Source organism: Pristiophorus japonicus, chromosome 9 (assembly GCF_044704955.1).
Source record: "Pristiophorus japonicus isolate sPriJap1 chromosome 9, sPriJap1.hap1, whole genome shotgun sequence".
NCBI lineage: Eukaryota > Metazoa > Chordata > Chondrichthyes > Pristiophoridae > Pristiophorus > Pristiophorus japonicus.
Window position 1 is genome coordinate 180,708,229 of NC_091985.1, and position 144,179 is coordinate 180,852,407.

The 144,179-nt window shown below is 47.5% G+C and overlaps 1 protein-coding gene and 3 long non-coding RNA genes across 5 annotated transcripts; 2 read left to right on the plus strand and 2 right to left on the minus strand.

Annotated features, from left to right (window-relative positions):
• Positions 1-4,482: 4,482 nt before the first annotated feature.
• On the plus strand, positions 4,483-36,746 carry LOC139273361 (zinc finger protein 214-like). The gene is made up of 3 exons (XM_070890191.1): positions 4,483-4,894; positions 19,873-20,038; positions 35,764-36,746. The coding sequence occupies exon 3, from the start codon at positions 35,871-35,873 to the stop codon at positions 36,570-36,572; it is 702 nt and encodes a 233-aa protein (XP_070746292.1). The 5' UTR covers positions 4,483-4,894; positions 19,873-20,038; positions 35,764-35,870; the 3' UTR covers positions 36,573-36,746.
• On the minus strand, positions 26,149-44,705 carry LOC139273362 (uncharacterized). Of its 2 annotated transcripts, none has more exons than XR_011595083.1 (2): positions 44,261-44,705; positions 26,149-29,155 (listed from the first exon to the last, which is right to left on the minus strand). It is a non-coding gene; the product is annotated as an uncharacterized lncRNA (long non-coding RNA). The 2 variants fall into 2 exon arrangements; XR_011595082.1 differs by having other exon boundaries at positions 26,149-29,177.
• Positions 44,706-45,720: 1,015 nt separating this feature from the next.
• On the plus strand, positions 45,721-73,705 carry LOC139273363 (uncharacterized). The gene is made up of 5 exons (XR_011595084.1): positions 45,721-46,184; positions 46,855-46,978; positions 60,453-60,548; positions 69,351-69,444; positions 73,045-73,705. It is a non-coding gene; the product is annotated as an uncharacterized lncRNA (long non-coding RNA).
• A 4,804-nt stretch (positions 73,706-78,509) lies between these two features.
• LOC139273354 (uncharacterized) lies at positions 78,510-85,371 on the minus strand. The gene is made up of 3 exons (XR_011595079.1): positions 84,659-85,371; positions 82,188-82,352; positions 78,510-79,946 (listed from the first exon to the last, which is right to left on the minus strand). It is a non-coding gene; the product is annotated as an uncharacterized lncRNA (long non-coding RNA).
• Positions 85,372-144,179: the final 58,808 nt, after the last annotated feature.

Genomic DNA, 144,179 nt, shown 5'->3' on the forward strand with positions numbered 1-144,179 from the left:
CGACTCTCTGCTTCCTGTTTGCCAATCAGTTCTCTATCCACGTCAGTACATTACCCCCAATACTATGTGCTTTGATTTCGTACACCAATCTCTTGTGTGGGACCTTGTCAAAAGCCTTTTGAAAGTCCAAATACACCACATCCACTGGTTCTCCCTTGTCCACTCTGCTAGTTACATCCTCAAAAAAAATTCCAGAAGATTGATTTCCCTTTCATAAATCCATGCTGACTTGGACCGATCCTGTCACTGCTTTCCAAATGCTATTTCATCCTTAATGATTGATTCCAACATTTTCCCCACTACTGATGTGAGGCTAACCGGTCTATAATTACCTGTTTTCTCTCTCCCTCCTTTTTAAAAAAAAAAGTGGTGTTACATTAGCTACCCTCTAGTCCATGGGAACTGATCCAGAGTCGATAGACTGCTGGAAAATGATCACCAATGCATCCACTATTTCTAGGGCCAATTCTTTAAATACTCTGGGATGCAGACTATCAGGCCCCAGGGATTTATCGGCCTTTAATCCCATCAATTTCCCTAACTCAATTTCCTGTCTAATAAGGATATCCTTCAGTTCCTCCTTCTCACTAGACCCACTGTCAGGTCCTTTTCAGAATGTTTTAGCTTCCCCTGTTAATGGAAATAACCTCTCTGCATCCATCGTGTCGAGCCCCCTCATTATCTTATAAGTTTCAATAAGATTACCTCTCATTCTTCTGAACTCCAATGTGTATAGGCCCAACCTACTCAACCTATCCTCATAAGTCAACCCACTCATCTCCGGAATCAACCTAGTGAACCTTCTCTGAACAGCCTCAAATGCAAGTATTTCCTTCCTTAAATACGGAGACCAAAACATATGGAGGTTAAAATCAGCCATGATTATTACCGTTCTTTTTTTTACAAGTCTCCATTATTTCTTGGTTTATACTCCGTCCAATCGTGTAGCTACTGTTAGGGGGCCTTCAGACTACGCCCACCAGCGACTTTTTCCCTTTTATTATTCCTTATCACCACCCAAACTGATTCAACCTCTTGATCCTCTGAGCCAATATCGTTTCTCACTGACGCACTGATCCCATCCTTTATTAACAGTGTTACCCCACCTCCTTTTCCTTTCTGTCTGTCCTTCCGAATTGTCAAATACCCTTGAATATTGTGTTCCCAGTCCTGGTCACCTTGCAACCATGTCTCTGTAATGGCTATCAGATCATACCCATTTGTATCTATATGTGTCATCATCTCATCTATTTTGTTACGAATGCTAGGTGCATTTAGACAAAGAGCTTTTAAAATTTGTTTTTTTACCCTATTTTTCTGCTTGTTTCCTCTGTCCTTCAAATTCACTTTCTGCATGTTGGATGGGCCAGTGTAGAGGTGAGCGTTACTCTGCATCTAACCTGCTGTACCTGCCCTGGGAGTGTTTGATGGGACAGTGTAGAGGAAGCTTTACTCTGTATCTAACCCCGTGCTATACCTGCCCTGGGAGTGTTTGATGGGGGCAGTGTAGAGGGAGCTTTACTCTGTACCTGACGAGAGCCTGTTTAGCGCACACACTCAGTGCTCAGAATATCCGGAGATTACAGTGTAGACGTGAAACCAGCCAGAGTCAGCACCTTCTGCGGAGGGGAACCAGTGAGTGTCGAACTGAACCCAGCCAGAGTCAGCACCTTCAGTGGAGGGGAACCAGTGAGTGTAGAACTGAACCCAGCTAGAATCAGCACCTTCAGGGGAGGGGAACCAGTGAGTGTAGAACTGAACCCAGCTAGAATCAGCACCTTCAGGGGAGGGGAACCAGTGAGTGTAGAACTGAACCCAGCCTGAGTCAGTACCTTTGGGGAGGAAGAAAACAGCGAGGAGGACGAAATGTTGGAGATGGTGCGATGGTTTTGGGTTTCAGCACAGGAAGGAGGGAGAATGTGTGGGATGGAGATTTACAGCATTGTGGGAACAAGTCAGGAAAGAATGTTCCATAGAAAGTAGAATTGTCTGTTCTGAATTTCTATCCTGTACTTACAGTGATGAGTTTTGTAAACTCCTTTTACAGGGTATTAGAAGGGGAGGATTTGCATACGGGAAACTCGAACCAAACATCGTGTCAAGATCTGACAGTCACTCGATGCATCAGGACTTGAATATCATCGGCCTTTGAGTGTGGAAGGAGAAATGTTTGTCTGTTCTGTCTGTGGGAATAGATTTCAAACATCAGTGTGACTGGAAAAGCACCGAGCCACACACCCAACTGAGAGGGTTCTCGTGCACTGCCTGTGGAAAGAGCTTTAACCAGTTACACAGCCTGAAAAAACCGCACCATTCACAGTGCAGAGAAACCATAAACGTGTTGTGTGTGTGACCAAGCGTCAACTGATCGTCCAACCTGGAGAGACATAAGGATACCCGCACCATGGAGAAACCGTGGGAATGTGGGGACTGTGGGAAGGGATTCAGTTACTCGTCTGAGCTGGAAATTCATCGACGCAGTCACACAGGGGAGAGACTGTTCACCTGCCCCGTGTGTGGGAAGGGATTCACTCAGTCATCCTACCTGAAGACACAGCAGCGAGTTCACACTGGGGAGGGACCTTTTAAATGTTCGGACTGCGGGAAGTGCTTTAAAAGTTCCAGGCACCTGAGGTGCCATAAACTTGTTCACTCTGATGATAGAGCTTTTAAATGTTCTGACTGAGAAAAGTTTTAAAACCAAAATGGATCTGCTGAGACACCAGCGAGTTCACACTGGGGAGAGGCTGTTCACCTGCTCAGTGTGTGGGAAGGGATTCACTTGTTCATCCCACCTGCTGACACACCAGCGAGTTCACAAGCGACTGCAGGGTTGGATTCCGCAGTGTATCACATCAGGATTGAACCGTGTTCATTCTGACAGTTGAGCTGTGTTTCCCCTGTAACTGGACTGGAGTTTAATTTTCTGGATATCTGACAAATAAATCAGCTTTGGTTCCAACACACAGTGTGTCGATTCCTTGATTTCTCCAATACAAGTGGAGAATAATTGTTGTCCTGTTACCAACTGTTCCTTTCTTGGAACTTTTCTCCTCCATTTAAGAAAGACTTGTCCGTATGTAGCACCTCACATGACCTCAGGATGTCCCAAACTGCTTTACAGCCAATGAAGTACAACAACACCAAAGTACATTTGAAGTGCATTCACTGTTGTAGTATCAGAAATGCAGCAGATGATTTTCACACAGCAAGCTGCCATGAACAGCAATAGCCAGATAATCTGTTTGAGTGATATTGGTTGAGGGCTGATGGGGCCTCGGTTGAACGACTCATCTGAAGGATGGCAACACTGACAGTGCAGCAATCCTGTGCTCTACCTGCCCTGGGAGTGTTTGATGGGACAATGAAGAGGGAGATTTATTCTGTATCTAACCCCCTGTACCTGCCCTGGGAGTGTTTGATGGGACAGTGTACAGGGAGCTTTACTCTGTATCTAACCCCATGCTGTACCTGCCCTGGGAGTGTGCGATGGGACAGTGTAGAGGGAGCTTTACTCTGTATCTAACCCCGCGCTGTACCTGCCCTGGGAGTGGTTGATGGGACAGTGTAGAGGGAGCTTTACTCTGTATCTAACCCGTGCTGAACCTGACTGGAGAGTGCTTTCGGCAGACACTAGTTGCTCAGATGACCCATTCCCCAGCACTGACATCCATAACCTCGATGAGAACATCATTTAACCCAAAGATAAGAGAAACCCATCAGTTCTTCCCCTGGACAAGGATGTGGAGGGACAGTGAGTGTCCCGAACATTGTTGTACAGTGTGCTCGATAGTTCCTCCCTGGGTCTGAGCCTTTGGGTGATGATTTGAATTTGATGCCCTCGAGTTACTGACTCACCAACTGGTGGAAATAGTTTTTCCTCATTTACCAGATCAAACTTTGAACACCTCCCTCAGATCTCCAATTCCCCTTTGTTCTAATGAAAAGAGCCCCAGTTTCTCCAATCTCCCCTGATAACTAAAGCCTCTCTTCCCTAGTACCATCTCAGTGAATCTCTCTGCACCCTCTCCATGGCCTCCACATCCTTCCTGGTGTAAGATCCCCAAAACCTGACAATATTTGAACTGCAGCCTAACCAATGATTTGTGCAGCTTTACATGACCTCTGCCCTTTTGTACTCTACACCCCTATTTATAAATCCTAGGATCCCATGTGCTTTTTAACCACTTTTTCAACGTAAAGATTTGTTTATCTGAGCTCCTTGTAGGTTTTAGACTTATTAACATATGGCTAAAATACATTGACATCAAATAGCTGATTAATGTGTATTGTGAGAAATCAAGGTTTAGTCTGAGTTAGAAACTCAAACAGGCGCTTCACTGCAGACAGGTCGCCATGACAACACTGATAAGACATTCCATTCACTGAACCCACTGTTGGAATCTGCAATTAGATCGGGGAAAGAACAGGGTTTGTCTGTTATTAACCGCAATATAAACTTAAACCAGAGTGAGTAATAGAATAGGTTAGATTATAATGTGTGATGTTTATAGCTATAACTGAAACAATCCGAAGTAACGTAATGAACAGCAGGCAGGGGAGTTTAGGGATATTGAGCAAATTACTGAGAAAAGTAACTGCTGGGAACCAGGGAAAGTGTCCTTGTAAATCACAGATTAGAGAAATTCCAGCTGTCTTTTCCTCATTTCCTGCCAAAACCCAGCAGAGAAGACAAAGAAGAGTCCGTTGCCAGAGGTGGATCAGTGCAGGGTATAAAAGTGAGGGGAGACTGATGTAAGGGGGCAGTCGGGACTGGAGACACCGGAGATCAAGCTCGGGGCGCCCGAGGTTCCATCCAGCGGGCTGACCTGGTGTCAGTTACTGTGGACACGCGGGACTTGCATCTTTACTCTGATTGATGGATCAATATAAGGTACGGTAGAGGACGGAGAATCTGCTCATCTTGTATTTCTTAGTAAGATAGTAACGTTGCTGACACTGGACTCTTGAACCTGCTAATAAGACAAGCCCTTAGCCAGAATCTTATAACCCTAAATCTCTCTACTCCTCTACTCTTTTTAAAGTTTTACCATTTAATGTACATTTCCTCCCAAAATCTCATCATATTTCTCTGCATTAAATTTAATTTGCCATTACCTGTCCCATTTACTAACCTGTGTGTTCACACTGAAGTCACTTGCAGTCCTCTTCACAGTTGGTCATGATCCCCCTTTCGGCGTCATCTGGAGATTTTGATCTTGACCCGATGGCCTACATCCCAGGGTTTTGAAAGCAGTGGCCATTGAGATAATGGATGCATTGGCTGTCATCTTCCAAAATTCCATAGATTCCAGAAAAGTTCCGCATGTTGGAAGGTAGCTAATGTAACTCCGCTATTTAAGAAAGGAGGGAGAGAGAAAAGGGGAACTTCAGACCAGTTAGCCTGACATCAGTCGGCGGGAAAATGCTAGAATCGAATATTAAGGATGTGGTAACAGGGCAAATTAGAAAATAATTAAGATTGGGCAGAGTCAACATGGATTTATGAAAGGGAAATCATGTTTGACAAATCTGTTAGAGGTTTTAGAGATTGTAACTAATAGAATAGATAAGGGGGAACCAGTGGATGTGGTGTATTTGGATTTTCAGAAAGCATCCGATAAGGTGCTACACGCGGTTATTAAACACAATTAGGGCTCATGTGATTGGGGGTAATATACTAGCATGGATTTAGGATTGATTAACGGGCAGAAAACAAATAAAGGGTAATTTTCAGGTTGGCAGGCTATTACTAGTGGGGTGCTGCAGGGATTGGTGCTGGGGCCCCAGCTATTCAGAATCCAATCAATGATTTGGATGAGGGGAGCAAATATATTATATCTAAGTTTGCTGATGATACAAAGCTAGGTGGGAATGTAAGTTGTGAGGAGGATGCAAAGAGACTTCACGGGGATATCAACAGGCTAAGTGAGTGGGTAAGAACATGGCAAATATAATATAATGTGGAGGAATGTGAAGTTATCCACTTTGGTAGGAAAATTGGAAAAACAGAGTATTTTTTTAAATGGAGAGAGATTGGGAAATGTTGTGTTCAGAGGGACCTGGGTGTCCTTGTACACGAATCACTGAAAGTTAACATACAGGTACAGCAAGCTATTAAGAAAGCAAATGGTATATTGGCCTTTATTACAGGAGGATTTGAGTACGAGTAACGACATCTGACTGCAATTATATAAGGCCCTGGTGAGACCACATCTGGAGTATTGTGTACAGTTTTGGTCTCCTTACCTAAGGAAGGATATACATGCCATAGAGGGAGTGCAACAAAGGTTAACCAGACTGATTCCTGGGATGGGGGGATTGTCCAATAAGGAGATATTGAGTACACTAGGCCTATATGCTCTCGAGTTTAGAAGAATGAGAGGTGATATCATTGAAACATATAAAATTCTTACAGGGCTTGACAGGGTAGATGCAGGCAGGATGTTTCACCGGGGCTGGAGAGTCTAGAACCAGGGGTCACAGACTCCGAATAAGGGGTCGGCCATTTAGGACTGAATTGAGGGGAAACTTCTTCACTCAGAGGGTGGTGAATCTTTGGAATTCTTTACCCTAGAAGGCTGCAGAGGCTCAGTCTTTGAGTAGATTCAAGACAGAGATCAATAGATTTTTGGATATTAAGGGAATCAAGGGATATGGGTACAGTGCAGGAAAATGAAGTTGAGGTAGAAGATCAGCCATTATCTTATTGAATGGCGGAGCAGTCTCGAGGGGCTGAATCACGTACACTAATTCTTATATCCTTCTCTTAGACGTAAGCCCAGATCATTTCTCTATGTTGAGAATGGTCCCAACAGTGACCCCGGGAGATACCACTGTTTACATCCCTCCAATCTGAAGAACATCCATTAACCACTACTCTCTGTTTTATGCCCTTTACCCAATTTCCTCTCCACACTGCCCCACTTCCTTTAATACCTTGAGCCTTAATTTGATCAATAAGCCTCCTGTCTGGCACCTTATCAAACACCTTTTGACAATCTATCTACACAACATCCACTGTATGTCCTGTCTCACTACACTGTTATTTCCTGAAATAATCCCTGCTGTCTGTTCTGAATCAGTCCATTTCACTACCAAATGTTGCAGTGTTTGCTCCACCCCACAAGGTTTCATCTGTTGAAAGCCACAACAGATAGGTCCACAAAGCGGCCCCACGGCAAACTCCAGGGACAGGGCGGAAGTGAGTCAGGGAGCGTCTGTAAATGAAGGAGAAATGGTGACTGGTCAGGCAGCATGTGAAAATGAATGCAAAACGCTGATTGGTCAGGGAGTGTCTTTAAATGAAGGAATAATGGTGACTGGTCAGGATGAGGGCTTCAGCAGCGAATGAGCTGAGGCAAGGGCTGAGGCAGGCAATGTTACGGAGGTGGATATAGGCGGCCTTGGTTATGCTGTGGATTTGAGGTCGAAAGCTCATTTCAGGGTCAAATATGACACCAAGGTTGTGAACAATGTGGTTCAGCCATAGACAGAAGTTGGGGAGAGGGATGGAGTCAGTGGCTAGGGAATGGATTTTGTGGCAGGGACTGAAAACAATGGCTTCGATCTTCCCAATATTCAATTGGAGAAAATTTCTGCTCATCCAGAACTGGATGTCGGACAAGCAGTGTGACAATTTAGAGACCGAGGAGGGGTCGAGAGAAGTGGTAGTGAGGTAGAGCTGGGTGCCGTCAGCGCACATGTGGAAACTGACACTGTGTTTTCAGATGATGTCGCCAAGGGGCAACATGTAGATGAGAAATAGGAGGGGGCCAAGGACAGATACTTGGGGGACACCAGAAATAACAATGGGGATAACAACAGTGGGAAGAGAAGCCATTGCACGTGATTCTCTAGCTACGATTAGATAGATAAGAATGGAACCAGGCAAGTGCAGTCCCACCCAGCTGGACGATGGTGGAGAGGTGTTGGAGAAGGATAGAGTGGTCAATTGTGTCAAAGGCTGCAGACAAGTCAAGAAGGGCAAGGAGGGATAGTTTACCTTTGTCACAGTCACAAAGGATGTCATTTGTGACTTTGATGAGAGCCGCCTCGGTACAGTGGCAGGGGCAGAAACCGGATTGGAGGGATTCAAACATGGAATTGCGGGAAGGATGGGCACGGATCTGGGAGGCGACAACATGTTCAAGGACTTTGGAGAGGAAAGGGAGGTTGGAGATGGGGCGATAGTTTGCAAGGATGGGGGCGAATTGAGGGTTAGTTTTTGAGAAGAGCAGCGATGGCAGCAGATTTGAGGGAGACAGTACCTGAGGAGAGAGAACAATGTCAGATAAATGGTGACCGGTCAGGGAGCGTCTGTAAATGAAGGAGAAATGGAGATTGGTCAGGGAGCGTCAGTAAATCAAGAAAGAAGAAAGACAGACTTGCATTTATATAGCGCTTTTCATGACCACCAGACGTCTCAAAGCGCTTTACAGCCAATGAAGTACTTTTGGAGTGCAGTCACTGTTGTAATCTGGGAAACGCGGCAGCCAACTTGAGTACAGCAAGCTCCCACAAACAGCAATGTGATAATGATCAGATAATCTGTTTTTGTCAAGTTGATTGAGGGATAAATATTGGCCAGGACACCAGGGAGAACTCCCTGCTCTTCAAAATAGTGCCATGGAATCTTTTACAACCACCTGAGAGAGCAGATGGGGGCCTCAGTTTAACGTCCCATCCGAAATACAGCACCTCCAACAGAGCAGCACTCCCTCAGCACTGCACAGGAGTGTCAGCTTAGATTGATGTGCTCAAGGGAATTGGTGACAAGTCAGGGAGTGTCTGTAAATTAAGGTGACATGGTGACTTTCAGGGAGCATGTGGAAATGAGGGAGAAATGGTGACTAGTCAGGGTGTATGTGGAAATGAGGGATTGGTCAGGGAGCATGTGGAAATGGTGACTGGTCAGGGAGCGTGTGGAAATGGTGACTGGTCAGGGAGCGTGTGGAAATGGTGACTGGTCAGGGAGCGTGTGGAAATGGTGACTGGTCAGGGAGCGTGTGGAAATGGTGACTGGTCAGGGAGCGTGTGGAAATGGTGACTGGTCAGGGAGCGTGTGGAAATGGTGACTGGTCAGGGAGCGTGTGGAAATGGTGACTGGTCAGGGAGCGTGTGGAAATGAGGGAGAAATGGTGACTGGTCAGGGAGCGTGTGGAAATGGTGACTGGTCAGGGAGCGTGTGGAAATGGTGACTGGTCAGGGAGCATGTGGAAATGGTGACTGGTCAGGGAGCGTGTGGAAATGAGGGAGAAATGGTGACTGGTCAGGGAGCGTGTGGAAATGGTGACTGGTCAGGGAGCGTGTGGAAATGGTGACTGGTCAGGGAGCGTGTGGAAATGGTGACTGGCCAGGGAGCGTGTGGAAATGGTGACTGGTCAGGGAGCGTGTGGAAATGGTGACTGGTCAGGGAGCGTGTGGAAATGAGGGAGAAATGGTGACTGGTCAGGGAGCGTGTGGAAATGAGGGATTGGTCAGGGAGCGTGTGGAAATGGTGACTGGTCAGGGAGCGTGTGGAAATGAGGGACTGGTTAGGAAGCGTGTGGAAATGGTGACTGGTCAGGGAGCATGTGGAAATGGTGACTGGTCAGGGAGCGTGTGGAAATGGTGACTGGTCAGGGAGCGTGTGGAAATGAGGGACTGGTTAGGAAACGTGTGGAAATGGTGACTGGTCAGGGAGCGTGTGGAAATGAGGGACTGGTCAGGGAGCGTGTGGAAATGGTGACTGGTCAGGGAGCGTGTGGAAATGAGGGAGAAATGGTGACTGGTCACTGAGCGTGTGGAAATGGTGACTGGCCAGGGAGCGTGTGGAAATGGTGACTGGTCAGGGAGCGTGTGGAAATGGTGACTGGTCAGGGAGCGTGTGGAAATGAGGGAGAAATAGTGACTGGTCAGGGAGCGTGTGGAAATGAGGGACTGGTCAGGGAGCATGTGGAAATGGTGACTGGTCAGGGAGCGTGTGGAAATGGTGACTGGTCAGGGAGCGTGTGGAAATGAGGGACTGGTCAGGGAGCGTGTGGAAATGAGGGAGAAATGGGGATTGGTCAGGGAGCGTGTGGAAATGGTGACTGGTCAGGGAGCGTGTGGAAATGGTGACTGGTCAGGGAGCGTGTGGAAATGAGGGAGAAATTGGGACTGGTCAAGGAGCGTGTGGAAATGAGGGACTGGTCAGCGAGCCTGTGGAAATGATGACTGGTCAGGGAGCGTGTGGAAATGATGACTGGTCAGGGAGCATGTGGAAATGATGACTGGTCAGGGAGCGTGTGGAAATGAGGGAAAAATGGGGACTGGTCAGAGAGAGTCCACATGAAGGGAATTGGTGACTGGTGGAATGTGGAAAGTTGAACTCGCTGCCACAAGGAATGGTTGAAGCAGATAGCATTAAAGGGGAGGCTTGATGCATCCATGAGGGAGAAGGGAATAAAGGGATATGGGGGCAGGGTGGGATGATATCTGTTGCTCGAACGGCAATTTCGCTCGTCGTGTGACTAGTAATTGCCTGCAACAGTTCTGGAGTTAAATACCAAATGACACACTAGACAATGGCAGTACCGTTAATGTTTGTTTAATACAGAAGAAGTACAAGACTCTCACTACTTATACTTTATAGTTACCCAATAGGTCCCCGGATGATCAGTCCGTACTAAAACTGTTCCGTTAAGGGTCTCTTCTGTGGCACCTACTTCTGTTGAGTGTTGCTCCTAGGTTCTCACTATGGACGGCACTGGAGGTGCGGGTGGATTCACTCTGGAGCATCCACGATGCTGAGAAAGACGTGAATAGCACGTTTACTGAGTTGGTCTTACCGCAGGTAAAGGTTACACAGCCAGATAGGGGATGGGTGACCAACAGGAAGAGCAGTGGAAGGAAGGTAGTGCAGGGGTCCCCTGCAGTCATCCCCCTGCAGAACAGATGCACCGCTTTGAGTACTGTTGAGGGGGATGACTCCTCAGAGGAGGGCAGCAGCAGCCAAGTCCATGGCACCATGGGTGGCTCTGCTGCACAGGAGGGCAGGAAAAAGAGTGGGAGAGCTATAGTGATAGAGGATTCTATTGTAAGGGGAATAGATAGACGTTTCTGCGGCCACAACCGAGACTCCAGGATGGTATGTTGCCTCCCTGGTGCAAGGGTCAAGGATGTCTCGGAGCCGGTGCAGGACATTTTGAAGAGGGAGGGTAAACAGCCAGTTGTCGTGGTGCATATAGGTACTAAGGATATAGGTAAAAAACGGGATGAGGTCCGACAAGACGAATTTAGGGAGCTAGGAGCTAAATTAAAAAGTAGGACCTCAAAAGTAATAATCTCAGGATTGCTACCAGTGCCACATGCTTGTCAGAGTAAGAATCGCAGGATAGCTCAGATGAATACATGGCTTGAGGAGTGGTGCAGAAGGGAGGGATTCAAATTCCTGGGACATTGGAACTGGTTCTGGGGAAGGTAGTACCAGTACAAACCGGACGGTCTGCACCTGGGCAGGACCGGAATCAATGTCCTCGGAGGAGTGTTTACTAGTGCTGTTGGGGAGGAGTTAAACAAATATGGCAGGGGGATGGGAACCTATGCAGGGAGACAGAGGGAAGTAGAATGGGGGCAGAAGCAAAAGATAGAAAAAAGAAAAGTAAAAGTGGAGGTCAGAGAAACCCAAGGCAAAAAGCAAAAAGGGCCACATTACAACAAAATCCAAAAGGGGCAAAAGATGTTTAAAAAGACAAGCCTGAAGGCTTTGTGACTCAATGCGAGGAGTATTCGGAATAAGATGGACGAATTAACTGCGCAGATAGCAGTTAATGGATATGATGTAATTGACATCACGGAGATATGGCTCCAGGGTGACCAAGGCTGGGAACTCAACATCCAGGGGTATTCAACATTTAGGAATGATAGACAGAAAGGAAAAGGAGGTGTGGTGGCGATGCTGGTTAAAGAAGAAATTAATGCAATAGTAAGGAAGGACATTAGCTTGGATGATGTGGAATCTGTCTTTTTAACACCCTTTGCCCCTTTAGGATTTTGCTGTAATGTGGTCCTTTTTGCATTTTGCTTTGGGTTTCTCTGCCCTCCACTTTTACTTTTCTTCTTTCTATCTTTTGCTTCTGCCCCCATTCTACTTCCCTCTGTCTCCCTGCATAGGTTCCCATCCCTCTGCCATATTGGTTTAACCCCTCCCCAACAGCACTAGCAAACATTCCATCTTGGATATTGGTTCTGGTCCTGCCCAGATGCAGACCGTCCAGTTTGTACTGGTCCCACTTCCTCCAGAACCTCCAATGTCCCAGTAATTTGAATCCCTCCCTTTTGCACCATGGAGCTACGGAATACCAAAGGACAGAAAACACTAGTGGGAGTTGTGTACAGACCACCAAACAGTAGTAATGAGGATGGGGACAGCATCAAACAAGAAATTAGGGATGCGTGCAATAAAGGTACAGCAGTTATCATGGGCGAGTTTAATCTACATATTGACTGGGCTAACCAAACTGGTAGCATTGTGGTGGAGGAGGATTTCCTGGAATATATTAGGGATGGTTTTCTAGACCAATATGTCGAGGAACCAACTAGAGGGCTGGTCATCCTAGACTGGGTGATGTGTAATGAGAAAGGACTAATCAACAATCTTGTTGTGTGAGGCCCCTTGGGGAAGAGTGACCATAATATGGTCGAATTCTTTATTAAGATTGAGAGTGACACAGTACATTCAGAGACTAGGGTCCTGAACTTGGGGAAAGGTAACTTCGATGGTATGATTCGTGACTTGGTTAGAATAGACTGGCGAGTGATACTTAAAGGGTTGACGGTGGATAGGCAATGGCAAACATTTAAAGATCACGTGAACTTCAGCAATTGTACATCCCTGTCTAGAGTAAAAATAAAACAGGGAAGGTGGCTCAACCATGGCTAACAAGGGAAATTAATGATAGTGTTAAATCCAAGGAAGAGGCATATAAATTGGCCATAAAAAGCAGCAAACCTCAGGACTGGGAGAATTTTGTAATACAGCAGAGGAGGACAAATGGTTTAATTAGGAGGGGGAAAATAGAATGAGAGGAAACTTGACTAGGGGACCGAGGGTCTAGTGAGAAGGAGGAACTGAAGGATATCCTTACAAAGCGGGAACCTATTTTAGGGAAATTGATCGGATTGAAGGCTGATAATTCCCTGGGGCCTGATAGTCTGCATCCCAGAGTACTTAAGGAAGTGGCCCTAGAAATAGTGGATGCATTGGTGACAATTTTCCAACAGTCTATCAATTCTGGATCAGTTCCTATGGACTGGAGGGTAGCGAATGTAAGACCAGTTTTTAGAAAAGGAGGGAGGGAGAAAACAAGCAATTATAGACCGGTTAGCCTGGCATCAGTAGTGGGAAAATGTTGGAATCAATCATTAAGGATGAAATAGCAGCGCATTTGGAAAGCAGTGACAGGATCGGTCCAAGTCAGCATGGATTTATGAAAGGGAAATCATGCCTGATGAATCTTCTGGAATTTTTTGAGGATGTAACTAGCAGAGTGGACAAGGGAGAACCAGTGGATGTGGTGTATTTGGACTTTCAAAAGGCTTTTGACAAGATCCCGCACAAGAGATTGGTGTGCAAAATCAAAGCGCATGGTATTGGGGGTAATGTACTGACGTGGATCGAGAACTGGTTGGCAGACAGGAAGCAGAGAGTCGGGATAAACGGGTCCTTTTCAGAATGGCAGGCAGTGACTAGTGGAGCGCCGCAGGGCTCAGTGCTGGGACCCCAGCTCTTTACAATATACATTAACGATTTAGATGAAGGAATTGAGTGTAATATCTCCAAGTTTGCAGATGACACTAAACTGGGTGGTGGTGTGAGCTATGAGGAGGACGCTAAGAGGCTGCAGGGTGACTTGGACAGGTTAGGTGAGTGGGCAAATGCATGGCAGATGCACTATAATGTGGATAAATGTGAGGTTATCCATTTTGGGGGCAAAAACATGAAGGCAGAATATTATCTGAATGGCGGCAGATTTGGAAAAGGGGAGGTGCAATGAGACCTGGGTGTCATGGTTCATAAGTGATTGAAAGTTGGTGAGCAGGTACAGCAGGTGGTGAAGATGGCAAATGGTATGTTGGCCTTCATAGCTAGGGGATTTGAGTATAGGAGCAGGGAGGTCTTACTGCAGTTGTACAGGGCCTTAGTGAGGCCTCACCCGGAATAGTGTTCAGTTTTAGTCTCCTAATCTGAGGAAAGACGTTAAAAGTGCAGTGAAGGTTCACCAGACTGATTCCCAGGATGGCTGGACTGTCATATGAGGAGAGACTGGATTAATTGGGCCTTTATTCACTGGAGTTTAGAAGGACGAGAGTGGATCTCATAGAAATGTATAAGGTTCTGACGGGACTGGACAGGTTAGATGCGGAAGAATGTTCCTGATGTTGGGGAAGTCCAGAACCAGGGAACATGGTCTTCGGATAAGGGGTAGGCCATTTAGGACTGAGATGAGGAGAAACTTCTTCACTCAGAGAGTGGTTAACCTGTGGAATTCCCTGCCACAGAGAGTTGTTGATGCCAGTTCATTGGATATATTCAAGAGGGAGTTAGATATGGCCCTTACGGCTAAAGGGATCAAGGGGTATGGAGAGGAAGCAGGAAAGGGGTACTGAGGGAATGATCAGCCATGATCTTATTGAATGGTGGTGCAGGCTCGAAGGGCCGAATGGCCTACTCCTGCACCTATTTTCTCTGTTTCTTCTTTCGATATTAACAATTTCTTAGTTTCCAAGTCTCAGATATCAACAGGTGAGTGCAGGAGCTTGGTTTTGGTGTCGGGCAAATTTGTGTTCCGTAGACCCATTTCCCAAAGAGGCACTCCTGATGAATGTTTGGGCCTTCACATTCAGCATGGTCAGAGTACAGTTCTTGGCGGTGCTGCTCTTGAAACCACGCTGTGCCTCGTTGGTAGGATAGATCTTGTATGGGCACAGCACAGTCCGGGTAGTTCGGCTGCATTGATGCAGGCTGGTCCCAGTCATTCCGGTAGGTAGATTTACCACCTATGGTTTCAGATTGCTCCAGCCTATCCATACTCCACCTTGTATGGTTCCGACATTCCTTACGTTAAACAGAGTCATACTGGTCTGGTTATTGAATACTGCTATCCCCAATATTATTCTGATCTCTGGCATTCCTCTTGGTCCAGTGCATTCCTTGTTGAACCACACCTTGCAGTGTTGTCGCAGCTGGCATCCATCTAGAGGATGGTGTTCCTTGTTCGAGGTCAGATATTACACAAAACTTGCGCCTGAGTTTGGTTCTCTGCTTTCTTGGCAGTATTGATTCATTGGTTGATAATCTGAGCGTGACTTTCCAATATGGTGACCATTCTTCTCTCCAGCTTACCGTCATCTTTTCCTGCCTCCACTAACGTCTCTGATTATTATTTAAACTATTTAAAACCTGCTTTATTTGTCCGGTCAATCCCTTTATCTTAGCGTTCAGATTAGTAATATCTAAGGTATTGACTGGCCATTCCTGCCCCGTACGGTGTACGTATGTCATTTGCAATGCTTCTTTTCTGCCTATTCTTACTTTCCATCTTATTTAGTCCTATTTCTTGTCTCAATAGTAGTGAAGTCAGGTCCTGATACAATTTCTTTAAATTATCCGGGCACCAGTTGGGTAACTGAATATTACTTATGTTAACAGGTATCAACTCATACTGTACATTGTCATACACAACCTTTCTTGCCGTTCTTATAACAACGCCTCCCCTTGGGCCTGGCTTGTGTTTGGGGCAGTCCCAAACCGGAAGCAGGGTCGTAGTGATTGGGGTAATGGTCTGAACAATGAGTGGGGTAGTCGGCTCGTGGGTAGTCGGTGTCTGTAATACCTGAACCACTATCTTCCCTTGGTGTTTACACGATCACGTTGGGTTCAAGCTCTTCCGTGAGTTACTGATTATGTTTCTTACAGTTGGACTGCTGATATGCTCTCAATGAACCTTCTTAAAATATTGTCATTCCAGAGAGCAGTCCAGTCTGCAAGAATACAACAGACACCCCACAAAAACATCCTTTTAAACACAGTTTAAATGGAACCACATAGACTGGAACTTTTAAAAAAAGATTGAATTATCCCCTTAAATGTCTGATAAATTTCCCTTCCCGAGTGCTTCAGCAGCAACTCCTAGCAATTTGCCGAGTCAATTTTAATTTCACAATAAGCTATGTCCAGCCTTTGTGATTTAACAAAACAAAAGGTATCTGCACTGCATTTGGATGGAAGTTCTTTATCCTTCCTGTCGAGTATCGTGGAAGGTAACACATGATTCCAAATCATTAATTCCAAGCATTTTTTTAAAGCAAAGTCTGGAGTTCAATTTTGTCATCATGCTGCGACATTTGAGATCCATCATTGCAGATAAAAAGTTCAAACTCTTGAACATTACTGGAGCTTTTCTCCTTTGTTCCAGCAAAAGTTAAAATTCGGTGACACCTTGAAGTCACTTCCATGTTAAACAACCCCTCTTGGTAATCTTGCACCATCAGCAGTCCTGCTTAGAAGAAAAAACAGAAACTCCATTGTGGCTTTCGTGCCAGCCCAATGGATTAATTCATCAATCCTGATCCCCTTTCTGTTCCTGAGGGAAACATCCACTCTAATTCCAAACTTAAAATGTTCTTAACATTTTAAAATGCTCAAAATATTTACATTCAACTCTGCAAAAAGGTGTTGCTTTCAGAAGTCTGGTGCAGAGTGTTACCTTCCTTTTTCACATTTTAAAAAGTTTGACAAACACGCATACTAATGCCTGGTACCACGCATACCAATAGCTTACACATTACAATGGTTCTCTCATTCACACATAATAGCAGCATACATCCTTTTCTCCCCTGGTCCACAGTCTTGAATTGGTCAGAAAATGTCTTTATTTTAAAATACCAAATATATGTAATTGGCTCATGTCCGGAACAAGAGGTTTGTCACACAATTTAAACCAACCAAAATTCCACCATGGCCATAGTAAAAATGTGGTTTTCATAGGTTAATTAACCTCAATAACTCCAAATTAATTCAAACCAATTTCAAACTAACCAGTGCCAGTTGAAAAAAAAAACCTATCCAGACACACACGTTTAAAGACAAGTTAAAACCATCCACATGCTTTTAACTTTACCATTCACAGTGAAACATCACACACAATACATTTCATAACTTTTCAAACATCCATAATAGCAAATTCTATGTTTTATTTTACACATTTAGACTCCCTCCGTTTCTTTTCTTTTTTAGATTTGTCGAAGAATGAGTCTCCTCCGGGAAATCCGATAAACTGAAGCCCTCCCCTGAATTGGTTAAGCTACACTTCCCCCGACTGGGAGATCCCACATTTTACTGCCATTTCTCCTGCGTCTTTTCTATAGTTTTAACTCAGAATCATCCCATCTGGGTCGTTAATGTTGCTCGAAAGGCAATTTCGCTAGTCGTGTGATGAGTAGTTATCTGCGACGGTACTCGAGTTAAATACCAAATGACACACTAGTCAGTGGCGGTACCGTTAATGTTCGTTTAATACAGAAGAAGTACAAAACTCACAACTTATACTTTATAGTTACCCAATAGGTCTGCAGCTAATCAGTCCATACTAACACTGCTCCGTCAAGGGTCTCTTCCCTGGCACCTACTTCTGTCAAGTGTTGCCCTTAGGTTCTCACTATGGACGGTCCGAACCTATCTATCGTTATACCTTTTTTTTCTGCCTGTTCTAACGCAAACTGTTGAGTTAGCTCCGGCAAGTCTGAGGTGATCATGTCAGTCAGTCTAATGTAATCAGCTAAATTCGATGACCATTGTTTTGCTAATGTCTGGCCGATTCACTAGTAGCCTGCACCTGGCCTATTGTAACACAATTGGGGTAACTAGCTTATTTCCTGCAGAAAAGTGACAGTGCAGAATGGCCTATACTTCCCCAGTGTGTAACCGGGGGAGGGGCCCAGTGAGATCAGACAGTGTAACCCGGGGGCCTAGTGAGATCAGACAGTGTGTAACCCGGGGGCCCAGTGAGATCAGACAGTGTGGAACCCGGGGGCCCAGTGAGATAGACAGTGTGTAACCCTGGGGCCCAGTGAGATCAGACATTGTGTAACCCGGGGGCCCAGTGAGATCAGACAGTGTGTAACCCGCGGGCCCAGTGAGATCAGACAACGTGTAACCCAGGGGCCCAGTGAGATCAGACAGTGTGTAACCGGGGACCCAGTGAGATCAGACAGTGTGTAATCCGGGGGCCCAGTGAGATCAGACAGTGTGTAACCGAAGGATGGGCCCAGTGAGATCAGACAGTGTGTAACTTGGGGGCCCAGTGAGATCAGACAGTGTGTAACCCGGGGTTGGGCCCAGTGAGATCAAACAGTGTGTAACTCGGGGAGGATGGGCCCAGTGAGATCAGACAGTGTGTATCCTGGGGAGGATGGGCCCAGTGAGATCAGACAGTGTGTATCCCGGGGAGGATGGGCCCAGTGAGATCAGACAGTGTGTAACCCGGGGAGGATGGGCCTAGTGAGATCAGACAGTGTGTAACCCGGGGAGGATGGGCCGAGTGAGATCAGACAGTGTGTAACCCGGGGAGGATGGGCCCAGTGAGATTAGACAGTGTGTAACCCGGGGAGGATGGGCCTAGTGAGATCAGACAGTGTGTAACCCGGGGAGGATGGGCCCAGTGAGATCAGACAGTGTGTAACCCGGGGAGGATGGGCCCAGTGAGATCAGACAGTGTGTAACCCGGGGAGGATGGGCCTAGTGAGATCAGACAGTGTGTAACCCGGGGAGGATGGGCCCAGTGAGATCAGACAGTGTGTAACCCGGGGAGGATGGGCCTAGTGAGATCAGACAGTGTGTAACCCGGGGAGGATGGGCCCAGTGAGATCAGACAGTGTGTAACCCGGGGAGGATGGGCCTAGTGAGATCAGACAGTGTGTAACCCGGGGAGGATGGGCCCAGTGAGATCAGACAGTGTGTAACCCGGGGAGGATGGGCCTAGTGAGATCAGACAGTGTGTAACCCGGGGAGGATGGGCCCAGTGAGATCAGACAGTGTGTATCCCGGGGAGGATGGGCCCAGTGAGATCAGACAGTGTGTAACCCAGGGAGGATGGGCCTAGTGAGATCAGACAGTGTGGAACCCGGGGAGGATGGGCCCAGTGAGATCAGACAGTGTGTATCCCGGGGAGGATGGGCCCAGTGAGATCAGACAGTGTGGAACCCGGGGAGGATGGGCCTAGTGTGATCAGACAGTGTGTAACCCGGGGAGGATGGGCCCAGTGAGATCAGACTGTGTGTAACCCGGGGGCCCAGTGAGATCAGACAGTGTGTAACCCGGGGAGGATGGGCCCAGTGAGATCAGACAGTGTGTAACCCGGGGAGGATGGGCCCAGTGAGATCAGACAGTGTGTATCCCGGGGAGGATGGGCCCAGTGAGATCAGACAGTGTGTAACCCGGGGAGGATGGGCCCAGTGAGATCAGACAGTGTGGAACCCGGGGAGGATGGGCCCAGTGAGATCAGACAGTGTGTAACCCGGGGAGGATGGGCCTAGTGAGATCAGACAGTGTGTAACCCGGGGAGGATGGGCCTAGTGAGATCAGACAGTGTGTAACCCGGGGAGGATGGGCCCAGTGAGATCAGACAGTGTGTAACCCGGGGAGGATGGGCCCAGTGAGATCAGACAGTGTGTAACCCGGGGAGGATGGGCCCAGTGAGATCAGACGTGCGGGACAGAGGTTGACGAAAAGGATCAAATCAAACAGAAACACTGGACATATATTTTTCTGAAACATTGGAAAAACACTTTACACTACATTCCACTTCACAACATGAATATTCTTCTCATTTTCTGCCCTGTCATAATTAGATGTCCTGGTGAATGGTGGAGTGACTGAGAAAGTTCCACAGCTGGAAGGAAACAGGGATTGTGGACTGAGGAAGAACAGCAGGTGAACCAGCTCAGGATTGTGAGAGCACCAACCAGTGAGCCCCTTCCGATTGAAAGTGCTTCAATAGATCGACTGGGGAGGAAGGTAAGAGAAAGTGCCATTTACTCAGATACACACCGGTCCTGTAGACAGTACACACAGGTTACACAGTAAGACAGGAAATGAGACTGGGAGAGTCTGACCACCGAGCACAATTATCCAGCATGAGGCCGTGTAATGGGATGTGAAGTGAGATCAGTTTCTGTCTCTAAACACAGTCACAGTGAATCTTGTGTGTGTTTTAGAGTAAAGGGCTTTGATCGAAGAGGTGATTCCAGTTTGAGGCAGAGCCCAGCAGATGGACCGGTCTCTGTACATTAGGTGCGGCTGCACTCACACCGACACCATCAGATCTCAATGTTCAAATATTTCCCATCTGGTGAGAAAGCCAATGGAAAGATTGAAGCAGAAGCACAGAGACAATTCACTGATCACGATGCACAGACCCATCTGAAAGACCAGCACGGCCTATCACCCATAGAATCAATTATTCATTCATCAACATTTAGAATTATAAGAAAATATATTGATAACTACTAATATTGAAGCATTTTCGATTAATTGATCACTAGAGATATGTAGTATTCTAATATACTGAAACACAGATATGGAGAGTTGCAGTTTATTGATTGGCGTCGTACTTGACCCCGAGATGAGCTTCTGAACCCATATTCCCTCAATCACTGAGTATGCTTACTTCCACCTCCATAATATCGCTGGTCTCTACCCCTTCCTCAGCTCATCTGCTCAAACCCTCATTCATGCCTCTGTTACCACTACATTGGACTATTCCAATGCTCTTCTGATCGGCCTCACAATCTCCGCAAACTTAAGCTGATCAAAAACATTCCTGCCCATAATCCTTACTCAAGAACACAAGAAATAGCAGCAGTCGTAGGCCATACGACCCCTCCCGTCTACTCCACAATTCAGTAAGATCTCTATTCGATAGATAATTTCAAACATTCACAACTCTAGTGAAGAAATATCTCCTCATCTCAGTCGTAAATGGGCGATCTTTAATCCTAATACTAGGATCCCTACTTCGAGACTATCTAGCCCTTGTCAATTCTACTAAGAATTTTATGTTTCAATGATATCACCTTCCATTCTTCTAAACTCCAGAGAATATAGGCCTATTCTAATCAATCTGTCCTCAGCCCTCTCATCCCAAACTTGTACCAATTTCCGTTCACCCATCACCCCTGAGCTCGCTGAACTACATTGGCTCCTGCTCCATCAATGCCTCAATTTCAAAATTCTTATCCTTGTTTTGAAATCAGTATAGGATCTTGCCCCTCCCTATTGCTGTAATCTCCTCCAGCCCTACAACCCTCAGAGATCTTTGCATTCCTTCAATTCTGGCCTCTTGAGCAGCCCCAATTTTCATCCCTCCAATATTGGTGGCCGTACCTTCAGCTGCCGAGGCCATAAGCTCCGGAATTCTCTCCCTGAACCTTTCCACCTTTAAAATGCTCCTTAATACCTACCCTTTTAAACAAGCTTTTAGTCACCTGTGCTAATATTTCCTTACGTGACTGGGTGTCAAATTTAGTTTGATAACGGTCCTGTGAAGTGCCTTGGAACATTTTACTACATTTAAGGCGCAATATAAATGCAATTTGTTGCTGATAACTGAAGATATTTCGAATTGTAATGACTCTCACTGGGGTACAGTTTCCTCTGGCACCCACATCTAAGTCATCAATATATATCAAGAAAAGCAGTGGTTCTAGTGCTATATGAACAGAGCCAGCATCTCGTGCAGTAATAAGTGAAACAGAGTCCAGTGTAATATAAACAGAGACAGGGTCTAGAGTAATATAAACAGAGACAGGGTCTAGTTTAATACAAGCAGTGACAGGGTCTCGTGCAATATAAATTGAGACAGGGTCTAGTGTAATACAAACAGAGACAGGGTCTCGTGTAATATAAACAGTGACAGGGTCTGGTGTAATATAAACAGAGACAGGGTCTGGTGTAATATAAACAGAGACAGGGTCTGGTGTAATATAAACAGAGACAGGGTCTGGTGTAATATAAACAGGGACAGGGTCTGGTGTAATATAAACTGAGACAGGATCTAGTATAATATAAACAGGGACAGGGTCGAGTGTAATATAAACTGAGACAGGGTCTTGTAATATAAACAGTGACAGGGTCTAGTGTAATACAAACAGTGACAGGGCCTAATGTAACACAAAGAGAGGACCCAAGAATGTTTGTTACCGCAGTGTTAGGGGGCCGGCAGTGCAAGATGCTGATAGACACGGAAGCATCAATATCCATAACTAATCTAGACTTACCCCTTACCAAGGAAATGATCAGCATACAGGGAGTAGGAGGAGGTAACAGAAAGACAACTTTAAGTGAAATTGTACTACTACCCGACACCCCAGCTGTCCCAGCTGTACCGGCTGCCGGAGACAACCTGGGCACGCCCGCATTACCTGCTGTGGCGCCTCAGATAAAAACCACCTCTGTGTCACTGACACCCGAGGACACATTAAAGTTATTACAACTGTTACCCAAGTTAGAGAGGAGACGAAGTACTGAAAAGTTTTGGCAGAAAATACGGGAAATAAGAATATACCACAGCCTTCACAACCGAGATGTGGAATCAGTAGTAAGAGCAAAAATGACTTAACAATTGTGGCAACAGATGGGGCAACGATACCGGGACGGCACTTGGTGTGCGATGATAGCCCCCACCGTTGCGCAATCGGAGGCAGAATATCAGGCGCTTAAAGCAACATAACTGGGGTAGCAGGAGCAATACCCATAAACTGGGGAATAATCATGGGGGTGACTCAAAACAAGGGGGAATCCACACATGACTATGCAGAGAGGAAATGGCTGAGCTTCTAAGCGTAATTGTGAATACTGAACCCCACCAGGGATAATCAAGCATTCCTAACAATATACAAAAACTGGTTGAGTACTGCACACCAAGACATATTAAAAACAGGGCTAGTCACAATGCAAAACTATGACGAATTGTCCAGATGGGTATCTGAGCTGGATGCTACTCAGAAAAGGAAAGTAGCCGCGGTAGACGTGACTGCAGTGGCAGCAGCTGCGGAAGGAATGAGTGAGGAAAGAAAACTACGCATCGCCCCCTTGACTTGTTTAATTGTGGAAAAGGCGGCCACTTTAGTAGAGAGTGCCAGCAGAAAAAAGGGGCTCAAGGAGGGGTGGACAATCAAGGCCGAAATGCCAGAACTGTGACAAACTAGGCCACACAGCGAGAAAATGCTGGGCTAAGGGGGAGGTGTGGAAGGACAGGGATCCGGACAGATTAGAGAAGTCCCAGGAGGAGAACCATCCCTGACCAGGGGAGAAGTGGTAGTGCTCCTTAGAGAAGCTCAGCGGACTCCGCGACCATTCTCTCCCCCGGCAAGAGACGCTTTCTACCAAAGACATCATAAGTATGCTACGGTTGGCAGCCACTCGAGGGATTACCGACCCCCGGGGAAGATGTGGGACCACAAAGAGAGGACCCAAAAATGTTTGTTAGCACAGTGTTAGGGGGCCGGCAGTGTGAGATGCTGATAGACACGGGAGCGTCAATATCCATAACTAATCTAGACTTACCCCTTACCAAAGAAACGATCAGCGTACAGGGAGTGGGAGGAGCTAACAGAAAGACAACTTTAAATGAAATTGTACTATTGGAAGTACAGGGGATAATACTACCCACCCAGTTTTGGTGCTGCCCCAATCCCGAAGGCACCATATTAGGAATAGAAACATTAAGGGAAATAGGGGTACTAATAAACCCCCAGCGTAACCCAGTAGTCTGGGGAGACAAGCACCAAACTCAGTGTACATTTATCCACCCGGGCCATCAGCAGCAGCGGGTGGCTGGGATCCGTCCAATAGATCCCAAGTGGCAAACAAAGGGCGCCTGGGGAAGTATATGTCAGTTATACCCTGCCCTATGGGCCCAACACAAACAGGATTGTGAGTTGGTAGGGCACGAGCCAGTCAAGATCCCAGGCCCAGATCATTAAGCCCACCGGCAATACCCGCTGAAGCCCAACGCTGAAGCAGCTGTCCTTCAGATAGTGAAAGAATTGGAAAGGCAAGGGTTGGTGAGACAAACAATAGCTACGACCAACTCACCAATATGGCCAGTAAAGAAACCAGATGCCTCATATAGGCTGACTATAGACTATACTGCCTTAAATAAAGTTACTCCCCGGGAGTACCCGATAGTGGCCAGCCTGACAATGCTTTTCAATGGCCTGGACCCGGAACATAAAATATTCACCGTATTGGATATAGAAAATGGATTTTGGGCCATACCCTTAGACGAGGAGTCAGAAGGGAAGTTCGCCTTCACTGTAAGAGGAAAACAGTATACATGGACTAGAGTGCCCCAAGGATTCCATAACAGCCCGAGTATATTCCACCGGACGCTGGCTGGGGTCCTGGAGCCAATAGATGTAAGTGAAGGAAGTACCCTCTTGCAATATATGGACGATATTCTTATAGCAGAGAAACAGCATGTGCTGGCATTGACCACGGTGCTTGGGGTCCAACAACAGGCAGGGCTGAAAGCTAACCCAAAAAAGGCCCAGATAGGGAAGTCACGGACCTAGGGTATGTAGTAACACAAGGGAAATGGCAGATGCCAGAGGATAGGAAGGAGGCCATTCGGACGATGCCAAAGCCAGGGAGCGTAAAGGGAGTCAGACAGGTATTAGGACTGGTTAATTACTGTCGGAACTTTATCCTGGAATATGCAGAAATAGCTCAGCCCATACAAGATTTGGTAAAAGGGGGAAAACCCCCCCAAGAGCTGGTAGACTGGGGCTTCGAACAAGAAGCACTGTTTCAACAGCTGAAACAGGCCCCGCCCTGGGACTACCGAACCGGAATAAGCCCTTCCACATTTATAATCACCACAGCAAAAACCACTATAATGTGGTGGTGACCGAGCAACATAGGGACAGGCAATGACCAGTGACCTAGTACTCCACTAAACAACAACCTGTAGCTGCAGGATTATCTAGATGTGTATCTGCTCTCGACTGCGCAGTCAGAATTAGTGAACTCGTCGTAATGTCAGGACAAATTATCCTACATACGCAACATACCCTGGTAGAGCTACTAAACACGGGAGACAGTAGAGTTACTAAACACAGGACAGTGTCAGACACAAGAGGGGCGACGTGGGAGGCGGTACTAATACCCCCGAGCGGCACAGTAATGATAGTAAAAGATAGCAGTAACAACCCCAAAGGATGGATCATGATGGAAGGCCAGGATCATGAATGTAACCCGATAGAGGGGGTAGAGCAAAATAGCTCAATAAAGGAAGAGCCACTCGAGGGAGTGGACAAGGACCTTTAAGTAGATGGGTCCCGTCGGCACATCGACGAAATGGCCTGAATGGGGTGGGCGGTAGTAGATGGTGAAGGGCAAACACGGGGAGTAGGGCAGTTGGAGGGGGGCCTCTTGGCTCAAGTGGCCGAATTAGTCGCTCTAACGGAAGACCTCAAACAGGCAAAAGGTAAAAAAAGAGTAAATATATATACAGACAGCCGATACATGTTTGGGATGGTCCACGATTATATGGTATCCTGGAGTCGGCGAGGTTAAATGACATCGGGGGGAGGACCAATTCGACAGGAGGACATAGTTAAGGAACTGGTAAAGGCTTCCCTCCAGCCCCAGGAATGTGCAATATTAAAGATCAAAGACCATAAGAAAATCACCGACAGACATCAGCAGGGAATGCATGGGCGGATGAGGCAGCTAAACGAGCAGCAGAATCAGGGGGCCTACGGGTGAAAATAACCATCTGTGTGCTTGGGCCGGAAGAAGTAAATGTGTTTAAAATACAGGAGGCAACCCTACAGCAGGAAAATGAATGGAAAAGACAGGGAGCTAAACAAGGCGTGGACGGAATCTGGGGGAAAGATTGTAATGTGGTAGCCCCAGCGTGTATACGACAAAACCTATTGAGTAAATACCATGGGTATGCACATACAGGTAAGACCAACGTGATTAGTTCAATGTCCCGATGCTGGTTGTAAGGGGAAAGTGGGAAGGCTTCTCCTCCCACGAGCGGGCCCCCTGATATAGAGGGTCGACGCTCGCCCCAACCCGCGTAACAGCCCCCGGAGTTAGCAGACAGAGACAGATGGCAAAGTATAACGATCTTTATTACGAACGTCCGGGAACACTTCTTATCACAGCCGCCTGTGAGTGGAGATGCTCCCCGAACAGCACAATCATTTCAAAAACCCCTCTGTTCCCGGACAAGACTTTCTTAGATTTCTAATTGGACTACCTTATCAGTGCTACTCCGGATTGACAGGTCATGAGCTCGGACTGACAGGCCATGATCTCGTGACCATCTTAGACCGTTCCCAAACGGTATCATTCGTTGGAATTTGTTATACATTTCCTTTGGTGCCATGAAGTCTATCTCGGGTCTCTTCTCACAGCCTTATCAGTGTCTGTTTAGGTTCTCACATCGTATCCTGTTGGAATATTATTGAATTGATAACTCCTGAAGCCTTGGTACAAGGCCGAAGAGAGGCCTTTTATCTCCTTATGGGTCGGTGCAGGAACCAGCACTTTAACCCTTGTCCCGTTGGTACCCCTAATGCCAAATTTCTCTTACAATTCCACCCTTTTTGCCCTTGGCTATACGCCAAGCTTGTCATATTTCCCAATAACTATCTCCCTGTAGGCAAGTTCCAGATAGGTCCGTTCACCTGGGTGGCCATCTCCCAAGCTTCGGGACCTCCTGAGACCTTTTCCGCAGAGTTATATAAGGTAAGTCCTTCCTGTAGGACTGCTTAAATTTTCATCCCTTATGGCCTTAATCATAGTGCGTGTCCTGACGTATCGTTTGACCTGTTTAATTCGTGCACATGTTAATCCCATCATGACCATCAGAACCAGGCCCTGTATTACTACAAGTACATGTGATATTATTCTTATCCATGGGTGAATTTGAATATCAAGTCCAATGTCCCACAGCTTTGAGTACCAGAGCTGATCAGCCAGCATCACGTTAGTGTCTCTCTGTAGGTTGTCTACTTCTTCCATCAGCTGGATATACTGTCGTCTTTGATTCTGGATTCCTTGCACCAAACGTAATTGTGCCTCATTTAATTCCGGTGCCTTGCGGTACCCATACCGCCTCCTTGTACCCCTCTCGGAGGGTATCCGTGACCGTTCCCTGGATGATTTCCGTTGTCTTGGGATGTATGTGGTATCCATTTATGTCTATTTTTCCCATGGGCCTGAAACAGAAGTTAGGGTTGGTGATGACACAGTGGGTGACTCCTCCCCTGGTCTTAATCATCGGGTTGGCTGCTCCTGTGCTCACGCACCAAATCTCCATTCCCTTGTGGAGCAGCGATTGTTCGGAATCGTGTCGAGAGGAGTGATACTCAGCATGCATCCGTTTGTTTGGTGGAATCTGCAATCATCATTCGTCATTCGTGGCGACCTCGACATAAAACCACTTGGTTAATTTTATAGCAGTCAGTTATGTCGATGCCTTTGGTACTATTGTTAATTTTAATCACCCGTCTGGCAGGCTGATGGTAACGCAACCGAGTTTGGTTTCTTACTTCACTGATATTATTGATCTGATATAAGGGGTCTCCCTTTGTTACATCATACTGTGATATGGACAACACAAATCCGATCATATTCACCCGCCCAGTAATACATCTGAAATTTGGCACCCATGCATGACTATTCCTTCATACCTCGCATGTGTCATTCATTTTTTTATCTAGAATCCAATTGTTAAGTATGCTGTTCGGGATCCAATCTGGTATGTCCCCATTCTGGAGTTGCTCCAAATTATGTTGTACTTAACTTAATCCAGGCCCCATACCCGGAGCAAACTATCTCAGCTTGTAATCATTTACTTATGTCATTCCCCATTGCGTGGATCAAATTTATTGTCTTGGCATGCTTCTGTAATGTATGGGCCACCTGTAACAGTTCCCCTTCCGCGCCATCTCCCAACCGCGCTTGTCGGGCTTGGTTATCCAAGTCCCTCCCCAGTAAACCCCTCAAGATTTACGTTAAGTTGTTAACCCGGTCGTATATTGCATACAGGTCTATGGAATTCATCGTCGTAACCCCTGCTGCATAACCCGTGCCTAGTGTTTCCAGTATTCCCCTTTTTGTTCGACCTTGCCCTGTTCCCTTTCTGACATTAAATCTCAGGGTAGTGGATTCTGGGCCTTCGAGGATCCGTTGTGCCAGGTTCTGGTATAGACTTATAGTTTCATTCCCACAGAAGCTAGGAAGAATGATATCCATTAGATTTAGGTTAAGTAGTCGCTGACGCACCCCAATTATATCCTTTCTTTAGATTCTTTTATTACTAGCCCCCCTTTGGCTCCAGTCTTTAAGGACGGGCTTATGGGAGGACTTGCGTGGTTGTGCTGGGAAGAGTTGTTGTCCCCAGGGTGGTTGTTGGGGCAGTGGTAGGGCTTCCCAGGGTCCCTTTGGGCATGTTTGGTGTCCCAGCTGGACCTTTATTGTCATCTTTCCTCCACACTCCATCCGCCCCCCTTTTTTGCTTCTTGTTTGCGCTACGCATTATCAATACTGGCTTCTCCGTGTTGTTACCGTGTCACGCTTCGGGACATACACCTTATCATTTTATCCCATTGGCCAGTTTTCCTAAACATCCTGGGGTCCCACCCTGCTTTTTGCTCCGTTCTGTTCCCACCCCTCTGTTTCTTGCGGTGGATTTGGCTGCTTGTTTGCAGCTTCGTCCGCCCAGGCATCAGCTTCTAGAACTGAAATTCCATCCAGTTGGATTTCTGCGCCCTTCCCCTTTCGGTCCTATGAACTTGCTCCTGTCCTCGGAATCTACTGCTGCGCATGGCATCGGCAGCCTGCTGCATTACAACCTTACTTAATACACTATATATAGCCATGCGTTAAAATAAGTTCTGTCCTTGCTCCAGTCCTTGGCTGCTGGGATGCATATTTCGGCAATTAAATTAAACAAAGCCCCACAGTTCATGTTGTTGTGTCTTTGCTGCGTGTTCTATATCTCTCGTAGTCCATCTGTATTATCCAGTGCTTGCGTGGGCCTTAAGGTTCCCAGTATCCCGAGTCTCCAGAGTCGAAGTAGCCGCTGCAGTCCCATCTCGGTGAGTATTTTATCTGCAAATTTTAAACAGATAGCCTGGTTGTCACCAGGTGTTAGGTTCTGGTCTACTCATCTTTTATCCAAGCATGTCGAGGTCGGAGGTAAGGGTTAGGTTGGGTTTGTGGACTACACTTACCCACCGTGGGGTACATTGGCTCTATTGCCATAGGTGATGGTGTTATGGCTGCGCACTGCACTATCCGTCTGGTCCCATTTAAAAAAAAATCTCTTCCAGCTTATTTATCTTAGCTTTTAACTCTTGAATTTGTTTTGTTTGAGTATCTTTCTTTTATTTGTATCAGGCGAGTATTATTACATAGGCTAGTTCTGTTTTATTTTTATTCTGACTATCCCACCATTTCCTCTATCTGTCAGGTGAGTCTTTTTTATTCTATTAAGAAATCCAAATTAATAATGTCCAGTATAAAACAGCTGTCAATGGAAAGGGTTAACTCCTTTACAGGTTTGTAAGAAAGCCTGATGTCATTACGTGACTTTGCGTAATCATCCGAAATTTTTTTTTTAAGTCTTTGTGCCTTCAAAACTTGCTTAGAAATTAGAAATCCATTAAAACAGCAGAAATCATTAGTAAAGCCGTCATAATAAAAGTATTCTCTTCAGGAAAGACGGCATTTTAGATTAAACTCAAATGTTTTCTTAACTTCTAATTCAAGTACTTACCAAAGATTTTTTTTATTGATTTAAAACGAAACCACACATTTTTAATAGCTATTTTGTTTATTGAAATCCAATTTTCACACACGCTGTATACATTCCAACATTTCGTTTTATTTTACGGTCCCGTTCACTGGGCAAACCTTGTGTTTTATTTCTCTCTCAGCACAAAATCTAAACATCCGTGCCAGTTCCATTTTCTATAAGAATTTAAAAATTCAGTAAGATTCTCTAATTCCCAGTTTTTTCTTTCCTCGTTATTTTCAAAACCCTCCTGCTTGTTTAGACTGTTCGGGACTTTTCTTGATAAACAACGTCCATTTTGGACATCTTTCAAACTACAGTGAAACTTTCTCGTAATTTAAAATCATTATCAATGGAGAGTGTCTTTTACCTCTTCAAATTCTTTTTTTTCCAATTCAACCAATATCTTTTTCACAGCCGATATCAACTAGTATTTAGTAAGTTATGTCTTTTTCCATCGCAAATACCCCTTTTTTTTCCAGCACCTAATTAGTGCATTACGTCTTTTTTTTTTCAGATCACCTGTCTTCAAATTAGGTTTTGTATTTTACACGGAGGGCTCGTGACTCCGTAAATTTGTTCATTTAAAATCATTAGACAATCGAAGACACTTTTTATTTCAAATTCATTCAATTTGTTTACTTTCAAAGTGGCGTCTTTATCTTTTTCTTTTCTCCATAACTAGAACGGAGTCTAGCACGTAGGCTTTGAGGGCTGCTTTTCGTTATCTCAAAATGTTCCTGTTTCAAGGTCGTTACAATGTCTTTTTCTAAACTGCTAAAGCTTGCTGTTTTAACATTTTTTCAAAGTCCCTATTACACCTTCACAGATAGCTCGCCACTCGCCCAGGAGTTTGACCTGATCCCTGAAGGTATTTCTAGATTGTTTCCAAACCTTTTAGTTTTATTTCCTCCTTTTTTCTTTAAGAGATCAGATTTAATTTAGTAACTTTTTTTTTTAGTTTGAATCCATCTCAGTATTTTGCTGTGCCTTCTCTTAATATCTCCGAATCCCACTTCAAATTTTGTAATGCCAATCTTTATTTAAAACTCTTTTTACTGAGCTAGAAGCTTTCATGTCAAGGTTTTACACAAAGGAAAATGGGAGCGTACTTCCCCAGCCTGCAGCCTCAAGAGACCCTCACAGGCCTTTTTTAAAAGGCATTCTTTATCTCATTCCTAGACTAAATTTATGTCTTTCAACCTAATGTAATCAATGATTGTGTGTTTTCTTTCGACAAATAAGTGATAGTGTTGCAAATAATTTTTTTTTTAAACCACCGGGACCATGTATTTTCTATCTTTTGCTCAACAAACCTATCCTTTGTGCATCGGATTCGGCCAGGGTGATCTCCTGGACTTGTTTCAATTACCTGGATGGGTCGGAGAGGAATTTTCCGAGATTTTTTTCTCCCTAAATTGGCCTGTGTTTTAATCTGGTTTTTGCCTCTCCCAGGAGATCACACGGCTTCGCTTGGTGTGGAGTGTAAAATGTTTCAGTATAAGGGGTGTTGCAGTTGTGTAAGGCGGACTGGTTCGGCTGGGTGCTCTTTGCCTTTCTGTCATTGTTCATAGGTTTATATGTAACCTTTTGGGCTGCTGACTAAGGGCTGTGCGTCCCTTTATCGGCCGGTGTGGACATGATGGGCCGAAATGGCCTCCTTCTGCGCTGTAAATTTCAATGTTTCTATACTGGAGAATGACGGGTATGGAGTAGAGCTCACATTCACATAAGAAATGGACAGATACAGCACAAGACACACACCAGGAATGGAAAGAGACAGAATGAAACCCACAGGCAATTACCAGAAATTGACAGGTACAGGATAAAACCCACACTCTCGTATCAGAAACTGACATAGTGTAAAACCCTCATTCACATAAAAGAGATGGACAGATACAGAGTCAAATCCACACTCCCATACCAGACACCCACAATATAAGAACATAAGAAATAGGAGCAGGAGTAGGCCATACGGCCCCTCGAGCCTGCTTCACCATTTCATCATACGCAGTCCCTCGGAATTGAGGAAGACTTGCTTCCAATCCTGAAGTGAGTTCTTTGGTTGCTGAACAGTCCAATGCGAGAGCCACAGCCTCTGTCACAGGTGGGACAGACATTCGCCGAGGGAAGAGGTGGGTGGGACTGGTTTGCTGCACGTTCTCTCACCATTGAGATTCAAAGAGCTCAACGCCCTTCCGGATGCATTTTCTCCACCAAGGGCGGTCTTTGGCCAGACACTCCCAGGTGTCAGTGGTGATGTCGCACTATACCAGGGAGGCTTTGAGGGTGTCCTTGTAATGTTTCCGCTGCCAACCTTTGGCTCATTTGCCGTGAAGGGGCTCCACATAGAGCATTTGCTTGGGGAGTCTCGTGTCTGGCATGCGAACTATGTGGCCTGCCCAGCAAAGCTGATCGAGTGTGGTCAGTGCTTCAATGCTCGAGATGTTAGCCTGGACGAGGACACTGATGTTGGTACACCTGTCCTCCCAGGGGATTTGCAGGATCTTGCGGAGCCATCTTCACCATTTAGTACGATCATGGTGGATCCGATCATGGACTCTGGTCCACTTCCCTGCAGGCTCCCCATAGCCCCTTATTCCCTTATCAGTTAAGAAACTGTCTATCTGTGTCTTAAATTTATTCAATGTCCCAGCTTCCACAGCTCTCTGACGAAGCGAATTCCAGATTTACAAACCCTGTTAGAGAAGAAATTCCTCCTCATCTCAGTTTTAAATGGGCGGCCCCTTATTTAAAGATTATTCCCCCTAGTTCTAGTCTCCCCCATCATTGGAAACATCCTCTTTGCATCCACCTTGTCAAGCCCCCTTATAATAATATACGTTTTGATAAATCACCTCTCATTCTTCTGAATTCCACTGAGTAGAGGCCCAACCTGCTCAACCTTTTCTCATAAGTCAAATATAGAAACCTAGAATATAGGTGCAGGAGTAGGCCATTCGGTCCTTCAAGCCTGCACCAACATTCAATAAGATCATGGTTGATCATTCCCTCAGTACTCCTTTCCTGCTTTCTCTCAAAACCCTTTGATCCCTTTAGCCATAAGGGCCATATCTAACTCCCTCTTGAATATATCCGATGAACTGACATCAACAACTCTCTGCGGCAGGGAATTCCTCAGGTTAACAACGCTCTGAGTGAAGAAGTTTCTCCTCATTTCAGTCCTAAATGGCCTACCCCTTATCCTAAAACTGTGTCCCCTGGTTCTGGACTTCCCCAACATCGGGAACACTCTTCCCGCTTCTAACCTGTCCAGTCCCGTCAGAATCTTATATATTTCTATGAGATCCCCTCTCATCCTTCTAAACTCCAGTGTATAAAGGCCCAGTTGATCCAGTCTCTCCTCATATGTCAGTCCAGCCATCCCAGGAATCAGTCTGGTGAACCTTCGCTGCACTCCCTCAATAGCAAGAACGTCCTTCCTCAGATTAGGAGACTGAAACTGAACACAATATTCCAGGTGAGACCTCATCAAGGCCCTGTACAACTGCAGTAAGACCTCCCTGCTCCTGTATTCAAATCCCCTAGCTATAAAGACCAACATACCATTTGCCTTCTTCACTGCCTGTTGTACCTGCATGCCAACTTTCAATGACTGATTAACCATGACACCCAGGTCTCGTTGCACCTCCCCTTTTCCTAATCTGCCGCCATTCAGATAATATTCTGCCTTTGTGTTTTTGCCCCCAAAGTGGATAACCTCACAGTTATCCACATTATAGTGCATCTGCCATGCATTTGTCCACTCACCTAACCTGCCCAAGTTACCCTGCAGCCTCTTAGCATCCTCCTCACGGCTCACACCGCCACCCAGTTTAGTGTCATCTGCAAACTTGGAGATATTACACTCAATTCCTTCATCTAAATCATTAATGTATATTGTAAAGAGCTGGGGTCCCAGCACTGAGCCCTGCGGGGCTCCACTAGTCACTGCCTGTCATTCTGAAAAGGACGCATTTATCCCGATTCTCTGCTTCCTGTCTGCTAACCAGTTCTCTATCCACGTCAGGACATTACCCCCAATACCATGTGCTTTAATTTTGCACACCAATCTCTTGTGTGGGACCTTGTCAAAAGCCTTTTGAAAGTCCAAATACACCACATCCTCTGGTTCTCCCTTGTCCACTCTACTTGTTACATCCTCAAAAAATTCCAGAAGATTTGTCGAGCATGATTTCCCTTTCATAAATCTATGCCGACTTGGACCGATCCTGTCACTGCTTTCCAAATGCACTGCTATTTCATCCTTAATAATTGATTCCAAAATTTTCCCCACTACTGATGTCAGGCTAACCAGTCTATAATTACCTGTTTTTTCTCTCCCACCCTTTTTAAAAAGTGGTGTTACACTAGCTACCCTCCAGTCCATAGGAACTGATCCAAGGTCGATGGACTGTTGGAAAATGATCACCAATGCATCCACTATTTCTAGGGCCACTTCTTTAAGTACTCTGGGATGCAGACTATCAGGCCCCAGGGATTGATCGGCCTTCAATCCCAATCAATTTCCCTAACATAATTTCCTGACGAATAAGGATTTCCTTCAGTTCCTCCTTCTCGCTGGACCCTCGGTCCCCTAGTATTTCCAGAAGGTTATTTGTGTCTTCCTTAGTGAAGGCAGAACCAAAGTATTTTTCAATTGGTCTACCATTTCGTTGTTCCCCATTATAAATTCACCTGATTCTGACTGCAAGGGACCTACATTTGTTTCCGCTAATCTTTTTCTCTTCACATATCTATAGAAGCTTTTGCAGTCAGTTTTTATGTTCCCTGTAAGCTTACTTTCATACTCTAATTTCCCCCTCCTAATTAAACCCTTTGTCCTCCTCTGCTGAATTCTAAATCTCTACCAGTCTTCAGATTTGCTGCTTTTTCTGGCCAATTTATATGCCTCTTCCTTGGATTTAACACTATTCCTAATTTCCCTTGTTAGCCACGGTTGAGCCACTTTCCCCATTTTATTTTTACCCCAGACAGGGATGTACAATTGTTGAAGTTCATCCATGTGATCTTTAAATATCTGCCATTGCCTATCCACCGTCAGCCCTTTAAGTATAATTCACCAGTTTGTACTAGCCAATTCAAATCTAATACCATCGAAGTTACCTTTCTTTAAGTTCAGGACCCTAGTCTCTGAATTAACTGTCACTCTCCACCTTAATGAAGAATTCTACCATATTACGGTCACTATTCCCCATGGGGCCTCGCACAACAAGATTGCTAATTAATCCTCTCTCAACACAACACCCAGTCTAGAATGGCTAGCTCTGTAGTTGGTTCCTCGACATATTGGTCGAGAAAACCATCCCTTATACACGCCAGGAAATCCTCCTCCGTCATATTGCTACCAGTTAGGTTAGCCCAATCTATATGTAGATTAAAGTCACCCATGATAACTGCTGTATCTTTATTGCACGCATCCCTAATTTGCTGTTTGATGCCATCCCCAACCTCACTACTACTATTTGGTGGTCTGTACACAACTCCCACTTGCGTTTTCTGCCCTTTGGTGTTCCGAAGCTCTACCCATGCAGATTCCACAACATCCAAGCTAATGTCCTTCCTTACTATTGCGTTAATCTCCTCTTTAACCAGCAACCCTACCCCACCTCCTTTTCCTTTCTGTCTATCCTTCCTGAATATTGAATACCCCTGGATGTTGAGTTCCCAGCCTTGGTCACCCTGGAGCCATGTCTCTCTAATCCCAATTACCATTAACATATATCTATCTGCGCAGTTAATTCATCCACCTTATTACGAATGCTCCTCGCATTGAGACACAGAGCCTTCAGGCTTGTTTTTTTTAACATTTTAGAATTTTGTGGTAATGTAATGCTTTTTGATTTTTGCCTTTGATTTCTCTCTCACACTCACTTTTTCCTGTTTGAAATTCACTTTACAGGGTGTTAAAAGGGGAGGATTTGTAGACTGGAAGCTCAAACCAAACATCACCAAGATCTGACAGAGTCACTCGATACATTCGGACTGGAATATCATCAGTTTTTGACCATGGAAGCAGAAGGTACCGTTCACAGCAAGGAGAAATGGTACATGTGCTCAGAGTGTGGACAAGGCTTCAACCAATCATCCAACCTGGAGAGACACAAGCGCAGTCACACTGGGGAGAAACCATTTAAATGTGGGGACTGTGGGAAACGATTCAACTACTTGTCCCAGCTGGAAACACATCAACAAATTCACACTGGGGAGAGGCCGTTCATCTGCTCCAACTGTGGGAAGGGATTCATTTGGTTATCCCACCTGCTGATACACCAGCGAGTTCACACTGGGGAGAGGCCTTTCACCTGCTCCGACTGTGGGAAGGAATTCACTACATCATCCGACCTGCTGAGACACCAGCGAGTTCACACTGGGGAGAGGCCATTCACCTGCTCAGAGTGCGGGAAGGGATTCACTCGGTCATCCAACCTGCTGAGACACCAGCGAGTTCACACTGGGGAGAGGCCATTTACCTGCTCTGACTGTGGGAAGGGATTCACTCAGTCATCCCACCTGCGGACGCACCAGCGAGTTCACACTGGGGAGAGACCGTTCACCTGCTCTGAGTGTGGGAAGGGATTTACTCAGTCATCCGACCTGCTGACACACCAGCGAGTTCACACTGCGGAGAGGTCGTTCACCTGCTCTGAATGTGGGAAGGGATTCACTCGGTCATCCCACCTGCGGAGACACCAGCGAGTTCACAAGTGACTGCAGGGGTTGGATTCTGCTGTTATTGCTGCTGTTAATCACATCCCGGATCGAATCGTGTTCATTCTGACAGTTGGGGTTTATAACTCTTGTAATGCTGATGTTAATAACTCCTGTAACGGAACTGGAGTTTAATATTTGGGATACAGACACATAAATTAGTGTTGCTTTTAACATATTGCTGTGGATTTTTGTCTTTGCCACCTGGGTGTTTAGCATCACCTGGCTGGAGCTGAGAAAGGACAATCTGGGGGGAGAATCGTATGGGGGAAACAGAACTTCAGCCTGGACACAGTCCTTCAGGGCCACACTGAGAGGGGCAAACAGCACTTTGGTCTTTCTCGTCTCTCTTCACCAACAGCAAAGTCACTGTGCGGGTTAATCTTTTTTGTTTTTTTAATCAATAAAAACATGGAACACAGACTCTTCCAGACCGCAGAAATTGCAGGCAGCCTGGGAGCCCGTGAACCGGCTTAAAAATTTATTGCACGGCACTGCTCCATGCACCACCCTCCAGGCCAAGTCCCCGATAAACAGTGGGAGGACCCCCGCATAGAGTGCCCTTCATCGGGGACCCCCGCCTCCTCTGGACGGCAAGATGGTACGCCATGGTGTGTCCGGACGGCAGGCGAGGATGGCAAAGTTGAGAGTGTGCAGGAGCAGCCCGTACAGGAAACCCCTCCGCACGGAACTGAAGGTCACGGAGGGGTCCTTGTGCATGAAACTCTTTTTGGGAGTAAACAAAAAACATTAAACCGTGCCCCCCCGATCTGGGGGAAAAACCAACCATTTACAAGGCTTTTTTTTTCCTCCAAGTGCCCCCTATAAAAGGGGAGGATAAAGTTAATTTTGACTAGGTTCTGATACGTGAAGGTCCAGATGATACCCACCCAAGGGTGGTTAACGAGATGGGACGGGTGCTCTGTCAGCCCCTTGTCCATATCTCCAACTGCTCAATAGTCATGGATTGTTCCCCGAGATTGGAAGTCAGCACACGTAGTTTCCATTTTCCAAATTGGGGACAAATCTGAGGCAGGGAACTAAAGACCCATTAATGTGACCTCGATCACTGGAAAGATGCTGTTTTCGATCATGGGGAAAGGGAAGGGCCATTACAGGTACTGAACAAGGCTTCCGCAAAACAAGGTCACATCTTACAAACTAGCTTGAGTTAGTGAAGAAGTTGTTAGGTTGGTGGATGGGGAGAATCTAGTTGACATTGTCTACCTCCAGAGTGTGAACCTAATTTTCTATGGTGGGCCTGATTCAATATCCTGGCACTTGGCATGGGCCACATTCAGCAAAAACTATTAAAATAGGAATAAATGAAGATAAACTATATTGGAATTTACATTTAGATTTTATTTACTGCCGCTGCTCCCGATCCTGCTACCTCTTAGCTTGAGCATTGGTGAACTGACCCTGCTCAAACCATAACCACAAGGATATCGGCGTATTGTTCTGACTGTGACCACAAGGCTGTGTCACTGTCACACACAGATAGTGTTTCCTTGTTTCACATCTCCATACAAAGACCATCTCTTTACACATACCCTTTCTATACAATTGCAGCAGACATGAGCAAGGACCTGAGGCTTATTAAAAGACACATATTTCAATACAGCAAAGGTTACACTGGGAGAAATGTTCAGTTGGAATATAAGAAATAGAAGCAGGAATAGAACATTTGGACCCTTGATCCTGCTCCGCCATTTAATAAGATCATCGCTGATCTGATCATGGACTCAGTTCCACTTCCCTGCCCGTTCCCCATGACCCTTTACTCCCTTATCACTCAAAAATCTGTCTATCTCCGCCTTAATTATATTCAAAGACCTAGCCTCCACAGCTCTCTGGGACAGAGGATTCCATAGATTTACAACCCTCTGAGAGAAGAAATTCCTCATCTCAGTTTCACATGGGCGACCCCTTATTCTAAGACTATGTCCCCTAGTTTTAGTTTCCCCTGAGTTGAAATGTCCTTTCTGCATCCACCTTGTCGAGCCCCCTCATTATATATGTTTCGATAAGATCACCTCTCATTCTTCTGAGCTCCAATGTGTATAAGCCCAACCTACTCAACTTATCTTCATAAGTCAACCCCCTCATCTCCGGAATCAACGTAGTGAACCTTCTCTGAACAGCCTCCAATGCAAGTATATCCTTCCTTAAATACGGAGACCAAAATACAGTGTCCATTACAGGCAAAATGCCGAGCAAACCAGCAGCACACTGGCACCTTAACAGTGTCTCATCGGCCTACAAGCTTTTCTTAAAATCGATTTGCTGAGTGGATATAAACTTAAACCAGGTTTGCAGGCGTGATGCTCTATTCACATATTGAAGGTAGAAGAGATGCTGTGGGGTACATGCTAAGTCCGGTAACTGAAAGTGATTAACAGATTGGGTTTAGTGTTTAGTCATCCCGGGCGTGTTACCAATACCAGCAAAATCGAAGTCCACAGAATAACGGGGACAGTGGCAGCATGGATATGAAAGTGGCTAAGTGACACAGAGTAGTGGTGAACGGTTGTTTTTCAGACTGGAGGAAGTGGTGTTCCCCAGGGGTCGGTACTGGGGCCACTGCTTTTCTTGACCTATATTAATGACTTAGACTTGGGTGTACAGGGCACAATTTCCAAATTTGCAGACGACACAAAACTTGGAAGTATAGTGAACAGTGAAGAGGATAATGATAGACTTCAGAAAGACATAGACAGGCTGGTGGAATGGATGGACATGTGGCAGATGAAATTTAACGTGGGAAAGTTCAAAGGTGATACATTTTGGTAGGAAGAAAGAGGCGAGGCAATATAAACTAAAGGGTACAATTTTAAAGGGATGAGTGAACAGAGAGATCCAGGAGAATATGTGCACCAATCGCTGATAGTGGCAGCGCAGGTTGAGAAAGTGGTTACAAAGGCTTACGGGATCCTCGGCTTCATGATTAGAGGTATAGAGTTCAGAAGTGTGGATATTATGATGAACCCGCGTAAAATATTAGTTCGGCCTCAACTGGAGTATTGTGGAGTATTGAAGGCTTTCGAGAGGGAGCAGAAAAGATTGACGAGAATGATTCCAGGGATGAGGGACTTCAGTTACGTGGATAGTCTGGAAAAGCTGGGGTTGTTCTCCTCAGAACAGAGAAGATTGAGAGGAAATTTGACAGAGGTGTTCAAAGTCATGAGGGGCCCGGTCAGAGCAGATAGAGTGGGATTAACAGAAGCTCTTGCAGATAGCCGGCACGGGCTCGACGGGCCAAATGGCCTCCTTCCGTGCTGTAACCACTCTCTGATTCTAAGATGATGATAAACCCATTGCCCAAGATGCTCCATCTCCCGGGCACTGTGACCCAGTTGGGAACAGCGATTCTGAAGCTCCGCCCACTCTCTGTATCTGAACCAAGATGGCCGCACATGTGCCCTGATCCCACCCTGTGCAAGATGGTGGCCAGTGACCCAGCTCACCCGGGACTGTCACCACGGGGCATGTGGGCTCTAATTCAGGGCCTGAGATTTATTCTGTATCTTCGCCGTGCTGTAGCTGCCGTGGGATTGTTTTATGAGATCGTGTAGAGGGAGCTTTACTTTGAATCTAATCAGTGCTGTACCTGCCCTGGTAGTGTTCGATAGGACAATGTAGAGGAAACGTTTTACTACATATGAAAAATGATGGACAGGTAAAGACCATCTGGTCCATCAAGCCTGTCCCACACAATTGCGATATATCACAGCATATACACTCCACTCCACCCGAATCCATGTGATCTCCTGGGAGAGGCAAAAAAGCAGATTTTTTTTTAAACTGACGCCAATTTGGGTAAATAAAATCTGGGAAATTCCTCTCCGCGTCATCTAAGCAATCGAAACTCGTCCAGAAGATCACCCTGGCCATTAAATTCTCTGCAGTACCTACCTTCTGTAAGTGTTAATCTCCACCGCAGCCAGAAACAAATCCAGCTTTTGCTTGAAGGAATTCAGTGAGTCTGCATCCACCACATGAGAGGGCAGCTTGTTCCAGAGGTTTACTGTTCTCTGGGAAAAGAACCACGCCTGCCATCGCAGCCAGAAACAAATCCAGCTCCTGACATCTAATCTAGATCTAGCCTTGTACAACTTAATTTTGTGCCCCTTGCTCCTGCCTAACCTATTTAATTGAAATAAACGGTCAGCTGGAACACTGTCTATTCCCTTCATTATCTTATAAACATCAATCATATCCCCCTAAGTCTACGCTGCTCTAAGGTAAAGAGTCACAACTCTTTTAGCCTATCTTGATAACTAAGATGCTTTAGACTTGGAATTTGTCTAGTGGCCCTCTTCTGCACCCTTGCCAGAGCCTCAATATCACCCACCATGTGAGGAGACCAAAACTGGACACAGTATTCCAAGTGCGGCCTGACTAAGGTCTTGTACTCGAACAAAACAGTACGCCTCGTCCTGTACTCAATCGTCCTATGGATACACTTCAACACCCTATTTGCTCTAGCTATCATTGCATGGCATTGCTCGAGTACCTTTAAAGGTGTATACACTATGAAGCCTAAATCTCTTTTTATCTCTACCATCTTTAATGCCTTTCCCTGGAGGGTATACGAATGTTGAGCATTTGCCCTGCCCACATGCATAACACTGAACTTATCTAAGTTATACGTAATTTTACAGTCATGAGGCCAGTCTTCCAACACTTTAAGATCTGCCTGAATCAGACGAGCCTCATCTACAGTTCTAGCACTTGCACAGATCTTGCTATAATTTCCAAATTGTGCCCCCAACCTCAAAATCCAGATCATTAATAAAAATAGTGAAAAGCAACGATCCCAACACTGATCCCTGCGGGACACCACTGGTGACCAGAAACCAAACAGATCCAAATCCATCCATAACTGCTCTACCTGCATCCTGCCAGCCAGTTCTGTATCCAGCTCAATATATTTCCATTAATACCATAGGCTCCGATCTTATAGATAAGTCTCTTGTGCAGTAACTCGTCAAAAGGTTTTTGGGAATCTAAGTAGATAATGTCTGCTGGGTTTCCCTCATCAACTAACTTTATAACTTCTTCAAAAAATACAATTAGAGCTGTGAGACATGAACTTTTTTTTAATGAAGACATGTTGGGTGTCCCTAATATGTCCCTCCCAATCCAAGTATTCATACATTGCATCCCTTATGATTCTTTCAAGCATCTTACCTATTACTGATATTAAACTGACGGGCCTCTCGTTACCTGGGTCTGCCTTGTCACCGTTTTTAACTTTAGCCTCCTTCCTATCTCTAGGAACCATTCCAGATTGCAATGAGCTGTTAAACATACAGGCCAGGGGCTCGCACAGCACATGTCCCATCTGCCGGAGGGGCTTGCACAGCACATGTCCCATCTGCCGGAGGGGCTTGCACAGCACATGTCCCATCTGCCGGAGGGGCTTGCACAGCACATGTCCCATCTCCTGGAGGGGCTCGCACAGCACATGTCCCATCTCCCATCCCCCGGAGCGGCTTGCACAGCACATGTCCCATCTCCCGGAGGGGCTCGCACAGCACATGTCCCATCTCCCGGAGGGGCTTGCACAGCACATGTCCCATCTCCCAGAGGGGCTTGCACAGCACATGTCCCATCTCCCAGAGGGGCTCGCACAGCACATGTCCCATCTCCCGGAGGACCCTCACACAGCACATGTCCCATCTCCCTGAGGGGCTCGCACAGCACATGTCCCATCTCCCGGAGGACCCTCACACAGCACATGTCCCATCTCCCGGAGGACCCTCACACAGCACATGTCCCATCTCCCGGAGGACCCTCACACAGCACATGTCCCATCTCCCTGAGGGGCTCGCACAGCATATGTCCCATCTCAGGGAGGGGCTCGCACAGCATATGTCCCATTTCCCGGTGGGCTCACACAGCATGTGTCCCATCTCCCGGAGGGGCTCATACAGCACATGTCCCATCTCACGGAGGGGCTCGCACAGCACATGTCCCATTTCCCGGTGGGCTCACACAGCATGTGTCCCATCTCCCGGAGGACCCTCACACAGCACATGTCCCATCTCCCGGAGGGGCTCACACAGCACATGTCCCATCTCCCGTAGGGGCTCACACAGCACATGTCCCATCTCCCGGAGGGGCTCACACAGCACATGTCCCATCTCCCGGAGGGGCTCATACAGCACATGTCCCATCTCCCGGAGGGGATCGCACAGCACATGTCCCATCTCCCAGAGGACCCTCACACAGCACATGTCCCATCTCCCGGAGAACCCTCACACAGCACGTGTCCCATCTACCGGAGGGGCTCGCACAGCACATGTCCCATCTCCCGGAGGTGCTCGCACAGCACATGTTCCATCTCCCGGAGGGGCTCGCACAGCACATGTCCCATCTCCCGGAGTGGCTCGCACAGCACATGTCCCATCTCCCGGAACGGCTCGCACAGCACATGTCCCATCTCCCGGAGGACCCTCACACAGCATGTGTCCCATCTCTCGGAGGACTCTCACACAGCACATGTCCCATCTCCCGGAGGGGCTCGCACAGCACATGTTCCATCTCCCGGAACGGCTCGCACAGCACATGTCCCATCTCTCGGAGGACTCTCACACAGCATGTGTCCCATCTCCCGGAGGACTCTCACACAGCACATGTCCCATCTCCCGGAGGGGCTCGCACAGCACATGTTCCATCTCCCGGAGGACCCTCGCACAGCACATGTCCCATCTCCCGCAGGGGCTCACACAGCATGTGTCCCATCTCCCGGAGGGGCTCGCACAGCACATGTCCCATCTCCCGCAGGGGCTCGCACAGCACATGTCCCATCTCCCGCAGGGGCTCACACAGCACATGTCCCATTTCCCGGAGGACCCTCACACAGCACGTGTCCCATCTCCCGGAGGAGCTCACACAGCATATGTCCCATCTCCCGGAGGGGATCGCACAGCACATGTCCCATCTCCCGGAGCGGCTCACACAGCACATGTCCCATTTCCTGGAGGACCCTCACACAGCACATGTCCCATTTCCTGGAGGACCCTCACACAGCACATGTCCCTTTTCCCAGAGGACCCTCACACAGCACATGTCCCTTTTCCCGGAGGACCCTCACACAGCACGTGTCCCATCCCCTGGAGGACACCCGGGTGGATATCATTCGGCTCGGCTGCTCTATCTATTTATAAGTTCTTAATTTTTTCTAAAACAATATGCTTATCTATGTTAATGTTACTGATAAAACTAGTGTTATTAACTTCTAATATGTTAGCGTTAATATTTCCGCCATACTCAGTGAGTCCTTTGTAACCTGTCTTTGAACACTCTTCAGTGGCCCAATACAGTCTTTGGTAGTTCTCTGACTCTACATTTAGCTGAAAATGCTCTTCTCATGACTGCTAGTCATCTACAATCCTTTTTTTCCGAGATCCTTTTTGCTGATCGGCTATTAGCCTTCGTTTTCTTTAGTTGTTCTTTGTATTCAACCTATTTATTTGAGTGTTAAATTATGTAAGTTATGGAAACATTTCTGTTTAAATCTTTGTACAGAGCCAGTCGGCCATCTTGGCTTTTTCTTACCACATTTCTTTCTTTTGATTTTGGCTATGTTTGTTTACCACATTTTTAATCGTATACTTAAAAACTTTCCATTTATATTCAACGTCAGTTGCATAATCACCAAGCAGTGTTGGCCAATTTACCTGTTGCAAGTCCTCTGCCAGTTTGGAGAAGTTTGCCCTGAAATGCGGTCCGAGTGGCAGGTTCTCAGTCCCTTTGGTCCTCCCGGCCAATTGGCACGGTATAATGTGTTCAGTGTTGCCCAGATGTTCCCCACACGGAGGCCTGATTCCAGGTCAGGCTCACTACTAAACACCAGATCCAATCTCTGGTTTTCCCCAGTTACTGCATTAACATGTTGTGTCAGGAAACAGTGCTGTATATTGTCAGTCAATCTTTCAGCTGCACTGCCTGAATTTCAGGCCAATGACAATGATCTTCCCTGAAGTCCATTCTCTCTCACTCTCTCCCCCCACACACACTGTCCCCAGCACCTTCTCTCTTTATTCTCTCACATTGCAGCATTCCCGCTGCTGGGCTCAGGGCAGCGTGGACAGGACCCTCACCTCACACACGGTGGGCGGGGTCATGTCCCGCGCGCTGTGTGGGCGGGGCCATGTCTCGCGCGCTGTGTGGGCGGGGCCCAGACCTCACACATGGTGGACGGAGCTCGAGCGGAACTGGGATTGGTGCAAGGGGCTGTCCCTCCCCTGTGTGCAGCCAATAGGACGAGAGGACTCAGCCAGGGTCACTAATTTATGTAGCGATCACGCTGTGTGGCCGCAGTGCGCATGCTCGGTGCAGCCCCGCTCACCCGAGACCCCGGATGCAGCGCGGTTTGCTGCAAACAGCGGTTGGGCAATGTGGGTAAACCGGGCGGGGCGGGGGGAACCGGGGCAGAGCGCTCGGCGGGCTCAGTGTCCGGCTTAATGGCCGATCGCTTCTCCTGCCTCTGGGGGTTTCTAGCTCACCAACACGGTGGCACTTCCCAGTGTGAAAAACATAGAAACATAGAAAATAGGTGCAGGAGCAGGCCATTCAGCCCTTCTAGCCTGCACCGCCATTCAATGAGTTCATGGCTGAACATGAAACTTCAGTACCCCCTTCCTGCTTTCTCGCCATAACCCTTGATCCCCCGAGTAGTAAGGACTTCATCTAACTCCCTTTTGAATATATTTAGTGAATTGACCTCAGCTACTTTCTGTGGTAGAGAATTCCACAGGTTCACCACTCTCGGGGTGAAGAAGTTTCTCCTCATCTCGGTCCTAAATGGCTTACCCCTTATCCTCAGACTGTGACCCCTGGTTCTGGACTTCCCCAACATTGGGAACATTCTTCCTGCATCTAACCTGTCTAAACCCATCAGAATTTTAAACGTTTCTATAAGGTCCCCTCTCATTCTTCTGAACTCCAGTGAATACAAGCCCAGTTGAACCAGTCTTTCTTGATAGGTCAGTCCCACCATCCCGGGAATCAGTCTGGTGAACCTTCGCTGCACTCCCTCAATAGCAAGAATGTCCTTCCTCAGGTTAGGAGACCAAAACTGTACACAATACTCCAGGTGTGGCCTCACCAAGGCCCTGTACAACTGTAGCAACACCTCCCTGCCCCTGTACTCAAATCCCCTCGCTATGAAGGCCAACATGCCATTTGCTTTCTTAACCGCCTGCTGCACCTGCATGCCAACCTTCAGTGACTGATGTACCATGACACCCAGGTCTCGTTGCACCTCCCCTTTTCCTAATCTGTCACCATTCAGATAATAGTCTGTCTCTCTGTTTTTACCACCAAAGTGGATAACCTCACATTTATCCACATTATACTTCATCTGCCACACATTTGCCCACTCATTTAACCTATCCAAGTCACTCTGCAACCTCATAGCATCCTCCTCGCAGCTCACACTGCCACCCAACTTAGTGTCATCCGCAAATTTGGAGATACTACATTTAATCCCCTCGTCTAAATCATTAATATACAATGTAAACAGCTGGGGCCCCAGCACAGAACCCTGAGTCCCAGGCAGTGCCCGGGGGGGATTGTTGTCCTCCCATCGCTGGTATCCAGGTGGGCGGGCTCTGCGTGTTGTGTCCCGCGGGCGGTGTGTGAGTGACGGGTAGACACAGGATGGTTGCCTGGGTTACGGGGGCGGGGCCGGTGTGTGAGTGACGGGCAGGTACAGGATGGTTGCCCGGGTTACAGGGGCGGGGCTCTGAGCTCACAGAAGGCGGGCGGTCACTGGAATATTTTCCGGTCCCTCTCCAGATGTGGCGGATACTCAGACAGGAATTGAGAGCGAGTTGGATCTTCATTGTTGTCTCTCCGGACACAGAGAGAGCCCCAGATAGTGGGAGGTAGAAACCCGCTGTTAATCAGTGTCATTAAAGCTGGCCAACGCTCCAGGGAAGTTGCTGAGTTGTCTGAGCTGAATATATTGTCTGTCAGCTCTCTCTCTGCCTGAGGTGTCACTGAGAGAAAGTAAAACCCGAGGGAAAGAAAGGCAGGTGGAGACTTGGCGGGTGTGTCCTGGATGGGCTTCAGCCAAGAATATAAAGGAATGGGCAGATAGCGGAGAAAGTCCCCAATATGTGAGCTGCTCCTGGAGTCTCCAACTGCGGACTATGGAATTATTTTTATTTCAATGTTTTGTTTCTACCAATAACTACAGGGTAAGTTAAAGTCACATTCTACTTCACACCGTCAATGTTGTTCTCATTTTCTGCCCTGTCATAATTAGATATCCTGGTGAATGAAGTAAACAGGGATTGTAGACTGAGGGGACCAGTCCATGATTGTGAGAGCACCAAATAGAGAGAACGCTTCCGATTCACAGAGCTTCCATAGATCGACAGGGTCGAAAGGTAAGAGATATTTCCATTGACTCAGATATACACTGGTCCTGGGGATGGATTGGGGAGAAAGGTCAGAGAGAGTCCCATTGACTCAGATGCACATTGGTCTGGGGAGAAAGATCAGAGAGAGAGAGACCCTTTGACAGAAACACACTGGTCCTGGTGGACTGAAGAGACATTTCAGAGAGGGTCCGAGTCTACATCACTTCATAAATATTTATCTCATTTTCTGTCTCACATAATTAGATAAATTATGGAGTGACAGAGAAAGGTCTATGTTAAGTCCTGACTCGAATGTACTGATTTACACGAGACACATGCTGAAGTCAAGGTCACTCAGGACCTGCACCTTTAATTCCAGCTCTCCAGTGCTGCACTTGCCTGAGACCTCCCTTTATATACCACAGTCGGACAGGTATGGAGTGTCTCCTGCAAGTACACCCCTGGTGGTAAGGTATGCTTATTGTTACAGGTCATATCCAGTTACATTCATGTATAGTATTGTTAGCATGAATGTTTTCTCACAAGAATCACTCAACACTCAAGATCGGTTCCAACGCCAAAACGGCCTTTATTACGCCGGTGGGGAGGAAGCCTCTGGTCTAAGTCCAGGCACCTCTCTCCGCTGAACAAAGAAAACCATCAATATTTATATGTTTTACAGCAGTTAATTCCAGTTACTCAGCCCACAGCGGCTGGACACAATCCAATCATAACGATTATAGATTACATATCGGTTTCTTTAACCCAATAGAATTCCCCTGGTACATCGGGGGGCTGTATGTTCGGTTCCTGTCAGCTCGGGCTGATTCATGACCCTGTGATGTGATGCAGGCCCCCTTATCTCTGTTACTCGGGGGCTCTGCTGTGACCTTGCTGAGCTATCTCAACATGGTTGCTAAGCACTCCATCTGGAGTCATCGATTAAGGACATTCCGTTCCAGGCACTATAATGGTTTGTTATGGTTATCTTGTCTCAAGCTGTTGATCCAAGACATTCCTGGTACCAGGCCTCACAGGGTCATTGCTCAGTCAGCCTCAGTCAGCATTGCTTGACGAACTGAGTTCCCATCATGCTTGGAGGAGCCCCCTGACAGCCATTTTATATTTGGCTACCATTTTAAACACATACATGTTTATATATATATATATCAGAGGTGCCTAATGCCCTACAACAGTATGGTAAGATAAGTTATATACAGTAATGTGAGATACATGACATCACCCTCCCCCAAGGTCTTATTGCCTTTATAGATTCAGTCTCTCAGGTGGTCTGCACTCTTGCGTGGAGCGTCTTAGTTGTGGTTCAGTTGTTTGCCTTGGTGCTTGTTTTTCATTTGGTGTGATTGCTGGTATCTCGTCTGGGCTGTCTGTTGAGACTGCCCTTTCCTCAGGTTGTTCCACCTGTCTGTCCATCAGGTGTGGTGTGAGTTCCACATTGTAGTCTGCCTCTGGTTCTTCAGTGTTTTCAGTGCATCTACTTTTTACTTGGTCTACATGCCTCCGGCAGGTTTGGCCATTGTCCATTTGTACAACCAGTAGCCTGTTTCCCTCTTTGTCTGTTACTGTCCCTGCAAGCCATTTGGGACCCCGGCCATAGTGTAGCACAAACACTTTGTCCTCTATCTCATTCCACCTCCCCCTCGAATTTCGGTCATGGTACTCAGTTAGCTTTTGACGCTTAGCCTCAACAATTTCATGCATGTCTGGGAGGATTAACGAGAGCCTGGTCTTTAAGGTTCGTTTCATCAATAGTTGCGCGGGGGGAACCCCAGTCAACGAATGCTGACGAGATCTGTATGCCAGCAGCAGTCGCGACAGGTGGCTCTGCAGCATGGAACCTTGGATTCTGATAATGCCTTGTTTAATGATCTGCATGCTCGCTCCGCCTGGCCATTGGAGGCTGGCTTGAAACGTGCCATCTTAACATGATTTATACCGTGGTCAACAATAAAATCGCGAAATTCTGCGCTGGTGAAACATAGAAACATAGAAACATAGAAAATAGGTGCAGGAGCAGGCCATTCAGCCCTTCTAGCCTGCACCGCCATTCAATGAATTCATGGCTGTACATGAAACTTCAGTACCCCTTCCTGCTTTCTTGCCATACCCCTTGATCCCCCTAGTAGTAAGGAATTCATCTAACTCCCTTTTGAATATATTTAGTGAATTGGCCTCAACTACTTTCTGTGGTAGAGAATTCCACAGGTTCACCACTCTCTGGGTGAAGAAGTTTCTCCTCATCTCGGTCCTAAATGGCTTACCCCTTATCCTTAGACTGTGACCCCTGGTTCTGGACTTCCCCAACATTGGGAAGATTCTTCCTGCATCCAACCTGTCCAAACCCGTCAGAATTTTAAACATTTCTATGAGGTCCCCTCTCACTCTTCTGAACTCCAGTGAATACAAGCCCAGTTGATCCAGTCTTTCTTGATAGGTCAGTCCCACCATCCCGGGAATCAGTCTGGTAAATCTTTGCTGCACTCCCTCAATAGCAAAAATGTCCTTCCTCAAGTTAGGAGACCAAAACTGTACACAATACTCCAGGTGTGGCCTCACCAAGGCCCTGTACAACTGTAGCAACACCTCCCTGCCCCTGTACTCAAATCCCCTCGCTATGAAGGCCAACATGCCATTTGCTTTCTTAACCGCCTGCTGTACCTGCATGCCAACCTTCAGTGACTGATGTACCATGACACCCAGGTCTCGTTGCACCTCCCCTTTTCCTAATCTGTCACCATTCAGATAATAGTCTGTCTCTCTGTTTTTACCACCAAAGTGGATAACCTCACATTTATCCAATTATACTTCATCTGCCACGCATTTGCCCACTCACCTAACCTATCCAAGTCACTCTGCAGCCTCATAGCATCCTCCTCGCAGCTCACACTGCCACCCAACTTAGTGCCATCCGCAAATTTGGAGATACTACATTTAATCCCCTCGTCTAAATCATTAATGTACAATGTAAACAGCTGGGGCCCCAGCACAGAACCTTGCGGTACCCCACTAGTCACTGCCTGCCATTCTGAAAAGTCCCCATTTACTCCTACTCTTTGCTTCCTGTCTGACAACCAGTTCTCAATCCATGTCAGCACACTACCCCCCAATCCCATGTGCTTTAATTTTGCACATTAATCTCCTGTGTGGGACCTTGTCGAAAGCCTTCTGAAAGTCCAAATATACCACATCAACTGGTTCTCCTTTGTCCACTTTACTGGAAACATCCTCAAAAAATTCCAGAAGATTTGTCAAGCATGATTTCCCTTTCACAAATCCATGCTGACTTGGACCTATCATGTCACCATTTTCCAAATGCGCTGCTATGACATCCTTAATAATTGATTCCATCATTTTACCCACTACTGAGGTCAGGCTGACCGGTCTATAATTCCCTGCTTTCTCTCTCCCTCCTTTTTTAAAAAGTGGGGTTACATTGGCTACCCTCCACTCGATAGGAACTGATCCAGAGTCAATGGAATGTTGGAAAATGACTGTCAATGCATCCGCTATTTCCAAGGCCACCTCCTAAAGTACTCTGGGATGCAGTCCATCAGGTCCTGGGGATTTATCGGCCTTCAATCCCATCAATTTCCCCAACACAATTTCCCGACTAATAAAGATTTCCCTCAGTTCCTCCTCCTTACTAGACACTCTGACCCCTTTTATATCCGGAAGGTTGATTGTGCCCTCCTTAGTGAATACTGAACCAAAGTACTTGTTCAATTGGTCTGCCATTTCTTTGTTCCCCGTTATGACTTCCCCTGATTCTGACTGCAGGGGACCTACGTTTGTCTTTACTAACCTTTTTCTCTTTACATACCTATAGAAACTTTTGCAATCCGCCTTAATGTTCCCTGCAAGCTTCTTCTCGTACTCCATTTTCCCTGCCCTAATCAAACCCTTTGTCCTCCTCTGCTGAGTTCTAAATTTCTCCCAGTCCCCGGGTTCGCCGCTATTTCTGGCCAATTTGTATGCCACTTCCTTGGCTTTAATACTATTCCTGATTTCCCTAGATAACCACGGTTGAGCCACCTTCCTTTTTTAATTTTTGCGCCAGACAGGAATGTACAATTGTTGTAATTCATCCATGCGGTCTCTAAATGTCTGCCATTGCCCATCCACAGTCAACCCCTTAAGTATCATTCGCTAATCTATCTTAGCCAATTCACGCCTCATACCTTCAAAGTTACCCTTCTTTCAGTTCTGAATTAACTGTTTCATTCTCCATCCTAATGTAGAATTCCACCATATTATGGTCACTCTTTCCCAAGGGGCCTCGCAAAATGAGATTGCTAATTAATCCTCTCTCATTACACAACACCCAGTCTAAGATGGCCTCCCCCCCAGTTGGTTCCTCGACATATTGGTCTAGAAAACCATCCCTTATGCACTCCAGGAAATCCTCCTCCACTGTATTGCTTCCAGTTTGGCTAGCCCAATCTATGTGCATATTAAAGTCACCCATTATAACTGCTGCACCTTTATTGCATGCACTCCTAATTTCCTGTTTGATGCCCTCCCCAACATCACTACTACTGTTTGGAGGTCTGTACACAACTTCCACTAATGTTTTTTGCCCTTTAGTGTTCTGCAGCTCTACCCATATAGATTCCACATCATCCAAGCTAATGTCTTTCCTAACTATTGCATTAATCTCCTCTTAACCAGCAATGCTACCCCACCTCCTTTTCCTTTTATTCTATCCTTCCTGAATGTTGAATAGAAACATAGAAACATAGAAAATAGGTGCAGGAGTAGGCCATTCGGCCCTTCTAGCCTGCACCGCCATTCAATGAGTTCATGGCTGAACATTCAACTTCAGTACCCCATTCCTGCTTTCTCGCCATACCCTTTGATCCCCCTAGTAGTAAGGACCTCATCTAACTCCTTTTTGAATATATTTAGTGAATTGGCCTCAACAACTTTCTGTGGTAGAGAATTCCACAGGTTCACCACTCTCTGGGTGAAGAAGTTCCTCCGCATCTCAGTCCTAAATGGCTTACCCCTTATCCTTAGACTGTGACCTCTGGTTCTGGACTTCCCCAACATTGGGAACATTCTTCCTGCATCTAACCTGTCTAACCCCGTCAGAATTTTAAATGTTTCTATGAGGTCCCCTCTCATTCTTCTGAACTCCAGTGAATACAAGCCCAGTTGATCCAGTCTTTCTTGATAGCTCAGTCCCGCCATCCCGGGAATCAGTCTGGTGAACCTTCGCTGCGCTCCCTCAATAGCAAGAATGTCCTTCCTCAGGTTAGGAGACCAAAACTGTACACAATACTCCAGGTGTGGCCTCACCAATGCCCTGTACAACTGTAGCAACACCTCCCTGCCCCTGTACTCAAATCCCCTTGCTATGAAGGCCAACATGCCATTTGCTTTCTTAACCGCCTGCTGCATCTGCATGCCAACCTTCAATGACTGATGTACCATGACACCCAGGTCTCTTTGCACCTCCCCTTTTCCTAATCTGTCATCATTCAGATAATAGTCTGTCTCTCTGTTTTTACCACCAAAGTGGATAACCTCACATTTATCCACATTATACTTCATCTGCCATGCATTTGCCCACTCACCTAACCTATCCAAGTCGCTCTGCAGCCTCACAGCATCCTCCTCGCAGCTCACACTGCCACCCAACTTAGTGTCATCCGCAAATTTGGAGATACTACATTTAATCCCCTCATCTAAATCATTAATGTACAGTGTAAACAGCTGGGGCCCCAGCACAGAACCTTGCGGTACCCCACTAGTCACTGCCTGCCATTCTGAAAAGTACCCATTTACTCCTACTCTTTGCTTCCTGACTGACAACCAGTTCTCAATCCATGTCAGTACACTACCCCCAATCCCATGTGCTCTAACTTTGCACATCAATCTCTTGAGTGGGACCTTGTCGGAAGCCTTCTGAAAGTCCAAATATACCACATCAACTGGTTCTCCCTTGTCCTCTCTACTGGAAACATCCTCAAAAAATTCCAGAAGATTTGTCAAGCATGATTTCCCTTTCACAAATCCATGCTGACTTGGACCTATCATGTCACCATTTTCCAAATGCGCTGCTATGACATCCTTAATAATTGATTCCATCATTTTACCCATTACCGATGTCAGGCTGACCGGTCTATAATTCCCTGTTTTCTCTCTCCCTCCTTTTTTAAAAAGTGGGGTTACATTGGCTACCCTCCACTCCATAGGAACTGATTCAGAGTCAATGGAATGTTGGAAAATGACTGTCAACGCATCCACTATTTCCAAGGCCACCTCCTTAAGTACTCTGGGATGCAGTCCATCAGGCCCTGGGAATTTATCGGCCTTCAATCCCATCAATTTCCCCAATACCCCTGGATGTTGAGTTCCCAGCCCTGATCATCCTGGAGCCACGTCTCCGTAATCCCAATCACATCATATTTGTTAACATCTATTTGCACAGTTAATTCATCCACCTTATTGCGGATACTCCTTGCATTAAGACACAAAGCCTTCAGGCTTGTTTTTTTAATACCCTTTGTCCTTTTTAGAATTTTGCTGTACAGTGGCCCTTTTTGTTCTTTGCCTTGGGTTTCTCTCCCCTCCACTTTTCCTCATCTCCTTTCTGTATTTTGCTTTTGCCTCCTTTTTGTCTCCCTCTGTCTCCCTGCATAGGTTCCCATCCCCCTACAATATTAGTTTAACTCCTCCCCAACAGCACTAGCAAACACTCCCCCTAGGACATTGGTTCCGATCCTGCCCAGGTGCAGACCGTCCGGTTTGTACTGGTCCCACCTCCCCCAGAACCGGTTCCAATGCCCCAGGAATTTGAATCCCTCCCTGCTGCACCACTGCTCAAGCCACGTATTCATCTGTGCTATCCTGCGATTCCTACTCTGACTAGCACGTGGCACTGGTAGCAATCCCGAGATTACTACTTTTGAGGTCCTACTTTTTAATTTAGCTCCTAGCTCCTTAAATTATTTTCGTAGCACCTCATCCCTTTTTTTACCTATGTCGTTGGTACCAATGTGCACCACGACAACTGGCTGTTCTCCCTCCCATTTCAGAATGTCCTGCATCCGCTCCGAGACATCCTTGACCCTTGCACCAGGGAGGCAACATACCATCCTGGAGTCTCGGTTGCGGCCGCAGAAACGCCTATCTATTCCCCTCGCCATCGAATCCCCTATCACTATCGCACTCCCAATCTTTTTCCTGCCCTCCTGTGCAGCAGAGCCAGCCATGGTGCCATGAACTTGGCTGCTGCTGCCCTCCCCTGATGAGTCATCCCCCCCAACAGTACTCAAAACGGTGTATCTGTTTTGCAGGGGGATGACCACAGGGACCCCTGCACTATCTTTCTTGCACTGCTCTTCCTGCTGGTCTTCCATTCCCTATCTGTCTGTGGACCCTTCTCCTGCGGTAGGACCAACTCACTACACGTGATACTCACGTCATTCTCAGCATCGTGAATGCTCCAGAGTGAATCCACCCTCAGCTCCAATTCCGCAACGCGGACCGTCAGGAGCTCGAGGCGGATACACTTCCCACACACGTAGCCCCCAGGGACACCGGAAGGGTCCCCGAGTTCCCACATGGTACAGGAGGAGCATATCACGTGACCGAGCTCTCCTGCCATGCCTTAACCTTAGATACCCTTAAATTGGTAATACAATGCTAAAGTTCACTTACTGATATAAAAAATAAAAGAAAAGCTACTCACCAATCACCAGCCAATCACTTACCCCATTGGCTGTGACGTCACTTTTTGATTCCTTTCTACTTCTATTTTGCTTTCTCTCCCGCTGTAGCTGCACCGGTACGCCTTTTATAGGCCGCTCCGACACTGCTCCCGCCTCTCCCCAACTGCCGCTGGTACTCGAGATCCCGCTGGGCCTTTTATCGGCCGCTCCCCTCTCACCAACTGCCGCTGGTACTCGAGATCCCGCTGGGCCTTTTATCGGCCGCTCCCCTCTCACCAACTGCCGCTGGCTCTCGATCTCCCGCTGGGCTTTTGATAGGTCGCTCCCCTCGCACGGACCATTATCACTGACCAATATGTCAGCAATGCCATGCATTGCAAACATGGTTCTAAGGCTCTCCACAGTGGTGGAGGTGGTGCTCGAGTTTAAAATATTGCACTCGATCCATTTTGAAAATGCATCAACGACTACGAGGAACATTTTGCCCATGAATGGGCCCGCATAGTCTACATGCACCCGCGACCACGGTTTGGTGGGCCAGGGCCAGAGGCTTTGGGGGGCCTCCTTGGGGGCATTACTGAGTTGGGCACAAATGGTGCACCGATGGACACAGAGCTCCAAGTCCACATCAGTGCCAGGCCACCAGACATAAGATCTGGCTATGGCCTTCATAAGGATGATCCCCAGGTGCTCGCGATGGAGCTCGCGGACAAACGCCTTCCTGCCTCGTAAGGGCATAACTACTCGGCTGCCCCACATCAGGCAGTCTGCCTGTAGTGAGAGTTCATGCATGCGCCTATGGAAGGGTTTGACCTCCTCTGGGCAGGCATCGCGAGCCTCTGCCCAGTCACCGGTTAAAACGCATCTTTTAACTAGAGATAACGTGGGGTCGCTGGTTGTCCAGGCTCTGATTTGACGAGCCGTCATGGGCGAACCTGTGGATTCAAAGGCATTGATTGCCATGACCATCTCTCAGTCCTGTTCGTCAGACCCTTCTGTGGTCGCCAGGGGTAGCCTGCTAAGCGCGTCGGTACAGTTGTCCGTACCTGGTCTGTGCCTTATCGTGTAGTCGTAAGCCGGCAGCATGAGTGCCCACTGCTGAATGCGCGCCGAGGCGTTGGCGTTGATTGCCTTGCACTCGGATAGTAGGGATGTGAGGGGTTTATGGTCGGTTTCTAACGCAAACTTGGCCCTGAAAAGGTATTGGTGCATCTTTTTGACACCATACACGCACGCGAGCGCCTCCTTCTCAACCATACCGTACCCGCGCTCCGCCCGCGAAAGTGACCTGGAGGCATAAGCAACGGGCTGCAATTTACCTGCATCATTGACGTGCTGTAAAACGCACCCGACGCCATACGCTGACGCATCACACGTAAGGACTAACTTTTTACCTTGGTCAAAAAAGTCTAAAACACTCTTGGAACATAGAAGGTTGCGTGCCTTATTGAAGGCACGTTCTTGGGCGTCCCCCCAAAACCAATCGCATCCCTTTCTGAGTAGCACGTGGAGAGGCTCCAGCAGCGTGCTCAAGTTCTGCATAAAGTTCCCAAAGTAATTGAGTAGCCCGAGAAAGGAGTGCAGTTCCGAGACATTCCGGGGCCTGGGTGCCAGGCGAATCGCTTCGGTTTTGGTTTTGGTTGGGCGGATTCCATCAGCAGTAATCCTTCTGCCCAAAAATTCAACCTCAGGCGCGAGAAACAGACACTTGGATTTCTTAACTCTTAGGCCTACCCGATCCAATTGACTTAGTACTTCCTCAAGATTGCGGAGATGAGAGTTGGTGTCCCTGCCCGTGATGAGTATGTCATCTTGAAACACAACCGTCCCCGGGATGGACTTGAGCAGACTTTCCATGTTGCGCTGGAATATAGCAGTTGCTGACTTGATGCCGAATGGGCATCGATTGTACACAAAAAGGCCTCGATGTGTGTTGATGGGGGTGAGTAGCTTAGACTCTTCGGTCAGTTCTTGCATCATATACGCAGATGTGAGGTCAAGTTTCGATAAAAGTTTTCCGCCAGCCAACGTGGCAAATAGGTTCTCCGCTCTGGGCAGTGGGTATTGGTCCTGTAGGGAGATTCTGTTTATGGTAGAGTTGTAATCCCCACAGATTCGCACGGATCCATCAGGCTTCATGACTGGGATGATGGGGCTTGCCCAGTCGCTGAATTCCACGGGAGAAATTATGCCTTCCCGCAGAAGCCGGTCCAGTTCGTTTTCAATCTTTTCCCTCATCACATAAGGCACAGCTCTAGCCTTGTGATGGACCGGTCTGGCATTCTGTGTGATGTAGATTCTAACTTTATCCTCTTTGAAGGTGCCCACACCTGGCTGAAAGAGATGTTCAAAACGGCTTAGAACTGTTGAGCAGGAGATCCGTTCCTCTGACGAAATGGCGTGAACATCATCCCATTTCCAATTAAGTTCTGCTAGCCAGTTACTCCCCAACAGGGCTGGGAGATCCCAGGGGACAATCCACAGGGAAAGTCGGTGCACCATCCCTTTGTGTGTGACTGAGAGCATGGCGCTGCCAAGGACTGGGATGATTTCTTTAGTATATGTCCTTAGTTTGGTGTCGTTCTTTGTGAGTTTTGGTCTGTTGCTTTTGTGCGGCCACAGCTGTTCAAATTGTTGAACACTCATGAGGGATTGACTGGCCCCCGTGTCCTGTTCCATGTTGACGGGTATCCTGTTGAGTAGAACCCTCATCATAATTGGAGGCGTCTTGGTGTAAGAACAGTGGACATTGATCGTGTTAACCCGCTGTACCTCGGCACCCCGTGCACTGTTTCAACCGTCTTCTGGTCTGCTTTCTGACCCTTCCGATTCGTATACCAGCCGAGCTGCTGTTTTTCTGCACATGCGAGCCAGATACCCTATGTAGTTGCAGTTTCTGCAAACGGCATGTTGAAATCGACACACCCTGGTTGAGTGCCTTCCCCCACATCTCCAACACAGACCGTTTCCATTGTTTCCGAAGGATGAGCTGCGTGTGGCTGATCTCTCTTGAGCTTCTCTCAATCTGTTGTTGATTGCTCGCATTGTGGGTTGATAAGGTGTGATCGGCCGTTCATGTGGCCCTTGATTTTGATGGATTCTGGCGCCACTGTCTGCTGTTGAAGGCCTGCTTTCCTGCCTTTGTGTGAGGGTAGTGTTTGTTTCACAATGTGAACCCCTTGTTCTGATGCCTCGTTGGTTGTCATACCCGAAGTATAGATCAGCCTCATTTCTTCTTCGCCTGCCAAGAACGTCTGTGCGACCAGTGCTGCTGCCTCTAGGGTCAAGTTCTTAGTCTCTATAAGCTTTTGGAATATGCCTGCGTGGCCTATTCCTTCAATAAAAAAGTCTCTCAGTACTTCTTTCCTTAGTTCATCGGGGAACTCATGAACTAGCCAGCCTCCGAAGTTCCGCCACGAAGTTGGGTATGCTTTGGCCCACATAGCATCTGTATTTGTAGAACCTATGCCTGGCCATATGTAGGCTGTTCGCTGGATTCAGGTGGTCTCTCACCAGTGTGCTCAACTCCTCAAACGACTTGCTTGCTGGTTTCTCGGGTGCCAGCAGGTCTTTCATTAAAGCGTATGTTTTCGAGCCACAACTGGTCAAGACATAGGCTCTTCTCTTGTCTGCCTTATCGTCGCCCAGACAGTCTTTGGTCACAAAGCTTTGTTGGAGCCTTTCTATAAAGTCATCCCAATTGTCTCCAGCATTGTATTTCTCATCTGAGCTGTTGGTAGCCATTCTGTGGATTCTGTGATCCCGTAACTCGTCGCCACTGTAAGTCCTGACTCTAATGTACTGACTTACACGAGACACATGCTAAAGTCAAAGTCACTCAGGACCTGCACCTTTAATTCCAGCTCTCCAGTGCTGCACTTGCCTGAGACCTCCCTTTATATACCACAGTCGGACAGGTATGGAGTGTCTCCTGCAAGTGCACTCCTGGTGGTAAGGTATGCTTATTGTTACACGTCATATCCAGTTACATTCATGTATAGCATGGTAAGATACAGTTATATACAGTAATGTGAGATACATGACAGTCTACAGTTGGAAGTGAACAGGGGTTGCAGACTGAGGAACAACAACAGGTGAACCATCTGTTGCTGAAACCCTTATCTCTGCCTTTGTTATCTCTAGACTTGACTATTCCAACATTCTCCTGGCCGGTTTCCCTTCTTACACCCTCTGTAAACTTGCACACATCCAAAACCCTGCTGCTGTTTCCTAACTCCTTACAAATTAATGCCGAAGAATAACTTCAACTACTGTTTGGAGAAAGTACTGATCCAAGATTGAATCACTTGCATTTCCACAGTGGAGAAAGGAATTGACTGACAGTTAACGTAGGTGAAAGTGTGTCTGCACACGCACAAGTGGAAAATTGTGATTGTAAAACAGCAGCTCAATCTACCAATTATTTATGGTATTTCGAGATTGTAAGACATCTAATGTTAATGAAACAAATCAATGTTATGTACCCCTTGATTGAAGGTACACAATTCATTCTGCTGTTAATATCAGTGGAACAGTGGGAAATGTCCTCACCTCCTACATGCTCATTAGTCAGGTGCTGACACCATGAGAGATATGGTCAATATATTCAAATAGAAGCAGCAAACGGGTCACATCTCCATGAACACACGGACAATGTCTCGGCCCATAGAGACCAGAGGAATTACTTCCAGCTATATCATCATGATCATGATGATGATCATCATCATCATCATAGGCAGTCCCTCGGAATCGAGGAAGACTTGCTTCCACTCCTAAAGTGAGTCCTTTGATGGCTGAACAGTCCAATGCGAGAGCCACAGACCCAGTCACAGGTGGGACAGACAGTCCCTGGGGAAGGGGGGCTGGGACTGATTTGCTGCACGCTCCTTCCGTTGTCAGCGCCTGACCTCTTCACGCTCGCGGCATTGAGATTTGAAGAGCTCAACACCCTCCCGGATGCATTTTCTCCACCTTGAGAGGTCTTCGGCCAGGGACTCCCAGGTGTCAGTGGTGATGTCGCAATTTACCAGGGAGGCTTTGAGTTTGTCCTTGTAACGTTTCCGCTGCCCACCTTTGGCTCATTTGCGATGAAGGAGCTCCGCATAGAGCAATTACTTAGGGGTCCTTGTGGTCTGGCATGCAAACTGTGTGACCTGCCCAGCGAAGCAGATCAAGTGTGGTCAGCGCTTCAATGCTGGGGATGTTAGCCTGGGTGAGGACACTGATGTTGGTGCACCTGTCCTCCCAGGGGATTTGCCCGCTATATTGCCTGCCAAATGCAGCTATATATTGTGTATGTGGATAGATATAATATTCATAAAATGCCATAATTTAATATCACAACTCAACAAATCAAAAATATTAAACAAAATCTGCGAATAAAAATAATACAATATCATCAGACTGTGTAAAACCGAGAGAAGGATCATTTAATTCATCAATAATTACCTACTCCACATTTCCCTGCTGAATATTCTCTACCTCAGGAATAAGGCTAGTTTGAGCCTGCACTGTGATTAAATCTCGCCAAAGGGTGCTCCCAGCGCACAGTCTCGGCCGACGGGCGCCTGTCTGGAACTGGGTTGTGGAGATCAGTGGGACTTACTGGATTTCACTGGGCAGCTGTCTGTGTCACATCTAATGTGGAGAGTTGATTGTAACACTTGGGAAATGACTCGATCCCAGAGCTAACCGCTGTTGTACTGATGGGGGAGGAGGGACTTGATATCATGTTCAGCAAGGCAACGTCCTCCTTCCCATTTTAATATTTCCATCTAACCCTCCTATTAATATATTTATTACAGAGCATCAGAATCTGGGAACGCCTGTCAACACCATGGCTGAAGGTCTAAACAGGGGAGAAGATCCAACATCTTCAACAAGAATGAGAATGGACACTGGTAGGTTCCCATCAATGACTCCCAGCGCAGGTACAGAGTAAAACTCCCCCTACACTGTCCCCATCAAACACTCCCAGGGCAGGTACAGCACGGGTTAGATGCAGAGTAAAGTTCCCTCTGCACTGCCCCATGAAAAACTCTCCAGTATGGTTGAGCATGTGTTCGATACAGAGTTAAGCTTCTCTACACTGTCCTATCAAACATTCCCACGGCAGATACAGCATGCGTTAGATAGAGAGTCAAGTTCCCTCTACACTGTCCCATGAAACATTCCAAGGGCAGTTACAGCACGGGTTAGATACAGAGTAAAGCTCCCTCTGCACTGTCCCATCAAACACTCCCAGGGCAGGTACAGCACGGATTAGATACTGAGTCAAGTTCCCTCTAAGGAGCTATTTCACAAATCTTAAGACAAATACATTCCAATGAGGAGGAAAGGGTGTCAGAGAAAAGATAGTCATCCGTGGCTTAACTAAGGAAATAAAGGATGGTATCCAATTAAAAACAAGGGCTTACAAAGTGGCCAAAACTACTGGGAGGACAGAAGACTGGGAAGCTTTTAAAAGCCAGCAAAGAACGACTAAAAATAATGATTAAGAAAGGGAAGATAGACTATGAAAGTAAACTAGCACAAAATATATAAACATATAACAAGAATTTCTGTAGGTATATAAAAAGGAAAAGAATGGCTAAAGTAAATGTTGGTCCCTCAGAGGACGAGACCGGGGAATTAGTAATGGGGAACATGGAGATGGCAGAAACTCTGAACAAATATTTTGTATCAGTCTTTACGGTAGAGGACGCTAACAATATTCCAACAGTGGGTAGTCAAGGGACTATGGGGGTGGGGGAGGAACTTAACACAATCACAATCACTAAGGAGGTGGTACTCACTAAGATAATGGGACTAAAGGCAGATAAATCCTCTGGACCTGATGGCTTGCATCCTAGGGTCTTAAGAGAAGTAGCGACAGGGATAGTGGATGCATTGGTTGTAATTTACGAAAATTCCCTGGATTCTAGGGAAGTCCCAGCAGATTGGAAAACTGCAAATGTAACGCCCCTATTTAAAAAAAGGAGGCAGACAAAAAGCAAGAAATTATAGACCAACTGTTTACAATCGATATTAGTGGCTTGGAAGAAGGAACTGAGTGTAACGTAGCCAAGTTTACTGATGATACAAGGATGGGAGGAAAAGCAATGTGTGAGAACACAAAAAATCTGCAAAAGGACATCGACAGGCTAAGTGAGTGGGCAAAAATTTGGCAGATGGAGTATAATGTTGGAAAGTGTGAGGTCATCCACTTTGGCAGAAAAAAAATCAAAGAGCAAGTTTTTATTTAAATGGAAAAAGATTGCAAAGTGCCTCGGTATAGCAGGACCTGAGGGTACTTGTGCATGAAACACAAAAGTTACAGCAAGTGATCAGGAAGGCCAATGGTATCTTGGCCTTTATTGCAAAGGGGATGGAGTACAATAGCAGGGAAGTCTTGCTACAGCTATATAAGGTATTGGTGAGGCCACACCTGGAATACTGCGTGCAGTTTTGGATTCCATATTTACAAAAGGATATACTTGCTTTGGAGGCAGTTCAGAAAAGGTTCACTAGGTTGATTCCGGGGATGAGAGGATTGACTTATGAGGAAAGGTTGTGTAGGTTGAGCGTCTACTCATTGGAGTTCAGAAGAATGAGAGGTGATCTTCTCGAAACATATAAGATTATGAGGGGGCTTGACAAAGTGGATGGAGAGAGGATGTTTCCACTAATGGGGGAGACTAGAACTAGAGGGCATAATCTTAGAATAAGGGGCCGCCCATTTAAAACTGAGATGAGGAGGAATTTTTTCTCTCAGATCATAGTAAATCTGTGGAATTTGCTGCTGTGGAAATTGTGAAATTGAATAAATTTAAGACAGAAATAGACAGTTTCTTGAACGATAAGGGGATAAGGGTAGTGGACCTGAGTCCATGATCAGATCAGCCATGATCTTGTTGAATGACGGAGCAGGCTCGAGGGGATGTATGGCCTACTCCTGTTCCTATTTCTTATGTTCTTATGTATACTGTCCCGTCAAACATTCCCAGGCAGGTACGGCACTGGTTAGATTCAGAGTAAAGCTCCCTTGACACTGTCCCATCAATCTCTCCCACGGCCGGTTCACCTCGGGTTAGATACAGAGTAAAGATCCTCTACACTATCCCATCAAACACACCCAGGAAAGCTACAGCATGTATTAGATACAGAGTAAAGCTCCCTCGACACTTTCCCATCAATCACTCCCAGGGCAGGTAGAGCACAGATTAGATACAGAGTAAAGATCCCTCTACGCTGGCCCATCAAACATTCTCAGGACAGGAACAGCTCGGGTTAGACACAGAGCAAAGCTCCCTCTACACTGTCCAATCAAACACTCCCAGGACAGGTACAGCATGAGTTAGTCACAGAGTAAAGCTCCCCCTACACTGTCCCATCAAACAGTCTCCAGTCGGGTACAGCACGAGTTAGATACAGAGTTAAGCTCCCTCTACACGGTCCCCTCTACCGCTCCCAGGGCAGGTACAGCAGTTTAGATACAGAATAAAGCTCCCGCTACACTGTTCCATCAAAACCCCCCAGGGCAGGTAAAGCACGGGTTAGTTACAAAGTAATGCTTCCTCTACACTGTCCCATCAAACACACCCAAGGGCAGCTACAGCATGGGTTAGGTGAGATACAGATTAAAGCTCCTTTACACTGTATCATCAAATACTCACAGAACAGGTACAGTACTGGTTAGATACAGGGTAAAGCTCCCGCTACATTGTCCCTTCAAACACTTCCAGGGCAGGTACAGCACGGGGTTAGATACAGAGTAAAGCTCCCTTTACACTGTCCCATCAAACATTCCCAGGGCAGATACAGCACGGGGTTAGATACAGAGTAAAGCTCCCTCTACACTGTCCCATCAAACACTCCCAGGGCAGGTACACAGGTGTGTTACCAATACCTTCCCTAGGCTAGGAGAGGAGCTCTGGAAGGTACGGGGAGCTCGGACTTGTCCATGAGAATAACCGATGGTAAGAGAACTGAAATAATCTGGAGTAATGAGGCATTAGTTGTGGCACAGTAGTAGCAATCTGGTCTTTGAGTCAGTCGGTTATGGGTTCAAGTCCACGTCCCTTGAGCATAAAATCTAGGCTGACATTCCAATGCAGTACAGAGGGAGCGCTGCACTGTCAGGTGCCGTCTTTCACGTGAAACGTTGAACCAAGGCCCCAGCTGACCTCCAAAGTGGGAGTAAAAGATCCCCTGACGCTATTCGAAGAAGGAGGGAGTTCTCCCCGGTGCCCTAGCGAACATTTACCCCTTAACCAACATCACTCGAACAGATTATCTGGTCATCATCACATGTGTGGGAGCTTGCTGTCTGTGCATGATTTGCGGCATTTCAACTATTACAGCAGCGACTGCGAGTAAAAGGTGCTTCATTGGTTGTAAAGGGCTTTAGGATGTCCCGAGAACGTGAAAGGCACTATATAAATACAAGTCTTCCTTTAACAATGGAGAAAAGGCTTAAAAATGGAACAGTCGGTAACAGGACATCAATTATTCTCCTCTTGGTGACATCAAACAATTGACTCACTGTATGTGGGAAACAAAGCTGATTTATTTGACAGTTGTTTGACAGAGCATGCAGGAACGATTTACAAGAATGTTTCCAGGGATGAGGGACTTCAGTTATGTGGATAGAATGGAGAAGCTGGGGTTGTTCTCCTTAGAGCAGAGAAGGATGTGAGATGTGATAGAGATGTTCAAAATCATGAGGGTTCTAGATAGAATAGATAGAGAGAAGCTGTTCCCATTGGTGGAAGGGTCGAGAACCAGAGGACACAGATTCAAGGTGATTGGCTAAGGAACCAAAGACGACATGAGGAAAATTGTTTTTACGCAGCGAGTGATTAGGATCTGGAATGCACTGCCTGAAATGGTGGTGGAGGCAGATTCAATCGGGGCGTTCAAAAAGAATTAGATACGTATCCGAAGGAAAACATTTGCAGTGCAACGGGGAAAGGGCGGGGCAGTGGGACTAACTGATGTGCTCTTGCAGAGAGCTGGCACAGGCTCGATGGGCCGAAAGGCCTCCTTCTGTGCCGTAACCACTCTGATTCCAGCCAGACCAGTTATAGGGGTTATTCACATCAGCAGCAACAAAGCCCAACTGTCTTAGAGTGAACATCGTTCAGTCCAGGATGTGATTAACAGCAACACTAACAGCAGAATCCAACCCCTGCAGTCACTTGTGAACTCGCTGGTGTGTCAGCAGGTTGGATGAAACATAGAAACATAGAAAATAGGTGCAAGAGTAGGTCATTCGGCCCTTCGAGCCTGCACCACCATTCAATAAGATAAGGCTGATCATTCACCTCAGTACCCCTTTCCTACTTTCTCTCCATACCCCTTGATCGCTTTAGCTGTAAGGGTCATATCTAACTCCCTCTTTAATATATCCAATGAACTGGCATCAACAACTCTCTGACTGAGTGAATCCATTCCCACACTCGGAGCATTTGACGCTGAACATTGCAAAGTGATGCATTTTAGTCGGACGAACAAGGAGAGGCAATATGAACTAAAGTGTATAGTTCTAAAGAAGTGCGTGCACAGAGAGACCTGGGGTATAATTGCTCATATTGTTGAAGGTGGCAGGATAGATTGGGAATGTGGATAAAAAAGTAGATGGAACCTTGGGCTTCATAATTCGAGGCATAGAGTACAAAGCAAGAAAGTTATGATGAACCTTTAAAAAAACACTGGTTCGGTTTCAACTGGAGTATTGTGTCCAACTCATGGGAGCGTGCTCTAGGAAGGATGTGAAGGCCTTCGTGCAGAAAAGATTTATAAGAATGGTTGCAGGGATGAGGGACGTCAGTTACATGGATAGACTGGAGAAGCTGGGCTTATTCGCCATAGAGTAGAGAAAATTGAGAGGAGATTCCCTGCAGATGCTCAAAATAATGAGGGGTCACAACAAAGTAGCTAGAAACTGTTCCCATTGGCAGAAGGGACGAGAACCAGAGGACACAGAGTTAAGGTGATTGGCAGAAGAACCAAAGATGAGAAAGCTATTTTATGCTGCGAGTGGGTTTGATCTGGAATGTACTACATGAAAGTGTGGTGGATGCAGATTCCATCGTGGCTTTCCAAAGGGAGTTCGATAAGTACCTGAAGGAAAAATAAAAATTGCACGGCTACAGGTAAAGGACCGGGGAGTGGAACTATCTGACTCCTCCTTGCAAAGAGTTGGCACGGGATGGATGGGCCGAATGGCCTCCTTCTGTGCCATAGATGTCTATGGTTGTATTATTGATTTGCAATGGAATAGACTTTTCAACATTGAAGTCATTTGCAATGGAACAGCATTTTACAATATATTAGTCCTTTCACTGGAATAGCATTTCTCAATGGAATATCACTTTGCAAAATAATGACGCTTTGCGGTGGACTTGTGAATTTAATTGGGCGCGGCTTCTGTTGCAGAGCGGGGTCTCTCCCGCCCAGCTGCTGTGTGTGGCCATTTACTGCAGCCGCTCACAGGCTGTGCTGCTGCTCACAGACACACCCAGGCAGGCTGCAGCAGGCAGGCAGCAAAGGCACATGGTGCAGGGAAGGAGGAACGGGGGCTGCAGCTCGCCAGCTCGGTTCCTGTGTGTGTGAGTGAGTAAGTGAGTGTGGAGCTCAGGACCACAAGGGGCTGGGGATTGGTGAGTGAGTGTGGAGCTCAGGACCGCAAGGGGCTGGTGGAGTAGGCAGAGGATTGGATGGTGTGAGTATGGAGCTAAAGACCACAAGGGGCTGTGGGGTGGGTTGGGGATTGGTGAGTGAGTGTGGTGCTCAGGACCACAAGGGGCTGGGGATTGGTGAGTGAGTGTGGAGCTCAGGACCACAAGGGGCTGGGGATTGGTGAGTGAGTGTGGAGCTCAGGACCGCAAGGGGCTGGTGGAGTAGGCAGAGGATTGGATGGTGTGAGTATGGAGCTAAAGACCACAAGGGGCTGTGGGGTGGGTTGGGGATTGGTGAGTGAGTGTGGTGCTCAGGACCACAAGTGACAAACACACTCACAGAATCTGCAATTTGCCAGCCTAAGCAATTGCCACACAATATTGTCAGCAATGAAACAATGTTGATTTGTCTTATTGCTCTGCTCTGTTTGGCAGCTTAAAAGCAGAATTACACTTTTCAGTATCTTATCTATTCGTGGCAGATGAAACTTAACACCAGCCTGCAGAGGAATGCCTGCCTTGTTGGAAGTTTAAAACCAAAAGTCACTGTTCAGAACCTCATCTTTTCATTTTGTGACCTATTGAAACAGGCTTTCTGTTCTGCATCTTGCCTTTTGCAAAGTTGCACATTTTGGTCGGAAGAATGAGGAGAGGCAATATAAACTAAAGGGTACAATTCTAAAGTGGGTGTATGAACAGAGAGAGCTCGGGATATATGTGCATAAATCATTGAAGGTGGCAGGGAAGGTTGAGAAAGCGATTAAAAAGCATACAATATCCTGGGCTTTATAAATAGAGGCATAGAGTACAAAAACAAGTGAGTTATGAATAAAATTTATAACACACTGGTTTGGTCTCAGCTGGTGTATTGTGTCCAATTCGGGGCACCACACTTGACAAGGATGTGAAGGCCTGAGAGAGGGTGCAGACAAGATTTACAAGAATGGTTCCAGGGCTGAGGGACTTCAGTTTCTTGGATAGACTGGGGAGGCTGGGGTTGTTCTCCTTAGAGCAGAGAAGTTTGAGGAGAGATTTGCTGGAGGTGTTCAAAATCATGTGGGGTGTAGACAGAGTAGATAGAGAGAAACTGTTCCCATTGGCGGACGGATCGTGAACCAGAGGACACAGTGATTTTGTTTGAGACATGAGATGCAGTAACAATGCACATGGCAGGTAACGTGAACACAGACAGGCCCTGCTTACAAACCAGCATTTGCTCTCTCCCGCGCGCGCACACACACACACACACACACAGAGGCCAGCCTGCAAACACTGCCAGCATTGATTGCAAGTTGATTTCTCTCATTCCTCTGCTGTGGTTGGCAGTTTAAATCAAAAACAATCATGTTTCAGTACCTTATCATTACAGTTTGTGGCCTACAGAAAGAGGCTTTCCATTCTGCATCTTGCCCTATGATTTCATCTCTCTCTCTCACTGGCTGTTTGTCTTGTCTGGATTTGGATGGGATAGACAAAGTCATCCACAAAGTACATTTTTCAATATCTCACTGACTCCCTATATTGATGTGAAATAAAGTGATACACAGCAGCATTACATGTGGACGAGGCCAGAATGAAATCAATCGGGTTTAATACAACAGCAGGTGATAAGACACCTGACCACTTCTCACACAAACTTCAGCTTTTTCTCTCTCTCTCTCACACACACACACACACAGGATAGCCTGCAGAGGGATGACTGCCATGTTGGAAGTTTAAAACCAAATAGACACATTTCAGTACCTTATCATTTCATTTTGTGGCCTACAGAAACAGGCTTTCTATTCTGCATCTTGCCTTTTGATTTCATGACTCTCTCACTGTCTCTCTTTCACTGTCTCTCTCTCTCTCTCTCTCTCTCACTGTCTGTCTCTCTCACTGTCTGTCTCTCTCACTGTCTGTCTCACTCACTGTCTGTCTCACTCACTGTCTGTCTCACTCACTGTCTGTCTCACTTACACTCCCTCCCACCCACATTGAACTAAAATTATCATCATGATCATAGGCAGTCCCTCGAAATTGAGAAAGACTTGCTTCCTCTCAAAGTGAGTTCTTAGGTGACTGAATCGTCCAATAAGGAAATTATAGTCTCTGTCATAGGTGGGACAGACAGTCGTTGAAGGAAAGGGTGGGTGGGTGGGGAGTCTGGTTTGCCGCACACTCCTTCCGCTGCCTGTGCTTGTTTTCTGCACGTTCTCGACGATGAGACTCGAGGTGCTCAGTGCCCTCCAGGATGCTCTTCCTCCAATTATGGTGGTCTTTGGCAATGGACTCCCAGGTGTCGGTGGGGATGCTGCATTTTATCAAGGAGGCTTTTAGGGTGTCCTTATAACATTTCCTCTGCACACCTGGGGCTCGCTTGCTGTGTAGGTTCCGAGTAGAGCGCTTGCTTTTTGGAGTCTTGTGTCAGGCATGCGAACAATGTGGCCCGCCCAACAGAGCTGGTCAAGTGTGGTCAGTGCTTCGATGCTGGGGATGTTTGCTTGATCGAGGATACTAACGTTGGTGTATCTGCGCTCCCAGGGGATTTGCAGGATCTTGCGGAGACAACGTGGTGGTGTTTCTCCAGCGATTTGAGGTGTCTACTGTAAAATTTACAGTAACATGACTGAAGGGGCGATTAAAGACTTAAACACGCATTATGCTAGCCAGCCAAAAAATAAGATGATGTAGCATAATTATCAGGTGCAACTGTAGAACAATGATATGATTTCCTGTTAATCAGAACTAAGGTCTTAGGCCTAATAAATAAGTTCCTGTTAGTGGCAGGATACAGGATGCATCTGTTAATACCCAAGTGGGATATTGGAACAATTAACAACGTTTAAAATTAAACAATCTGTAACAAAGCAAAAAATATTGTCATGTGGTAGAAAGACTGACCAACGATAATGTAAATGATGACTTTGCAAAAATTCTGTGCAGAGAAGCAGCTCCAAATGTGTTCAAACGAGAATAGTTTGGAAGGCACCCAGTTAAGGAACTGATGTACACCGTGTCTCCCTTGATCAAGTGATTAAACAATTATTTTCTTCACAACAGACCTGTGTTGAGTTTGTCATACTCCACATCAAATGGCGTAGTGGGCAGGATGCTCCCGGGCGAAAGACAGATGGATGTTTGCAGACCATCACGGGTGAATATATTTTAAATACCTCTCATAAATCCGATGTAATCTGGCGCGAAACTTGTCGGTCGCCTGGGGTGTCCGAACTTGTAATGGTGTAAAAGAATGAGGGTAGTTAAGAGGTCACAATAGTAATTATCAAAGTAGGATCAGCTCCGTAGGTTTGTAATTGCAGACCCTAGGTTCGAGGAAACCAGGTTAAAGGTGACAATAAACCAATGGAGGGGTAGACGTACCAAACATAGATGACATTCAAAGATATGCTAGATTAGGGGCTGGGCAGTTTGCTGAGTAGGTATTTTGCCGACGACCATAAAAAATTAATAGTTACTATGTTAAGTGACGGATGGAATCCCAAAGAAGACCCCGCAAAACAAACATTATCGTGGGAGAAAGGCAAATAAAATGAAGGCCAAAGCAGGTTTGATGGTGGTCAGTCAATATTTGCAATATAAGGCCATGGCCAGGTCTAAATTAGAGGAATTGAGCAAAATAAGAGTAGGAGATAGAGTAGGAGATAGAGTGGGTAGATCGAAGAAGAATATAACACCGACACAGAAGCTTCAGCTTTTGTGCCGAAGAAGAGAAAGATAAGCTTTGTTGAATGAAAGTGGGTTGCGTGGAAGTTTTCCTGACTCTAGAATATTTGAGGTGGGAGTTAGTGAATTTTTCATTTGTCTGGAAGCCGGTCTTTTAAAAGAAAACTGGTGCATCTGTGTGTTTGTTCTAACTCCACCCACTTTTTCGGGCAGAGAGCTGAAAGTTTTTAACTCTTTGTAGTGTTGTCCTAGATGAGGGAAGTTTAAGAAATGTGAAGAAGTTGAATTGTGTACCTCGAATTGAATGCCACTTTAAGTTAGAAACACAGATGTGAATTTATTTTGATAAGTTACGGATCTAGGAAATGTACAAAGGTTGTGTGTGTTTAACAAAAGATAAAACTTCAATTAAAACTGTGTGGTCTCACTTTAAATCAATTAGAATTGTAAACAAACTGTTGTCTTTTCAATTTGTTTATTGCAAGCTGAGTCGCCCAATTACTTGTTTAAAAAAAACATGTAATCATTGGTTACATTGGATTAAAAGGTAATAAACTTAGTCTGAGTGAGATAAAGAAAGGAGAAGGGAGAGTGTGATGTCTTTTCAAAAAAATCCTGCGAGGGTTTCTCGAGGCTACAGGCTGGGGGAAGCTCCGCCCTCATTTCCTTTGTGTAGAATCTTATTTTAAATGATGCGAAAGCTTCTAGTTCAGTAAAAGAGATATAAATAAAAAGATTGGCAGCACAGTATTTGAATTGGGATTTTGAGATATTTTCCTTGATAAACATTTTGGTTGTATTGGAAAATCTTGCGTTTGGAAACCTTTCTAAAATAAATAATTCTGAACAGTTAGGAAAATAAAAATAGTAAGTTTGGAAAGAATCTAAAAATGCCATTTTCTCTGATTAGAGACAGAAATGCACTGGGACAGAATGAGACTCATAGCTTACTATTCAACCCAACAATCACCACTAGCCGCGGGCTTGTCCAGATGTGTGGCTGCACTAGATTGCGCCACACGGGAAGTCAAGGTCAGCAAACCTATCATGATAACAGGCAAAATGTTGAATACTGGAAAGCTCCAGGTGGTCTCCAATGTCCACCGAGTGAAGTGGGAAGCCATTTTACTGCCCCTCGATGAATCAGTAAAGATAGTCAGAGTCACCGGGGAAAACCCGGCAGAAGGAATACTCACTAGGAGGGAGTCCCACGAGTGTAACGCATTAGAATGTGAAGATTCCCCAGGGAATGTAAGTGAGGTAGCCCTTGAAAACCCAGACCTCGCATTGTATGTGGACGGATCCTGACGGTATGTCAACGGCTACCCACGTACAGGGTGGGAGGTATTAAATCAGCATCTTGAGGTAGTGAGGCAGGGAGCGCCTGATGGAGGTCTTTCCGCCCAAGTAGCAGAATTAACCACACTAACGGAAGCCTTATTACTGGCAGAGGGAAAGACAGTGAATATATATAGAGATAGTAGGTATGCCTTTGGGGTAGTACATGACTACATGGTAGCATGGGAAAGGAGAGGGTTTGTTACCTCTGGTGGCGAGGCCATCAAACACGATATATGTATATAATTACTATTAGAAGCAGCCAGCAAACCAGCTAAAGCAGCAATGATAAAGGTAAAGGCCCATCAACGAGTAGTGGACAAAATACAGTGTGGAAATGAGGCTGCGGACAATGCTGCTCGAGAAGCGGCCACATCCACAGACATAAAAATAGTGGGACTGTAGCATTACCACAGAGGAGGACATAAACATAGTTAAACTGCACGCAGGTACGAACGAGGAAGAAAGAACAGAATGGGAGAGAAAGGGAGGATCACCTGGTATAGACTCTGTGTGTAGAAAGGACAGAAAGATGCTGGCCCGCTCCTGCATTTGGCAAATGTTCATGGAGTTGCACCGTGTCATTAACCATGCCTGGCGTAACGCCATGATAGCCAATATCTCACGGGATTGGTGGTGGACGGGAATTGGGCACGACGTTGCAAATCTTTGTTAGCACTGTGTTACGTGCGCCCAACATACTCTGGGAAAAGCGATAAAAATAAGGATGGCGCACCAACCTCGCCCACGGGGACCATGGGAAAACATACAGATTGATTTTACTGGGCCACTAATAAACTCCAGGGGAAGGAAGTACTGCTTGGTGATTATTGACCAGTTTACAAGGTGGGTGGAAGCATTCGCCACCAGCAATTGCATCGCAACCACAGTAGCCCATATATTAGTGGAAGAGGTAATTTTTAGATGGATTCCCATTCAGATAGATTCGGACCAAAGGACTCATTTCACTGGAAAGGTAATGAAGGAAACTTGTAAAATGCTGAACATTAAGCAGAAATTCTACATCCCCTACCATCCCCAGAGTTTGCGAATGGTGGAAAGAATGAATAGAACACTTAAAACCTCCCTGAGTAAAGCAATCCAGGGAACTGGACAGGCATGGCCGGAACTCCTACCACCATATTGATGAGACTGCGTGCTACACTGAACCGTACAACAGGACTCACTCCTTACCAACAAATGACTGAACGAGCAATGAAACTCCATGAGGGAGGAGTAGAGTTTGGATGTTTATGTGATAGAATTAGGAAGTGTGTAATGGAACTGAATGGGCAGTTGAAAGGAAGTGCGAGATAAGCAGAAAGAGGAAGCTGAGGATAAAGGAACCAAACTCCTGGCGGCAGTACCCGAGGTGGGGGCAAGGGTAATGGCTAGGGTATTACCAGAAAAACCTGCATTCACCCTTTGATGAAACGGACACTATGAGGTACTGATTAGCGGAGGCATGTGTGCATGCGTAAATATGAAAGGTGGGGTCCGATGGAAACATTGGTCCCAGCTCAAAGAATATAAGGAGTGGAAGGATGCATTGATAGATGGATTTTTCTGGGGACTAGGATTAATATTTGTAATACTAGGGGTACCTGATATAATAAAATGGAACTGGGAAAGGTCACATGCCCAGAGAAACGGTGCAAACAATCCGGTAGGATTAGAAATGGCATGAATATAACTCAAAACCTGAAATATTCAAGATGTGTTTTATCAACAGAATGTATATAAACGTGATCACCACCACCCTTATGATTCTACAAGGACAAGGAAGAAACTAGGAACCCATCACCCGCCCCAGAGGAAAGTACAAGTTGTGACAATCATACAGGATGGGGAACTATGTTCCTGTGTAAGAGGAGAACTCCAGGGTGCCCTCTCATAATGTGCGTTTGTGCATGTGTGCCTACACGTACACTTTGGATTAATATAATCACACATCTGACACTGCAGGCCTTGGCTGTACCCGAGTCTAAGACCCTGAGGTTTATCACAATAAAAGGGAACTTTGGATGAAAAAGCGGGATATTAGCAATGATGGGCATAGCCATGGTAAACACTATGGGCCCAAGTTTCCACATGATTTGCGCCTGATTTTTAGGAGCAACTGGTGGAGAACGGACTATCTTAGAAATCGCAATTTTCCACATTTTTTTTTTCTGCAGTTCTCGTCAGGTAGAACAGTTCCAGTCAGGTAGAACAGTTCCACTTTGGAACAGAATTTTTTCTTCAAAAGGGGGCGTGTCCGGCCACTGACGCCTGATTTGAAAGTTTCCACAGTGAAAACGTACTTCAAACTAACTTAGAATGGAGCAAGTGAAGATTTTTGTAGAACTGAAAAAACCTGTTCTACACATTAAAAAATTAGGCGCAGGTTACAAATTAGGCGTCCAGAACGAGGGGGGGGGGTGGGGGGGAGGGAAGTCATTAAATTCTACAATAAATCCTTATTTATACTTATACAAATATTATACAAATAAATCCAACCTGAATAAAAATTTATAAGCAAAGAAAAGATTAAATAAACCATCTTCCTACCTGTGTGAAAGTGCTTCAGCCAGGGAGAATGCTGCAGCAAGCCTCACAAAACGAGGCAGCCGTTCCCGAAGGCGGGAGGGAACCGACCGAACGTGGGGGGGGGGGGGGGGGGGAGGAAGCCGTTCCAGACGGCGGGTGGGAGGGAGGGAACCGACCGAACACGGAGGGAGGGGAGGGGGAGGGGAGGGGGAGGGGAGGAAGCCGTTCCAGACGGCGGGCGGGTGGGAACCGACCGAACACGGAGGGAGGGGAGGGGGAGGGGAGGGGGAGGGGAGGGAGCCGTTCCAGACGGCGGGCGGGAGGGAGGGAACCGTCCGACCGAACGCAGGCAGGGGGGGGAGCTGTTCCAGACGGCGGGAGGGAGGGAAGGAGACAGAAGGCTGCAGGAAGCCTCAGAAATTGAGCAGCCATTTCCCGATGGCAAAAGGGGAGGTCGTCGGGAAACGGCTGCCTCAACTTTCTGAGGCTTCCTGCAGCCTTCTCAGTGCTGATGTGCTGATGGCAATGTGCTTTTATTAAAAAATGTTCAAAAACTAAACAGCTACAAAGAACTACAAAAATGGCCGAGTGCCAATGTTTCCTTCACACTGCGCGTGCGCGAACGCTCCAACGCACACGTGCAGCATTGCCGGCAGGAAAAAAACTAATTTAAATGCTACCCGCCCCCTCCCACTTACAAAATCGGCACGAGTGTAGGCTCTGCCCCCCTGGGCACCGCGCCAAACAAACAAGGAGCTGCAGGGCGCTCCAGAATGGCGAGTTTTTTTTGCGGCGCAGTTTTAGGCGCAAAAAACGGGCGCCCAGCTCGGAGGGGCGCCTGTTTTTTATCGTGTGGAAACTTGGGCCCTCAATATCTCCAGAATATATAAAAGTGGGTTGACACCGTACCGTAAGAGAGTTGCTGGAAAGGGAAAATGATAATGAGAAGATGCAGGCCCAAATAGGAGATGGGGCTGAATGAGAATTGTTACAAGTGGCCCACCCACTAAGGGATGAGACCAAGACAATTAACTTAATAATCATGAACCAAAAGTACAATAGCGAAAGCGGATGAAACGCTGCAGTATGCACCAGGTATGGAGCATGGATGATAAGTACAGTAGAACATAACTCAGAACAGCTACAAAATGGGGAAGTCCCAGATTGGATAACTAATGATGTATTCAGGGAATGGACCTTGAGGAAAAGGGAAAAAGACGCCTGTGAAATCAGGCAAACAGCCATAAATGTGTAACTGGTCATCAGAATATAATCAGATTTGTACTGTCAATACCAAAAAATAAGATGATGTAGCAAAATTATCAGGTACAATTGTACAACAATGGAGTGAGTTCCTGTTATTCAGATCTAGGCTCTTCGGTCTAAGAAATAAGTTCCTGTTAGTGGTAGGATGCAGGATGCATCTGTTCATACACAAGTGGGATACTGGAACAATTAACAAAGTTAAAATTAGACAATCTGTAACAAAGCGAAAAAAATTGTCATACGGTCGGAAGACTGACCGGTGATAAAGTAAATGATGGCTTTGCAAAAGTTCTGTATAAAGAAGCAGCTCCAAATGTGTTCAAACGAGAACAGTTGGGAATGCACCCACTTAAGGAACTGGTGTACACCGTGTCTCCCTTGATCAAGCAATTAAACAATTATTTTCTCCACAACAGACCTGTGTTGAGTGTCTTTGTCATACTCCACATCAATGACACACAGGCACATAAACTCACAAACACACCAATTTGCACGTGCACACATATACTTACACACACACATCCAGTTTGAACGGGGTGTGGCCTGGCTGTGTCCATTTTGATAGCCATGTTTGATGAGGCCCCCTCCTGAGGGGACTGACAGACCCCCTCCCGAGGGGACTGACCGAGACGCCCTCCAGAGGGGACTGACCGAGACCCCCTCTAGAAGGGATTGACCGAGATCTTCTCCAGAAGGGACTGACGAGGCTCCCTCCAGAAGTTGTATCCGATGGGTCCCACTTGAGTTCTGTCTATTACCTGGCATTTAATTACAACTCTGGGTCCTGGTTTTATTGTTTTGGGTTAACAAATTCCTGTTCATCTGCGGCCCTTGTATTTTAAAGAGGTTAAAGCCTGGGGTTACATTGGAACAAAACACAAGCACATAAGAAATAAGAGCAGGAATAGGTCATTTGACCCCGCGCGTTTGCTCTGCAATTCAACAAGATCATGGCTGATCTGATCATAGACTCCGCTCCCCAGAACCCTCGACTCCCTGATGTTTCAAAAATCTGTATCTGCACCTTAAATATATACCAAGTCCAGCTGGCAATGTTACAAAAACATGTTAACTCAGTGGATGATGAACAGGTGCTGAGAGGGAATTAAATTCAGAAACCCGTGGATGGCCATTTGCAAAAATGCTTGTGTTTCGGGGCGAGGCAACAACCTTGCTTGGCATGGAGGCCATTTGATGGGTTTTGATAGTTTCTCCCGATTTACTCTATTTGCAGTGACAGAAAGGTGCGTAAACAAATGACAATTTAAAAATTATTTGCAAAAGAACCAGAGCAGAGATGAGGAGTTTCTTTACGCAGAGAGCAGTTATGATCTGGAAAACGCTGCCTGAAAGCGGGGTGAAAGCAGATTGTACTTGTACACTTGTAAAGAAACAGTTTGAAGGGCTACAGGGAGAGAGATGGAATAATTGGATCGCTCTTTCACAAAGACGGCACAGGCAGGATGGACCGAATGGGCTGCATGATTCTATGATTGTTGCAGGTACATGGGGGCCATTTTGCTGCAGGGTTATGTTGACTATTTTGAGACAGATTCATGGGGGGGTGGCATTTTTGGAGTCCCAGCTGCGCTCTTCTGCTCGCACTCAGTCTCAGCATCTTGTGTAAGTTACATATCCACCCTCCCGAGTAAGATCCACCTGGTTCAATAGAACGACAGGTCGTGTCTACAGTGCCTTTTGGAGACGGTGGGCTGTACTTTTGATGAAATTTTATTAAATTTATTAAAACAATGAAGCCAGTTTTGATGAAAATAACGAGATCAGGTGCGAGCTGAAGTAAGCGGTGGGGTTTTATTAACACAACACCGGCACAACAACAATAAATTGCATTTATATAGCGGCATTAATGTAATGAAATGTCACAAAACAATTATCAGAAATAATTGAGACTGAGCCACATAAAGCGATGGGAACACGGATGACCAAAAGCGCAGTGAAAAGTAGGATTTAAGAAGCTTTTGAAGAAGGAGGAGAGGGAGGTAGATCTGCGAAGAGGTTTAGGAAGGGAATTCCAGAGTTTAGGACCTTGGCTGCTGAAGACATGGGCGCAAAAGTGGAGCGATGAAAATGAAGGATGCGCAATAAGTCAGAGGAGTGGATAGATCTCGGAGAGTTGTAGGGACACTTGTTACAGAGTTTGACTCCTCACTGGGAGATACACACTGTACACAGGGACACTTGTTACAGAGTCTGACCCCTCACTGGGAGAGACACTGTACACAGGGACACTTGTTACAGAGTCTGACTCCTCACTGGGAGACACACTGTACACAGGGACACTTGTTACAGAGTCTGACTCCTCACTGGGAGACACACTGTACACAGGGACACTTGTTACAGAGTCTGACTCCTCACTGGGAGACACACACTGTACACAGGGACACTTGTTACACACTCTGACTCCTCACTGGGAGACACACACTGTACACAGGGACACTTGTTACAGAGTCTGACTCCTCACTGGGAGACACACTGTACACAGGGACACTTGTTACAGAGTCTGACTCCTCACTGGGAGACACACTGTACACAGGGACACTTGTTACAGAGTCTGACTCCTCACTGGGAGACACACACTGTACACAGGGACACTTGTTACAGAGTCTGACTCCTCACTGGGAGACACACACTGTACACAGGGACACTTGTTACAGAGACTGTCTCCTCACTGGGAGATACACGCTATACAGAGGGACACTTGTTACAGAGTCTGACTCCTCACTGGGAGACACACACTGTACACAGGGACAGTTACAGAGTCTGACTCCTCACTGGCAGACTCACACTGTACACAGGGACACTTGTTACAGAGTCTGACTCCTCACTGGGAGACACACTGTACACAGGGACAGTTACAGAGTCTGACTCCTCACTGGGAGATACACACTTTACACAGGGACACTTGTTACACAGTCTGACTCCTCATTGGGAGATACACGCTATACAGAGGGACACTTGTTACACAGTCTGACACCTCACTGGGAGACACATTGTACACAGGGACACTTGTTACAGAGTCTGACTCCTCACTAGGAGAGACACAGTACACAGGGACACTTGTTACACAGTCTGACTCCTCACTGGGACATACACTGTACACAGGGACACTTGTTACACAGTCTGACTCCTCACTGGGAGAGACACACACTGTACACAGGGACACTTGTTACAGAGTCTGACTCCTCACTGGGACATACACTGTACACAGGGACACTTGTTACGCAGTCTGACTCCTCACTGGGAGATACACACACTGTACACAGGGACGCTTGTTACAGAGTTTGACTCCTCACTGGGAGAGACACACTGAACACACGGACACTTGTTACAGAGTTGTCGAGGAAATTTAGCTTAAATTAACTCAGGCGGAGACTTTCAGAATTTGCTTCGAGAGAAGTTTATTACTAAAGCTAACAAGATATCTTGGAGAGCTTGCTTGGACCGTACCAAGGCAAAAACTCTGCCGTACAGGCAAATTGTCCCTATCTTTATACAGAAATTGAATACAGAAATATAAAAGGAATCTTATTCATTAGTCCCGCGAGTACAAAGGTCGTCTCGGGAGGTACACACTCTTATCTTTCCTTGCATAGTTTCTCTCTGTTCACAGTCTGATAAGCAGAATAAAAGGAGACTCCCTTTTAATACCAGATGGTCATTTAATTGCAGCTCTAAGTTTAAAGGCTAAAAAAGCGTGGCTATTTTTCTAGTCCTATTATTTCTTTAAGCATAGCAAAAACAGAATTTAACCCTTCCCTTTTCCATAAGCCATAGATTCATAGATTCTTTCCTCCACAATTCCCTCCTTGTTGATCTTTTTATTTTTTAGATCAACACAATTTCCTATATTCTCTTCTTGAGCAAAAGGGGGTTTATTACTTGACTAATTAAATTTTTTTAAAATTTTATCCACATTCCGCAAAGGATTATTAATAATACAAGCATAACCACACCTACGATTACTATGGGGTGTATAGCAAGCTTCAGTACTGCTGTAGCTTTTGGGGACCATCCGGTAAACACATCCCACCAGTGGTGTACTGTCAAAGAGGTGACTTCATCTGCGATTCTCACTAGCTGCCCCTTCTTGTAACTCATTTCGACTCTAAATTGGTGGATGTCTCTGCCTTGCTTTGACAGAGCTTCCTCAATTTTCTTGTCATTCCGTATCAAATTGTGCAGTCTGGTCAGATTAATTACGGGGGGTAAGGGTTCAATCTTGTGCATAGACAGATATTTTTCTACATTTTTCCACTGCCCAAAGGTATAAGTTCTTTTTACTTCAGGATCATACAGGGTGCAGACTCTTCTCACGCATTTATTAATTGGGGGTTTATACAAAATTCCATCCAGATAGACAGGTTTATTTCCTGTCACACAGATCTCATTCTGTCCTATTTCCGTTATACCAGTGTCATTTGTTAGCTTTAATTCCCATTTACATACTCCAATGGAGTGCTGCAGTGAGCATGGTTCGTGTATGGCGGTCTGATAGGGACATACCATTCCGAATGGCCACCTAGCACATCCCCTCTGGTGATGTGTCATATTCTTCTCATCGACCCAATCTCCTTTAAATTTTGGGCAATATTTTCAAGTCCAAATATTTAATACAAGAGCAGGTACAGTTCTTCAGCTAGAAGATGGCTGTTTTCTTAGTCAGGCGACCGTAGTATGTCCTGGTTCAATGCCTTTTCCTTCGGCTGTAATTCGTCGGGGAAATAATATTTACAGCGGGTTGCATGCACCCAGTTCGGGTGCTTTTCTAACTTCAAAGCGGTTCGTGTTGTGAGAATTATCTGATATGGTCCTTTCCACCTAGGAGAAAAGGATTTTTTATTTAATGTTTTTACTAACACTTGATCTCCAGGTCTGAAAGGGTGCATATTCCCTTCCGACGGGGGCACCTGTGTCTGCTTTATTTGTTCATGCAGACTTCTTACTATTTCACACATGGCCTGAGCATACTTTAGTGATTTGTCATCATTCCAAATTAATGCTATTTTTTCATCTGCCAGTGGTGGTTTTACACCAGTAGACATTAGTCTTCCCAATAAGGCTTCATGTGGTGTTAAATCAGTGTTTCGGTTTTTCTGGTTTCTCATTGTATACAATACTAATGGTAAGGCTTCTGGCCACTTCAGTCCAGTCTCCTGACATACCTTGGTAAGGGTAGATTTTATTATCCCATTTACTCTTTCTACCATTCCCGAGGACTGTGGCTGATATGGTATATGTAACTTCCACTGGAACCCTAACGCTTCTGCAAGGTTTTGCACTATTTTTCCGGTGAAGTGGGTTCCCCTGTCACTGTTGATTCCCATAGGTATCCCATATCTTGGTACTATTTCTTTAAATAAAATTTTTACTACTGTTCGGGCATCGTCTTTCCAAGTGGCGTACGCTTCTACCCACCTTGTGAACATATCTACGATGACTAATAGATACTTAAGACCTGATACTGGAGGCATGTGGACAAAGTCAATTTTCAAATTTTCAAAGGGCATACTTGGCTGGGGTAGATGATCATATCCAGCAGGTGTTTTACCTGTTATTTTGTTGACAAATTTGGCATGTTCTAGCAACTTTCTCAATTACTACTGTTATTCCTGGTGCATACCACTGTGCATTAATAGCATGCATCATCCCTCCTTTGCCCATGTGAGCCTGACCGTGTGCTAGGCAAGACAGGGGCAAAAATAGAGATCTAGGGCAAACAGTTCGCCCATCAGGGTGATACCAAATGTCGTTTTTAGAAAACAACCCTGGTTTTTCCAAGTTCTTCCTTCCTGCATGGTAACTTGTTGTTGGGCTGTTTTAAGTTGTTGGATGTCAAGTACCTGTGGAGGGGAGACTGAGACTGCTTGAAGGCAGTCTGCCTGTGCCGAAGCGGCCTGTTTGGCTGCTTTGTCAGCCCTCCTATTTCCTACTGATACTTCATCCTCACCGATTGTGTGAGCTGCACATTTGATAACGGCTACCTTACTTGGCAACTGAATGGCAGCTAATAGATTAAGCACCATTTGAGAGTGCTTAATATGCTTTCCACCAGAGGTGATAAAGCCTCTGTTATTTCCACAGTTGTCCAAAATCATGGGCCACACCGAATGCATATCTAGAATCAGTATAGATATTAACAGTTTGATCTTTAGCTATTATACAAGCTCTAGTGAGGGCAAACAATTCAGCAGCCTGAGCCGAGGTTCCAGGAGGCAGGGCGAATGCTTCAACAGTTTCGTGGGGATTTACAATAGCATAGCCTGCCAAAAACAAATCATCCGACGGCCTATGTGATGATCCATCCGTATAGAGACTAAGATCAGGATTGTCCATGGGCTCTGTGAGCAAATCTGGTCTTGGTAAAGTGGCTACTTCCACCGTTAACAGACAATCATGCTGGTCTGGATCCTCTACTTCTTTAGTAGGAAGAAAGGTGGCTGGGTTCACTACCGGTGCACGTCGAAAGGTATAGTTAGGGTGTGACAGCAGTAATACTTCATAACCTGTTCTTCTAGACACTGTAAAGTGTTGTGTGGCAGCTAAATTCAAAAGTAATAACACAGCATGGGCTGTAATGACAGTACATGGATGATCCAAAACAATTTCCCCCTCCATGTTCTTGGGTTAGTACTGCTGTTGCAAATCCTTCTTTCTCATTCACATACATCTGAAAAGGTTTACCATAATTCGGAAGTCCCAACGTTGGAGCATTAGTAATGGCTTTCTTTAAATGCCTCCTCTATCTCTGGGCATCACTCCACCTTGGGTGGGGCATTATTCAGGGCAGCTGATCTTAGGACCGCATCCCATTCTCGATCGGGGATCCATTGTCTACAGTACCCAACCATCCCTAAAAATGACAAGATATCTTTCTTTGTCTTTGGTATGGTGGCCCTTTGAATTGTCTGAATTCTTTCTGGTCCTAACTGCCTCTGCCCTTGAGATATATGAAAACCCAGGTACTGGACTTGAGTCTGACAAAATTGTAACTTTTGTAACGACACTCGGTGCCCTCTTTCACATAGGTGCTGTAACAGTTTTAGGGAGTCTTGCATGCACCTGTATCCGTGGCTAGAAGCCACAAGCAAATCGTCCGCATACTGCAGCAGTACAGACTGGTCCGATAATGAACAGTCTTCAAGGTCTCTTTTTACTGCTGCTGCATATACTGCGGGGCTTTTGGTGTATCCTTGGGGCAACCTGGTCCATGTGTACTGCTGTTTCCTGTAGGTGAAAGCAAACAGATACTGACTCTCTTGATTTAACGGGATGGAGAAAAAGGCTGAACACAGGTCTATTACAGTAAAGACAGTTGCTGTTGGTGGTATAGCCGATAGTATAATGTTGGTGTCCGGTACCACAGGGGTGATAGTGACTACTATCTTATTAATAGCTCTCAGATCTTGCACAAATCTCCATTCATTCGGCCTATTAACCTTTGGTATGGGCAGTATCGGAGTGTTACACGGGCTCTGTGTCTTTTCTAGAACTCCTTGTTCCAACAATGCAGAAATGACTAGCTCTATCCCATTTTCTGCCTCTCGAGGCAGTCTGTACTGCCTAATGCTTGATAACACGGCGTTCTTTATCAATTGTACCCGATGGGGTACTGCAGAATGTACCTTCCCAACATGATTCTTATGCTTTGCCCAAAGTTCAGAAGATACTTGATTCAATGCCATTGGCAGCTTAGGGCTTGGTTGTTCCGGGGGTTGCTGTTTTTCAAAAGTGGAGGCATGATTTTTACCTTTCCACTGGAGAATCCCCCTGTTGTGGGTGATAAAGTCTATCTGAACATTTTGCAATTTTATTACTGCCCAAGGTTGATAGCCGTGTTGCTGTTTTTCTCTTTCTATTCCTACAATCATCGGACCCATATCTTTAGGTTTCGCTGGCGGTTTTACAGCCAATGTCAGATGGGGTGTCGAGTTCGCTTCTCTAAACCGCTGTTGCTGTAAGGGTGTCAAATCGATGGCTACCCCCAATCCTTCTGGTCCAAAATAAATGCGGGGCGTAGCTTCTACTATTTCTTCTCTATTTAAAAAGGATTGTACCAAACACTGGTAAGTTTCAGCTTTTTGGCGAGTGTACCAGGCTGTACAGTGAAGCTGAACTGCCTCAAAGCTTGTCAAAATTATATACATCAATTCTTCAGTATTAGAGTCAAATTTAGCTTTTAAGTTTTGTATAACTTCATGTATCAAGGGGGAATAGAAGTTGCCAATCAATTGCCAACAATAGAGGGCAGCCTTTTCTTTGTTATCCTCCCTTTCCTCTTCTTTAATCCCATTAAAGAACTGATGAATATTATTTGGAGGGAGCTCCATGTACATTCCTTCCTTTGTGCAATAAATTGTGGCTCCTAGTTTGCACAAAGTCTGTCTTCCCAATAAAGGGAGCGGTGTTGTTTTAGAGACTATCAAAGTCTCATCATTAACTGATTGTCCTTCAATTATCAATTTGGTAGGTTCAGATAAAAATTCTTTCATGGGGATACCGGCCACACCCATACTTAAGACGGTGTTGCTTACAGGTAATCCCACAGAGGATGGTACAGAAGACATAGTAGCACCGGTATCCACCAGGAACTTCACATAAGTGTCTCCTACTTTTACTACTGCCAGAGGGTTTTCTTCTATGTCTGCCGATAAGCGGAGGGCTGGCGCCTGTACCACTAAGCCTCCGGGGCATCCCTATGCTGATTATTCTGTGCCTGTCCTCGTCCCTTTTGCTGATTTACTGACCTGCTGTTTTAGCCTTAATTTCCTTAGAGGTAAATAGTCCCTCTCTATCCATGTTAGCCAGTACTGTAACTGTCTCTTTCCAACTTTTTCCTTGCCAGTCCAAAACCTTTATTTTGTATGTTCTTGCTTATTGTGGCAACATACAATTTAACAAGGTTTGCACTGCCAAAGGTTCATCTTTTACCCCTTGCCAAGAGGACCCATATGCTGCCTGCAGTAATAATTTCACATCTCCGGGGAGGGGGTTATAAATGGTACAGGTTTGCTCAAGCCAGTTGTGAAAGGCTACTGGCTTCTTAGCAGGATTAGGGGCGGCTGATATTTTTTATTTAAACAATTCTCCATATAATCTTTATCCCAAGTGGGGTCCCCTGTCCCATTTTTGGTGGTCTGTCTCCATTCCTCAATTAAGGACAATTTAAAACTTCCTCCATATGGCCAATCCCCATCAGACCAACCGTACAAATCGCTACTAAACGTTACCGCGTATCTGTCGTCTACTGTTTCTTTAATTACAGTTTCCGCCAGCGAGCCGGGCGGCACAATGGGATCTCCTACCTTCTCTCGTTGCTTTACTACGTTACGGATTATTTTCTCAGTCTTAGAATGTACTTTCATTCTTTCAGTTGAGAGGTCGTCCTTCTTTCCTTTTCTAGGAATTGTGCGCGAGCGCCCTGCTCGACTAGAGCCGTTTCCCATTCTACCGGGTGCAACGTCTCGCGATCTTTTCTGAAATGAGAGTTAGGACAACCCTACAAAATATACAATAATTTACAAAGCGCTCACCGGTGTTCTCTCTTCCGCTCAGCTCGGGGTCTCCTTTTGCTTTCTTGTTATTTTAGCTTCTTAGCGGTAGCTACCTTATGCCTCACCCTCTCGGGGATCTCGGCGGCCCGTCCCCCTTTCAGCTAGGACGGCCTAGGCACTAGGAAGGTCCTTAAAAATTCCTCTTTTCTTTAGAATCTGTCGAGGAAATATTCCTCTTTTCTCTTTAAAAGTTAAATTTAGTTCTTTTGGATCTCGTTTTTTTTTAGAGATCCTGCCGGACTACGCCAGAATCTGTCGAGGAAATTTAGCTTAAATTAACTCAGGCGGAGACTTTCAGAATTTGCTTCGAGAGAAGTTTATTACTAAAGCTAACAAGATATCTTGGAGAGCTTGCTTGGACCGTACCAAGGCAAAAACTCTGCCGTACAGGCAAATTGTCCCTATCTTTATACAGAAATTGAATACAGAAATATAAAAGGAATCTTATTCATTAGTCCCGCGAGTACAAAGGTCGTCTCGGGAGGTACACACTCTTATCTTTCCTTGCATAGTTTCTCTCTGTTCACAGTCTGATAAGCAGAATAAAAGGAGACTCCCTTTTAATACCAGATGGTCATTTAATTGCACCTCTAAGTTTAAAGGCTAAAAAAGCGTGGCTATTTTTCTAGTCCTATTATTTCTTTAAGCATAGCAAAAACAGAATTTAACCCTTCCCTTTTCCATAAGCCATAGATTCATAGATTCCTTCTTCCACAAGAGTCTTACTCCTCACTGGGAGACACACACTGTACACAGGGACACTTGTTGCACAGTCTGACTCCTCACTGGGAGACACACACTGTACACAGGGACACTTGTTACACAGTCTGACTCCTCACTGGGACATACACTGTACACAGGGACACTTGTTACAGAGTCTGACCCCTCACTGGGAGAGACACACTGAACACAGGGACACTTGTTACAGAGTCTTACTCCTCACTGGGAGAGACACACTGTACACAGGGACACTTATTACACAGTCTGACTCCTCACTGGGAGAGACACATTGCAGACAGGGACTCTTGTTACAGAGTCTGTCTCCTCACTGGGACATACACGCAAAACAGAGGGACACTTGTTACACAGCCTGACTCCTCACTGCGAGAGATACACTGTACACAGGGACACTTGTTACGGAGTCTGACACCTCACAGGGAGATGCACACACTGTGCACAGGGACACTTGTTACACAGTCTGACCCCTCACTGGGAGACACACACTGTACACAGGGACATTTGTTACACAGTCTGACTCCTCACTGGGAGACACACACTGTACACAGGGACACTTGTTACGGATCTGACTCCTCACTGGGAGACACATATGTACACAGGGACACTTGTTACAGAGTCTGTCTCCTAACTGGCAGATACACGCTATACAGAGGGACACTTGTTACACAGTCTGACTCCTCACTGCGAGAGACACACTGTACACAGGGACACTTGTTACGGAGTCTGACTCCTCACTGGGAGAGACACACGAAACACTGGGACACTTGTTATACAGTCTGATTCCTCACTGGGAGAGACACACTGAACACAGGGACGCTTGTTACAGAGTCTGACTCCTCACTGGGAGAGACACACTGAACACAGGGACACTTGTTACAGAGTCTTACTCCTCACTGGGAGAGACACACTGTACACAGGGACACTTGTTACAGAGTCTGACACCTCACTCGGAGATGCACACTTTACACAGGGACAGTTATTACAGAGTCTGACTCCTCCCTGGGAGATACACACTGTGCACAGGGACAGTTATTACAGAGTCTGACTCCTCACTGGGAGACACACACTGTACACAGGGAAACTTGTTACACAGTCTGACTCCTCACTGGGATAGACACACACTGTACACACAGGGACCCTTGTTACAGAATCTGACTCCTCACTGGAAGACACACACTGTACACAGGGATACCTGTTACAGAGTCTGACTCCTCACTGGGAGACACACACTGTACACAGGGACACTTGTTACACAGTCTGACTCCTCACTGGGAGACACACACTGTACACAGGGACGCTTGTTACAGAGTTTGACTCCTCACTGGCAGAGACAGACTGAACGCAGGGACACTTGTTACAGAGTCTGACTCCTCACTGGGAGAGACACACTATACACAGGGACACTTATTACACAGTCTGACTCCTCACTGGGAGAAACACACTGTGCACAGGGACACTTGTTACAGAGTCTGACCCCTCACTGGGAGAGACACACATTACTCAGGGAAACTTGTTACAGAGTCTGACTCCTCACTGGGAGACACACACTGTACATCGGGACATTTGTTACAGAGTCTGACCCCTCACTGGGAGAGACACACTGTACACAGGGACACTTGTTACACAGTCTGACTCCTCACTGAGAGAGACACACATTACACAGGGACACTTGTTACAGAGTCTGACTCCTCACTGGGAGAGACACACACTGTACACAGGGACATTTGTTACAGAGTCTGACCCCTCACTGGGAGAGACACACTGTACACAGGGACACTTGTTACAGAGTCTGACTCCTCACTGGGAGATACACACACTGTACACAGGGACATTTGTTACAGAGTCTGACCCCTCACTGGGAGAGACACACTGTACACAGGGACACTTGTTACACAGTCTGACTCCTCACTGAGAGAGACACACATTACACAGGGACACTTGTTACAGAGTCTGACTCCTCACTGGGAGAGACACACTGTACATAGGGACACTTGTTACAGAGTCTGACTCCTCACTGGGAGACACACACTGTACACAGGGACACTTGTTACACAGTCTGACCCCTCACTGGGAGACACACTGTACACAGGGACACTTGTTACACAGTCTGACTCCTCACTGGGAGACACATACTGTACACAGGGACACTTGTTACACAGGGACACTTGTTACACAGTCTGACTCCTCACTGGGAGAGACACACTGTACACAGGGACACTCGTTACAGAGTCTGTCTCCTCACTGGCAGATACACGCTATACACAGGGACACTTGTTACACAGTCTGACTCCTCACTGGGAGAGACACACATTACACAGGAACACGTGTTACACAGTCTGACTCCTCACTGGGAGAGACACACATTGTACACAGGGACACTTGTTACACAGTCTGACTCCTCACTGGGAGAGACACACTGTACACAGGGACACTTGTTACACAGTCTGACTCCTCACTGGGAGAGACACACTGTACACAGGGACACTTGTTATACAGTCTGATTCTTCACTGGGAGAGACACACTGTACACAGGGACACTTGTTTCACCATCTGACACCTCCCTGGGAGACACACACTGTACAGAGGGACATGTGTTACAGCGTCTGACTCCTCACTGGGAGATACACACACTGTACACAGGGACACTTGTTGCAGAGTCTTACTCCTCACTGGGAGAGACACACTGTACACAGGGACGCTTGTTACAGAGTTTGACTCCTCACTGGGAGAGAAACACTGAACACAGGGACACTTGTTACAGAGTCTTACTCCTCACTGGGAGAGACACACTGTACACAGGGATGCTTGTTACACAGTCTGACTCCACACTGAGAGACACACTGTGCACAGGGACACTTGTTACACAGCCTGACTCTTCACTGGGAGAGACACACTTCACACAGGGACATTTGTTACACAGTCTGACTCCTCACTGGGAGAGACACACTGTCCACAGGGACACTTGTTACACATTCTGACCCATCACTGGGAGACACACACTGTACACAGGGACACTTGTTGCAGAATCCAAATCCTCACTGGGAGATATACACTGTACACAGAGACACATGTTACACAGTCTGACTCCTCACCGGGAGAGACACACTTTACACAGTGACACTTGTTACACAGTCTGACTCCTCACTTGGAGAGACACACTGTGCACAGGGACACTTGGTACAGAGTCTGATTCCTCACTGGGAGAGACACACTGTATGCAGGGACACTTGGTACACAGTCTGACTCCTCACTGGGAGAGACACACTGTATGCAGGGACACATTTTACACAGTCTGACTCCTCACTGGGAGACACACACTGTAGACAGGGACACTTGTTCCCACAGTCTGACTCCTCACTGGGAGAGACACACTGTACACAGGGACACTTGTTACACAGTCTGACTCCTCACTGGGAGAGGCACACTCTATGCAGGGACACTTGTTACACAGTCTGACACCTCACTGGGAGAGATGCACTGCACACAGAGACACTTGTTACGCAGTCAGTCTCCTCACTGGGAGAGAAACACTGAACACAGGGACACTTGTTAAAGAGTCTTACTCCTCACTGGGAGAGACACACTGTACACAGGGACGCTTGTTACACAGTCTGACTCCACACTGGGAGCCACACTGTGCACAGGGACACTTGTTACACATTCTGACCCCTTACTGGGAGACACACACTGTCGACAGGGACACTTGTTACACAGTCTGACTCCTCACTGGGAGAGACACACTGTACACAGGGACACTTGTTACACAGTCTGACTCCTCACTGGGAGAGACACACTGTACACAGGGACACTTGTTATACAGTCTGATTCTTCACTGGGAGAGACACACTGTACACAGGGACACTTGTTTCACCATCTGACACCTCCCTGGGAGACACACACTGTACAGAGGGACATGTGTTACAGCGTCTGACTCCTCACTGGGAGATACACACACTGTACACAGGGACACTTGTTGCAGAGTCTTACTCCTCACTGGGAGAGACACACTGTACACAGGGACGCTTGTTACAGAGTTTGACTCCTCACTGGGAGAGAAACACTGAACACAGGGACACTTGTTACAGAGTCTTACTCCTCACTGGGAGAGACACACTGTACACAGGGACGCTTGTTACACAGTCTGACTCCACACTGAGAGACACACTGTGCACAGGGACACTTGTTACACAGCCTGACTCTTCACTGGGAGAGACACACTTCACACAGGGACATTTGTTACACAGTCTGACTCCTCACTGGGAGAGACACACTGTCCACAGGGACACTTGTTACACATTCTGACCCATCACTGGGAGACACACACTGTGCACAGGGACACTTGGTACAGAGTCTGATTCCTCACTGGGAGAGACACACTGTATGCAGGGACACTTGGTACACAGTCTGACTCCTCACTGGGAGAGACACACTGTATGCAGGGACACTTGTTACACAGTCTGACTGCTCACTGGGAGACACGCACTGTACACAGGGACACTTGTTGCAGAGTCTGAATCCTCACTGGGAGAGTCACACTGTACACAGAGACACATTTTACACAGTCTGACTCCTCACTGGGAGACACACACTGTAGACAGGGACACTTGTTCCCACAGTCTGACTCCTCACTGGGAGAGACACACTGTACACAGGGACACTTGTTACACAGTCTGACTCCTCACTGGGAGAGGCACACTCTATGCAGGGACACTTGTTACACAGTCTGACACCTCACTGGGAGAGATGCACTGCACACAGAGACACTTGTTACGCAGTCAGTCTCCTCACTGGGAGAGAAACACTGAACACAGGGACACTTGTTAAAGAGTCTTACTCCTCACTGGGAGAGACACACTGTACACAGGGACGCTTGTTACACAGTCTGACTCCACACTGGGAGCCACACTGTGCACAGGGACACTTGTTACACATTCTGACCCCTTACTGGGAGACACACACTGTCGACAGGGACACTTGTTACACAGTCTGACTCCTCACTGGGAGACACACACTGTACACAGGGACACTTGTTACACAGTCTGACTCCTCACTGGGAGACACACACTGTACACAGGGACACTTGTTGTACAGTCTGACTCCTCACTGGGAGACACAGTGTAGACAGGGACACTTGTTACAGATTTTGACTCCTCACTGGGAGAGAAACACTGTACACAGGGACACTTGTTACACAATCTGACTCCTCACTGGGAGAGATACACTGTACACAGAGACACTTGTTACACAGTCTAACTCCTCACAGGGATACACACACTGTACACAGGGACACTTGTTGCAAAGTCTGACTCCTCACTGGGAGAGACACACAATCTACACAGGGACACTTGTTACAGAGTCTGACTCCTCACTGGAAGAGACACACTGTACACAGGGACACTTGTTACATAGTCTGATTCCTCACTGGGAGATACGCACTGTACACAGGGACAGTTGTTACAGAATCCAAATCCTCACTGGGAAATATACACTGTACACAGAGACACATGTGACACAGTCTGACTCGTCACTGGGAGAGACACACTTTACACAGGGACACTTGTTACACAGTCTGACTCCTGACTGGGAGACACACTGTACACAGGGACACTTTTTACACAGTCTGACTCCACACTGGGAGAGACATACTGTGCACAGGTACACTTGTTACAGAATCCAAATCCTCACTGGGAGATATGCACTGTACACAGAGACACATGTTACACAGTCTGACTCCTCACTGGGAGAGACACACTTTACACAGGGACACTTGTTACACAGTCTGACTCCTCACTGGGAGAGACACACACTACACACAGGGGCACTTGTTGCACAGTCTAACTCATCACTGGGAGGCACACTGTACACAGGGACACTTGTTACACAGTCTGACTCCTCACTGGAAGAAACACAGTACACAGGGACACTTGTTACACATTCTGACCCATCACTGGGAGACACACACTGCAGACAGGGACACTTGTTGCACAGTCTGACTCCTCACTGGGAGAGACACACAATCTACACAGGGACACTTGGTACAGAGTCTGATTCCTCACTGGGAGACACACTGTAGGCAGGGACACTTATTACACAGTCTGACTGCTCACTGGGAGACACACACTGTACACAGGGACACTTGTTGCAGAGTCTGAATCCTCACTGGGAGAGTCACACTGTACACAGAGACACATTTTACACAGTCTGACTCCTCACTGGGAGAGACACACTGTACACAGGGACACTTATTACAGAGTCTGATTGCTCACTGGAAGAGACGCACTGTATACAGGGACACTGGTTACACAATCTGACTCCTCACTGGGAGACACACTGCACACAGGGACACTTGTTACACAGTCTGACTGCTCACTGGGAGACACGCACTGTACACAGGGACACTTGTTGCAGAATCCAAATCCTCACTGGGAGATATACACTGTACACAGAGACACATGTTACACAGTCTGACTCCTCACTGGGAGACACACACTGTAGACAGGGACACTTGTTCCCACAGTCTGACTCCTCACTGGGAGAGACACACTGTACACAGGGACACTTGTTACACAGTCTGACTCCTCACTGGGAGAGGCCCACTCTATGCAGATACACTTGTTACACAGTCTGACTCCTCACTGGGAGAGATGCACTGCACACAGAGACACTTGTTACACAGTCTGACTCCTCACTGGGAGAGAAACACTGAACACAGGGACACTTGTTACAGAGTCTTGCTCATCACTGGGAGAGACACACTTTACACAGGGACGCTTGTTACACAGTCTGACTCCACACTGGGAGACACACTGTGCACAGGGACACTTGTTACACAGCCTGACTCTTCACTGGGAGAGACACACTTCACACAGGGACATTTGTTACACAGTCTGACTCCTCACTGGGAGAGACACACTGTCCACAGGGACACTTGTTACACATTCTGACCCATCACTGGGAGACACACACTGTACACAGGGACACTTGTTGCACAGTCTGACTCCTCACTGGGAGAGACACACACTGTACACAGGGACACTTGTTGCACAGTCTGACTCCTCACTGGGAGACACAGTGTAGACAGGGACACTTGTTACAGATTCTGACTCCTCACTGGGAGAGAAACACTGTACACAGGGACACTTGTTACATAGTCTGACTGCTCACTGTGAGAGACACACTGTACACAGGGACACTTGTTACACAGTCTGAATCCTCACTGGGAGAGACACACTGTACACAGGGACACTTGTTATACAGTCTGATTCTTCACTGGGAGAGACACACTGTACACAGGGACACTTGTTTCACCATCTGACACCTCCCTGGGAGACACACACTGTACAGAGGGACATGTGTTACAGCGTCTGACTCCTCACTGGGAGATACACACACTGTACACAGGGACACTTGTTGCAGAGTCTTACTCCTCACTGGGAGAGACACACTGTACACAGGGACGCTTGTTACAGAGTTTGACTCCTCACTGGGAGAGAAACACTGAACACAGGGACACTTGTTACAGAGTCTTACTCCTCACTGGGAGAGACACACTGTACACAGGGACGCTTGTTACACAGTCTGACTCCACACTGGGAGACACACTGTGCACAGGGACACTTGTTACACAGCCTGACTCTTCACTGGGAGAGACACACTTCACACAGGGACATTTGTTACACAGTCTGACTCCTCACTGGGAGAGACACACTGTCCACAGGGACACTTGTTACACATTCTGACCCATCACTGGGAGACACACACTGTACACAGGGACACTTGTTGCAGAATCCAAATCCTCATTGGGAGATATACACTGTACACAGAGACACATGTTACACAGTCTGACTCCTCACCGGGAGAGACACACTTTACACAGTGACACTTGTTACACAGTCTGACTCCTCACTTGGAGAGACACACTGTGCACAGGGACACTTGGTACAGAGTCTGATTCCTCACTGGGAGAGACACACTGTATGCAGGGACACTTGGTACACAGTCTGACTCCTCACTGGGAGAGACACACTGTATGCAGGGACACTTGTTACACAGTCTGACTGCTCACTGGGAGACACGCACTGTACACAGGGACACTTGTTGCAGAGTCTGAATCCTCACTGGGAGAGTCACACTGTACACAGAGACACATTTTACACAGTCTGACTCCTCACTGGGAGACACACACTGTAGACAGGGACACTTGTTCCCACAGTCTGACTCCTCACTGGGAGAGACACACTGTACACAGGGACACTTGTTACACAGTCTGACTCCTCACTGGGAGAGGCACACTCTATGCAGGGACACTTGTTACACAGTCTGACACCTCACTGGGAGAGATGCACTGCACAGAGAGACACTTGTTACACAGTCAGTCTCCTCACTGGGAGAGAAACACTGAACACAGGGACACTTGTTAAAGAGTCTTACTCCTCACTGGGAGAGACACACTGTACACAGGGACGCTTGTTACACAGTCTGACTCCACACTGGGAGACATGCACTGCACACAGGGACACTTGTTACGGAGTCTGACACCTCACAGGGAGATGCACACACTGTGCACAGGGACACTTGTTACACAGTCTGACCCCTCACTGGCAGAGACACACTGTACAGAGGGACACTTGTTACACAGTCTGACTCCTCACTGGGAGAAACACTTTACACAGGGACACTTGTTACACAATCTGACTCCTCACTGGGAGAGACACACTATACAGAGGGACACTTGTTACACAGTCTGACTGCTCACTGGGAGACACGCACTGTACACAGGGACACTTGTTGCAGAGTCTGAATCCTCACTGGGAGAGTCACACTGTACACTGGGACACTTGTTATACAGTCTGATTCCTCACTGGGAGAGACACACTGAACACAGGGACGCTTGTTACAGAGTCTGACTCCTCACTGGGAGAGACACACTGAACACAGGGACACTTGTTACAGAGTCTTACTCCTCACTGGGAGAGACACACTGTACACAGGGACACTTGTTACAGAGTCTGACACCTCACTCGGAGATGCACACTTTACACAGGGACAGTTATTACAGAGTCTGACTCCTCCCTGGGAGATACACACTGTGCACAGGGACAGTTATTACAGAGTCTGACTCCTCACTGGGAGACACACACTGTACACAGGGAAACTTGTTACACAGTCTGACTCCTCACTGGGATAGACACACACTGTACACACAGGGACCCTTGTTACAGAATCTGACTCCTCACTGGAAGACACACACTGTACACAGGGATACCTGTTACAGAGTCTGACTCCTCACTGGGAGACACACACTGTACACAGGGACACTTGTTACACAGTCTGACTCCTCACTGGGAGACACACACTGTACACAGGGACGCTTGTTACAGAGTTTGACTCCTCACTGGCAGAGACAGACTGAACGCAGGGACACTTGTTACAGAGTCTGACTCCTCACTGGGAGAGACACACTATACACAGGGACACTTATTACACAGTCTGACTCCTCACTGGGAGACACACACTGTGCACAGGGACACTTGTTACAGAGTCTGACCCCTCACTGGGAGAGACACACATTACTCAGGGAAACTTGTTACAGAGTCTGACTCCTCACTGGGAGACACACACTGTACATCGGGACATTTGTTACAGAGTCTGACCCCTCACTGGGAGAGACACACTGTACACAGGGACACTTGTTACACAGTCTGACTCCTCACTGAGAGAGACACACATTACACAGGGACACTTGTTACAGAGTCTGACTCCTCACTGGGAGAGACACACACTGTACACAGGGACATTTGTTACAGAGTCTGACCCCTCACTGGGAGAGACACACTGTACACAGGGACACTTGTTACAGAGTCTGACTCCTCACTGGGAGATACACACACTGTACACAGGGACATTTGTTACAGAGTCTGACCCCTCACTGGGAGAGACACACTGTACACAGGGACACTTGTTACACAGTCTGACTCCTCACTGAGAGAGACACACATTACACAGGGACACTTGTTACAGAGTCTGACTCCTCACTGGGAGAGACACACTGTACATAGGGACACTTGTTACAGAGTCTGACTCCTCACTGGGAGACACACACTGTACACAGGGACACTTGTTACACAGTCTGACCCCTCACTGGGAGACACACTGTACACAGGGACACTTGTTACACAGTCTGACTCCTCACTGGGAGACACATACTGTACACAGGGACACTTGTTACACAGGGACACTTGTTACACAGTCTGACTCCTCACTGGGAGAGACACACTGTACACAGGGACACTCGTTACAGAGTCTGTCTCCTCACTGGCAGATACACGCTATACACAGGGACACTTGTTACACAGTCTGACTCCTCACTGTGAGAGACACACATTACACAGGAACACGTGTTACACAGTCTGACTCCTCACTGGGAGAGACACACATTGTACACAGGGACACTTGTTACACAGTCTGACTCCTCACTGGGAGAGACACACTGTACACAGGGACACTTGTTACACAGTCTGACTCCTCACTGGGAGAGACACACTGTACACAGGGACACTTGTTATACAGTCTGATTCTTCACTGGGAGAGACACACTGTACACAGGGACACTTGTTTCACCATCTGACACCTCCCTGGGAGACACACACTGTACAGAGGGACATGTGTTACAGCGTCTGACTCCTCACTGGGAGATACACACACTGTACACAGGGACACTTGTTGCAGAGTCTTACTCCTCACTGGGAGAGACACACTGTACACAGGGACGCTTGTTACAGAGTTTGACTCCTCACTGGGAGAGAAACACTGAACACAGGGACACTTGTTACAGAGTCTTACTCCTCACTGGGAGAGACACACTGTACACAGGGATGCTTGTTACACAGTCTGACTCCACACTGAGAGACACACTGTGCACAGGGACACTTGTTACACAGCCTGACTCTTCACTGGGAGAGACACACTTCACACAGGGACATTTGTTACACAGTCTGACTCCTCACTGGGAGAGACACACTGTCCACAGGGACACTTGTTACACATTCTGACCCATCACTGGGAGACACACACTGTACACAGGGACACTTGTTGCAGAATCCAAATCCTCACTGGGAGATATACACTGTACACAGAGACACATGTTACACAGTCTGACTCCTCACCGGGAGAGACACACTTTACACAGTGACACTTGTTACACAGTCTGACTCCTCACTTGGAGAGACACACTGTGCACAGGGACACTTGGTACAGAGTCTGATTCCTCACTGGGAGAGACACATTGTATGCAGGGACACTTGGTACACAGTCTGACTCCTCACTGGGAGAGACACACTGTATGCAGGGACACATTTTACACAGTCTGACTCCTCACTGGGAGACACACACTGTAGACAGGGACACTTGTTCCCACAGTCTGACTCCTCACTGGGAGAGACACACTGTACACAGGGACACTTGTTACACAGTCTGACTCCTCACTGGGAGAGGCACACTCTATGCAGGGACACTTGTTACACAGTCTGACACCTCACTGGGAGAGATGCACTGCACACAGAGACACTTGTTACGCAGTCAGTCTCCTCACTGGGAGAGAAACACTGAACACAGGGACACTTGTTAAAGAGTCTTACTCCTCACTGGGAGAGACACACTGTACACAGGGACGCTTGTTACACAGTCTGACTCCACACTGGGAGCCACACTGTGCACAGGGACACTTGTTACACATTCTGACCCCTTACTGGGAGACACACACTGTCGACAGGGACACTTGTTACACAGTCTGACTCCTCACTGGGAGAGAAACACTGTATACAGGGACACTTGTTACATAGTCTGACTCCTCACTGTGAGAGACACACTGTACACAGGGACACTTGTTACACAGTCTGAATCCTCACTGGGAGAGACACACTGTACACAGGGACACTTGTTATACAGTCTGATTCTTCACTGGGAGAGACACACTGTACACAGGGACACTTGTTTCACCATCTGACACCTCCCTGGGAGACACACACTGTACAGAGGGACATGTGTTACAGCGTCTGACTCCTCACTGGGAGATACACACACTGTACACAGGGACACTTGTTGCAGAGTCTTACTCCTCACTGGGAGAGACACACTGTACACAGGGACGCTTGTTACAGAGTTTGACTCCTCACTGGGAGAGAAACACTGAACACAGGGACACTTGTTACAGAGTCTTACTCCTCACTGGGAGAGACACACTGTACACAGGGACGCTTGTTACACAATCTGACTCCACACTGGGAGACACACTGTGCACAGGGACACTTGTTACACAGCCTGACTCTTCACTGGGAGAGACACACTTCACACAGGGACATTTGTTACACAGTCTGACTCCTCACTGGGAGAGACACACTGTCCACAGGGACACTTGTTACACATTCTGACCCATCACTGGGAGACACACACTGTACACAGGGACACTTGTTGCAGAATCCAAATCCTCATTGGGAGATATACACTGTACACAGAGACACATGTTACACAGTCTGACTCCTCACCGGGAGAGACACACTTTACACAGTGATACTTGTTACACAGTCTGACTCCTCACTTGGAGAGACACACTGTGCACAGGGACACTTGGTACAGAGTCTGATTCCTCACTGGGAGAGACACACTGTATGCAGGGACACTTGGTACACAGTCTGACTCCTCACTGGGAGAGACACACTGTATGCAGGGACACTTGTTACACAGTCTGACTGCTCACTGGGAGACACGCACTGTACACAGGGACACTTGTTGCAGAGTCTGAATCCTCACTGGGAGAGTCACACTGTACACAGAGACACATTTTACACAGTCTGACTCCTCACTGGGAGACACACACTGTAGACAGGGACACTTGTTCCCACAGTCTGACTCCTCACTGGGAGAGACACACTGTACACAGGGACACTTGTTACACAGTCTGACTCCTCACTGGGAGAGGCACACTCTATGCAGGGACACTTGTTACACAGTCTGACACCTCACTGGGAGAGATGCACTGCACAGAGAGACACTTGTTACACAGTCAGTCTCCTCACTGGGAGAGAAACACTGAACACAGGGACACTTGTTAAAGAGTCTTACTCCTCACTGGGAGAGACACACTGTACACAGGGACGCTTGTTACACAGTCTGACTCCACACTGGGAGCCACACTGTGCACAGGGACACTTGTTACACATTCTGACCCCTTACTGGGAGACACACACTGTACACAGGGACACTTGTTACATAGTCTGACTCCTCACTGGCAGAGACACACTGTACAGAGGGACACTTGTTACACAGTCTGACTCCTCACTGGGAGAAACACTTTACACAGGGACACTTGTTACACAATCTGACTCCTCACTGGGAGAGATACACTGTACACAGAGACACTTGTTACACAGTCTAACTCCTCACAGGGATAAACACACTGTACACAGGGACACTTGTTACATAGTCTGACTCCTCACTGGCAGAGACACACTGTACAGAGGGACACTTGTTACACAGTCTGACTCCTCACTGGGAGAAACACTTTACACAGGGACACTTGTTACACAGTCTGACTCCTCACTGGGAGAGACACACTGTATGCAGGGACACTTGTTACACAGTCTGACTGCTCACTGGGAGACACGCACTGTACACAGGGACACTTGTTGCAGAGTCTGAATCCTCACTGGGAGAGTCACACTGTACACAGAGACACATTTTACACAGTCTGACTCCTCACTAGGAGACATGCACTGCACACAGGGACACTTGTTACGGAGTCTGACACCTCACAGGGAGATGCACACACTGTGCACAGGGACACTTGTTACACAGTCTGACCCCTCACTGGGAGACACACACTGTACACAGGGACATTTGTTACACAGTCTGACTCCTCACTGGGAGACACACATTGTACACAGGGACACTTGTTACGGATCTGACTCCTCACTGGGAGATACATACTGTACACAGGGACACTTGTTACAGAGTCTGTCTCCTAACTGGCAGATACACGCTATACAGAGGGACACTTGTTACACAGTCTGACTCCTCACTGCGAGAGACACACTGTACACAGGGACACTTGTTACGGAGTCTGACTCCTCACTGGGAGAGACACACGAAACACTGGGACACTTGTTATACAGTCTGATTCCTCACTGGGAGAGACACACTGAACACAGGGACGCTTGTTACAGAGTCTGACTCCTCACTGGGAGAGACACACTGAACACAGGGACACTTGTTACAGAGTCTTACTCCTCACTGGGAGAGACACACTGTACACAGGGACACTTGTTACAGAGTCTGACACCTCACTCGGAGATGCACACTTTACACAGGGACAGTTATTACAGAGTCTGACTCCTCCCTGGGAGATACACACTGTGCACAGGGACAGTTATTACAGAGTCTGACTCCTCACTGGGAGACACACACTGTACACAGGGAAACTTGTTACACAGTCTGACTCCTCACTGGGATAGACACACACTGTACACACAGGGACCCTTGTTACAGAATCTGACTCCTCACTGGAAGACACACACTGTACACAGGGATACCTGTTACAGAGTCTGACTCCTCACTGGGAGACACACACTGTACACAGGGACACTTGTTACACAGTCTGACTCCTCACTGGGAGACACACACTGTACACAGGGACGCTTGTTACAGAGTTTGACTCCTCACTGGCAGAGACAGACTGAACGCAGGGACACTTGTTACAGAGTCTGACTCCTCACTGGGAGAGACACACTATACACAGGGACACTTATTACACAGTCTGACTCCTCACTGGGAGACACACACTGTGCACAGGGACACTTGTTACAGAGTCTGACCCCTCACTGGGAGAGACACACATTACTCAGGGAAACTTGTTACAGAGTCTGACTCCTCACTGGGAGACACACACTGTACATCGGGACATTTGTTACAGAGTCTGACCCCTCACTGGGAGAGACACACTGTACACAGGGACACTTGTTACACAGTCTGACTCCTCACTGAGAGAGACACACATTACACAGGGACACTTGTTACAGAGTCTGACTCCTCACTGGGAGAGACACACACTGTACACAGGGACATTTGTTACAGAGTCTGACCCCTCACTGGGAGAGACACACTGTACACAGGGACACTTGTTACAGAGTCTGACCCCTCACTGGGAGAGACACACTGTACACAGGGACACTTGTTACACAGTCTGACTCCTCACTGAGAGAGACACACATGACACAGGGACACTTGTTACAGAGTCTGACTCCTCACTGGGAGAGACACACTGTACATAGGGACACTTGTTACAGAGTCTGACTCCTCACTGGGAGACACACATTGTACACAGGGACACTTGTTACACAGTCTGACCCCTCACTGGGAGACACACTGTACACAGGGACACTTGTTACACAGTCTGACTCCTCACTGGGAGACACATACTGTACACAGGGACACTTGTTACACAGGGACACTTGTTACACAGTCTGACTCCTCACTGGGAGAGACACACTGTACACAGGGACACTCGTTACAGAGTCTGTCTCCTCACTGGCAGATACACGCTATACACAGGGACACTTGTTACACAGTCTGACTCCTCACTGTGAGAGACACACATTACACAGGAACACGTGTTACACAGTCTGACTCCTCACTGGGAGAGACACACATTGTACACAGGGACACTTGTTACACAGTCTGACTCCTCACTGGGAGAGACACACTGTACACAGGGACACTTGTTACACAGTCTGACTCCTCACTGGGAGAGACACACTGTACACAGGGACACTTGTTATACAGTCTGATTCTTCACTGGGAGAGACACACTGTACACAGGGACACTTGTTTCACCATCTGACACCTCCCTGGGAGACACACACTGTACAGAGGGACATGTGTTACAGCGTCTGACTCCTCACTGGGAGATACACACACTGTACACAGGGACACTTGTTGCAGAGTCTTACTCCTCACTGGGAGAGACACACTGTACACAGGGACGCTTGTTACAGAGTTTGACTCCTCACTGGGAGAGAAACACTGAACACAGGGACACTTGTTACAGAGTCTTACTCCTCACTGGGAGAGACACACTGTACACAGGGATGCTTGTTACACAGTCTGACTCCACACTGAGAGACACACTGTGCACAGGGACACTTGTTACACAGCCTGACTCTTCACTGGGAGAGACACACTTCACACAGGGACATTTGTTACACAGTCTGACTCCTCACTGGGAGAGACACACTGTCCACAGGGACACTTGTTACACATTCTGACCCATCACTGGGAGACACACACTGTACACAGGGACACTTGTTGCAGAATCCAAATCCTCACTGGGAGATATACACTGTACACAGAGACACATGTTACACAGTCTGACTCCTCACCGGGAGAGACACACTTTACACAGTGACACTTGTTACACAGTCTGACTCCTCACTTGGAGAGACACACTGTGCACAGGGACACTTGGTACAGAGTCTGATTCCTCACTGGGAGAGACACACTGTATGCAGGGACACTTGGTACACAGTCTGACTCCTCACTGGGAGAGACACACTGTATGCAGGGACACATTTTACACAGTCTGACTCCTCACTGGGAGACACACACTGTAGACAGGGACACTTGTTCCCACAGTCTGACTCCTCACTGGGAGAGACACACTGTACACAGGGACACTTGTTACACAGTCTGACTCCTCACTGGGAGAGGCACACTCTATGCAGGGACACTTGTTACACAGTCTGACACCTCACTGGGAGAGATGCACTGCACACAGAGACACTTGTTACGCAGTCAGTCTCCTCACTGGGAGAGAAACACTGAACACAGGGACACTTGTTAAAGAGTCTTACTCCTCACTGGGAGAGACACACTGTACACAGGGACGCTTGTTACACAGTCTGACTCCACACTGGGAGCCACACTGTGCACAGGGACACTTGTTACACATTCTGACCCCTTACTGGGAGACACACACTGTCGACAGGGACACTTGTTACACAGTCTGACTCCTCACTGGGAGAGACACACATTGTACACAGGGACACTTGTTACACAGTCTGACTCCTCACTGGGAGAGACACACTGTACACAGGGACACTTGTTACACAGTCTGACTCCTCACTGGGAGAGACACACTGTACACAGGGACACTTGTTATACAGTCTGATTCTTCACTGGGAGAGACACACTGTACACAGGGACACTTGTTTCACCATCTGACACCTCCCTGGGAGACACACACTGTACAGAGGGACATGTGTTACAGCGTCTGACTCCTCACTGGGAGATACACACACTGTACACAGGGACACTTGTTGCAGAGTCTTACTCCTCACTGGGAGAGACACACTGTACACAGGGACGCTTGTTACAGAGTTTGACTCCTCACTGGGAGAGAAACACTGAACACAGGGACACTTGTTACAGAGTCTTACTCCTCACTGGGAGAGACACACTGTACACAGGGACGCTTGTTACACAGTCTGACTCCACACTGAGAGACACACTGTGCACAGGGACACTTGTTACACAGCCTGACTCTTCACTGGGAGAGACACACTTCACACAGGGACATTTGTTACACAGTCTGACTCCTCACTGGGAGAGACACACTGTCCACAGGGACACTTGTTACACATTCTGACCCATCACTGGGAGACACACACTGTACACAGGGACACTTGTTGCAGAATCCAAATCCTCACTGGGAGATATGCACTGTACACAGAGACACATGTTACACAGTCTGACTCCTCACCGGGAGAGACACACTTTACACAGTGACACTTGTTACACAGTCTGACTCCTCACTTGGAGAGACACACTGTGCACAGGGACACTTGGTACAGAGTCTGATTCCTCACTGGGAGAGACACACTGTATGCAGGGACACTTGGTACACAGTCTGACTCCTCACTGGGAGAGACACACTGTATGCAGGGACACTTGTTACACAGTCTGACTGCTCACTGGGAGACACGCACTGTACACAGGGACACTTGTTGCAGAGTCTGAATCCTCACTGGGAGAGTCACACTGTACACAGAGACACATTTTACACAGTCTGACTCCTCACTGGGAGACACACACTGTAGACAGGGACACTTGTTCCCACAGTCTGACTCCTCACTGGGAGAGACACACTGTACACAGGGACACTTGTTACACAGTCTGACTCCTCACTGGGAGAGGCACACTCTATGCAGGGACACTTGTTACACAGTCTGACACCTCACTGGGAGAGATGCACTGCACACAGAGACACTTGTTACGCAGTCAGTCTCCTCACTGGGAGAGAAACACTGAACACAGGGACACTTGTGAAAGAGTCTTACTCCTCACTGGGAGAGACACACTGTACACAGGGACGCTTGTTACACAGTCTGACTCCACACTGGGAGCCACACTGTGCACAGGGACACTTGTTACACATTCTGACCCCTTACTGGGAGACACACACTGTCGACAGGGACACTTGTTACACAGTCTGACTCCTCACTGGGAGACACACACTGTACACAGGGACACTTGTTACACAGTCTGACTCCTCACTGGGAGACACACACTGTACACAGGGACACTTGTTGTACAGTCTGACTCCTCACTGGGAGACACAGTGTAGACAGGGACACTTGTTACAGATTTTGACTCGTCACTGGGAGAGAAACACTGTACACAGGGACACTTGTTACACAATCTGACTCCTCACTGGGAGAGATACACTGTACACAGAGACACTTGTTACACAGTCTAACTCCTCACAGGGATACACACACTGTACACAGGGACACTTGTTGCAAAGTCTGACTCCTCACTGGGAGAGACACACAATCTACACAGGGACACTTGTTACAGAGTCTGACTCCTCACTGGAAGAGACACACTGTACACAGGGACACTTGTTACATAGTCTGATTCCTCACTGGGAGATACGCACTGTACACAGGGACAGTTGTTACAGAATCCAAATCCTCACTGGGAAATATACACTGTACACAGAGACACATGTGACACAGTCTGACTCGTCACTGGGAGAGACACACTTTACACAGGGACACTTGTTACACAGTCTGACTCCTGACTGGGAGACACACTGTACACAGGGACACTTTTTACACAGTCTGACTCCACACTGGGAGAGACATACTGTGCACAGGTACACTTGTTACAGAATCCAAATCCTCACTGGGAGATATGCACTGTACACAGAGACACATGTTACACAGTCTGACTCCTCACTGGGAGAGACACACTTTACACAGGGACACTTGTTACACAGTCTGACTCCTCACTGGGAGAGACACACACTGCACACAGGGGCACTTGTTGCACAGTCTAACTCATCACTGGGAGACACACTGTACACAGGGACACTTGTTACACAGTCTGACTCCTCACTGGAAGAAACACAGTACACAGGGACACTTGTTACACATTCTGACCCATCACTGGGAGACACACACTGCAGACAGGGACACGTGTTGCACAGTCTGACTCCTCACTGGGAGAGACACACAATCTACACAGGGACACTTGGTACAGAGTCTGATTCCTCACTGGGAGACACACTGTAGGCAGGGACACTTATTACACAGTCTGACTGCTCACTGGGAGACACACACTGTACACAGGGACACTTGTTGCAGAGTCTGAATCCTCACTGGGAGAGTCACACTGTACACAGAGACACATTTTACACAGTCTGACTCCTCACTGGGAGAGACACACTGTACACAGGGACACTTATTACAGAGTCTGATTGCTCACTGGAAGAGACACACTGTCCACAGGGACACTTGTTACACATTCTGACCCATCACTGGGAGACACACACTGTACACAGGGACACTTGTTGCACAGTCTGACTCCTCACTGGGAGAGACACACACTGTACACAGGGACACTTGTTGCACAGTCTGACTCCTCACTGGGAGACACAGTGTAGACAGGGACACTTGTTACAGATTCTGACTCCTCACTGGGAGAGAAACACTGTACACAGGGACACTTGTTACATAGTCTGACTGCTCACTGTGAGAGACACACTGTACACAGGGACACTTGTTACACAGTCTGAATCCTCACTGGGAGAGACACACTGTACACAGGGACACTTGTTATACAGTCTGATTCTTCACTGGGAGAGACACACTGTACACAGGGACACTTGTTTCACCATCTGACACCTCCCTGGGAGACACACACTGTACAGAGGGACATGTGTTACAGCGTCTGACTCCTCACTGGGAGATACACACACTGTACATAGGGACACTTGTTGCAGAGTCTTACTCCTCACTGGGAGAGACACACTGTACACAGGGACGCTTGTTACAGAGTTTGACTCCTCACTGGGAGAGAAACACTGAACACAGGGACACTTGTTACAGAGTCTTACTCCTCACTGGGAGAGACACACTGTACACAGGGACGCTTGTTACACAGTCTGACTCCACACTGGGAGACACACTGTGCACAGGGACACTTGTTACACAGCCTGACTCTTCACTGGTAGAGACACACTTCACACAGGGACATTTGTTACACAGTCTGACTCCTCACTGGCAGAGACACACTGTCCACAGGGACACTTGTTACACATTCTGACCCATCACTGGGAGACACACACTGTACACAGGGACACTTGTTGCAGAATCCAAATCCTCATTGGGAGATATACACTGTACACAGAGACACATGTTACACAGTCTGACTCCTCACCGGGAGAGACACACTTTACACAGTGACACTTGTTACACAGTCTGACTCCTCACTTGGAGAGACACACTGTGCACAGGGACACTTGGTACAGAGTCTGATTCCTCACTGGGAGAGACACACTGTATGCAGGGACACTTGGTACACAGTCTGACTCCTCACTGGGAGAGACACACTGTATGCAGGGACACTTGTTACACAGTCTGACTGCTCACTGGGAGACACGCACTGTACACAGGGACACTTGTTGCAGAGTCTGAATCCTCACTGGGAGAGTCACACTGTACACAGAGACACATTTTACACAGTCTGACTCCTCACTGGGAGACACACACTGTAGACAGGGACACTTGTTCCCACAGTCTGACTCCTCACTGGGAGAGAAACACGGAACACAGGGACACTTGTTACACAGTCTGACTCCTCACTGGGAGACACACACTGTCGACAGGGACACTTGTTACACAGTCTAACTCCTCACAGGGAGAGACACACTGTATGCAGGGACACTTGGTACACAGTCTGACTCCTCACTGGGAGAGGCACACTCTATGCAGGGACACTTGTTACACAGTCTGACACCTCACTGGGAGAGATGCACTGCACAGAGAGACACTTGTTACACAGTCAGTCTCCTCACTGGGAGAGAAACACTGAACACAGGGACACTTGTTAAAGAGTCTTACTCCTCACTGGGAGAGACACACTGTACACAGGGACGCTTGTTACACAGTCTGACTCCACACTGGGAGCCACACTGTGCACAGGGACACTTGTTACACATTCTGACCCCTTACTGGGAGACACACACTGTCGACAGGGACACTTGTTACACAGTCTGACTCCTCACTGGGAGACACACACTGTACACAGGGACACTTGTTGTACAGTCTGACTCCTCACTGGGAGACACAGTGTAGACAGGGACACTTGTTACAGATTTTGACTCCTCACTGGGAGAGAAACACTGTACACAGGGACACTTGTTACACAATCTGACTCCTCACTGGGAGAGATACACTGTACACAGAGACACTTGTTACACAGTCTAACTCCTCACAGGGATAAACACACTGTACACAGGGACACATGTTACATAGTCTGACTCCTCACTGGCAGAGACACACTGTACAGAGGGACACTTGTTACACAGTCTGACTCCTCACTGGGAGAAACACTTTACACAGGGACACTTGTTACACAGTCTGACTCCTCACTGGGAGAGACACACTGTATGCAGGGACACTTGTTACACAGTCTGACTGCTCACTGGGAGACACGCACTGTACACAGGGACACTTGTTGCAGAGTCTGAATCCTCACTGGGAGAGTCACACTGTACACAGAGACACATTTTACACAGTCTGACTCCTCACTGGGAGACACACACTGTAGACAGGGACACTTGTTCCCACAGTCTGACTCCTCACTGGGAGAGACACACTGTACACAGGGACACTTGTTACACAGTCTGACTCCACACTGGGAGAGACATACTGTGCACAGGTACACTTGTTACAGAATCCAAATCCTCACTGGGAGATATGCACTGTACACAGAGACACATGTTACACAGTCTGACTCCTCACTGGGAGAGACACACTTTACACAGGGACACTTGTTACACAGTCTGACTCCTCACTGGGAGAGACACACACTGCACACAGGGGCACTTGTTGCACAGTCTAACTCATCACTGGGAGACACACTGTACACAGGGACACTTGTTACACAGTCTGACTCCTCACTGGAAGAAACACAGTACACAGGGACACTTGTTACACATTCTGACCCATCACTGGGAGACACACACTGCAGACAGGGACACTTGTTGCACAGTCTGACTCCTCACTGGGAGAGACACACAATCTACACAGGGACACTTGGTACAGAGTCTGATTCCTCACTGGGAGACACACTGTAGGCAGGGACACTTATTACACAGTCTGACTGCTCACTGGGAGACACACACTGTACACAGGGACACTTGTTGCAGAGTCTGAATCCTCACTGGGAGAGTCACACTGTACACAGAGACACATTTTACACAGTCTGACTCCTCACTGGGAGAGACACACTGTACACAGGGACACTTATTATAGAGTCTGATTGCTCACTGGAAGAGACGCACTGTATACAGGGACACTGGTTACACAATCTGACTCCTCATTGGGAGACACACTGCACACAGGGACACTTGTTACAGAATCTAACTCCTCACTTGGAGAGACACACTGTACACAGTGACACTTGTTACACAGTCTGACTCCTCACTTGGAGAGACACACTGTGCACAGGGACACTTGGTACAGAGTCTGATTCCTCACTGGGAGAGACACACTGTATGCAGGGACACTTGGTACACAGTCTGACTCCTCACTGGGAGAGACACACTGTATGCAGGGACACTTGTTACACAGTCTGACTGCTCACTGGGAGACACGCACTGTACACAGGGACACTTGTTGCAGAGTCTGAATCCTCACTGGGAGAGTCACACTGTACACAGAGACACATTTTACACAGTCTGACTCCTCACTGGGAGACACACACTGTAGACAGGGACACTTGTTCCCACAGTCTGACTCCTCACTGGGAGAGACACACTGTACACAGGGACACTTGTTACACAGTCTGACTCCTCACTGGGAGAGGCACACTCTATGCAGATACACTTGTTACACAGTCTGACTCCTCACTGGGAGAGATGCACTGCACACAGAGACACTTGTTACACAGTCTGACTCTTCACTGGGAGAGAAACACTGAAGACAGGGACACTTGTTACAGAGTCTTACTCATCACTGGGAGAGACACACTGTACACAGGGACGCTTGTTACACAGTCTGACTCTTCACTGGGAGAGAAACACTGAACACAGGGACACTTGTTACAGAGTCTTACTCATCACTGGGAGAGACACACTGTGCACAGGGACACTTGTTACACAGCCTGACTCTTCACTGGGAGAGACACACTTCACACAGGGACATTTGTTACACAGTCTGACTCCTCACTGGGAGAGACACACTGTGCACAGGGACACTTGTTACACATTCTGACCCATCACTGGGAGAGACACACTGTACACAGGGACACTTGTTACATAGTCTGATTCCTCACTGGGAGACACACACTGTACACAGGGACACTTGTTGCACAGTCTGACTCCTCACTGGGAGACACAGTGTAGACAGGGACACTTGTTACAGATTCTGACTCCTCACTGGGAGAGAAACACTGTACACAGGGACACTTGTTACACATTCTGACCCCTTACTGGGAGACACACACTATCGACAGGGACACTTGTTACACAGTCTGACTCCTCACTGGGAGACACACACTGTACACAGGGACACTTGTTGTACAATCTGACTCCTCACTGGGAGACACAGTGTAGAAAGGGACACTTGTTACAGATTTTGACTCCTCACTGGGAGAGAAACACTGTACACAGGGACACTTGTTACACAATCTGACTCCTCACTGGGAGAGATACACTGTACACAGAGACACTTGTTACACAGTCTAACTCCTCACAGGGATACACACACTGTACACAGGGACACTTGTTACATAGTCTGACTCCTCACTGGCAGAGACACACTGTACAGAGGGACACTTGTTACACAGTCTGACTCCTCACTGGGAGAAACACTTTACACAGGGACACTTGTTACACAGTCTGACTCCTCACTGGGAGAGACACACTGTATGCAGGGACACTTGTTACACAGTCTGACTGCTCACTGGGAGACACGCACTGTACACAGGGACACTTGTTGCAGAGTCTGAATCCTCACTGGGAGAGTCACACTGTACACAGAGACACATTTTACACAGTCTGACTCCTCACTGGGAGACACACACTGTAGACAGGGACACTTGTTCCCACTGTCTGACTCCTCACTGGGAGAGACACACTGTACACAGGGACACTTGTTACACAGTCTGACTCCTCACTGGGAGAGGCACACTCTATGCAGGGACACTTGTTACACAGTCTGACACCTCACTGGGAGAGATGCACTGCACACAGAGACACTTGTTACGCAGTCAGTCTCCTCACTGGGAGAGAAACACTGAACACAGGGACACTTGTTAAAGAGTCTTACTGCTCACTGGGAGAGACACACTGTACACAGGGACGCTTGTTACACAGTCTGACTCCACACTGGGAGCCACACTGTGCACAGGGACACTTGTTACACATTCTGACCCCTTACTGGGAGACACACACTGTCGACAGGGACACTTGTTACACAGTCTGACTCCTCACTGGGAGACACACACTGTACACAGGGACACTTGTTGTACAGTCTGACTCCTCACTGGGAGACACAGTGTAGACAGGGACACTTGTTACAGATTTTGACTCCTCACTGGGAGAGAAACACTGTACACAGGGACACTTGTTACACAATCTGACTCCTCACTGGGAGAGATACACTGTACACAGAGACACTTGTTACACAGTCTAACTCCTCACAGGGATACACACACTGTACACAGGGATACTTGTTGCAAAGTCTGACTCCTCACTGGGAGAGACACACAATCTACACAGGGACACTTGTTACAGAGTCTGACTCCTCACTGGAAGAGACACACTGTACACAGGGACACTTGTTACATAGTCTGATTCCTCACTGGGAGATACGCACTGTACACAGGGACAGTTGTTACAGAATTCAAATCCTCACTGGGAAATATACACTGTACACAGAGACACATGTGACACAGTCTGACTCGTCACTGGGAGAGACACACTTTACACAGGGACACTTGTTACACAGTCTGACTCCTGACTGGGAGACACACTGTACACAGGGACACTTTTTACACAGTCTGACTCCACACTGGGAGAGACATACTGTGCACAGGTACACTTGTTACAGAATCCAAATCCTCACTGGGAGATATGCACTGTACACAGAGACACATGTTACACAGTCTGACTCCTCACTGGGAGAGACACACTTTACACAGGGACACTTGTTACACAGTCTGACTCCTCACTGGGAGAGACACACACTGCACACAGGGGCACTTGTTGCACAGTCTGACTCCTCACTGGAAGAAACACAGTACACAGGGACACTTGTTACACATTCTGACCCATCACTGGGAGACACACACTGCAGACAGGGACACTTGTTGCACAGTCTGACTCCTCACTGGGAGAGACACACAATCTACACAGGGACACTTGGTACAGAGTCTGATTCCTCACTGGGAGACACACTGTAGGCAGGGACACTTATTACACAGTCTGACTGCTCACTGGGAGACACACACTGTACACAGGGACACTTGTTGCAGAGTCTGAATCCTCACTGGGAGAGTCACACTGTACACAGAGACACATTTTACACAGTCTGACTCCTCACTGGGAGAGACACACTGTACACAGGGACACTTATTACAGAGTCTGATTGCTCACTGGAAGAGACGCACTGTATACAGGGACACTGGTTACACAATCTGACTCCTCACTGGGAGACACACTGCACACAGGGACACTTGTTACAGAATCTAACTCCTCACTTGGAGAGACACACTGTACACAGTGACACTTGTTACACAGTCTGACTCCTCACTTGGAGAGACACACTGTGCACAGGGACACTTGGTACAGAGTCTGATTCCTCACTGGGAGAGACACACTGTATGCAGGGACACTTGGTACACAGTCTGACTCCTCACTGGGAGAGACACACTGTATGCAGGGACACTTGTTACACAGTCTGACTGCTCACTGGGAGACACGCACTGTACACAGGGACACTTGTTGCAGAGTCTGAATCCTCACTGGGAGAGTCACACTGTACACAGAGACACATTTTACACAGTCTGACTCCTCACTGGGAGACACACACTGTAGACAGGGACACTTGTTCCCACAGTCTGACTCCTCACTGGGAGAGACACACTGTACACAGGGACACTTGTTACACAGTCTGACTCCTCACTGGGAGAGGCACACTCTATGCAGATACACTTGTTACACAGTCTGACTCCTCACTGGGAGAGATGCACTGCACACAGAGACACTTGTTACACAGTCTGACTCCTCACTGGGAGAGAAACACTGAACACAGGGACACTTGTTACAGAGTCTTACTCATCACTGGGAGAGACACACTGTACACAGGGACGCTTGTTACACAGTCTGACTCCACACTAGGAGACACACTGTGCACAGGGACACTTGTTACACAGCCTGACTCTTCACTGGGAGAGACACACTTCACACAGGGACATTTGTTACACAGTCTGACTCCTCACTGGGAGAGACACACTGTGCACAGGGACACTTGTTACACATTCTGACCCATCACTGGGAGACACACACTGTACACAGGGACACTTGTTGCACAGTCTGACTCCTCACTGGGAGAGACACACAATCTACACAGGGACACTTGTTACAGAGTCTGACTCCTCTCTGGAAGAGACACACTGTACACAGGGACACTTGTTACATAGTCTGATTCCTCACTGGGAGACACACACTGTACACAGGGACACTTGTTGCACAGTCTGACTCCTCACTGGGAGACACAGTGTAGACAGGGACACTTGTTACAGATTCTGACTCCTCACTGGGAGAGAAACACTGTACACAGGGACACTTGTTACATAGTCTGACTGCTCACTGTGAGAGACACACTGTACACAGGGACACTTGTTACACAGTCTGAATCCTCACTGGGAGAGACACACTGTACACAGGGACACTTGTTATACAGTCTGATTCTTCACTGGGAGAGACACACTGTACACAGGGACACTTGTTTCACCATCTGACACCTCCCTGGGAGACACACACTGTACAGAGGGACATGTGTTACAGCGTCTGACTCCTCACTGGGAGATACACACACTGTACACAGGGACACTTGTTGCAGAGTCTTACTCCTCACTGGGAGAGACACACTGTACACAGGGACGCTTGTTGCAGAGTTTGACTCCTCACTGGGAGAGAAACACTGAACACAGGGACACTTGTTACAGAGTCTTACTCCTCACTGGGAGAGACACACTGTACACAGGGACGCTTGTTACACAGTCTGACTCCACACTGGGAGACACACTGTGCACAGGGACACTTGTTACACATTCTGACCCCTTACTGGGAGACACACACTGTCGACAGGGACACTTGTTACACAGTCTGACTCCTCACTGGGAGACACACACTGCACACAGGGACACTTGTTGTACAGTCTGACTCCTCACTGGGAGACACAGTGTAGACAGGGACACTTGTTACAGATTTTGACTCCTCACTGGGAGAGAAACACTGTACACAGGGACACTTGTTACACAATCTGACTCCTCACAGGGATACACACACTGTACACAGGGACACTTGTTGCACAGTCTGACTCCTCACTGGGAGAGACACACAATCTACACAGGGACACTTGTTACAGAGTCTGACTCCTCACTGGAAGAGACACACTGTACACAGGGACACTTGTTACATAGTCTGATTCCTCACTGGGAGATACGCACTGTACACAGGGACAGTTGTTACAGAATCCAAATCCTCACTGGGAAATATACACTGTACACAGAGACACATGTGATACAGTCTGACTCGTCACTGGGAGAGACACACTTTACACAGGGACACTTGTTACACAGTCTGACTCCTGACTGGGAGACACACTGTACACAGGGACACTTTTTACACAGTCTGACTCCACACTGGGAGAGACATACTGTGCACAGGTACACTTGTTACAGAATCCAAATCCTCACTGGGAGAGACACACTGTACACAGGGACACTTATTACAGAGTCTGATTGCTCACTGGAAGAGACGCACTGTATACAGGGACACTGGTTACACAATCTGACTCCTCACTGGGAGACACACTGCACACAGGGACACTTGTTACAGAATCTAACTCCTCACTTGGAGAGACACACTGTACACAGTGACACTTGTTACACAGTCTGACTCCTCACTTGGAGAGACACACTGTGCACAGGGACACTTGGTACAGAGTCTGATTCCTCACTGGGAGAGACACACTGTATGCAGGGACACTTGGTACACAGTCTGACTCCTCACTGGGAGAGACACACTGTATGCAGGGACACTTGTTACACAGTCTGACTGCTCACTGGGAGACACGCACTGTACACAGGGACACTTGTTGCAGAGTCTGAATCCTCACTGGGAGAGTCACACTGTACACAGAGACACATTTTACACAGTCTGACTCCTCACTGGGAGACACACACTGTAGACAGGGACACTTGTTCCCACAGTCTGACTCCTCACTGGGAGAGACACACTGTAAACAGGGACACTTGTTACACAGTCTGACTCCTCACTGGGAGAGGCACACTCTATGCAGATACACTTGTTACACAGTCTGACTCCTCACTGGGAGAGATGCACTGCACACAGAGACACTTGTTACACAGTCTGACTCCTCACTGGGAGAGAAACACTGAACACAGGGACACTTGTTACAGAGTCTTACTCATCACTGGGAGAGACACACTGTACACAGGGACGCTTGTTACACAGTCTGACTCCACACTGGGAGACACACTGTGCACTGGGACACTTGTTACACAGCCTGACTCTTCACTGGGAGAGACACACTTCACACAGGGACATTTGTTACACAGTCTGACTCCTCACTGGGAGAGACACACTGTCCACAGGGACACTTGTTATACTGTCTGATTCTTCACTGGGAGAGACACACTGTACACAGGGACACTTGTTACACAGTCTGACTCCTCACTGGGAGAGGCACACTCTATGCAGGGACACTTGTTACACAGTCTGACACCTCACTGGGAGAGATGCACTGCACACAGAGACACTTGTTACGCAGTCAGTCTCCTGACTGGGAGAGAAACACTGAACACAGGGACACTTGTTAAAGAGTCTTACTCCTCACTGGGAGAGACACACTGTACACAGGGACGCTTGTTACACAGTCTGACTCCACACTGGGAGCCACACTGTGCACAGGGACACTTGTTACACATTCTGACCCCTTACTGGGAGACACACACTGTCGACAGGGACACTTGTTACACAGTCTGACTCCTCACTGGGAGACACACACTGTACACAGGGACACTTGTTGTACAGTCTGACTCCTCACTGGGAGACACAGTGTAGACAGGGACACTTGTTACAGATTTTGACTCCTCACTGGGAGAGAAACACTGTACACAGGGACACTTGTTACACAATCTGACTCCTCACTGGGAGAGATACACTGTACACAGAGACACTTGTTACACAGTCTAACTCCTCACAGGGATACACACACTGTACACAGGGATACTTGTTGCAAAGTCTGACTCCTCACTGGGAGAGACACACAATCTACACAGGGACACTTGTTACAGAGTCTGACTCCTCACTGGAAGAGACACACTGTACACAGGGACACTTGTTACATAGTCTGATTCCTCACTGGGAGATACGCACTGTACACAGGGACAGTTGTTACAGAATCCAAATCCTCACTGGGAAATATACACTGTACACAGAGACACATGTGACACAGTCTGACTCGTCACTGGGAGAGACACACTTTACACAGGGACACTTGTTACACAGTCTGACTCCTGACTGGGAGACACACTGTACACAGGGACACTTTTTACACAGTCTGACTCCACACTGGGAGAGACATACTGTGCACAGGTACACTTGTTACAGAATCCAAATCCTCACTGGGAGATATGCACTGTACACAGAGACACATGTTACACAGTCTGACTCCTCACTGGGAGAGACACACTTTACACAGGGACACTTGTTACACAGTCTGACTCCTCACTGGGAGAGACACACACTGCACACAGGGGCACTTGTTGCACAGTCTGACTCCTCACTGGAAGAAACACAGTACACAGGGACACTTGTTACACATTCTGACCCATCACTGGGAGACACACACTGCAGACAGGGACACTTGTTGCACAGTCTGACTCCTCACTGGGAGAGACACACAATCTACACAGGGACACTTGGTACAGAGTCTGATTCCTCACTGGGAGACACACTGTAGGCAGGGACACTTATTACACAGTCTGACTGCTCACTGGGAGACACACACTGTACACAGGGACACTTGTTGCAGAGTCTGAATCCTCACTGGGAGAGTCACACTGTACACAGAGACACATTTTACACAGTCTGTCTCCTCACTGGGAGAGACACACTGTACACAGGGACACTTATTACAGAGTCTGATTGCTCACTGGAAGAGACGCACTGTATACAGGGACACTGGTTACACAATCTGACTCCTCACTGGGAGACACACTGCACACAGGGACACTTGTTACAGAATCTAACTCCTCACTTGGAGAGACACACTGTACACAGTGACACTTGTTACACAGTCTGACTCCTCACTTGGAGAGACACACTGTGCACAGGGACACTTGGTACAGAGTCTGATTCCTCACTGGGAGAGACACACTGTATGCAGGGACACTTGGTACACAGTCTGACTCCTCACTGGGAGAGACACACTGTATGCAGGGACACTTGTTACACAGTCTGACTGCTCACTGGGAGACACGCACTGTACACAGGGACACTTGTTGCAGAGTCTGAATCCTCACTGGGAGAGTCACACTGTACACAGAGACACATTTTACACAGTCTGACTCCTCACTGGGAGACACACACTGTAGACAGGGACACTTGTTCCCACAGTCTGACTCCTCACTGGGAGAGACACACTGTACACAGGGACACTTGTTACACAGTCTGACTCCTCACTGGGAGAGGCACACTCTATGCAGATACACTTGTTACACAGTCTGACTCCTCACTGGGAGAGATGCACTGCACACAGAGACACTTGTTACACAGTCTGACTCCTCACTGGGAGAGAAACACTGAACACAGGGACACTTGTTACAGAGTCTTACTCATCACTGGGAGAGACACACTGTACACAGGGACGCTTGTTACACAGTCTGACTCCACACTAGGAGACACACTGTGCACAGGGACACTTGTTACACAGCCTGACTCTTCACTGGGAGAGACACACTTCACACAGGGACATTTGTTACACAGTCTGACTCCTCACTGGGAGAGACACACTGTGCACAGGGACACTTGTTACACATTCTGACCCATCACTGGGAGACACACACTGTACACAGGGACACTTGTTGCACAGTCTGACTCCTCACTGGGAGAGACACACAATCTACACAGGGACACTTGTTACAGAGTCTGACTCCTCTCTGGAAGAGACACACTGTACACAGGGACACTTGTTACATAGTCTGATTCCTCACTGGGAGACACACACTGTACACAGGGACACTTGTTGCACAGTCTGACTCCTCACTGGGAGACACAGTGTAGACAGGGACACTTGTTACAGATTCTGACTCCTCACTGGGAGAGAAACACTGTACACAGGGACACTTGTTACATAGTCTGACTGCTCACTGTGAGAGACACACTGTACACAGGGACACTTGTTACACAGTCTGAATCCTCACTGGGAGAGACACACTGTACACAGGGACACTTGTTATACAGTCTGATTCTTCACTGGGAGAGACACACTGTACACAGGGACACTTGTTTCACCATCTGACACCTCCCTGGGAGACACACACTGTACAGAGGGACATGTGTTACAGCGTCTGACTCCTCACTGGGAGATACACACACTGTACACAGGGACACTTGTTGCAGAGTCTTACTCCTCACTGGGAGAGACACACTGTACACAGGGACGCTTGTTGCAGAGTTTGACTCCTCACTGGGAGAGAAACACTGAACACAGGGACACTTGTTACAGAGTCTTACTCCTCACTGGGAGAGACACACTGTACACAGGGACGCTTGTTACACAGTCTGACTCCACACTGGGAGACACACTGTGCACAGGGACACTTGTTACACATTCTGACCCCTTACTGGGAGACACACACTGTCGACAGGGACACTTGTTACACAGTCTGACTCCTCACTGGGAGACACACACTGCACACAGGGACACTTGTTGCACAGTCTGACTCCTCACTGGGAGACACAGTGTAGACAGGGACACTTGTTACAGATTTTGACTCCTCACTGGGAGAGAAACACTGTACACAGGGACACTTGTTACACAATCTGACTCCTCACAGGGATACACACACTGTACACAGGGACACTTGTTGCACAGTCTGACTCCTCACTGGGAGAGACACACAATCTACACAGGGACACTTGTTACAGAGTCTGACTCCTCACTGGAAGAGACACACTGTACACAGGGACACTTGTTACATAGTCTGATTCCTCACTGGGAGATACGCACTGTACACAGGGACAGTTGTTACAGAATCCAAATCCTCACTGGGAAATATACACTGTACACAGAGACACATGTGATACAGTCTGACTCGTCACTGGGAGAGACACTCTTTACACAGGGACACTTGTTACACAGTCTGACTCCTGACTGGGAGACACACTGTACACAGGGACACTTTTTACACAGTCTGACTCCACACTGGGAGAGACATACTGTGCACAGGTACACTTGTTACAGAATCCAAATCCTCACTGGGAGAGACACACTGTACACAGGGACACTTATTACAGAGTCTGATTGCTCACTGGAAGAGACGCACTGTATACAGGGACACTGGTTACACAATCTGACTCCTCACTGGGAGACACACTGCACACAGGGACACTTGTTACAGAATCTAACTCCTCACTTGGAGAGACACACTGTACACAGTGACACTTGTTACACAGTCTGACTCCTCACTTGGAGAGACACACTGTGCACAGGGACACTTGGTACAGAGTCTGATTCCTCACTGGGAGAGACACACTGTATGCAGGGACACTTGGTACACAGTCTGACTCCTCACTGGGAGAGACACACTGTATGCAGGGACACTTGTTACACAGTCTGACTGCTCACTGGGAGACACGCACTGTACACAGGGACACTTGTTGCAGAGTCTGAATCCTCACTGGGAGAGTCACACTGTACACAGAGACACATTTTACACAGTCTGACTCCTCACTGGGAGACACACACTGTAGACAGGGACACTTGTTCCCACAGTCTGACTCCTCACTGGGAGAGACACACTGTAAACAGGGACACTTGTTACACAGTCTGACTCCTCACTGGGAGAGGCACACTCTATGCAGATACACTTGTTACACAGTCTGACTCCTCACTGGGAGAGATGCACTGCACACAGAGACACTTGTTACACAGTCTGACTCCTCACTGGGAGAGAAACACTGAACACAGGGACACTTGTTACAGAGTCTTACTCATCACTGGGAGAGACACACTGTACACAGGGACGCTTGTTACACAGTCTGACTCCACACTGGGAGACACACTGTGCACTGGGACACTTGTTACACAGCCTGACTCTTCACTGGGAGAGACACACTTCACACAGGGACATTTGTTACACAGTCTGACTCCTCACTGGGAGAGACACACTGTCCACAGGGACACTTGTTACACATTCTGACCCATCACTGGGAGACACACACTGTACACAGGGACACTTGTTGCACAGTCTGACTCCTCACTGGGAGAGACACACAATCTACACAGGGACACTTGTTACAGAGTCTGACTCCTCTCTGGAAGAGACACACTGTACACAGGGACACTTGTTACATAGTCTGATTCCTCACTGGGAGACACACACTGTACACAGGGACACTTGTTGCACAGTCTGACTCCTCACTGGGAGACACAGTGTAGACAGGGACACTTGTTACAGATTCTGACTCCTCACTGGGAGAGAAACACTGTACACAGGGACACTTGTTACATTGTCTGACTGCTCACTGTGAGAGACACACTGTACACAGGGACACTTGTTACACAGTCTGAATCCTCACTGGGAGAGACACACTGTACACAGGGACACTTGTTATACAGTCTGATTCTTCACTGGGAGAGACACACTGTACACAGGGACACTTGTTTCACCATCTGACACCTCCCTGGGAGACACACACTGTACAGAGGGACATGTGTTACAGCGTCTGACTCCTCACTGGGAGATACACACACTGTACACAGGGACACTTGTTGCAGAGTTTTACTCCTCACTGGGAGAGACACACTGTACACAGGGACGCTTGTTACAGAGTTTGACTCCTCACTGGGAGAGAAACACTGAACACAGGGACACTTGTTACAGAGTCTTACTCCTCACTGGGAGAGACACACTGTACACAGGGACGCTTGTTACACAGTCTGACTCCACACTGGGAGACACACTGTGCACAGGGACACTTGTTACACAGCCTGACTCTTCACTGGGAGAGACACATTTCACACAGGGACATTTGTTACACAGTCTGACTCCTCACTGGGAGAGACACACTGTCCACAGGGACACTTGTTACACATTCTGACCCATCACTGGGAGACACACACTGTACACAGGGACACTTGTTGCAGAATCCAAATCCTCACTGGGAGATATACACTGTACACAGAGACACATGTTACACAGTCTGACTCCTCACCGGGAGAGACACACTTTACACAGTGACACTTGTTACACAGTCTGACTCCTCACTTGGAGAGACACACTGTGCACAGGGACACTTGGTACAGAGTCTGATTCCTCACTGGGAGAGACACACTGTATGCAGGGACACTTGGTACACAGTCTGACTCCTCACTGGGAGAGACACACTGTATGCAGGGACATTTGTTACACAGTCTGACTGCTCACTGGGAGACACGCACTGTACACAGGGACACTTGTTGCAGAGTCTGAATCCTCACTGGGAGAGTCACACTGTACACAGAGACACATTTTACACAGTCTGACTCCTCACTGGGAGACACACACTGTAGACAGGGACACTTGTTCCCACAGTCTGACTCCTCACTGGGAGAGACACACTGTACACAGGGACACTTGTTACACAGTCTGACTCCTCACTGGGAGAGGCACACTCTATGCAGGGACACTTGTTACACAGTCTGACACCTCACTGGGAGAGATGCACTGCACACAGAGACACTTGTTACACAGTCAGTCTCCTCACTGGGAGAGAAACACTGAACACAGGGACACTTGTTAAAGAGTCTTACTCCTCACTGGGAGAGACACACTGTACACAGGGACACTTGTTACACAGTCTGACTCCACACTGGGAGCCACACTGTGCACAGGGACACTTGTTACACATTCTGACCCCTTACTGGGAGACACACACTGTCGACAGGGACACTTGTTACACAGTCTGACTCCTCACTGGGAGACACACACTGTACACAGGGACACTTGTTGTACAGTCTGACTCCTCACTGGGAGACACAGTGTAGACAGGGACACTTGTTACAGATTTTGACTCCTCACTGGGAGAGAAACACTGTACACAGGGACACTTGTTACACAATCTGACTCCTCACTGGGAGAGATACACTGTACACAGAGACACTTGTTACACAGTCTAACTCCTCACAGGGATACACACACTGTACACAGGGACACTTGTTGCACAGTCTGACTCCTCACTGGGAGAGACACACAATCTACACAGGGACACTTGTTACAGAGTCTGACTCCTCACTGGAAGAGACACACTGTACACAGGGACACTTGTTACATAGTCTGATTCCTCACTGGGAGATACGCACTGTACACAGGGACAGTTGTTACAGAATCCAAATCCTCACTGGGAAATATACACTGTACACAGAGACACATGTGACACAGTCTGACTCGTCACTGGGAGAGACACACTTTACACAGGGACACTTGTTACACAGTCTGACTCCTGACTGGGAGACACACTGTACACAGGGACACTTTTTACACAGTCTGACTCCACACTGGGAGAGACATACTGTGCACAGGTACACTTGTTACAGAATCCAAATCCTCACTGGGAGATATGCACTGTAGACAGAGACACATGTTACACAGTCTGACTCCTCACTGGGAGAGACACACTGTACACAGGGACACTTATTACAGAGTCTGATTGCTCACTGGAAGAGACGCACTGTATACAGGGACACTGGTTACACAATCTGACTCCTCACTGGGAGACACACTGCACACAGGGACACTTGTTACAGAATCTAACTCCTCACTTGGAGAGACACACTGTACACAGTGACACTTGTTACACAGTCTGACTCCTCACTTGGAGAGACACACTGTGCACAGGGACACTTGGTACAGAGTCTGATTCCTCACTGGGAGAGAAACACTGTATGCAGGGACACTTGGTACACAGTCTGACTCCTCACTGGGAGAGACACACTGTATGCAGGGACACTTGTTACACAGTCTGACTGCTCACTGGGAGACACGCACTGTACACAGGGACACTTGTTGCAGAGTCTGAATCCTCACTGGGAGAGTCACACTGTACACAGAGACACATTTTACACAGTCTGACTCCTCACTGGGAGAGATGCACTGCACACAGAGACACTTGTTACACAGTCTGACTCCTCACTGGGAGAGAAACACTGAACACAGGGACACTTGTTACAGAGTCTTACTCATCACTGGGAGAGACACACTGTACACAGGGACGCTTGTTACACAGTCTGACTCCTCACTGGGAGAGACACACAATCTACACAGGGACACTTGTTACAGAGTCTGACTCCTCTCTGGAAGAGACACACTGTACACAGGGACACTTGTTACATAGTCTGATTCCTCACTGGGAGACACACACTGTACACAGGGACACTTGTTACACAGCCTGACTCTTCACTGGGAGAGACACACTTCACACAGGGACATTTGTTACACAGTCTGACTCCTCACTGGGAGAGACACACTGTCCACAGGGACACTTGTTACACATTCTGACCCATCACTGGGAGACACACACTGTACACAGGGACACTTGTTACAGAGTCTTACTCATCACTGGGAGAGACACACTGTACACAGGGACGCTTGTTGCACAGTCTGACTCCTCACTGGGAGAGACACACAATCTACACAGGGACACTTGTTACAGAGTCTGACTCCTCTCTGGAAGAGACACACTGTACACAGGGACACTTGTTACATAGCCTGATTCCTCACTGGGAGGCACACACTGTACACAGGGACACTTGTTGCACAGTCTGACTCCTCACTGGGAGACACAGTGTAGACAGGGACACTTGTTACAGATTCTGACTCCTCACTGGGAGAGAAACACTGTACACAGGGACACTTGTTACATAGTCTGACTGCTCACTGTGAGAGACACACTGTACACAGGGACACTTGTTACACAGTCTGAATCCTCACTGGGAGAGACACACTGTACACAGGGACACTTGTTATACAGTCTGATTCTTCACTGGGAGAGACACACTGTACACAGGGACACTTGTTTCACCATCTGACACCTCCCTGGGAGACACACACTGTACAGAGGGACATGTGTTACAGCGTCTGACTCCTCACTGGGAGATACACACACTGTACACAGGGATACTTGTTGCAGAGTTTTACTCCTCACTGGGAGAGACACACTGTACACAGGGACGCTTGTTACAGAGTTTGACTCCTCACTGGGAGAGAAACACTGAACACAGGGACACTTGTTACAGTGTCTTACTCCTCACTGGGAGAGACACACTGTACACAGGGACGCTTGTTACACAGTCTGACTCCACACTGGGAGACACACTGTGCACAGGGACACTTGTTACACAGCCTGACTCTTCACTGGGAGAGACACATTTCACACAGGGACATTTGTTACACAGTCTGACTCCTCACTGGGAGAGACACACTGTCCACAGGGACACTTGTTACACATTCTGACCCATCACTGGGAGACACACACTGTACACAGGGACACTTGTTGCAGAATCCAAATCCTCACTGGGAGATATACACTGTACACAGAGACACATGTTACACAGTCTGACTCCTCACCGGGAGAGACACACTTTACACAGTGACACTTGTTACACAGTCTGACTCCTCACTTGGAGAGACACACTGTGCACAGGGACACTTGGTACAGAGTCTGATTCCTCACTGGGAGAGACACACTGTATGCAGGGACACTTGGTACACAGTCTGACTCCTCACTGGGAGAGACACACTGTATGCAGGGACATTTGTTACACAGTCTGACTGCTCACTGGGAGACACGCACTGTACACAGGGACACTTGTTGCAGAGTCTGAATCCTCACTGGGAGAGTCACACTGTACACAGAGACACATTTTACACAGTCTGACTCCTCACTGGGAGACACACACTGTAGACAGGGACACTTGTTCCCACAGTCTGACTCCTCACTGGGAGAGACACACTGTACACAGGGACACTTGTTACACAGTCTGACTCCTCACTGGGAGAGGCACACTCTATGCAGGGACACTTGTTACACAGTCTGACACCTCACTGGGAGAGATGCACTGCACACAGAGACACTTGTTACACAGTCAGTCTCCTCACTGGGAGAGAAACACTGAACACAGGGACACTTGTTAAAGAGTCTTACTCCTCACTGGGAGAGACACACTGTACACAGGGACGCTTGTTACACAGTCTGACTCCACACTGGGAGCCACACTGTGCACAGGGACACTTGTTACACATTCTGACCCCTTACTGGGAGACACACACTGTCGACAGGGACACTTGTTACACAGTCTGACTCCTCACTGGGAGACACACACTGTACACAGGGACACTTGTTGTACAGTCTGACTCCTCACTGGGAGACACAGTGTAGACAGGGACACTTGTTACAGATTTTGACTCCTCACTGGGAGAGAAACACTGTACACAGGGACACTTGTTACACAATCTGACTCCTCACTGGGAGAGATACACTGTACACAGAGACACTTGTTACACAGTCTAACTCCTCACAGGGATACACACACTGTACACAGGGACACTTGTTGCACAGTCTGACTCCTCACTGGGAGAGACACACAATCTACACAGGGACACTTGTTACAGAGTCTGACTCCTCACTGGAAGAGACACACTGTACACAGGGACACTTGTTACATAGTCTGATTCCTCACTGGGAGATACGCACTGTATACAGGGACAGTTGTTACAGAATCCAAATCCTCACTGGGAAATATACACTGTACACAGAGACACATGTGACACAGTCTGACTCGTCACTGGGAGAGACACACTTTACACAGGGACACTTGTTACACAGTCTGACACGTGACTGGGAGACACACTGTACACAGGGACACTTTTTACACAGTCTGACTCCACACTGGGAGAGACATACTGTGCACAGGTACACTTGTTACAGAATCCAAATCCTCACTGGGAGATATGCACTGTACACAGAGACACATGTTACACAGTCTGACTCCTCACTGGGAGAGACACACTTTACACAGGGACACTTGTTACACAGTCTGACTCCTCACTGGGAGAGACACACACTGCACACAGGGGCACTTGTTGCACAGTCTAACTCATCACTGGGAGACACACTGTACACAGTGACACTTGTTACACAGTCTGACTCCTCACTGGAAGAAACACAGTACACAGGGACACTTGTTACACATTCTGACCCATCACTGGGAGACACACACTGCAGACAGGGACACTTGTTGCACAGTCTGACTCCTCACTGGGAGAGACACACAATCTACACAGGGACACTTGGTACAGAGTCTGATTCCTCACTGGGAGACACACTGTAGGCAGGGACACTTATTACACAGTCTGACTGCTCACTGGGAGACACACACTGTACACAGGGACACTTGTTGCAGAGTCTGAATCCTCACTGGGAGAGTCACACTGTACACAGAGACACATTTTACACAGTCTGACTCCTCACTGGGAGAGACACACTGTACACAGGGACACTTATTACAGAGTCTGATTGCTCACTGGAAGAGACGCACTGTATACAGGGACACTGGTTACACAATATGACTCCTCACTGGGAGACACACTGCACACAGGGACACTTGTTACAGAATCTAACTCCTCACTTGGAGAGACACACTGTACACAGTGACACTTGTTACACAGTCTGACTCCTCACTTGGAGAGACACACTGTGCACAGGGACACTTGGTACAGAGTCTGATTCCTCACTGGGAGAGACACACTGTATGCAGGGACACTTGGTACACAGTCTGACTCCTCACTGGGAGAGACACACTGTATGCAGGGACACTTGTTACACAGTCTGACTGCTCACTGGGAGACACGCACTGTACACAGGGACACTTGTTGCAGAGTCTGAATCCTCACTGGGAGAGTCACACTCTACACAGAGACACATTTTACACAGTCTGACTCCTCACTGGGAGACACACACTGTAGGCAGGGACACTTGTTCCCACAGTCTGACTCCTCACTGGGAGAGACACACTGTACACAGGGACACTTGTTACACAGTCTGACTCCTCACTGGGAGAGGCACACTCTATGCAGATACACTTGTTACACAGTCTGACTCCTCACTGGGAGAGATGCACTGCACACAGAGACACTTGTTACACAGTCTGACTCCTCACTGGGAGAGAAACACTGAACACAGGGACACTTGTTACAGAGTCTTACTCATCACTGGGAGAGACACACTGTACACAGGGACGCTTGTTACACAGTCTGACTCCACACTGGGAGACACACTGTGCACTGGGACACTTGTTACACAGCCTGACTCTTCACTGGGAGAGACACACTTCACACAGGGACATTTGTTACACAGTCTGACTCCTCACTGGGAGAGACACACTGTCCACAGGGACACTTGTTACACATTCTGACCCATCACTGGGAGACACACACTGTACACAGGGACACTTGTTGCACAGTCTGACTCCTCACTGGGAGAGACACACAATCTACACAGGGACACTTGTTACAGAGTCTGACTCCTCTCTGGAAGAGACACACTGTACACAGGGACACTTGTTACATAGCCTGATTCCTCACTGGGAGACACACACTGTACACAGGGACACTTGTTGCACAGTCTGACTCCTCACTGGGAGACACAGTGTAGACAGGGACACTTGTTACAGATTCTGACTCCTCACTGGGAGAGAAACACTGTACACAGGGACACTTGTTACATAGTCTGACTGCTCACTGTGAGAGACACACTGTACACAGGGACACTTGTTACACAGTCTGAATCCTCACTGGGAGAGACACACTGTACACAGGGACACTTGTTATACAGTCTGATTCTTCACTGGGAGAGACACACTGTACACAGGGACACTTGTTTCACCATCTGACACCTCCCTGGGAGACACACACTGTACAGAGGGACATGTGTTACAGCGTCTGACTCCTCACTGGGAGATACACACACTGTACACAGGGACACTTGTTGCAGAGTTTTACTCCTCACTGGGAGAGACACACTGTACACAGGGACGCTTGTTACAGAGTTTGACTCCTCACTGGGAGAGAAACACTGAACACAGGGACACTTGTTACAGTGTCTTACTCCTCACTGGGAGAGACACACTGTACACAGGGACGCTTGTTACACAGTCTGACTCCACACTGGGAGACACACTGTGCACAGGGACACTTGTTACACAGCCTGACTCTTCACTGGGAGAGACACATTTCACACAGGGACATTTGTTACACAGTCTGACTCCTCACTGGGAGAGACACACTGTCCACAGGGACACTTGTTACACATTCTGACCCATCACTGGGAGACACACACTGTACACAGGGACACTTGTTGCAGAATCCAAATCCTCACTGGGAGATATACACTGTACACAGAGACACATGTTACACAGTCTGACTCCTCACCGGGAGAGACACACTTTACACAGTGACACTTGTTACACAGTCTGACTCCTCACTTGGAGAGACACACTGTGCACAGGGACACTTGGTACAGAGTCTGATTCCTCACTGGGAGAGACACACTGTATGCAGGGACACTTGGTACACAGTCTGACTCCTCACTGGGAGAGACACACTGTATGCAGGGACATTTGTTACACAGTCTGACTGCTCACTGGGAGACACGCACTGTACACAGGGACACTTGTTGCAGAGTCTGAATCCTCACTGGGAGAGTCACACTGTACACAGAGACACATTTTACACAGTCTGACTCCTCACTGGGAGACACACACTGTAGACAGGGACACTTGTTCCCACAGTCTGACTCCTCACTGGGAGAGACACACTGTACACAGGGACACTTGTTACACAGTCTGACTCCTCACTGGGAGAGGCACACTCTATGCAGGGACACTTGTTACACAGTCTGACACCTCACTGGGAGAGATGCACTGCACACAGAGACACTTGTTACACAGTCAGTCTCCTCACTGGGAGAGAAACACTGAACACAGGGACACTTGTTAAAGAGTCTTACTCCTCACTGGGAGAGACACACTGTACACAGGGACGCTTGTTACACAGTCTGACTCCACACTGGGAGCCACACTGTGCACAGGGACACTTGTTACACATTCTGACCCCTTACTGGGAGACACACACTGTACACAGGGACACTTGTTGTACAGTCTGACTCCTCACTGGGAGACACAGTGTAGACAGGGACACTTGTTACAGATTTTGACTTCTCACTGGGAGAGAAACACTGTACACAGGGACACTTGTTACACAATCTGACTCCTCACTGGGAGAGATACACTGTACACAGAGACACTTGTTACACAGTCTAACTCCTCACAGGGATACACACACTGTACACAGGGACACTTGTTGCACAGTCTGACTCCTCACTGGGAGAGACACACAATCTACACAGGGACACTTGTTACAGAGTCTGACTCCTCACTGGAAGAGACACACTGTACACAGGGACACTTGTTACATAGTCTGATTCCTCACTGGGAGATACGCACTGTACACAGGGACAGTTGTTACAGAATCCAAATCCTCACTGGGAAATATACACTGTACACAGAGACACATGTGACACAGTCTGACTCGTCACTGGGAGAGACACACTTTACACAGGGACACTTGTTACACAGTCTGACACGTGACTGGGAGACACACTGTACACAGGGACACTTTTTACACAGTCTGACTCCACACTGGGAGAGACATACTGTGCACAGGTACACTTGTTACAGAATCCAAATCCTCACTGGGAGATATGCACTGTACACAGAGACACATGTTACACAGTCTGACTCCTCACTGGGAGAGACACACTTTACACAGGGACACTTGTTACACAGTCTGACTCCTCACTGGGAGAGACACACACTGCACACAGGGGCACTTGTTGCACAGTCTAACTCATCACTGGGAGACACACTGTACACAGGGACACTTGTTACACAGTCTGACTCCTCACTGGAAGAAACACAGTACACAGGGACACTTGTTACACATTCTGACCCATCACTGGGAGACACACACTGCAGACAGGGACACTTGTTGCACAGTCTGACTCCTCACTGGGAGAGACACACGATCTACACAGGGACACTTGGTACAGAGTCTGATTCCTCACTGGGAGACACACTGTAGGCAGGGACACTTATTACACAGTCTGACTGCTCACTGGGAGACACACACTGTACACAGGGACACTTGTTGCAGAGTCTGAATCCTCACTGGGAGAGTCACACTGTACACAGAGACACATTTTACACAGTCTGACTCCTCACTGGGAGAGACACACTGTACACAGGGACACTTATTACAGAGTCTGATTGCTCACTGGAAGAGACGCACTGTATACAGGGACACTGGTTACACAATATGACTCCTCACTGGGAGACACACTGCACACAGGGACACTTGTTACAGAATCTAACTCCTCACTTGGAGAGACACACTGTACACAGTGACACTTGTTACACAGTCTGACTCCTCACTTGGAGAGACACACTGTGCACAGGGACACTTGGTACAGAGTCTGATTCCTCACTGGGAGAGACACACTGTATGCAGGGACACTTGGTACACAGTCTGACTCCTCACTGGGAGAGACACACTGTATGCAGGGACACTTGTTACACAGTCTGACTGCTCACTGGGAGACACGCACTGTACACAGGGACACTTGTTGCAGAGTCTGAATCCTCACTGGGAGAGTCACACTCTACACAGAGACACATTTTACACAGTCTGACTCCTCACTGGGAGACACACACTGTAGGCAGGGACACTTGTTCCCACAGTCTGACTCCTCACTGGGAGAGACACACTGTACACAGGGACACTTGTTACACAGTCTGACTCCTCACTGGGAGAGGCACACTCTATGCAGATACACTTGTTACACAGTCTGACTCCTCACTGGGAGAGATGCACTGCACACAGAGACACTTGTTACACAGTCTGACTCCTCACTGGGAGAGAAACACTGAACACAGGGACACTTGTTACAGAGTCTTACTCATCACTGGGAGAGACACACTGTACACAGGGACGCTTGTTACACAGTCTGACTCCACACTGGGAGACACACTGTGCACTGGGACACTTGTTACACAGCCTGACTCTTCACTGGGAGAGACACACTTCACACAGGGACATTTGTTACACAGTCTGACTCCTCACTGGGAGAGACACACTGTCCACAGGGACACTTGTTACACATTCTGACCCATCACTGGGAGACACACACTGTACACAGGGACACTTGTTGCACAGTCTGACTCCTCACTGGGAGAGACACACAATCTACACAGGGACACTTGTTACAGAGTCTGACTCCTCTCTGGAAGAGACACACTGTACACATGGACACTTGTTACATAGTCTGATTCCTCACTGGGAGACACACACTGTACACAGGGACACTTGTTGCACAGTCTGACTCCTCACTGGGAGACACAGTGTAGACAGGGACACTTGTTACAGATTCTGACTCCTCACTGGGAGAGAAACACTGTACACAGGGACACTTGGTACATAGTCTGACTGCTCACTGTGAGAGACACACTGTACACAGGGACACTTGTTACACAGTCTGAATCCTCACTGGGAGAGACACACTGTACACAGGGACACTTGTTATACAGTCTGATTCTTCACTGGGAGAGACACACTGTACACAGGGACACTTGTTTCACCATCTGACACCTCCCTGGGAGACACACACTGTACAGAGGGACATGTGTTACAGCGTCTGACTCCTCACTGGGAGATACACACACTGTACACAGGGACACTTGTTGCAGAGTTTTACTCCTCACTGGGAGAGACACACTGTACACAGGGACGCTTGTTACAGAGTTTGACTCCTCACTGGGAGAGAAACACTGAACACAGGGACACTTGTTACAGTGTCTTACTCCTCACTGGGAGAGACACACTGTACACAGGGACGCTTGTTACACAGTCTGACTCCACACTGGGAGACACACTGTGCACAGGGACACTTGTTACACAGCCTGACTCTTCACTGGGAGAGACACATTTCACACAGGGACATTTGTTACACAGTCTGACTCCTCACTGGGAGAGACACACTGTCCACAGGGACACTTGTTACACATTCTGACCCATCACTGGGAGACACACACTGTACACAGGGACACTTGTTGCAGAATCCAAATCCTCACTGGGAGATATACACTGTACACAGAGACACATGTTACACAGTCTGACTCCTCACCGGGAGAGACACACTTTACACAGTGACACTTGTTACACAGTCTGACTCCTCACTTGGAGAGACACACTGTGCACAGGGACACTTGGTACAGAGTCTGATTCCTCACTGGGAGAGACACACTGTATGCAGGGACACTTGGTACACAGTCTGACTCCTCACTGGGAGAGACACACTGTATGCAGGGACATTTGTTACACAGTCTGACTGCTCACTGGGAGACACGCACTGTACACAGGGACACTTGTTGCAGAGTCTGAATCCTCACTGGGAGAGTCACACTGTACACAGAGACACATTTTACACAGTCTGACTCCTCACTGGGAGACACACACTGTAGACAGGGACACTTGTTCCCACAGTCTGACTCCTCACTGGGAGAGACACACTGTACACAGGGACACTTGTTACACAGTCTGACTCCTCACTGGGAGAGGCACACTCTATGCAGGGACACTTGTTACACAGTCTGACACCTCACTGGGAGAGATGCACTGCACACAGAGACACTTGTTACACAGTCAGTCTCCTCACTGGGAGAGAAACACTGAACACAGCGACACTTGTTAAAGAGTCTTACTCCTCACTGGGAGAGACACACTGTACACAGGGACGCTTGTTACACAGTCTGACTCCACACTGGGAGCCACACTGTGCACAGGGACACTTGTTACACATTCTGACCCCTTACTGGGAGACACACACTGTCGACAGGGACACTTGTTACACAGTCTGACTCCTCACTGGGAGACACACACTGTACACAGGGACACTTGTTGTACAGTCTGACTCCTCACTGGGAGACACAGTGTAGACAGGGACACTTGTTACAGATTTTGACTCCTCACTGGGAGAGAAACACTGTACACAGGGACACTTGTTACACAATCTGACTCCTCACTGGGAGAGATACACTGTACACAGAGACACTTGTTACACAGTCTAACTCCTCACAGGGATACACACACTGTACACAGGGACACTTGTTGCACAGTCTGACTCCTCACTGGGAGAGACACACAATCTACACAGGGACACTTGTTACAGAGTCTGACTCCTCACTGGAAAAGACACACTGTACACAGGGACACTTGTTACATAGTCTGATTCCTCACTGGGAGATACGCACTGTACACAGGGACAGTTGTTACAGAATCCAAATCCTCACTGGGAAATATACACTGTACACAGAGACACATGTGACACAGTCTGACTCGTCACTGGGAGAGACACACTTTACACAGGGACACTTGTTACACAGTCTGACACGTGACTGGGAGACACACTGTACACAGGGACACTTTTTACACAGTCTGACTCCACACTGGGAGAGACATACTGTGCACAGGTACACTTGTTACAGAATCCAAATCCTCACTGGGAGATATGCACTGTACACAGAGACACATGTTACACAGTCTGACTCCTCACTGGGAGAGACACACTTTACACAGGGACACTTGTTACACAGTCTGACTCCTCACTGGGAGAGACACAGTACACAGGGACACTTGTTACACATTCTGACCCATCACTGGGAGACACACACTGCAGACAGGGACACTTGTTGCACAGTCTGACTCCTCACTGGGAGAGACACACAATCTACACAGGGACACTTGGTACAGAGTCTGATTCCTCACTGGGAGACACACTGTAGGCAGGGACACTTATTACACAGTCTGACTGCTCACTGGGAGACACACACTGTACACAGGGACACTTGTTGCAGAGTCTGAATCCTCACTGGGAGAGTCACACTGTACACAGAGACACATTTTACACAGTCTGACTCCTCACTGGGAGAGACACACTGTACACAGGGACACTTATTACAGAGTCTGATTGCTCACTGGAAGAGACGCACTGTATACAGGGACACTGGTTACACAATATGACTCCTCACTGGGAGACACACTGCACACAGGGACACTTGTTACAGAATCTAACTCCTCACTTGGAGAGACACACTGTACACAGTGACACTTGTTACACAGTCTGACTCCTCACTTGGAGAGACACACTGTGCACAGGGACACTTGGTACAGAGTCTGATTCCTCACTGGGAGAGACACACTGTATGCAGGGACACTTGGTACACAGTCTGACTCCTCACTGGGAGAGACACACTGTATGCAGGGACACTTGTTACACAGTCTGACTGCTCACTGGGAGACACGCACTGTACACAGGGACACTTGTTGCAGAGTCTGAATCCTCACTGGGAGAGTCACACTCTACACAGAGACACATTTTACACAGTCTGACTCCTCACTGGGAGACACACACTGTAGACAGGGACACTTGTTCCCACAGTCTGACTCCTCACTGGGAGAGACACACTGTACACAGGGACACTTGTTACACAGTCTGACTCCTCACTGGGAGAGGCACACTCTATGCAGATACACTTGTTACACAGTCTGACTCCTCACTGGGAGAGATGCACTGCACACAGAGACACTTGTTACACAGTCTGACTCCTCACTGGGAGAGAAACACTGAACACAGGGACACTTGTTACAGAGTCTTACTCATCACTGGGAGAGACACACTGTACACAGGGACGCTTGTTACACAGTCTGACTCCACACTGGGAGACACACTGTGCACAGGGACACTTGTTACACAGCCTGACTCTTCACTGGGAGAGACACACTTCACACAGGGACATTTGTTACACAGTCTGACTCCTCACTGGGAGAGACACACTGTCCACAGGGACACTTGTTACACATTCTGACCCATCACTGGGAGACACACACTGTACACAGGGACACTTGTTGCACAGTCTGACTCCTCACTGGGAGAGACACACAATCTACACAGGGACACTTGTTACAGAGTCTGACTCCTCACTGGAAGAGACACACTGTACACAGGGACATTTGTTACATAGTCTGCTTCCTCACTGGGAGACACACACTGTACACAGGGACACTTGTTGCACAGTCTGACTCCTCACTGGGAGACACAGTGTAGACAGGGACACTTGTTACAGATTCTGACTCCTCACTGGGAGAGAAACACTGTACACAGGGACACTTGTTACACAATCTGACTCCTCACTGGGAGAAATACACTGTACACAGAGACACTTGTTACACAGTCTAACTCCTCACAGGGATACACCACACTGTACACAGGGACACTTGTTACATAGTCTGACTCCTCACCGGGAGAGACACACTGTACACAGGGACACTTGTTACACAGTCTGACTCCTCACTGGGAGAGATACACTGTACACAGGGACACTGGTTACACAATCTGACTCCTCACTGGGAGACACACTGTACACAGGGACACTTGTTGCAGAATCTACCTCCTCACTGGGAGAGACACACTGTACACAGTGACACTTGTTACACAGTCTGACTCCTCACTGGGAGAGACACACTGTACACAGGGACACTTGTTACACCGTCTGACTCCTCACTGGGAGAGACACACTGTCGAATGGGACAGTTGTTACAGAATCCAAATCCTCACTGGGAGACCTCCACTGTACACAGAGACACTTGTTACACAGCCTGACTCATCACTGGGAGAGACACACTTTCCACAGGGACACTTGTTACACAGTCTGACTCCTCACTGGGAGAGGCACACTCTATGCAGGGACACTTGTTACGGAGTCTGACTCCTCACTGGGAGAGACACACTGCACACAGGGACACTTGTTACAGAGTCTGATTCCTCACTAGGAGAGACGCACTGCACACAGGGACAGTTGTTACAGAATCCAAATCCTCACTGAGAGATCTCCACTGTACACAGAGACACTTGTTACACAGCCTGACTCCTCACTGGGAGAGACACACTTTCCACAGGGAGTCTTGTTACACAGTCTGACTCCTCAATGGGAGAGACACACAATCTACACAGTGACACTTGTTACAGAGTCTGACTCCTCACTGGGAGACACACTTTAGGCAGGGACACTTGTTACACAGTCTGACTCCTCACTGGGAGAGACACACTGTACACAGAGACACTTGTTACACAGTCTGACTCCTAACTGGGAGAGACACACTGTCCAAAGCGACACTTGTTACAGAGTCTGACTCCTCACTGGGAGAGACACACTGCACACAGGGACATTTGTTACACAGTCTGACTCCTCACTTGGAGAGACACACTGTAGGCAGGGACACTTGTTACACAGTCTGATTCCTCACTGGGAGAGACGCACTGTATACAGGGACACTTGTTACACAGTCTGACTCCTGACTGGGAGACACACTGTACACAGGGGCACTTTTTACACAGTCTGACTCCACGCTGGGATACACACTCTGTACACAAGGACACTTGTTACATAGTCTGACTCCTCACTGGGAGAGACACACTGTACACAGGGACACTTGTTACACAGTCTGCCTCCTCACTGGGGGAGATACACTGTAGACAGGGACACTGGTTACACAATCTGACTCCTCACTGGGAGACACACACTGTACACAGGGACACTTGTTACAGAATCTAACTCCTCACTTGGAGAGACACACTGTACACAGTGACACTTGTTACACAGTCTGACTCCTCACTTGGAGAGACTCACTGTAGGCAGGGACACTTGTTACACAGTCTGACTCCTCACTGGGAGAGATACACTGTACACAGGGACACTTGTTATACAGTCTGACTCCTCACTGGGAGAGACACACTGTATGCAGGGACACTTGTTACACAGTCTGACAACTCATTGGGAGAGATACACTGTACACAGAGAAACTTGTTACACAGTCTGACTGCTCACTGGGAGACACACACTGTACACAGGGACACTTGTTGCAGAGTCTGACTCCTCACTGGGAGACACACTGTAGGCAGGGACACTTGTTACACAGTCTGACTCCTCACTGGGAGAGACACACTGTACACAGAGACACTTGTTACACAGTCTGACTCCTAACTGGGAGAGACACACTGTCCAAAGCGACACTTGTTACAGAGTCTGACTCCTCACTGGGAGAGACACACTGCACACAGGGACATTTGTTACACAGTCTGACTCCTCACTTGGAGAGACACACTGTAGGCAGGGACACTTGTTACACAGTCTGATTCCTCACTGGGAGAGACGCACTGTATACAGGGACACTTGTTACACAGTCTGACTCCTGACTGGGAGACACACTGTACACAGGGACACTTTTTACACAGTCTGACTCCACGCTGGGATACACACTCTGTACACAAGGACACTTGTTACATAGTCTGACTCCTCACTGGGTGAGACACACTGTACACAGGGACACTTGTTACACAGTCTGACTCCTCACTGGGGGAGATACACTGTAGACAGGGACACTGGTTACACAATCTGACTCCTCACTGGGAGACACACACTGTACACAGGGACACTTGTTACAGAATCTAACTCCTCACTTGGAGAGACACACTGTACACAGTGACACTTGTTACACAATCTGACTCCTCACTTGGAGAGACTCACTGTAGGCAGGGACACTTGTTACACAGTCTGACTCCTCACTGGGAGAGATACACTGTACACAGGGACACTTGTTATACAGTCTGACTCCTCACTGGGAGAGACACACTGTATGCAGGGACACTTGTTACACAGTCTGACAACTCATTGGGAGAGATACACTGTACACAGAGAAACTTGTTACACAGTCTGACTGCTCACTGGGAGACACACACTGTACACAGGGACACTTGTTTCAGAGTCTGACTCCTCACTGGGAGAGTCACACTGTACACAGGAACACATTTTACACAGTCTGACTCCTCACTGGGAGACACACACTGTAGACAGGGACACTTGTTACACAGTCTGACTCCTCACTGGGAGAGATGCACTGCACACAGAGACACTTGTTACACAGTCTGACTTCGCACTGGGAGACACACACTGTCCACAGGGACACTTGTTACACAGTCTGACTCCTCACTGGGAGAGACACACTGTGCACAGGGACACTTGTTACAGAATCCAAATCCTCACTGGGAGATATACACTGTACACAGAGACACATGTTACACAATCTGACTCCTCACTGGGAGAGACATACTTTACACAGGGACACTTGTTGCACAGTCTGACTCATCACTGGGAGACACACTGTACATAGTGACACTTGTTGCACAGTCTGACTCCTCACTGGGAGAGACATTGTATTCAGGGACACTTGTTACACAGTCAGGCTCCTCACTGGAAGAAACACAGTACACATAGAAACATAGAAACATAGAAAATAGGTGCAGGAGCAGGCCATTCAGCCCTTCTAGCCTGCACCGCCATTCAATGAGTTCATGGCTGAACATGAAACTTCAGTACCCCCTTCCTGCTTTCTCGCCATAACCCTTGATCCCCCGAGTAGTAAGGACTTCATCTAACTCCCTTTTGAATATATTTAGTGAATTGGCCTCAACTACTTTCTGTGGTAGAGAATTCCACAGGTTCACCACTCTCTGGGTGAAGAAGTTTCTCCTCATCTCGGTCCTAAATGGCTTACCCCTTATCCTCAGACTGTGACCCCTGGTTCTGGACTTCCCCAACATTGGGAACATTCTTTCTGCATCTAACCTGTCTAAACCCGTCAGAATTTTAAACGTTTCTATGAGGTCCCCTCTCATTCTTCTGAACTCCAGTGAATACAATCCCAATTGATCCAATCTTTCTTGATAGGTCAGTCCCGCCATCCCGGGAATCAGTCTGGTGAACCTTCGCTGCACTCCCTCAATAGCAAGAATGTCCTTCCTCAAGTTAGGAGACCAAAACTGTACACAATACTCCAGGTGTGGCCTCACCAAGGCCCTGTACAACTGTAGCAACACCTCCCTGCCCCTGTATTCAAATCCCCTCGCTATGAAGGCCAACATGCCATTTGCTTTCTTAACCGCCTGCTGTACCTGCATGCCAACCTTCAATGACTGATGTACCATGACACCCAGGTCTCGTTGCACCTTCCCTTTTCCTAATCTGTCACCATTCAGATAATAGTCTGTCTCTCTGTTTTTACCACCAAAGTGGATAACCTCACATTTATCCACATTATACTTCATCTGCCATGCATTTGCCCACTCACCTAACCTATCCAAGTCACTCTGCAGCCTAATAGCATCCTCCTCGCAGCTCACACTGCCACCCAACTTAGTATCATCCGCAAATTTGGAGATACTGCATTTAACCCCCTCGTCTAAATCATTAATGTACAATGTAAACAGCTGGGGCCCCAGCACAGAACCTTGCGGCACTCCACGAGTCACTGCCTGCCATTCTGAAAAGTACCCGTTCACTCCTACTCTTTGCTTCCTGTCTGACAACCAGTTCTCAATCCACGTCAGCACACTACCCCCAATCCCATGTGCTTTAACTTTGCACATTAATCTCTTGTGTGGGACCTTGTCGAAAGCCTTCTGAAAGTCCAAATATACCACATCAACTGGTTCTCCCTTGTCCACTTTACTGGAAACATCCTCAAAAAATTCCAGAAGATTTGTCAAGCATGATTTCCCTTTCACAAATCCATGCTGACTTGGACCTATCATGTCACCATTTTCCAGATGCACTGCTATGACATCCTTAATAATTGATTCCATCACTTTACCCACTACTGAGGTCAGGCTGACCGGTCTATAATTCCCTGTTTTCTCTCTCCCTCCTTTTTTAAAAAGTGGGGTTACATTGGCTACCCTCCACTCCATAGGAACTGATCCAGAGTCAATGGAATGTTGGAAAATGACTGTCAATGCATCCGCTATTTCCAAGGCCACCTCCTTAAGTACTCTAGGATGCAGTCCATCAGGCCCTGGGGATTTATCGGCCTTCAATCCCATCAATTTCCCCAACACAATTTCCCGACTAATAAAGATTTCCCTCAGTTCCTCTTCCTTACTAGACCCTCTGACCCCTTTTATATCCGGAAGGTTGTTTGTATCCTCCTTAGTGAATACCGAACCAAAGTACTTGTTCAATTGATCCGCCATTTCTTTGCTCCCCGTTATGACTTCCCCTGATTCTGACTGCAGGGGACCTACGTTTGTCTTCACCAACCTTTTTCTCTTTACATACCTATAGAAACTTTTGCAATCCGCCTTAATGTTCCCTGCAAGCTTCTTCTCGTACTCCATTTTCCCTGTCCTAATCAAACCCTTTGTCCTCCTCTGCTGAGTTCTAAATTTCTCCCAGTCCCCAGGTTCGCTGCTATTTCTGGCCAATTTGTATGCCACTTCCTTGGCTTTAATACTATCCCTGATTTCCCTAGATAGCCACGGTTGAGCCACCTTCCCCTTTTTATTTTTACGCCAGACAGGAATGTACAATTGTTGTACTTCATCCATGCGGTCTCTAAATGTCTGCCATTGCCCATCCACAGTCAACCCCCTAAGTATCATTCGCCAATCTATCCTAGCCAATTCACACCTCATACCTTCAAAGTTACCCTTCTTTAAGTTCTGGGACACTTGTTACACATTCTGACCCATCACTGGGAGACACACACTGTAGACAGGGACACTTGTTGCACAGTCTGAATCCTCACTGGGAAAGACACACAATCTACACAGGGAGACTTGTTATATAGTCTGACTCCTCACTGGGAGAGACACACTGTGCACAGGGACACTTGTAACAGAGTCTGTTTCCTCACTGGGAGAGACGCACTGTACACAGGGACAGTTGTTACAGAATCCAAATCCTCACTGGGAGATATACACTGTACACAGAGACACATGTTACACAGTCTGACTCCTCACTGGGAGAGACGCACTTTACACAGGGACACTTGTTACACAGTCTGGCTCCTGACTGGGAGACACACTGTACACAGGGACACTTTTTACACAGTCTGACTCCACGCTGGGATACACACACTGTACACAAGGACACTTGTTACATAGTCTGACTCCTCACTGGGAGAGACACACTGTACACAGGGACACTTGTTACACAGTCTGACTCCTCACTGGGAGTGATACACTGTAAATAGGGACACTGGTTACACAATCTGACTCCTCACTGGGAGACACACTGTACACAGGGACACTTGTTACAGAATCTAACTCCTCACTTGGAGAGACACACTGTACACAGTGACACTTGTTACACAGTCTGCCTCCTCACTTGGAGAGACACACTGTGCACAGGGACACTTGGTACAGAGTCTGACTCCTCACTGGGAGAGACACACTGTACACAGGGACACTTGTTACACAGTCTGATAACTCATTGGGAGAGATACACTGTACACAGAGAAACTTGTTACACAGTCTGACTGCTCACTGGGAGACACACACTGCACACAGGGACACTTGTTGCAGAGTCTGACTCCTCAATGGGAGAGTCACACTGTACACAGGGACACATTTTACACAGTCTGACTCCTCACTGGGAGACGCACACTGTAGACAGGGACACTTGTTACACAGTCTGACTCCTCACTGGGAGAGGCACACTCTATGCAGGGACACTTGTTACACAGTCTGACTCCTCACTGGGAGAGATACACTGCACACAGAGACACTTGTTACACAGTCTGACTTCTCACTGGGAGTCACACACTGTACACAGGGACACTTGTTGCACAGTCTGAATCCTCACTGGGAGAGACACACAATCTACACAGTGACACTTGGTACAGAGTCTGACTCCTCACTGGGAGAGACACACTGTACACAGGGACACTTGTTACACAGTCTGACTCCTCACTGGGAGAGATACACTGCACACAGAGACACTTGTTACACAGTCTAACTCCTCACATAGATACACACACTGTACACAGGGACACTTGTTACATAGTCTGACTCCTCACCGGGAGAGACACACTGTACAGAGGGACACTTGTTACACAGTCTGACTCCTCACTGGGAGAGATACACTGTACACAGGGACACTGGTTACACAATCTGACTCCTCACTGGGAGACACACTGTACACAGGGACTCTTGTTACAGAATCTAACTCCTCACTGGGAGAGACACACTGTGCACAGGGACAGAATCCAAATCCTCACTGGGAGATATACACTGTACACAGAGACACATGTTACACAGTCTGACTCCTCACTGGGAGAGACACACTTTACACAGGGACACTTGTTGCACAGTCTGACTCATCACTGGGAGACACACTGTACACAGGGACACTTGTTACACAGTCTGACTCCTCACTGGGAGAGACACACTGTCCACAGGGACACTTGTTACACAGTCAGGCTCCGCACTGGAACAAACACAGTACACAGGGACACTTGTTACACATTCTGACCCATCACTGGGAGATACACACTGTAGACAGGGACACTTGTTGCACAGTCTGACTCCTCACTGGGAGACACACACTGTACACAGGGACACTTGTTGCATAGTCTGAATCCTCACTGGGAAAGACACACAATCTGCACAGGGACACTTGTTATAGAGTCTGACTCCTCACTGGGAGAGACACACTGTACACAGGGACACTTGTTACAGAGTCTGATTCCTCACTGGGAGAGACGCACTGTACACAGGGACAGTTGTTACAGAATCCAAATCCTCACTGGGAGAGACATGCACTGTACACAGGGACACTTGTTACACAGTCTGACTCCTGACTGGGAGAGACACACACTATACACAGGGACACTTGTTACACAGTCTGACTCCTCACTGGGAGAGACACACTCGATGCAGGGACACTTGTTACACAGTCTGACTCCTCACTGGGAGAGATACACTGTACACAGAGACACTTGTTACACAGTCTGACTCCTAACTGGGAGAGACACACTGTCCAAAGGGACACTTGTTACAGAGTCTGACTCCTTACTGGGAGAGACACACTGTACACAGGGACAATTGTTACAGATTCTGACTTCTCACTGGGAGAGAAACACTGTGCACAGGGACACTTGTTACACAATCTGACTCCTCACTGGGAGAGATACACTGTACAGAGGGACACTTGTTAGACAGTCTGACTCCTCACTGGGAGAGATACACTGTACACAGGGACACTGGTTACACAATCTGACTTCTCACTGGGAGACACTCTGTACACAGGGACACTTGTTACAGAATCTAACTCCTCACTGGGAGAGACACACTGTACACAGTGACACTTGTTACACAGTCTGACACCTCACTGGGAGAGACACATTGTGCACAGGGACACTTGTTACAGAATCCAAATGCTCACTGGGAGATATACACTGTACACAGAGACACATGTTACACAGTCTGACTCCTGACTGGGAGAGATATACTGTACACAGGGACACTTGTTACACAGTCTGACTCCTCACTGCGAGGGACACACACTGCACACAGGGACACTTGTTGCACAGTCTGACTCCTCACTGGGAGAGACACACCGTAGACAGGGACACTTGTTACACAGTCTGACTCCTCACTGGGAGAGACACACACTGTACACAGGGACACTTGTTGCACAGTCTGACTTCTCACTGGGAGAGACACACAATCTACACAGGGACACTTGTTACACAGTCTGACTCCTCACTGGGAGACACACTGTAGGCAGGGACACTTGTTACACAGTCTGACTCCTCACTGGGAGAGATACACTGTACACAGAGACACTTGTTACACAGTCTGACTCCTAACTGGGAGAGACACACTGTCCAAAGGGTCACTTGTTACAGAGTCTGACTCCTCACTGGGAGAGACACACTGCACACAGGGACAGTTGTTACAGAATCCAAATCCTCTCTGGGAGATATACACTGTACACAGGGACACTTGTTACACAGTGTGACTCCTCACTTGGAGAGACACACTGTAGGCAGGGACACTTGTTACACAGTCTGATTCCTCACTGGGAGAGACGCACTGTATACAGGGACACTTGTTACACAGTCTGACTCCTGACTGGGAGACACACTGTACACAGGGACACTTTTTACACAGTCTGACTCCACGCTGGGATACACACTCTGTACACAAGGACACTTGTTACATAGTCTGACTCCTCACTGGGAGAGACACACTGTACACAGGGACACTTGTTACACAGTCTGCCTCCTCACTGGGGGAGATACACTGTAGACAGGGACACTGGTTACACAATCTGACTCCTCACTGGGAGACACACACTGTACACAGGGACACTTGTTACAGAATCTAACTCCTCACTTGGAGAGACACACTGTACACAGTGACACTTGTTACACAGTCTGACTCCTCACTTGGAGAGACTCACTGTAGGCAGGGACACTTGTTACACAGTCTGACTCCTCACTGGGAGAGATACACTGTACACAGGGACACTTGTTATACAGTCTGACTCCTCACTGGGAGAGACACACTGTATGCAGGGACACTTGTTACACAGTCTGACAACTCATTGGGAGAGATACACTGTACACAGAGAAACTTGTTACACAGTCTGACTGCTCACTGGGAGACACACACTGTACA

Bases quoted from the DNA above. Each gene is read 5' to 3' on its own strand.
- LOC139273361 (XM_070890191.1), top strand. From the start codon at position 35,871: ATGGAAGCAGAAGGTACCGTTCACAGCAAGGAGAAATGGTACATGTGC.